The following is a 124516-nucleotide window of genomic DNA, read 5'->3' on the forward strand; positions in this document are numbered from 1 at the left end:
GCAAATTCTGACACTGGTGCTGCTGTGGGAAGATACTGCTTTTTAACTATCTTTCACAATTCATTAAGCTTGTCCTTTGACCATAATCCCCTTTCTTGAAAAAAATATCTACAGTTTATCTGCTGCATCTGCTAAGCAGTGCTTGTCCCAGTGAGTGGCTACTGTTGGGTCAAATTACTGATTCTTTTAAATCTTTTCTCTCTTTTTCAGGGAAGAATTTTTCAGTCCGAAAGATTACTTTTGAACATCTAAAAGTCATACATGCAAAAACCAATACCTTGTAGTATTTGCACAAGTAGAAATACAGTTTTAATCTATGAATCAGCATTGTTACACTTTTGCTAAATTCTTGTTCAACCTTAGGTACAAGGAAACTCACCGGGTCATAGAGCTGGATTGGAGCCATTCTTTGATTTTATCGTGTCCATTAATGGTTCAAGATTGGTAAGTGTGTTGCTGTTTTATGACTCTGAATATAAACAATGTCTTGAGAATCTTATTTTTATAGGTAAACCAATGTATTTGTCTTTTTAAAATGTATATTGAATATTTCTCCTTAGTTTTAAATGGGAAATCCTAACTGCATCAGAAATTCATTTCCTTCACCCTGTAGTTATAATTCTGTCAAAAATGTAGCTGGAGAATAAGGATTCAGACAGGCAGACATGGCATAGACATCTGCCTACTGATCTGCCACTAGCCGCTTGTGTTAGCGTCCCTCTAGTTCTGTCTGTAAAACTGCTTGTGTGAGAACTTGCAAACTCATTTCAGTCCAAACAGGTCGATTGAAAGAGCTGTTGTCAAAGCTGTTAGCTTGGCAGGGATGGTGGGAGAAAGCTTTCAAGCAGAGCTGTAGTGAAATAACAAACCATCACAGCAGTGGAGGGGAACAGCTCTTCTAGTAGCACGGCTGGATGCAAGAAAGCCTCTCAAAAGCTGCAGGGCACATGGGATCACAGGTTTAAGTGAAGTGCTTTCATATTTGGAAAGCGTGACCCGTTCCTGTGAAATCTCAGGTTTTGGCTGGAGTTGTATTCTAGAATTGTGAAGCGACTGGAAGCTGGTCATAAAATTGCTGTAGGCACGTACTCTGAATAACGCACAGTGTTTATGGGGCTTCGAAGTAGCAAAGGAGGGCAACAGAACTGGAAGCTCACTGTCTTGAACACTAAACCAAAGTCTTGTTTGAACTTTCCCAGAACAAAGACAATGACACTCTCAAGGACCTGTTGAAAGCAAATGTTGAAAAACCTGTAAAAATGCTCGTGTACAGTAGCAAAACGCTGGAACTACGGGAAATGTCGGTGACCCCCAGCAACTTGTGGGGTGGGCAGGGCCTGCTGGGTGTGAGCATTCGTTTCTGCAGCTTTGATGGAGCCAATGAAAATGTGTGGCATGTTTTGGTACGTATGGACTCCCAAGTATTTTTCTTACTGTTGCTTACTCTTGAATCAAGTTTTTATCTTTTTACTGAAAAGTAACTTGCAAGGAGGGGTACATAAGCCTTGAAACAAAATTGGTCTGTTCTTCATTGGTTTTTGGGTTTGGAAAGACTTCTGAACCAGAACTGTATGTCTGAGAGTGTATTGTCAAGTCTTACATTTAAATACGTGGGTTTGTGCAATACTCAGAGCTCCTTGTAACAGTATCAAAGGAGCCTTTCATCCAGCTGCTGTTTCACTAGCTCAGTGACTGTTCTACTAATTGTGTTGAAAACTTGACCAGTCTGTCTGTCTGACTCAAAGCGTTTGAAGTGCACATCTCTCTGTTCTGCTGTGCCCTGACTTGTAACTTTCCTTCTTAAAACTAGGAAGTGGAACCAAATTCTCCTGCTGCACTAGCTGGGCTCAGACCTCACAGTGACTATATCATTGGAGCAGACACCGTCATGAATGAGGTAAGTAAATAAAAAGGGGGGGGAGGGGGTTAACTAAAAAAAGAATTGTCCCCTGGCAATTTGAAATATCCCCAGTTGTGTCTCTGTTCAGCACTAGTGGAAGTAAGTTAATGCAGAGAGGCATGATGCCTTTTCTTTGTGCTTAAATGCAATGCTGGAAATGAAAACTCCTCTTAAATATCTTCAGTCAGAAAACCCCCTTTTTTTTTGTACTGTGATATTAATATTTCAAGTAGCACATTTGAATGCTGGATTGTGCCACACATTCAGAGTTGTGCTAGCAAAGCATGTTGTAAAGTGGCCTTGTGATGAAACAGTGACATTACAACAACTGCAACATGTAGTGATTGCCAGGTTCTGTCACAGAAGGTTAGGACTAGGAAAGTGATCATTCTAATGTTGAGTGACAAGAAAGCCCTTATTCATTTTTATCCTTTTGCAGTCTGAAGATCTCTTTTCCCTTATTGAAACGCACGAAGCAAAGCCATTAAAACTTTTTGTGTACAACACAGACACAGATAATTGTCGGGAAGTGGTGATTACTCCAAATTCTGCCTGGGGTGGAGAAGGCAGGTAAGGAGATATTATGTTATGAGGAACAGGATGACTTTCCTAGAGCACTAGCCTAAAAGCTGCTTGCTGAAGTTTTCTACAAAGACAGGAAAAGAGTGTTGTTATATCAAAGGTGCCTCTGCTGTAATAAATAATGTATTTACTTGAAACTTGGATTTAGTTACTAATGGGAGGGGGGTACATTTACACAGTAAATTAGCTATTGCAAAAATGCACCAAGTGCAATGGTTCTTTCTGCATTAGGCTTCAGTTAGTCATTAGGTTGTGGTATGTTCTTCAAGGCTTGCACAGTAGCCAGGATGGAGGACTGCAAGTAACAACTGGGAGCTGAATTCCAAGCTGTGTACTGGACAGAGCTGCTCACTTTAAATAAGAATGAAGTTAATTTAGTGCTAAATATTTATTGCTAAAGCTACAGAACTTTCTTTCAGTTGTCTCATTGATTGTTTCTCCATAGAAAATGAGGCAACATTCGTCAGGGAGGGGAAAGTTGTACAGAACGTACCTCGAAGCTTGTTGACATCTTTAGTCATTCATACACTGCTTGCTGTGGAGTCTGTAGTTGTAAAGTCATTTCACTGACTTTTAAATGTTCCTATTTTAAAAGCCTAGGCTGTGGTATCGGTTATGGATATTTGCATAGGATACCTACACGCCCATTCGAAGAGGGAAAGAAAATTTCTCTCCCGGGACAGTTGCCTAGTGCACCTCTCAGTCCCCTCAAAGATGGCTTCACAGAGGTAAGCTGTAGTCACTGCTTTGGCTTGGTAAAAATGGATTATGATGTTACATTGCTGCTCAGCTTCTGTTGGTTCTTGTGGAAGCAGATACTAATGATGTAACTTTCTTTTTTTGTTTCAATAAGGTTCAGCTGTCATCAGTTAATCCCCCAGCCACATTACCCCCTGGGTCAACGGGCCTTGAACAGAGTCTTTCAGGACTTTCTATCAGCTCCCCCTCAACTACTGTCAGTAATGTTCTCAGTACAGGTTAGTATGGAAGGAAGTGACTTCTGAAATGCCTGTTTTTGCTGACTTCTTTCCATTCACAGATGTTTCTATCAATATAATAGGAGATAGAAGAGAATGAAACTTTCTTTTCCACAAACTTGTCTCAGTGGCAAAGGCTAGAGTACTGTAGCTGTGCCCTGCTTGCTTCCACAATAGTTGCAAGCAACTTCTATCAGAAAGACAGTGTTTACTATTTAGAATACTGTATTTCTTCATCAATGCTTTATAGTTAAGGCAAACAGTAAGCAATTATTTATTTGTACTCCTTCAGAAAGGGGTAGATGCTTAAAATTAATGTTGTTTTCCTTGTGTACTCCACCAGGTGTTCCAACTGTTCCGTTATTACCGCCACAAGTCAGTCAGTCCCTTACCTCTGTGCCACCAGTTAACCCAGCAACAACACTACCAGGTGAGGGGGGTAGAACTTCCTAAAACATTTCTGAAACAAAAATCTTAAGGGAGCAAGGGAAGAGAGCTATCTTTTTTGTGCTTTTTGGGGGTGGGAGGATACAGCTTCATACAACTTAATGCATGTACTGTTAAAGATCTCTATACAGCTTCTACAATGTTAAGAATTTGGAGGTTTTAGAATATGTGCAGGGCATGTCTGTAGCACAGAGGACTGAGTTGACAACAACATTTGCAGTTGTTTACCTTTGATAGGGCCCCCTGCACAATAGATGAGGCATTTGAGATTTCTGGGAACTGTATTAGGTTTGCTGTTTGCAGCATTTCTCCAGTCAATATATTATTACTTTCCCTAGTTCAGGAATTGTGTGTTGCAAAATAGTTTTGAAAATAACCTCTCAGTTTCCAGTTTATCCTTTTCACTGGGGCATCACGACAGAAGAAAGGTCTGAGTTGGAGCATCTTGCCTATTTCTGCGTTCCTTTCACCCATAAAACCTCCATTTTAGGAAACTCCTTTTTAATACTCAACTTGCTCACTCTTCCTAGTCCAAGTAGAGGGCTAACAATACAGAGCTGTATGTTGCAGTTAATGTTTTGAATTATTTAGTAATTTAAACTGGTATAACAAAACTCAACAGAGTGGTGTACTTTATTATCTGACAATAATGAACATTTCAAGCACTAGTATTCTAGAACCAATTCACAGTGGGTAAAACGAAGACTGTAGAGGATTTTGCCATGTAGTTGGTGCACTGCTGCAGGACCCAATTGTGCATTCTAAAACACTGAGTTTTAGGTTTTGGATGCTGTGAGACGAGGTAAAGATGTGTCCAAAAGTTTGAAGGTATACTCTCTAACAGAGAAAAAGGTTATAGTGTAGCTGAGTGCATCCAAACAAGGGCAGAGAACTTCAATGTTGTACTGCTTAGAGAAAACAGAAAGCTACTAAGAAGTTCAGCTCCCGATTGTTCTCTTCTTGCCCAGTCCTTCTCCAAAATCCGCAAATAAGATGTGTCCTTTTACCTTGTATTGTTGCTTTTTTGAAGCTATTAGAATATCTCTTGCAATTTGCATGGCCCTACTAGTGAAGTTGTAAGTGTTAAATACAAGGGAGGTTTAAAACCTGTGTGTATTTTTGTGAAGTTCAACTTTTTCTCAGATTGTAAAAGTAACTCAAACCAAAATTGCTTGTAGCTGAGCTTGAAAGGTCTTTGAGTTAGATTATGTCAGCCTTTGTTGCTGATGGATTGGCAGGTAGGTAAAGATGACTGGTTTCTAATCAATCTCTGTGCAATGGCCTTGCTTTTAAGACTTTTTTCCCTCTGTCCTATTATTGTTGTGTCAACAGTTTATTTCAGAAGTAGGTTTCTCTGAGCTAAACACAAAGTAGGAATAGAGCCCTTGTCTCAGAAATCCAACTCTTTTTTAAGACACAAAATTCAGAAGCAGAAAGATGTTCTATGGTAAACAGTGCTGGAAGTGTTGTGCTCATTGTATGTTTCTCTTCTATTTTGAGTCCTTCCTTTGCCTTTTCTATGTATTTGGTAGTGAACTCTACCTATGAACTAAGTAGAAAAGACCGAAAAACAAAATAATCAGTATTAGAGATCAGAAATACTACATATGTCATCCTGTTATCTTCTTCCATTCAAGTTAGGGCTTCTGATACAGTACTGCAGTGAAATAACTACCTTTGTAAAAAGCTGAACTTGGAATGCAAACCTGCTTCCCTCAGAAAAAATCTGAAAGGCTGGGATTATGTATTTGCTAGTCCAAACTTCCTGCAAATAGGTACCTGTTTTTGCTGTGCCACTTGAAACCTGAAACTCAGGTGAATTTAAATACGTAAAGGTGATAATGAAGCTGTAAAGTAATGTAATGTAACTTTAAATGATTCAGAAACAGAAAAAAACACTTCAAAACTTTCATCTGGAACTTTCCCACTCTTCTCTTAGGTCTGATGCCGTTACCAGCAGGACTTCCCAACCTGGCTGATCTGTCCAAACTGAATTTACCTGCACCACACATTGTTCCAGAAATCATCCAGCCCGGTAAGCGCTGCTGCAGACTGAGAGCAAACGGGGGTGTCCAGATGAAGTAGACAAGGAATATGTCTTTAGATAAACTAATTCTGAACCCATGTCTGTATTTAATTGTTCTCTTACATTACTTGATTTGTGATCTCAAAAGAGATTGTGTCAACAGTGAGAGTCCGTAGTTTCATGGGTAGAAGAAAATCTGAGGTGTTTCTTTGTGCAGCAGATGAAGAGGTGACACCCTGAATGCCAAAAGTATGAATGAATACTGCATTTATTGCTTTGAATAAAGTGAAACTGTTGAAGGTGCACATGGAGCAAGCAAAAAGAAAGGCTCTATGGAATTAGCTTCTCATTAACCTCTGATTTTTGGCAGTTCTACTGCATGCCAGAAAAATCTCAATCATCAGTATTAAGGCATTAAATACCTCGTCCCCTGGGGAGGCAGAGGCAGACCCCGGGTAGTTCTGATTCTTCAGTTCTGAAACGCATCAGGCTTGAAACTTGCCTGTGGAGTCAGTGCTGCACTTATACTCACACTGTATTCAAAAATCTTCTTCCTCTCCAAGAGGAAGATTAGAGAAATAGGAGATTAGAGAAGGTGAAAATTTTAAGCAAAGAGAGAATCTCTCCAGATCCCTGAGTATGCAACAGCTCACTGCCTTTTTTTTCTTCTTTTTTTCCTCTCTCCTCAGGTTTGCCACCCCTTCCCTCCTTGCCACCTCTGAATCTGATGGGAATAACACCTCTGTCAATGCCACCCAAATGTGTTCCTCTGCTTCCTTTGGCCACAGAGGCATCTACAGTGCCTGCAGATTTGCTTCCTGCTGTTTCTCACGCTGGAAGCTCTCTAGTTGACCCTGGCACTGCTGTAAACGTGGAACAGACCTCTGTGCTCCCCTTGGAGAGCGCTGCCCCAGCTTCTAAGGAAACTATTGTTGACAGATCAAGTGAATCCTCTGCAGTGAATGAGAAGGCATCTGGAGCCACAGACACACAAGCTTCCGAATCTTAACTCCAGATCAGTGCTGGATTGGCTTGGTATTTATTTAGCCATGGGATACATATTTGAAGAGCAAACTATCATTAATTTCATACTAGTTTGTACTTAATCTTTAGGAGTCCTGTAAATAATATGGAAGTATAATAAAAATAAAAGGGGGTTTATAAAGTGTGTGTGGTGGGAGGGGAGGAAGAGTACTTGTATGTAACCAAAAATAGTCAAGGTGGTAAATAGAATTCCACTGCCAAACTCGGAGGTATATGGTTTTAATATAGGCTGACAGCCTTAGCCTGCTAGGCCTGTCCTTGCTTATAATTAGCGACTTTTGCTTCTGATAGACCTGAAGCAGCTCTTGTGTGTGACATTTATGTACCACAGTTCTTGTTTTTGCAAGTATCTTGTTACTACAGTGGGGATGAGAATGTTTAGTCCGAGTTGTAAATTTTAACACTGCGAAACTTCCTGAAGATATTTCTATTAAAGTTGCTGAGTGACCCGTTAACTGACATCTCGTTATTCAGCTTGTACACAGATCTTTATTTTTTAAGCTCTTGAGAGATGCTCAAGCCATGTTTTGTTTCTGCTGCTGCCTTGTTCCATACACCCACTGTAAAATGGCATTTGGAAAGGTGTACAGGAAATGTTAAATGTAGCACACAGTTTGGCATTTCATTACTACTGTAAGACATTAATGGATTAAGCATACATACAGCAATAAATTCCTGGAATTTTATCTTTTGTGTGACAAAACAGCACCTTTCTTTATTTAATGCTTAAATTCTCATGTAACTGTTTTTAGCACAGCTCTCTCCAGCATGAGGCGGTGAAAGGGCTCCCCTCCAGAGGAATGGATCCAAGAGGGAATGCCAGACTTTTAGATGGCAGGCAGGATCAGCACTAGCTGTTAGATCCGATGCAGCCATGAGTCATGAAATCTGCCTCCATATGATTCATACTTGGCTTTTTTCATTGGTGTTCAGGATGAAAACAGCAGATGAACTGTAGGTAATACACTCGTATAAACTGCTGCGTGCCCAGGTGATAGCCCTCGCTCCTGGTATGAGGTACCCTTGCTGTTAAAAGCTCTTCTGTCCTGTTCGTGTCCTCCTGTACTACTGGAACTTCATTTACACGTGCTTGCCACAACCTTGTGCAAATTTCAGCCATAGCATAAGCAGGCTGGAGCTAGAGTCTGTCTCACCAGCTCCATCATTCCTTTGGGCCATGTAGTGAGCCTAATCCCTGGAACAGTAATTGTACCTAAATGCTGATTGTAATGTCTCAAAGAATTAGTTCAAGTGGAAGCCTTATCTAATACTCGTTCTTCTGTCTCATCTTTATCACTTAAGTATTTGTCTTTGCCCCACTGCTGCACATTTCTTCATCACCTTTTGTGTCAGACAGACCTCAAATACCCCTTTTTTTTTTTTTTACACTGAGTGGTTTGTTTTCCCATCTGCTTGGCTTGTGAAATCCCCTCGCTGTTTTAACTATTGGGGGGTCACTGTTTCTCAGAATATATTTGATTAACCTTTGTAAATCTAATGTCACATACCTCAGAATTAAACCTTGGCACGAGAAGGATGTTCCCTCTCTTCTTTGCTCTATATGAAGTATGTTAGTATTGATCTTCATAAAGCCTCCCTGGTCTAAGTCTTTCCTGTAATTTCCTTATACACTTCCACAGCTGAAGTCCTCCTCATTGTTTTCCTTTTCTAACCCAAGAATAGTAGAAATAGAAGTTTTGTCACATACTGAATTCAGAGCAATTGCTGGTTGTAACCAGATGGGTTGAACTAGAATCCTTGGGTAGTGGTTTTGTTCTTAACAGTGTGGCAGGGTCCTTTGGTGGAGTAATATCTGAAGTTAGCTGGCCTGTTCCTATGCTTTCCACCAGCAAGCTGCACTTCTGCAGGTGGTGTGCAGTTGTTTCTAGTAGCAGACAAAATCAGATGCTTAGTCTGAAGTCATACGCTTGTGTTAGCTATTTTATAGTCCCTTGTTGCTGACTTTGCAGATCCAGCCTTTTGCTAGATATGAGACCAGTGGAAGTAAAGCAGAGTTTAAGTGTAACCGTCAGCAGTTCTGCTAAAGGTGGCATGACTTAAGCTTTGGAGATGATCCTGTGATACAGATGTTAAGCTGTAATCTCTCACTTAAAAAGTCATAAACAGTGAGAAGTCAGAAACTTTAACCTTAGAAGCAAGGACCTTGAAGTCACACTATTGCACTTCTTAGTTCTCTCAACTAGAGAACTTTATCACTTCTGTCAAGGGAGCTCTTAATGAATTATTTTTCCCCAAAAACGAGTAAGGAAGGATAAGGGTTTAAGGTACACCAAGGATTGGCAGCCAATGTAACCTTTTTTCCACGAGTTCTTGCATTCAGCTGTTGATGAACAGTTAGGAATACGCATATTGGTTTTATTTAAAACATTGTCACAGAGTTCTTCAGTAAGTATTGACAGCAGACAAGAAGACAGAAGTATCCTGAATATCCCCAGCATCGTATAGTTAAGAATGATGTGTAAAATGGATACGGTGTTTTGCTGCCGTGCCGAGGCTGCAGCGCGGGCAGTGGTGGGGGAGCGCAGGGCCGGCTGTGGCTGGGCTCCCATGGGACGGCCTGAGCGGAGGCGCTGCAGCGCAGACAACGCGCTGGTGGGTGAGCTGCTCCTGAGCCCCCTGACAGCCATCTTTTACATCCTGTCCGGCATGAAACCTCCGTGTGGCAACTGGCGCTCCAGCGTCTGTGCCCGGGAAATAGCTGCGCGGGGCCGCGAGAGGGCGAGCGATCGTTTTCATGTGCTCCCGTTGCCAGGCTCAGGCCGAGACGCAGCGGTGAGGGCGGCTGGTTGCTGCCCCCTCCAGCTGCAGTCAAATGGATGCCAGCTGGGTGCTGAACGAGAGTACTTTAAGGGATCTCAGATAACTGTCAACCCAACCGATGTGAAGGCAGAGATGGGCCGGGGATTTTGCTGATAGTTTGCTGACTTAAGCCAAGCTAACCACGGGGCAGGGGGAAAGTTTGTTTTGAAGAATGCAGATCCTTACAGGCAGGGACTCGTTTGAGGTTCCACAATGCTTAAGGAGAGGCCTGGATAATATATCCAGCCTCTCAGTGATGTGAGTGCTGATTACGGAATTAAGTTGAAGGGGGCAGGATAAGGATCAGTGATGTTGGTTCGTGGCACCCTGGCTTGCTCAGTTATACACAGACTTTGTCTGTACTAGTCAAATAAAAGTGTTCAGAGTCAGCCTTTACCATGGAAACCCCATGGGCACTGAGCTCAGGTTCTTTGGTTTATCACTTGGACTGAGACACCTAGAATCTGTCTCGTTGTAGATTTGAATCCTGTAACAGTGGAAAAGAATCAGACTGCAAAAGTGTTTCTTCATTTGTAAGTGTCTGTAGTTCATAACTAACTCATGCTTTGGGGTTCTGCTCTGTACATTCTTCATGGCAGTGAAGCCAATGGCTTATATGTACTTGCATGGCCCAGCACATCGTGTCTTGCACTGTGCTGCACCTTTTAGTAGTAACTTCAGCTCAGAAAGCAAAAATCTTCAAACTGATTTCCCTGTAACATCTCTGTTAGAAACTTCTTTATAGCTATGGTATAATAGCGAGCCAACACCTGCCACAGTAGCTTTAGAGTGAAATACTTAAAGTGCCTGAACCAATCTCAAAAAAAAAACCAAATCCAAAAAACCCACCACCCCAATCAAACAGAAAACTTCATCTGGCTCAGGTGAATCTCCAGTGTTCTACCCTGCAGCTGTGGTGAAAGAGTTGAAGTATAATATCTGCCATTTTCCAGAGTACCTAAGAGACTTGCAGATGGTGGCTAGAGAGCTAGTAATCTGAGCAAGGAACAAATGCATCCTTTTCCAGAAGCCTCAATTCACGTTTCTCCTTAGGCCTTGTGAATACATTATGTTGCCAGGGTGCAGCTAGCAAATCAGAATTTCACTTGGGTGGATGACTGGTGTTTCTTAGGAACAGTCTTTGCAAGTTATTTCAGTTGCAAGTTGATACCAAAGTGCTGGGTTTGTGCTGTGACAAATTTGGCATGTGAAACTGAGTCAAGACTCAGATTTGAGAGGCCACAGATGTGGGCTCCTGGCAGAGCTGCCCTGGCTGAGGAGGGTGAGGTGGGACATGTGGCTTTGTTACCTTAGAGCAGGGAAGCACAGCCCTCATCTGTCCATCAGCCACACACCTGCCTCTGCACTGCCTTTCCTTGCACCTGGAAAGGCAGAGTTTTGCCCTAAGAGCAGATTGTAAACATTATTAATCTGCATGGACAAGCTGACCACGGCCTTGTCAAATAACCACCTTCTCAGCCTTGGAACTTCTATCCTATAGGATCAAAAGGTATGTTTCATCCTCAGTTGTGCAATGTAGTATTTTCACTCTCTCTTAACAGTTTCTTTTGTTAGGTTCACTGGTTAATCCGTCTTAAAAGCTGCATTCCAGCATTGCTCAGCTCACCCACAAGAAAGAGCTTCAGAGACCACAGAGGTCAGACTCACCTTGAGCAACCCCTGGCAACAGTGAAAGCCACTTCTGCCAACAGAACAACCCATTTTAATAATGATCCTCTTGTCTGAGAGCTGTTTGCCAACAAGTGGCTGCATATTACTCACATACTTTGTTCGAGGCCCTTGCAACTTAGGTGAGCTATGAAACCCCAAGAGATGCTTAAAAAAGGAAATGTGAATGATGAACTCAAACCACAAAGCCTCTAGGCTTGGTGGCTACGTATAAAAATCCTGCAGAGGAAGATGATGATAATAGTAATAGTAACAAAACCAACACGGAGCTGTGAGTTTTACATTTGACAAGGGGTGCTGGATGTGATGCAGCTTGCTGAGAATTGGCTTATTGGGACATTCTGATGTGCAGAAAGGACACTATAGCGCTGCCCTGATCCTGCTCCCTGAAGACATTTCTTCCCAGTTCTTGCAAAAGATGAGCCAGTCTCCTCTGCTGGCAGCTTCCATGAACATGGCTCATTTCAGTGTTCTTGCTCCTAAACAAACAATAGTCACAAGTAACAAATTTTCAGCCAACACTACTGTATTCTCACTGGGAGTAAGAGAAATAGCTTCTGGTTCTTTGCACTGAAAAGAGCACACAACCAGTTCAGTAGCTAAGACTTAGCAGTGACCATTTTGCTGTCATCTCACCCTTACCCTTCAAGCTGATTACCCCTGAAATTCTATATTTAGAGTATTCAAAATAGTCTTAAAAAGAAACTGAAGATTTCAAACCTCCATCCCGGTATTTCAAAGTAACCATTGTATGTGCTTGGAGCTGCGCACATACCATCCAATTTAAAGAAAGAATTTGGGAACTGAAGCTAGGTCAGAGAATCAGTGCTACTCAATTAAGAAACATTAGAACTTAGGGGAAAAACTGCAATTTTTACGAAGAGCAGCTCAGTATTAACAGTCATCAGGCATCAGTGACGTTTTCTCAACTATGATGCTGAAAGATGGAACTACAAGCTCTTTCACAACCATGTTTATGCCCTCAGGTGAGTTTGTGTTCACAAGAAACAGGGAACACAATAAACTAGATCCCAGGCAGCTAAGCTACTTTAAGGCACAGAAGTCTGACAATAGGAGATGGTTTTGTACATATAAACAGTACTGGAGTAAAATCCTTTTAGAGAGCAACTACAACTGCTAAGAAAATAGAAACCAACTGGAAGTCTGTGTATTGCCAAATAACATGCTGGGCACTGGAAATGGCTGAAATTGTGAAACAATTACCTTTTGTTTCAAGGTTACTTTTTTATTTGAAACAGATTTCTTACCCATCTTACCAGCAACACCTATTCAGGGAGAAGACCAAAAAAAAAGACAAATCAAAACCCAAGTGAAACAAAACACCCCACACTTGCTCTCTGGACACTAACTGTTTAATAGTGAAAAGGAACTTACTGTTCCTAACCCACTTCTGGACTGTTTTCATTCCTAACTAAAAAAAGAAAAAAAGTAACAAAAATAATGTTCTTCTGCATTGTGCTGTGCTGCTGAATATTTTTAGACTAAAAGTAAAGGAGCAGGAAGACTTTGAGGAATTTGGGTGAAACATCGAGAACTCTGAGGAGCCAAACCAAATATTTTCCAGTTACTCCTTGAAAACTGCTGCACATCACCCATATGGCAGCATGCTCATGCAGCCTTACTGGCACAGTCAGGCTGCTGGAGCTCAGTATTAGCATAGTTTGCTTGAGAGCTTCTCACCAACTTGCAGAAGTACTTGCTTCATTCAGCCTTGAATCCTGTCCTTGCAATGCCTACCTGTCAGCCTACAGATTTATGCGTCTGCCAACTCGATATCACTTCTCAATAAGCACATTACTAGCCCCTTCTCTAAAGGACTTGCTGCCTCAGTGGCTGCTGCCGTATCCTGCGCTACAGAGGTAAGGCCAGAAGGCATCCCCAATTCTTAGCCACTATGCCATCTTCCTCCCCTTTTTCTCTCTTTGCCTTACTCCCTGTGACATTTCTAAATGGGGCCTTGTATTATCATTCAGAAAGGCTAGAAAGGACTGCTAAAAACATGGAGACATTTCTTGTGGTGTACAGGAAGAGAGATGCTGAAAGAGAGTTGTTAAAGGACAGAGGCCAGATGGCTTTCTCCTTACTAATCACTGCATTTGGCACTCCTTGGCTACTCCACAGAGCAGAGGAATGGTACTGTCACCTCTTGCCTAAGACTCCTCATTTGCCATACTCCCACAAGGAGAGCCCATGCTTTTTTAACCACTTCTTGAACCTTCCAAGAGAGGAGCAGAGGTTGCACCCACATCAGGTTACTGGTGTGCTCTGCACACCCTGGTGCCCTTCCCCTTCAGCTGTGGCCTGTGCTCCATCTCAGGGCTCGTGGCCTCCATGGAAGCCATGGGCTGGCCTGAGGGAGGATCATGAGTGGGAGACTTTGCCTGCAGACCCTGCTCTGCACTGGACACCTGAGATACCACATCCTGGCTGTTGAGAAGCAGGTTAATGCTGAGCAGCTTACTGCCACTCACACCTGGGGGCTGCTCTCTTCAAGGAGACCTCCTCAAAGGGATTAAGAATAGTAGAAAGCTGCTATCACACATGGGGCTGAACATGAACAACCTCCCTGACTGTGATAGCTGAGAACAGCACATGAGCACAGTGCAGTTTTAAGTGCAAGGTCTTTGCTTCCAGCTCCATGTGCTGTGCAAGGGGAATATTGGCTGTTTAAATCAGGTGCACTTCACTAGGGGAGGGCTTTGATGAGTTCTGTCCATTTCTCCTTATAAAAACTAGAAATGTGCTTTCTGAGAGACAGACGGCATGTAAATTGATTAGGCGAATAATAAATAATGCCCTCAGCCTCCCGTCTGCAGCAGCCTCGGAGCGCCGGGCATATGGCGCCTTTCCAGACCACATGGCAGCCAATGAGGCAGAGCTGGTGGTTATTATTTCACCCACCTTTGGCAGGAAATAAAACATCTGTCTAATCCTGACAGTGGGACTCCCCAGCAGTTAAGCTAACGTGGTTAAACCCAAATATAATTGAAAATTACGTTTAAGGCGGCAGAAGGCAGTGATAGACTTCTCAAATTTGATAAGGCTTCAGTCACCGATGCTTTGAGAGCTGTGGGATTTTTCATAGCTGCAGCCAGTCAGACCCTCTGTTCCACAGCTCAGAGACAAATCTTACTTTTGAAAAGGGGCATCTTTTCAGATGGGCTCAAGGGTTAAGCGGTTGTGGCTCCGAACTGCTCACAGGTGGAGTAGCTGTACTTGCTGCTGCCCTCAGTTCTGCTGGTTGCCAATAGTATTTCTCATTGCTGCTCAACTGCGAACACTTGGACATGAACACTTCGCATGAACACATCTGAAAAAGTGGCATGAGCTGACATACCACTCTGTGAAATGTATAAGCAGATGAAGATATTTTTGGGGGTGAGGAGCAACTTCTAAAATGACCCATTCCCTTGGGAAGTTGAAACTAGTGTTATTGACTATGAACAAGTAGCCAGCGGGCTGACTGAATAGCTCAGCTAGGCAGTGTTCTGGTTTAGCAAGGAGCAGCTTTTGGCTTAGTAACAGGGGGAGCGGGTTGCAGTGAAGACCCGGTAAAGAGTTTGCGGACCCTCCCCCGGCTCCTGGGTTCACACCCACCTCCGGCCCGGCTGGGCCAATCTGGCGCCTCTGCGATCACTATTTAGGGGACGGGAATTTGAAATGCGAGGCAGGAGGTGTATGGGTGATACAAGATGGAGGCGACCACGCGGACCCTTCAGCCAGAGGAGGAAGGAAGGAGGAGCAGTAGACCGGAGACCCTTCTGCAAGCCGTGGCGAGAATGCAAGCTGTGCCCCTGAAACCTATGGAGATCCGTGGCAGGACTGAGAGCCACCAGCAGCTCCATGTGAGTGAGCCCGGACGGGCGAGGGACTGTGTGGGGAGACGGCCATGGCCCAGGCCGTGCTGGAGAGCCTGTGTGCCGCAGAGCAGCCCCACACGAGAGGCAGAGAGGAGCTGCAGCCTTTGGAATGGGTGCACGTCAGAGCAGCCCGTGCAGGGCTGCCATGTGTGTGAGTTACCCCACGGACTTGCAGGGAGGACTGGTGTGGAGTTCACCCGTCCTGAGGAGGGACAGACGGCAGAAGCTATTGGGAGCAGACTGACTGAGACCTCCACTGCCTGCCCCACCGAACCATTCAGGGGGGGACAAGGTAAAAACCTCGGGATCAGGGCTCTGAGCCCGGGAAGAGGGGAGGTGTGGCGGGAAGGTGTTCTTAAAAAGGCTGGTTGGACTTTCCATTGATGTATTACTCTGGGTTGTTTCGTTTTGGTTATGTTTTGGGTTTTTTTTTGGGGGGTATGTTTTAGTTGATGTTGCATTAAATTATTTTCTGTTTTCTTCCCCAAACCGAGTAGCCTGGTCTGTTTTGTCCTGGACCTTAAGCGGCAATTAAGCCCTCCCTGCCCTCGAGCAATTCTCAGCCTCTTCGGTACTTGAGGCTAATCGTGGTCTTTGTTCCCTGATGGGCCTAAACCACGACAGGCAGTTACGAAGGGGAAGGACAGCTGCAAGTCTCATCTCCTAGAATAGCAGCAGAGCCCTAACTGGTCAAAAGCAGCAGCCTCTAAAAGGAGGAGGGGTATTTACTGGGAGTGGTATGATCAGAGTGGTCCAGTGGAACTGAGCAAAGGGAACTTTAGACCAAATGCTTGTAGTAATGCATTTGTTGCAGAGTAATCTGCAACACAGTTTTAGCAGGGAAGAGTGCAAATCTTCTTCCAGAAAAAGAACAAAACAAAGTCTTGGGTTCAGCAAACCAAGGAATAAGCCTGTACTGAATTACTGGAGCAAGATGAGAAACATTTGCTGCTTTGTGGGATTCATCTCTCTCCTCTCTTTGTATCCAGCAGAGCCTGCTCACAGACGCTGTAGTGCTCCTCTTTGAACTGGTTTGGCTCAGCGGGTGGATGGGCATTTAAGTTAGTGGTGGTCACTTTGCGGGGAGGAGGGTTTGGAGGATCTTTATTCTGCAGGCAGTCACTGAGAACAGATTCCAGCTGGCTGCAAGCACTCCCACGAGAACGTGAAACATAGTGAAGTCTTAACTGAACGATGCTTCTGAGCACCAGAGACAGCCAGTACACACAAACACCCTGGCACACACGGCAGCGCTGAACAGAGTCATAGTCCTTATTGTGATGCTTCTTAGGGAACAGCTGATTCTGCTGCAGTTTGCAGCAACAATGTGAACTAAGACCTCTAAAAATTTGTGTCCATTTCAGGCAGTAGCAGGTAATAAAAGGAGCCTGAGTCCCATCAAAGACACAACAGAGAAGCAAAATGAGACTGTGGTAAACTTCACTTTGCCTATTGCATCCACTTCTCTACTGGCTTTGGCTATATTGAAAAAAAAATGTCCATCCCCTGCTGCTACAGGTAGCTGCTCAGGTCCTGTGCTCAGTAATAAAACCAGCTATTGGAGCAGAGCTGTAAGAGAGGCTGCTGCTCTGGTTATGGGCTCAGAGCTGCTGAGGCTGAGCAAGGTCATGAGCGTCTTCCCCCCTGACCGGCTGCAGTATGCCCAAAAGGAGATGTCACCAAGAGACCCCGTGCAAGCCTGATGTTCCTGGATGAGTCAGAGCATATTCTGAGATGGAATTCAAACCACAGCTGATAGTGATGGTTCACATACCTATGGCTATTAAAACTCTTACTTTGTTTTGTTTCCCTCATTGGAAGTAAAGGGAAAGAGATTTTCTTCCCTGTTGTGGTCCTTGTAATAGTGTGTGAAATGTCATTTTTTTCAAGGGTACATTGCAAAGAGAGTGCCTTGCTTGACAGTTGGGTACACATTCACAGGTGTCTTTGCTGTCAGTTATTGATGCTATCAAGAAAGCTGCATCCCTTAAAAGGCTTCCAGCTGAATCTAAGCTCCAGGCCAGATACTTTCTCTCTGCAGGGTAACTTTTACCATCAAGTCTCACTGGAAAAAGGCTTGAAAACTAGGAAAAAAATGCATGAGGAAATCAGTGATACCAACTATATGCCAAATGAAGATAAGTCCCTCTGTTTCATTAGCACTGTTTAATTATGCTTGGATTTAAAGTCTAAATATAGTTCATAAGAATTCACAAAGGCAAGTGTTTGCTTCCACTGTTGTAATCCTTTCCATATCTAATACCCCTCTCTCCTGTAAGATCAACAGTTTTAAAGACCTGTCTGCTTGAGTCATAAAGAAGATGTTGACATTTCACCTCTTAGAAGTGAAAAATGTTCGTTAAGCAGTGGCTTATGTTTCATATTTGCATTATCATGAGAGTCCAGAGGTCTTGGCTGACTTCTCAGCATCCTGTGCTGAGTCTATGCAAACACATGGAGACAGTGTCTACCACAGGGTCTTACAGTCTTAACAAGGCAGAGGCAGTTATTTTCAGCTTTCATCTGTGTATGTATCTGTGTGTCTGTCTGTCTATCTATCTACCTATCTAAATTTACATGTAAAACAACATTTCCAGGAATTTGAGTCTTTATCTCCTCAGTCTCAGTCAAGGACTTGAGCCAATCCATTCATCTTTGGGATTAACTTCAACCTCTTTTGTCACTACAAATGTGGTAATGAATATTATTTCTAACTACTTGACTCAGTCCAGTTACTAGTAGATTTCATCAGGGTTCTAAAAAGTCCTCCCCTAAATCTGACTCTTTTACCCAGGGGTTCAATTTGAGACCCACTCCCTGGAGGAAATTCCTGCAGAGCCAATTCTCAGCTCACCCAGAGGAAGCCTACCTGTCCAAAAGATCAGTGAGAGAATCTCTCTAGTTTGAGAAAGATAGGGTTTAAACAAACATTTCTGCACCAGCCAATGCTGAATTGAGGGAACGAGACAGCTCATCAGGGAGTAGAGAAGCAAACATCTTTCTTTTTCCCTTCCAAGCCTGGTTAGGAATTCACAGTGCTAAGAAGCCAAAGATTTCAAAAATGTCATCAGTATTTCTAAAAGCACAGGGAGTGCAAACATGCTGCCTAACATGACACCAGGCTTTGCTAATCCTTTATCAGTGGTTTTGTTTGACTTAGAAATACCATTAATTAATCTAACCACGTGCAGAGACTATTGATTGAGAATTTTACTGCCACCAAACTACAAGTTTATTGCACTTACAAAAACATTTCACATTTGCATCCTGGGTTAGGATGTATCTGCCTAGAGCAGATGTCGTTGCTTAGGCAGAGTGCACAAAGGCACCGGTGTAGGCTCAGCGCTGGCTGTCCAAAGGAGAGTGAGCACTATGAGATATGAGCTTCAGATGCTTGAATTGAGGCAGGACCTACAGGAATAATCACTTCCCTGCCCATGGGATACGGGATAATTAGAACATCAGGTTCTTCCTGCATTAGTTTCATCGGGGAATGATTAAAAAAGATGGGGGGGGTTTGTATCTCCTATGCTCTAGAGGTAATTGTGCAGAAATGACACTGAGTGCCTAAGTGCTGGTAGCACACAGATCACTGTGGCGGCTGCTGTGATCGTTGCTGTTTCTTGGAAATTTTGGTTCTTCGTAATCCCTCAGCAGGCAGCTCAGCCCAGCATGGGCTGTGTGCCAGGTCTGTCTCTCATATGCTGAAAAAACCATGGGCTTGGTCGAGTATTTGTGTGATGGCACAGAGGAGACACTAAAGTCACCAGTTACAGGAGGGGCCCATGGGCAGGCGAATGTTTCCTGTGTCTCCTGTGGGTGACTTTGCCTGCTGCTGCGGAACATCTTTGCCATGTGCTGTCTGAGAGAGAATGTCTCCTCACCTCCTTGCCCTCCTCTTAACATGGCTGATTTTGGTCAGTGAATGAAGCTAGTATGCCACCCGCAAGATTAATAGCTGCCATGTGGAAGAATGCTCTTTGTTCCAAGCCCTGGCTGAAAAGTTTCCTCCCTGTCAAACTGTGTGGAGGCCCACAAACACTGAAAGCAGGCTCTAATCTCTGGCAGTCTAGAGGGGTAAGGCAAACATGAAAGAACATAACTGCTGGATACAACTCATTGCTTTAATGAGAACATGCCCTTGGGGTTTATGACAAACAAATTCCAGTTGCTTTATTGCATTGTGTGTGAACTTCCCCCCCCGTTGTTTCAGCTGGATCCAGCAAACTGTTGGATCATGCCTGGAGAAGGAAGTTATTTGTGCAACGGTGGAGGGAAGGAGAAAATCTCTGGCAAAATGTCCACACAATAACAATTTGAGACTACTGGTAGGGTAGCCAGCCATTTTCCTCCATGAAGAGGGGTGTTCCTCCAGGGTGAAAGGCAGCACACCAGAGCCCAGCTGTGAGGGTGAGCCTGTCTCTGGGGAAGCCCCTCTGCCTCCAGGGGCTCCAGATGGAGGGCCGCTGGGTAGTGGGGCGGCCTCACCTGAGAGTGAGGACCTGTCCTGCACCCAGTTAACATGCAGTCATTTCTAAAAGTGTCTCTCCTGCTGCTTCCCGTGCCCACCACTGCTCCCCGTGCCCACCACGGCTCCCCGTGCCCACCACTGCTCGTGGCTGCTTTCTGGTGCTGGTGTCTGCACCCGTGTGGCTCTCCCAGGCCTTGGGGCAGCTCTTGGTCCTGCCTTAGAAGTGATTAATCCAAAAAGTGATCCCCATTTTCACCCAGGCCCGCCAGCTGACAAGGCGCTGGAAGACAGGGAGCTTTGGGTGTGAAAGGTTCAGGGTGAGCCCTGGGTCAGCTGCCATTGATGGCAAAAACCACATCTCCACCTAGGAATGTAAAACTGAGTGCTGTTAAACCTTGGACCAAGACCAAGGAAATCATAACTCTCACACCTTTCATGACTTTAGTCCAGTAGCTATAACAGAACAGTTTTCCCTCCAGACACACAAATGAGTACAAAACAATCTTTTCAATTACTAAGGTAGAAATGTCTAAGGTACAACGACACCTCAGTGGAATCAACTTATATGAGGCACTCAGATAATTTTCACAGTAAATATTTGTCTTAGGTCAAAAACACAACAAAATCTTTAGTGGTAAAAAGATATTTAATTGCCCTAAAACACAACAGCCATATATTACATTGTATTTTAAGTGAAAAACTGTTGCAGATTATATATTGTAGTAGCCATCACTATTTCTCTCACCTTATTAGAAATTAGTTTGGAACTACCTCGTACCATTAATTCACCTTTATCAGCACAATGTCCTGTGACAAACATGTTAGAAATTGTAAGCAGAGACCATCACAAGGAAATGTGTCACTTGGAAATATGATGATACTTTAAAAGCCTTCTGAGTTGTGATTGTGTCATTTCAAATTACAAGAATGGCAGTATTAAGAATAAAGTCCAGAGCAGAGAGAAGACCTGAATTACAACATTTCCAGTGATTTTCAATTTTAGTTATATTCTGTGTCCCTCAGCACCTCCTCTACATGGCTTGTAAGTATCTCCAGCAATGGAGACTCCACCACCTCCCTGGGCAGCCCGTTCCTGTGCTTATAGATATGAATCAATGCATTTTATAGATGCGTCATTATGGTATTTCAGCCTCTAAAAGTCTGAAGTTTCTTAATAATTGGCTAGGGCTTAACACAAAAACTGAAGAGACAAAAATCAGAATTGTTAATTTCTTTTACAGATCCTTTTCCATTGAGTTTTCCATAACTCAATACTGCCATGAACTCCAAAGAGAAGTCAAGCTTCACTCTAGAAGCTTGATTCTTATTTGAAGACTCTTGGTCCAGAAGTCAGGTGGATTATATAAACTTCTAAGTTTTTCTCCACCTTTTCTTACAAGGTATTTCCCCCTGCTTTACATAACCTCTGAGAGAGTTTTAGTTGACTCACTAGCTAGCTAGACACAGCTGAATGTCCGCAAATACCAGTATCTTAAGCCAATTTCTAGGAAAATTAGTGACATTAGTATTTAAATCCTCTGCTTGTAGAAGCTTTGGTGTCCTATCCTAGAGGAAAGAGCAGGCCTGGCTGCTCAGTCATGGAACCCGTTGTTCTGCTTTTGTGGTTCCCTGGCGCTGTGTTAGGGCGCAGTGAGGTGCTGCCAGGGAACATAGATGTTCAGCAGCCTGAGCACAGCACCTTGCTTTGCCATCTAGTGGGTACTGGGAAGCTGTGCTGCTTCCTCCCCTGGGCTGCTGGCGAGCATGTTTGCTGCAGGTCTCCAGTACCAGGCTGTATTTTGATATACCTCCCTGATTGGGTTGAGGCCGACTCCTGACCAGAAAAGTGCTACTTATAAAGTTGTGATGTTTCTGGCACCACTGCTTTTTCCTTTGTCTCCTGGGCTTGGTTTCTGTATATCTGAATAAAAAATGCAATGTAAAACATTGCCATTAGCTATTATAGCAACTCACCTTATATCTACTCAGTTCATGGCTGGATTTGAAAGTGTTCTGGACATGCAGCAAGCTATCCTAGTGAATACAGTTGAAGTGTCATTTTAGACATGCCATCCATCTGGAGCATGCCTCACTGCCTCCTGCTTGCTTCTCCTCATTTTCACGTAGGAAAGGCTCATGTTGGCTTTTCTGCATGATCTCTGTGCCATGTCTGTGTTCCATAAAACCAGTAAAATCCTTTGAAACTTAATTAATCCTTTGCAAAACCTGAAAAGAGAAAAATAGAACCTGATTTGCTGAATAAAAAAAAGAGAAGGCTTCACATTGCTGCCTGGTGTTAACAGAGCACATCAAAGCATGCCTCAAAATAGAAAAGCTATCTCAATGCAATTCAGCCAAATTCCTCTCAGTGATCTCTGAGATAAGGAGAAAAAACCCAATGTTCACAGTTTTCACCATTAAGATCATGTTTTGTTTAATGTGTTACCTATACATACAGGTTTTCATTTTAGCAATATATGAAGGTATTAATATAAGTAGAAAAGGATGAGGTTCATTAGAAACACAGGAATTCTGACAGATGATGAAGGATGAGACAGAGGTAATTCTTCTAGTTCATCTGTACAAGTTTTGTTAATTGAGTGATAGGACAATGATCTTTTTACATGCTAGCTTGTTAGATTGGGATGTGTTTGGGCTCAGTAATAAAACTGTCCTGACATCTGACAGCTCTAAAAAGACAATTTATAAGGCTCAGTGTCTGATGCATCCTTACATAACTATACAAGCAACATGATCACATGAATGTATGGCAATTGTCATTTAACCAGTGGAATAAGATGCTCCAAGCTCACTATGGGCAGTTGATTCCACTCCTGTGTAGTCTGTCAACTAACACATTACTCACCTGCCTTTGCAACAGCAAGACATGTAGGGAAGGTATTCCAGTGCTTGAGTCAGTGTTGAGAGCTCTGCCAGCTGCCAATGAGCCACAGCTGCAAGCCTGAAAAGAGCCATTTATGCACCAGTTAGGGTGATTATTTTTGTCATGAAGAAAGTTTCCCGTTATGCAAATGTTCAAAGCCAAGCAATAACTCTTTGTGTGACTGCTTAGAGGGACAAACCTGGGAGAATGAAAGAAGCTGCACCGTCTCGCTACATCAGCCCTATGTCAGGTATGTGACCGTGTGCCAGGTCCTGTTCCTCTGTTGTGCTCAGCCCAAGGGTGGGTGAGGAAGAAGGTGGAAATCTAGGAGCATGGGAGAATGTGTTCTACTTCTTTGAATCCTTTAAATCCTTGTTAACTACCCATCAGTGGAAGCCACCGTTCTATCAACAAAAGCAACTGAAGATTTATTGGATCTGCTCACACATGTACAAAGCAGTAGGGTTCTTGGTGCTCTGTCCTGCAAAGCTCTCACCAATGCTAGTGGGGAGTCAGTTCCCTTTTCCAACTTTCCTTCCAGGCCTGCTAAAGTCACGAGCATGTCTCAGCAAGTTAAGTCACAAGAAACCATCTCTCCTGTGTTTGACTTGCATTCACACCACTAAGAACTCTTTTCTGGATGCAATAGTGAGATATGAATAGGAAAGTGCTCATGCTGCAAAATACATCCCTGTGTATTCAAATAGTACTTTCCAAAGCCTTGCACACATTGCCCCACCATGACACTGATTCTTACAGGGATCTTTGCTAAGCATCCAACTGCTAACCCTTGCATGTTTCAGGATTGCATCTTCTGCACATCATGGGCTGTGGCTGCATGGTGACTACTAGAGCACTCCTGGACACAGCATCAGCCTGGCTACCCTAGAAGTTGCAAGACCAGTACCTGAGCGCTGGCAGATGCATATTTAAGCTTCACAAGGTCTCCTTCTCTACAAGCTGCAGTTCCATTTATTTCATTGTAGTGAAAGGTGTCCTGACAAGACATAATTTTAGGTTAAAAGGCATTTATGCAATTCGAGACACACATTTCCAGGTCTCATCTAGGAGTACCACAAGCTGAAATATCATCTTTGCATATATTATATAGAACCAATGGACTTGTAGATGTGTGTGGCCCTTTTATCCCTTTTAACTAGAATAACAGAAATACACTGCCTTTCATAAAGCCATGTACAACTGATTTTTAAAGTTGTTGCAGTTCTCTATTGGTGAACAATATTTAGAAGCAACTCGTTTGAGAGCATGTAGAGACTCCTTTCTTTCTGTCCTGAACTAGAAGTATTTCAGAATTTCAACATCAAAAGTAAAGTAGGATATTGACTCAGCAAGGTACTGACAGGCACTTTGAAGCATTGGAGCCCTGGATTGTGTTCATGCCTCTTTGAAGTACAGCTGCTCCCAGATTTTACTGGACTCAATGACTCTGCTAAGGATCCTCCTTCCATTCTCAGTGAAGGGAGCAATTACCTACCTGCCATGTGCATCAGTTCCAAAAACAATAGGAAGCTGTAACCCCAGGCCACCTGCAAAACTGATTTGAACCCTGTGTATGGGTAAACAGGTTTCCCAAGAATAATAAACACGAGGGTGATGTGCAGGGATTGCTTATGTTTTTTTATGCTGAATGCAGAACTGCCAAACTACAGAAATTACCAGTCTTGGGGCTAAGGGCTGAGGCCATGCCATTCTATGCCTGGGAAACAGTTGTTTCACTGGGCTGCAGGGTTGTGTTCTAATGAATACCTGCAGTAAAGCTTCCACACAAGAGCAAGAAAACACCTTACTTTGCTAGCTGACCTGCTGGTCTGAAGACAGTACATCCTCTGAGGATATAAGAAATGTGCTTTCAATCTCCCATCATTCTTTAAGCAGAAAGTCTGTGTGTATTGATGATGCACAGAAGATATCCTCAGATTTGCACAAGGGGATTCTGAAATTCAAAGATCTTGTAATTTCTTAATGATACCCGATTAGCTCTAGAGACATGTTGACATTCCTAGGGAAAACATTTTCCCTTGATTTACATGCAGACTTTTCCTGGTCTGAGAAACCCAGCACAATGAAAAGACCTCAGGGCAATTCAGTTACTTAGAGCAAAACAGAAACAAAAAAAATCCTTCCAACAGCAAGAGTTTCCCTAACATCCTGCTAGGTGCTGAATATCTGAAAGAAATAACACAAGAACTTCACTTGTTCAGAAGATAGTAACTCCAAAGGATACTCAAGAAGGACGTATGAAGTTCAAAACGAAATAAACAGAGGCTACCCAGAAAGTACAGCTCAAGTACTACACATCAGGAAATTTTTCTTCATGCCACAGTGCATAGGACTGGAAATAATAGGCTTAATAAGCATCAAGACAGACTGGATGCCAGGAAAAACTGGAGTAGATTGCTTGGGTAGGTAATGCAGCCTCAACTGATGGGCTTCTTAAAAAATAAGGTAGACAAATTTGTCAGAATATAAGACAAACTTGGATACTGGAAGAGACTAGAGACTTTTTTCAGGGACCTTTGCCTAGTAAGCATTGAGGAACAAGTAAAAACAGTTTTGTTTTTGGAAAAGGCGCCTGGAAACACATAGGTCTCAGGTGGCAGGGATGTAATGTCCCCTGGTTGGTGACTCTGTTGATTTTATTAGGCTCCTTCAACCTATATGTGGTTACAGAGACATGAAACTGATGGATTGTTCATTCTCTCTGAAAACTTTTGCAATCTTACCTTTCCTACAAACACAAGTCCTCAACTCTAGAATCCACAGCTGTCTGGAGCTGGGTACACTCCAGGTCTCACGTGAGGTATTTACACTGCAAAACCCACAGCAGAATCTCACTGGGACCATGTAAACGACAGTGTTCTGGTCCTGGTGATGCAGCAGCATACAGACATGGTGGGCAGGTGGGCACATAGAGCGTGAGGCCATGACGGTGAAACACTGTTGGTCCATGCTGCCAGGCATCCCTCACCTGCAAGACCAGCTGATATGTAGAAAAAGTCTTTTAAAAAAAATACAACAGCAATTGTGAGACTGAAGTATTTTGGCTGCTGAAGTCAGGAGACTCTCTCTCTTACCACTTTGCCTCCAAATTTTGAGGCTCTTCCTGCCCAGGCCATCCACTGGCCAGGGCTCACTGGTCTCCCTTTCCAACGCAATGTCTCATTTCTGGAGAAGACCAGCAAGTCCTAGGACTCTTTCAAGAGAAATAAGTGTCTCGGAGCCACCTCTCACCCTTCGTGGTGGCCCCCTTCCACCCATTAGCATCCCTGGCTGTTCCAGTCCTCTGTAGGGAGGGAAACATGGCAGCAGGTGTGGAGCGTGTTGCAGAGGAGACAGCTGCCACCATCTGCCTAGCCAGGGCCCCTCAGCTGCCACAGCTCCTCTGTGCCGTGACAGGTGCAGCTTCAGCCCCAGCAGAGCTAAAACCTGGAGCAAGACTGGCCCATCAGTGCTGACGGGGACCTCAGTCTCCTCCCCAAACTTGATCTGCCATTTCCTGCCTTTCCAAGAGCTGCAGGCTGGTGAGGACAGGCCAAGCCAGGCTGGTGGCCCTGCCTCATACCTGGGGATTCCTCATGTTTGGGAAGATGTCAAAGCTGGAGCAGGAGCACCTGAGGTGCTTTAATTCCCAGGGCATGCTTCCTTTCCAGGGCTTGCTTGTTTTGAAAAAACCCTTAGGCAGTGACCTGCTTAGGCCTCCATGGGCAGTCCCCAGCCCCAGCCTGGGGTCCCAGTAGCGCAGTGCCCCTCAGCAGTGGCCCAGCACCTCACACCCCTGTGACTCGCATACCAAGAGGGCTCCTGGCTTTGTCAGCTTTTGAAAGCCTACCTAATTATGCAGCCATTTGCTCAGCCATAGCATGTGTGGTCAATAGCACTTGGGCAGCCAGCCAGCAAGGCAATGCCCTCCCAGTCTTCTTGGGAGTGTTAAAAGCACTTTTTTACGAAATTAAAATACCAACTGGCTGCCATAAAACCTGTATATATCAACTAGCACAGACCAAGTTAAGGGTGAGTGACGTTCCACACTGAAATCCAAACAACTTCAGTGCAAACATAAATAAAACAGTGCCAAAACTTGGTTGTTTTCCAGAAACAAGCCAACCATTGTTAACTGGCTGCAATGACCTGTAGCACTACAATCCTAGTTACAAATGCAGAACTTCTCTTGCAGTCACCTCTGTTTCATACACAGGGTTTTTAAAAATGGTATACCAATGTAGTATTGTAGCATCTTCCAGTAAATGCAGACATTTTAAAGTATTTATTAATTTAAAGTAAGCCTGTTATTACCAAGGTTCATTAAAAACAGTCTGATCAAGTTTAACTTAATTCCTTTTGTCTACTTGCTGCTAAATCAGAACAGAACTTAGGAAAACTAATGAAGGATGACACGTGATGAAATTAGTAACACATTCATGAAATACAAACTGAACAACTGGTGTATGCATTACCTAGGAGTGGATCAGCATTCCTCCATGAGCAGCAGTAATTCAGGCTTCTGGATGGGAACCTCATGGGTACCTCTATTGCAACCAAAATTGCTGAATACCAGACATCAAACACCGTAACTCAGATGTCTTCTTGTGGCTGCAGAATGACTCCACACAGGGATACAAAGCTTTTATTAACAGTGCTGTAAGTTGTTAACCCAAACAACTGACTCAAAAGAGGAGATAGTGATTCTCCCTTCATGTATTTATACATGAAACTTTGTTGAAAGTGTTTCAGAAACGTTTATTTGTAAAGCTGGAGTAAGTGCCAGGTATTAGCCACAACAGCCTTGTCCCAGATGCTAATAATGGGAAAAATGAGTCCGTATGTAATTAGTTGAATGCATAAACCCTCTTATTTTTAGGTAGCTGTAAAACTTCCAGTTACTTAAAGAGTTCTTTACTATATTGTCAAACTTTCCTGTACTAGGACTAACCATAACACAGTAAAAAAACCCAGTTAACACAATTCTACACCTTTTTCTCAGGCAAGACATTCTTTAACTTCCAACATTGACATATGAAGAATAAGAAGGAATGAAATCTAATGTGAGCCTACAGGTATGGCACATTCTCCTTGAACCCTGCACTCAAGTCTCGAGCTGTAGAGGGCAAAAAAGCTGCAGTCCCAGTACTCTGGCACAATACAAGGCAGAAAAAATCACTATTTGAGTCTAATTTTATACTACGAGCTAATTTTACTCCACGGTTGAAGAACTGTAGAAGAACTTGCTGAAATACTGGAAGCTGTTTCTGTGAGGTCTACTCAGTGAAACGATGTTTCAGTTACTTCATTACCACAGATGTTTCAAGCTTCATGGAAACCTCCCCTTGCACCTACAACGTTCCTTACAGTAATTATTGCATTATTGGACTTTTGTTTGGAATTAAAGAGTTTGCTTTAAATAGCTAAGTGTATCTCAGTGATAAGATTTGCTGATTTGCCCTTTGTTGAAATGCAAACACAACAAAAACCTTGAAATTTCAACTGTCATTGTTTATTACTGTTTTGGCTACATTCTCTACAATTTCAGCAGCATCTTAAAGAGACAGTTAATGTTTCTTATATACAATGAAAACAAAATGGCTTGCAACATCAGAAACAAGAGCAACAGTTTAACTGTACAATACTAAATGAAAACCTGTAGTAATACAGCCTCCTTTTTTCTGCAACATGGACAAAATTACATATAGGTATTCAGCATCAAGAAAGGGATAGTAAAAAGAAGAGTGAATGGAAAGAGATACACTGCTCTGAAAATTAAGTTTCTACCATACAAGGCAGTTAGAAAATGTTTCACATTTTAAAATATCTGTACAAGCCACAAGAAACATTTCCTTGTTGATAGGAACTTCTGGAAATAGAGAATAACCATGAGAAACTTCTACATCGAGTATCAATGCGCTCTGCAGGTTGAGAACGCAATAAGCTGACTTAAAAGAACTGTACTGTATATTGCCAACACAGACCTGTTTTACATGCCTTGATCCTTAACGGGTTACCTACTCTGAATCTCTCTCTAACATACAGTTGACTTGCACCTTAAGGAGGTCATTTGATTCTTTCGCAAAAGGAAAAGCAACGTCAGTTAGCAGCAATTAAAAGCGCCTGGAGGGAGACTTAAAAAAAATACAATATCCAATTAGAAAAAGCCATACTTTAAACATTTGTACAGGAATAAGTTGCTGAAATTTAACTGAAAATGTGACATCTGTACAACAATTTACAATAGAGCTAGAAGGGAATTTATCATTATTCCTGCATAGAACGTTATACGTCACCTGTCTGCATTTGGTTTTATACTGTTGCTTGCTTTTATGAGAAGCCTGGAAAGTTTCACAAGTTTCAACAGCACAGCAAGTATAGGACTTTTAGAAAATCGAGCGGATTTCAAAATTAGCAATCTATTTCAGAAATAAGTACCAGGAATTCCATATCACCCTTCCAATCTAAATTCATTGAAACACCACCACATTTTTTAAGGTACAAGCCTGAGTTGCCAAATAAAATACTGTAACTTTGTCTGAGGAATCCGACACAGAACGTTATCTTTGACCACCTCACGCTCCTTACTTTGGTTTCAGAAGATCAATGTCTTGGAAAGATGGCAGTTTTAGTTTATGATCAGGCATAGAATTTTTCCTGTGTTTTCAAATTTGCTCACTACTCTTTTTTTAATTTAAATAATGAAAAACTACCCTTCATGTTAGATCTTTCCAGTATCAATCAAATGTACTTTAAGTATTAAAAAGATTATTTACAATGTTCCCCAGAAAAAACTAAAAACCTTTTCTTCAGTCTTAAACACAGTATACCTGTTAGTGTGTAACAGGCAGTGTCATCCTTCAATGTTTAAAGGTATTTCTCGGAAGGGTACATTTATTCACAGTCCATGATTCTTTCCAATCTTACAAATGACACTATGTAGGAGGACCTCAGTCTGAAAACACAGTTATCAAACTCGTCCTGTGTAAAAACACTCAAATGCTTTCAAGCTCAAGTCTGCATCTGGAAACTACACAAAGGTATCATGCCATTCCTCGGCTGGAGAAATTTCAGTACGAAATAATGCTTGAAGTAGGTGGAGTAGGGGATGCTGCTAGCCCAGTCATATGCAGGTTTCCTGAAGAATTGGATCTCCTCATATGAGGCAGAAGATAAGGATCATTAGCCAGCTGGTGGACATCAAACCTATCCTCTTTTCGGTATGCTAAACAGCGTCGGATAAAGGCCTAGAAAAGAAATGCAGAAACTTACAGCAACATTCCAAATAATCACATTTGCTTACGAGCAAATCTGTGTGTCCTCCCGGATATTTTTTTACCACTTTTTACCAACAGAAAAATGTCATGTCCCAGCTTCTACAACCATTCAAGTTGTGTGGCAGACAAAGAGTAGCTGGAAGACACAGGCACAGAGCTTCAATGCCAAGGATGACCTTTGGAGGTGGACACTACTGTGTGTGCCATGGCGGGACACGGCAAAGTGGGAAACTGGGCGATGACAGCTGCCACACTCAACAGGCATTACAGAGCTAATGGATTATTTAAAAAAACACTACCTAGCTGGAACTCTTTTTCCAAGAAAAACTCGATCCCATCCACTTAAAAATATCTAATCAATTGAAAAACTCTGTAGCTGGTTTCGGGACTGTTCTTGAGACTCTGTCACCCTGCGTTTAGGTCCATGTGATGCCTGCCAATCATTTTGTGCTGAAAGCTTCTGTCAGGTCCTACATCTGGCATAAACAGAACATTTGGTCTCCTGAGAGCTTGGGCTTCAACATTTAATGATAGAAAATCCTTATTATTGCTACAGAACTGATTAGGACATCATTACTTAATTTAGAACTTAATTTAAAAGAATTACATATCTTTTCTTTGATAAATCTGTTCAGCTGTTTGTTCTTTGCTCCAATTAAAAACTGGAGATTAAAGGAAAAAAAATCTATAATAAAAGCCCCAAAGAATCCTGCTAGAATTTACTTTTATCATTTATACAACAGAAGTACAAAATAAAAGTCGTGCACATCTGTTAATATACATTCACAAGATCTTGGACATTATGGACTTTAATCAAATTCCCCACAATAAATCTTTTGTCGGAAAAAGTGTTAAGAGTTGTTTTCAAGATCCTCAGAGTAACAGTTTGTGTCCAAAATGTCTGCAAAACACTTCAAGATTCTGTGGCACTGAAGACCCACTACTGAAATACAGAAAATACGAAAAACTGAAGAGGATCAAAGGACAGTTCCAATCTGACAACCAAGTAATGATGCCATTTCGGGTTCTGTATTCATTTCATCTCCACATTTTCCAAATCAGAATTTTGGTTTACAACCTATTCTTTCCAACTTCCATATAAATTTGAAAGACAATTTGGATTTGACACAGTCATCATAAATGGCCTGAATTTACAAGTTAGTCTGAAATTGTTTTATAACAGTTTCACTAGAGAAAGATTTCTCCCTCCCTCTTACAGCTATCATGACAATGAGAGAGGAGAGTTTAATCTTTCAAACAAACTAACAGAACATGGAATACACAGAGAATGTAAACTAAGTTGCCAATTTTCCATGCTGAACTATCTACTCTCCCCTGACATCCTCTCTATAAAAACTACTAATGACAAAGAAACACAAAGTGAAAAGATGGGGATATAAATTACTGACACGTGATGTTACCAGTTATATGATGTACATTTGTCAAATGGATGCAAGGGATATGGTTTTTCCAAATGGAGGTGAAAAAAACAAAAACAGCAAACAAACAAATCAACCAACAAAAAAAACCAAGACAAACTACAACTCTTCTATCGAATTTTCATTACCCTTAACTGAAACCCATTCACTAAGACTGCTGTTAGAAAATGAACAACAGAAACATACCACAAATTGTAACAGAAGTTTTATGTACCCAACAGACTTACTTTCTTGGGAATTTACAGACTCTAGAAATACGTTTCCTTTCTTTTTAATCTTCAGAAGTTAAATCTTAAGATTCCTAATTTTTTTGCAGCTTATGTCCCAAATCTAAGTATTTTTAATCAGTTGCTGAAACTCGAACAGGCATTGTACTATCTTGGCTTTTTTTTTCAACAAGCACTTCACTGCTGCATCTGGCCATGAATATATCTTTCAAAAGCTGGGACAGTTTTGCAAGCAAGTGACACATATATCATAGTTTCTTCCATATTCACAGAACAGATTCGTGTTATGGATGTTCACAGAAGCAATCATTTGGGAAACCACATTAATCTGCTTCTGAGTATCTGCAGAGATGAGTTTGATATTACAGATGTTTCAAAACAAGGTTTTTAAATGCAGGAAACATCGCCATCCACCCCTTTGTGTCATATCAACTATTTTGTCAGTCTTATTTCTTGAATCAGTATCAATAAATCTAATTGATTCTTATTCTTCAGAATTTATGTTTCTAAACTTAGCTTTGAGTTAATATACACATGATTTTTCAGGGGGAACGCACAGCGTTAGCAGGCATATCCTTCAGGTATTTGGTAGTCAAATAGTTCTTCAATAGGACTGCAGAGAATAGCTCACTATTTTCAGAAAAAGCTTGTTACTGTTAGCAGAAGTATTTCACAAGAACTTCTAGCAAGACAACCTGAGACACAAAAAGCCCTCTGGCAAAAGGCAAAGCAGACAATTTATGAGGCAGCTTACTTTAAAATAGCTTGCAAATTTTGGTAAAGCACATAAAGTCTCGCTTTGAAGTACACGAGTTTGAGAAGTCCTAGAATAAGTTGGCTTAAATGAAAACATTAAAATACTAGTTTTCCGTTATACTTTCCTACATATTTAGTTACTACATTGTACCACATTCTTAAGTTAGCAGCAATTTTACATCTGAATCCTTTATGATGAATGTTTTAACTGCTTAACTCAGAGATTACACAGAAAGTTACCTTGGCTTCATTGCTTACAACAGGTTTGACAGGGAACTGAACTTCTGTGGCTTTTAATATTGTATTTTCTTGTAAGATATCCTGCTGTGATTGATTGTGGCCAAATGGCTGGAAAATAAGCACATGATTTTCTTCATGAGAGTTATCCAACTACTTTGACTTCATAAATATTTATGCTACAGTAAGTTGTTGCAGTGTTACTACAAACTGTTAACCATTTTGTAAATAAAGACCTTTCAGTCAAGATTTTCTACATTTCTTGCAATATCAGTGCACACTGCCAAAAAGCAATTTTTCCATGCAGATCTAAGTCTTTATGACTGTAATTCGCAGTCTACGTAAAACTGGCATTTACACTAAAACTCTAAGATTTTCAAACAATATTTTCCTTACCTTTCTACCATAAAGGCATTGGAAAAAGATTACTCCAACTGACCATACATCAACCTTATTAGAAATCTTTGGTGGCTCTTTGCCAACTACAAAACATTCTGGAGGCAAATACCTGGAAAACAAAACAAGCGTTTCAGTGTCTGCAGATAGATGTATGGCATCACTAGAACTTGTGCAAATATCAAATTATACAAGCACTTCATGTACACATCTCTCATCTTTTGACATCTGCACAGTTGCTTTACTATCTGTATTCCAATACCTTGCGTGCCTGTCAAAACTGACATTACAGTTTTTTGCACAGTCAGTCCAATAAAGGCTCTATTTCATACAAGCACAAATACTAACATTCTTTACTTAAATCACTGATTACCACTTTAAAAGAAAAATTAAGATCCTAAGTTAAATATAAACCTTCACCTATCAGAGCAAGAAAAGGTGAGAGCCATATGGGGCACTTTACAGTAAGGCTTGGTTAGGAATTAAAGACAACGTGGAAAAGGCTTAAAGATCCTTTAGCCAAGTTTTTACTAAGAATGATGACATTAATCAGAGGGACACATGGTAGACAAAGGTGATTGTTATTGTCATTCCTATAATCTGCAGGAAGCCATACTTGAATAGTTGAAAGTTGAGGAAGTTCCTGTGCCATCTCTGAACTACAAAAACGGCTGCTGAAATGGAACTTCCTTTAAGATGACAAGTAAAACCTCCCAAACATAACATTATGGAAGCAGTTAAGTATTATTAACTGTAATATGTGAAATTGAAAAGGGCATAAAAACCATTACAGCCAACTACAGACCAGACATTCATTCATCAACAAGATGAATAAGAAATTTTTAAAAAGCATTTGTGGAAATGGAAACAAGCAGAAAAATGAGATAAGAATGCAACACAAATTTGAATTTTACACAGTATCACAAAGTCTCTTCTGGAATACTCATGTATAATTTTGATTACAACAATCAAGAAAAATGAGCTTAAAGTGATGCAAAGTGCAAAGAAAGCTACTGAAACAATCTGAAGAACAGAGAGCCTACAATTCAGGGAAAAAACCAATTGAAGTCCATAAAAACACCAAAGAGCAAGTACTAGGAAGGGAAACAAACTTACTTCAGGGAGGACAGTGTTGGCACAGGAAGAAACAAGTATAAACTGGCTACAAATAAACACAGTCTATAAATCAGAGGATTAGGTTTCTAATGATCTGAGAACTGAGGTTACGGAACACACTTCAAATCAGATTACTGGGGACAAAACACTAACTAAATTTAATACAAACGTCTGTACGTTTACAAAAGAGATTATATGACCTAACTGCCTGGAAAGGCAGGTAACCAGACCTAGTGACTGAGGAAATCCCTTCCACGATAATGCTGCTGACAGTTTGTGCAATCTGCTCTGAACAGACTCTTCCCTCATCTCAAACTCACTCAAAATACTTCCCTACTTAATGAAGATTTTGGGCTCTGGGAAAGTGTGAATCAAACTCAAGAGATTCATCATGAAACCATAATGCTCACAGACCTATTTTGATTGCTTAGTTTACAGCAATCACTAGTACCTGGGGCTTTTCAGATGAAATCCAAAGACCAACATTTTTTGACATACATTCCTAAAATAAAATACTTAGGTTGGTGTTTAAATAGGTAAAGCATTAAAAAAAGAGAAGGAAAAGCCTAATGCTTTTAAAAGGCTTCAACTTGAATAATCACCTTTTCACAGCATATGCTAACTGTTATTTGTGCAAGAGTATGTGTGTTTTCCAAAAAATCCGAAGGAAAAGCCAATGTAGGCTTTCTAGTCCATCCACTCTGACACAGCCACCATGCACCCAGGCTCAAATTGCTACTGTGCCATAAAGAAGCTACATCTTTAGAGAGCAAATTGTATAAACAGCTTTTCTGTAAGCAATGAGATGCTTATTGTCATTCCTGTTCTGTAGGCAGCTCTAAAACTTGACGTTTTTGGGCAAGCATGCAAGTGCACACAGAAAACAAATCACAGCGGCTGAGCTGTCACTAATCTTTAGGATGGAAGAGTAAATACTCTTTTGTCCTAAGGACATTACCTGATGGTAATCCCTGCTCTAAGATTTCCAAGGACTAAGCACCCACACTTAATCATCATAGCTCTGTCAAACTTCTTCAACCATCTGCAGCCAAAGATGAAATACCTGCTTCTTCAGGGAAATGATGTTTCTAAATCATAGTGATCATCTCCACATTTAAAAAATATATATACACATAAAAATAAACAGCACACACTCACATTCTCTTATTTGCTTGATATGTTACCACTGTAACATTTGGGAATATCAACATACACAGTACTGCACAAAAATCTTTGTCATCTGTATTCATATATTCAATCCTAGCTCTCTCTCCAAACTGGCTTTATAAGAGAGCATTTATGAAACATGAACAATGACCTAGAATCTAAACAGCAAAATCAAACCAGGCATTACCAGTAAGTTCCCGCCCCCTGTGAAGTTAAATCCATTCCATCCACACCGTAGCTATCATCATCCATTATTTTGGACAGGCCAAAATCAGTAATTTTTATTTCTCCACATGCTGTTCCATCCACAAGAAGGATATTACCTGTCCAGGAAAAAAAAAACAAACCAACAAATCACAAAAAAAGAAAGTTACCTCAAAAAAGCTAACAGAAGGCTTTATTTTAAAAATCTGAATACATTTTTTTGGAACATCTAACTTCATGAGGGGCAAGTAACAACTTTACATAATCTTTATATCCTCAAGTCTAGAGTAACTTGACTACGACTTATTTCAGCACACACTCAGGAACTCTTTAAGTTATCTTTACCATCTGAAACGGCTGGATGGATGGTGAGGAAACACCAAGCAAAATGTAGCAGTATATCAATTACAGTAAAGTAACAGAACAAATGCTACAACTACAAGTTTTGGGGCTTGCATATGCCACAAAATTCTGCCAAAAAACCTGCTGCAATACTACAAATCTTACTCCATGCAGTACCATAATTTGACATAAAAAGTTATTTAATGGAAGTTCCTCTGTTAACAAAAACTAAAGAAACTAAGAACACCTTCTGTAGAATTCCACAATATGAAAGAAATCTATGTGAACTGTTTATTACAACACAGCACCAAGCAAACAGGCTGGCATTAAGAGGTACGTTACAAATCCCATGCTTGGAAGTGGAGTAGACTAAAGTACATACAGGATACAAGCATCATTCGTGCAAGGTGGTGAGCAAGGCCATTAAATAAAGACAGAATACATCCTTTATGACAATGCTTATTATTCACTGTAAAGACTTCTGAAAGTCCTATTTTGAAGTGCATATGCTGGGATGGTGGAAGTGATTGATTACCTGTTTCAATTTTGTATCAATTAAGAAACGTATAAAGGAAAAATTATTTGTAAAAAAGTTATGACAAACATTCTTTCTAAGAAAAGACAGATGATTTTGGCAATAAAACCAGAAATAAAAGTATATACTTTTTCAATTACTTATGATAAGCCTGGCATAGAGATAATTTTGGTATTTTTAGGCTAGAATTACAAATAAAATTAAGTATTAAAAACACAAAAAATACATTTTTAGTCATAACATTCCTCATTTACCTGGTTTAAGATCATAGTGTATAATAGGGGGCTTGATCTCATTGAGATACCGTAGTGCATTTACTATTTGCATTACAATGGACCTAGCTTCCTTCTCTGACATTAATTTATGTTGCTTGAGATAGAAATCCAAGTCATTGCCTTCACAGTATTCTAACACCGTGCAAAACCTACAGTAGAAATCAGAGACAAAGTTAACGTATTCAACCCTGGCAAGTTTAAGAACAGCTAGCTGCTTGAATACTAAACTCTGTGAATGAAATTGTTAACAGAATACATGTAAACTCGTAGTTTATGAAAACTGAGATCAATCAAAACAGAGAAAATGCATCCATATTGACAAAAGTTAAAAGTTTAAACTCCTCCTTATTTACGTAGGCACATTTCTCAACAGAAAAATGCATTCACTGTCCCTTAAGATGTGACACAATCATATGTAAAGAGGTGCAGTCAAGTGACCATGGGCTACACTTATGCTAATAATGCTTCTGATGTCATTTAGTCTTCAAAATTTATCTGAGCTACAGTAGCCTTTCGCAGCTGCCCCGCAGCAGCCCTTGTCTGCTCAAAACCATGACAGCACTGCATGTCCACTTCACTTTCAGGATATCCTGTAGGGAGGACTTGATAGTCAAGTGTTGCAAAACAGTTTTCATCACTTTGTAAAAGGCCTGCAATATTTAGCTGAGACAAAATTCTGCGAGTAGTGTGGGAGTCTTTTTACGTTCCTTTAAGGAAACCCTAAACGCTTTTTCTTCAAATACTCTTCATTTCTGTTTCTCTAAAATATGGCACTAAAATTCTTGCCAAGTTCTAGAAAATGTATAATTTAATGTACTTACGTATCTGTATCCAGGGAGAAGTAGTCATATAGTTTAACTATTCGGGGGTGATCCAGTTCTTTGTGTATTCTGTACTCTCTGCAGGCATGTCTAAAAGAAGATGGATACATTAACCTTCCACAATCAATAAAATGCTGTTCAATTTAACATATGAAGCGTAAGTCATTAATATTTACTTGTGGTAGTTTTCTTTCTTTTCATCCCTCCAGCTTTTGTTAAGCTGGTGAATCTTCACAGCAGCATATCTTTGTTCATAAAGATCAAAAGCCTAAAAAAGAAACCCACAAATATGGGAAAGTTATAACCAAAGATGACAAAAATAACACCCAATGAAGGGTGAAAAAAAAATTAAGACTATCACATGTAATTCACAAGTCTATAGGAGTGCTACCTCCCTCCACGGGTTAACTGAAGTTTGCTCAACCAGTGTTTAAAGAGTATACCACATTACAATCCTCCTGTTTAATCAGATTCCTTCCTTCCCTCTGAAAATTAAATGTAGAAATGTGCATGGCTCAAACATTAGATTTATCAGACCCAACATACTCTACCTTGTACACTTCACTGAAGCCACCTCGGCCAAGTAAATGGAGTAACAAATACCGTTCATTCAACGTGGGGTGATCTTTAAATCTTAAGAGAAAAAAAAAGAATTAAATTCTATGTGAGATATACAAATAAGAGACTGAACTGTAAACCTCTTGGTATTACTTCTCAAATGAAGCTCTTTTTACTATCAGTAGATAATATGCTGAACAATATTATACTATGGCACCTTATGGTTACATGTCACATGTAACCTTACGGTACAACTCTACAACATGGCCAGACTAGTATACAAACGCTATCACACCATCATTGTCAAACCAGTTAATCCTGACAAACTTTTTGTTACTTTTCTCTATTTTCGTGAGGATAAGACAAGTAGTCTGAAATTTAAACAGGCAATACAAGGGTGCTCTCTTTGTTGTGCTGAATTTTAGAGAAGTCTCAAACTTCATCTTTATAGAACAGAGGAGAAGGATATTCTTCCCATTTCACAAGAAACATAACCAGACCTGTTGTACATACCTGCCTCTTTTGTTATCTAAGAAGTTAACATATAGCAAACAGTAACATGAAAGGAGTGAATATCTGCTTGTACTCTAATCAAAAGCAAGAAGAAAGCAAACACTCCTTCCAAACAAAAATGATGCTGTAGGACAGAGAAAAGGACCATACTTTCTCCTGAAATGTGCAGAAGACAAAATACATCCTTCCATCTAACCAGAGGGAAGGGAGGTGAATACCCATCACATTTCTAGTGCAATGATGAAACAAATACACTCATGGATCTAGCTCCAGCTGCCAATTATACTCCATAGAAAACTAGAGGGTTTAGGGCTAGTCTGCCAATAGGTCATCCCATCCTTCTGTGTTCCCTACAGTTTTGGAACTACAGCCACAGATAGTCAAGTATTTGAGGGAAGACTTATATTCTTGCTTACTATGCCCTTTTAAAAAATATTTTTTTCCCTTTTTCTCACTATGAAAACAGACATAAAAAAAAAAAAGATTCACAGTAAGTAATGCACTCAGTGTGGAAGGAATTTAGAAGTAGCATCATTTGGTGATTCATGTCACATGACAATTATTTAAAACCACACTGAACAAACTCAGTTTTGTACTTCCTTTGTCTTTCCATTACATGTATGCCTCTAGCAAGGCCAATCTTGTGAATCTTACCACGTTCCCTCACCACTGATGCTTTTGCTACTGTGTGGCTCTCAGACCTGCACCTTGCAGGCAGCCCCAGTATCACATGGGCTCTAAACCTAGAGAGAGAAGCCCTAACCCACATTCTCAACTTGTCCCGTTATCCCAGTACACAGCTGTGAAGAACACATGCAGACATACCAGTTTACACATCTCTAAACTGGGCAGTATTTCTTACTCTTCATTCTCAAGGTTGGAATCCCAAACAGGATTTATAATTGAGATGCTCAGGGAGGGCATTCAGGGCTAGAGGGACATGGAGGGGAATATTGCTAAAACAAGGATGAGTGCTCAGCTCTGCACCACAGCTGTATGCTGAAAATCCAACAGGATTTGAGTTAGGACTCAACGGCTGCTTCAGAACTCTCTCCCTTATCAAATGGCCAAGTTCCCAAGATATGTTTCAGGGTAGGCAGCAGGGGCTACAGACCTAAATTACTTCTCCATTGCTTCTGTCTTCTATATTATGGGTGCAAGCTGCTGCTTGGCCGCTTGGTAAATACTCAAGTCCAAACTGCCACAAAAACATGAGCACACAGTATAAAGCTTTTTGTTCTGTACCATAAAATATGTCAACACTGACCACTGAAAATGAGAAGTGAAGTTGCAGTATTCTGCTTGTCTCTGTCCTGGAACTCTGTTTTCAACTGGGACTGTTATTTGGACTTTCTTTGCCCCACATACAAAATATTTACACGGCCATAGCCTGTAATTTTTCTGTGGCATTTATTCCTTCTTGCTAAACAATCCCTTTTTTAAACAATGCAAACACCAAAGATTGAGAAAGGTTATCATTTAACCCATGAAGAATTGCTTCTTTGTTTTCTGTTTGGTGTTTATTTTACAACTGCTTGCAGTGAGACTTTTTTTTTTTTAAAGAAAATATCCTGCCATCAAATTGTAAGCATCAACACTCATTATCTTTCATATCCAAAGCACAACACCGATTTAGCTATCTGTTAGCATTATAGCCACATGGTAACAAAAACTTCTGTATTCCTGCAGGGTAGGTATGGAGGCTATTAAAACAGTTAAGTACAATTTCAAATTCCGTTGCTTCAATATTCTTAAGTGTCTATAATATAGTTCTATTATGTCTAAAAAAGAAAATAAAATCCTGAAGCTGTAAGGCTATGTCGTGTTTTAACTCCAGCTAGCAACTGAGTTCTATGCAGCCACTTGCTCACATCCCTCCCAGCCCTCAGTGGGATGAGGAATCGTAAAATAAAAACAGTAAAATTCATAAGTTGACATAAGAACAGTATAAGAATTAAAATGAAATAAAATATATCATAATCTATCATCATTATTATTAAAAAAGGAATGTAACAAAAAAGAGAGAAATAAATCCCAAGAAAAGACAAGTGATGCATAATGCAGTTGTTCACAACTGATGCCCAGGTCATCCCTGAGCAGCGATTCAACCCTCCTCTCCAACTCCTCCAGTTTATACAATGGGCTTGACATTCTATAGTATGTAATATCCCTTGGGTCAGTTTGGGCCAGCTGTCTTAGCTATGCTCCCTCCCAGCTTCTTGTGCATCTCCTTACTGGCAGAGCATGGGAAACTGAAAAGTCCTTCACTTCAGATAAGCATTACTTAGCAATAAGTAAAACATTAGTGTGTTATCAACATTGTTCTCACACTAAGTTCAAAACACAGCACTGCACCAGCTACTAAGAACATTAAGCCCATCCCATACAAATCCAGGAGGGGTGACTATTTCATAAACATTTACTAGTGCAGAATGAAAGAAGCTCAGTCCCATCATCTCTTTCCCTCAGCTGCTTCTTCCACCCTTGCACTGTCCTCTCATAGCCACACAGGCATTTTTGGAACCGGAGCAAAGAATCAGACCAGGAAATAGATGCAAGATTAAAGTTAATACAGAAAAAGAAACCACAGGAGCTGGTTTAACTTGGATCAATTTTCAGCATCTGTTCAGTAAAGAAATGCCATCACAGGCACATGAAAGGAAACAGAAGAAGGGCATGAAGTAGTCAGGCAGAACCAGTTCCTTTCAAGCAACAGTGTCAGCTAAAAGTGTCAGTGAAACTGTAGTGTTAGTGTTGATCATCATGGAACAAACTTTTTTTTTTTTTTTAATTTATATAATTATTGCTTTCAAATCTACATAGTAATAGCTAATACTAAATAACAATTTAACATTAGAATATATTGCCACGCAAGTTGGGAAGTACAGAGTAACATTTAACATAACACAGAAGACTTTGCATTTGTTGTTCCTACTAGAAATGAAATTACAGTGTAATAAAACTAAAACTAATTTTAATTGCATCACAAAACTCCTGCTATTGCATCAAACCTCCCCACCATTTTCTTGCATTATTGTCAGCTAAGTGAATTGCATTAAGTTCCCTTACAAGTATTCTTATTAGCCTAGTATTATCATCTAGCAAGTTTCAGCTCTCCCACACAATAAGTTGTGCATGTAAGTTACTTCTCGCATATTCAATAAAATCATGAATAAGTTTACCATATTCTAAGTAATACTGTTTTCCCTAAAGTTTAAATAAGTTGGTGTTTAAAAGAAAGAGAATTAAAGAAAAATTTACAAGTGAGCCTCTCCTCTGTGATTTTAGAGCATTATTTTTAAAATAGGCAAGCAAAATTAAGACACTAAATCTCTTACTGTGAATTATCTTCATTATTTATTCTTTTCAGTTCTCTTATGTGAAGATTCCTAACTCTTTCCAAACGTTCAAGTTCTGCTTGTATTTCAGCTTCCTCCTGCAAATGAAAAGAATGAAATATAAAAGCTCATTTACTCCTTATTTGAAAAGGATATTTTTACCCCTGCATCAACACTAGTGGTGATGGAGGAACATTACATTACAAAACCCTGCTGAACTAGAGGAAAGCGCTGCTTTTCTCTTAAAGCCAGATGAATTCTGAAAGATAAGGCAAAAGCCAGTTTCAAGGAATCTTTCTGTCCATGAACCCACAGGTAATGGGATGTTCATAGCTTTGTTCTGCACTGTAGGGATGCTATTTGAAATGAGAGGCAGCTGAGTTCCTCAGCCAAGGAGAGAAATTATCTGGGAAGCTGTCTAAAACTGATGTACAAAGAAGAGAAAACTGAGATATGTGCAGTTACAGATTTTGTACAAACTAACAAATTAAGAAAAGAAATTTAAAATACTTTCAGGCCTGAAGTGAAAATAAAAAAATGAATAAATGAACAAGTCATTACAGTAGAAACATTCTTAAGGTGTTGATACAAGACACCAAAAACAAGCTAATTTAAAAAGATTCTTCCATTTGTATCTTATTAAAATTACAAATGCAGAATGTGTATTGCCCAAGACTTTGAATGCAATTTCAAAAGAAGCATGTCAGCTATGAACACAGTCCCTAATTTCAGCACTTAAAAGTTATCTCACCTTTATGCTACATATTAGAGCTAACACTGAAATAGTTGTTTATTTAGATTCTCTAAAAAAGCAACTCATGATGCCTAATTTCTGGAAACCTATGTACCTATACTTGAAGTGAGAAACATACACTGATTGAAAGACATTGTACAAAGGGTTCTACTAATTTCAGAGTTAGTACTTCTAGAATTCAAAAGTTTGAATAAAGGGGAGATAAAATTAGTCCATAACAGAAAGCTCGTAATTGTGGAATTATTCTAACTGAAAGGTGAAAAAAAAGCCTGGCATCTGGTATGTATTTTTTCAGTAGCAGTGCTAGGGGAAGCAGTGCCCCACATCATCTCTCGTTATTTTGGCATAGCCTCCTGTACAGCCACATGGTGAACCAAACTGGAAAACTAATAATTAAAAAAAAACCCCAAAAAACCAAAAACTTGCAAGCCTTACAAAAAGATACATATTTGAGTTTTCTGTGGGTTTTGAAAAAAAGCTAGATCCAAGCTCCGATCCAATTGATACTGTGACTTCACAGTCTAATGGTGCTGGAAACAGCAACAACGCAGCAAGTCATGGCAAAAGAGTATGGAGGCAGAAGTCAAAAGAGAGGAGAGAAAATGCTGTAAAGCTGGTATTTCCAAACACTGTATAGCATAAAACCATATTCTGAAACAACTGTATTTATATAATCTAAAACACACATTAAATGACCACATTTCCAATGACTTGAGGAGTCCAGACCAGGTTACTTCAGTGAGTATCTTTAATCTCTCCCCATAAGCTAAGGAAAAAAACTCTCATCCCAAAACAAGATACTGAATGAATCTCCATTACGAAAACAAACAAACAAAAAAATCCCTACCAAACCAAATTCCTACTAACTTAAAAGTTGCACAAAGTAACATTAATCTGTGAGGAGATCTGGGTGGATCATTTGTTTTTCCTAACATATAATGGCAAGGCCTGGGGTTTTTTCCAGTTTATGCAATGTTAAACTCTTTAATATTTAGATTCATTCTTGCAGTTCTCTGTTAAGCACCCTGAAATGATACGCAGCTCCTCATAATCCAATAGTCCTTTATAAAGAATTCTAGCTCCTCTTCCCCTGCAAAAGGCCACACACACATACACAATTGCCTATGTTCTTTGCAAAGGCTGACCAAAAAAAGAGAAAAAAAATCCATCAGCTATGCCTCTTTTGGGCTTTTTTGTTCATATATTATGCAATTCAGTGGTTCTCAAAATGTGGTTCATAGGCCAGTGTTAGTCCAAAGAGAACTGGCTGGTTGCATTGTTTCCAGCTGTTATTTAGGACACTCAGGCTGTGAATACCTTTAAGCAAGAATGAACCAGCTTAGCTGCCTAAGGTCACTGCTACATAAAAGGAAGTAAGAAAACAAGAGTCTCTCTCCAGGACCAAAGCTGCTAGCTGGAAAAGAATTTCCTGGGGAGCAGACGGAAAAGAGAACTGGTGGTGGCAGTATGTACAGGGCACCAAAAATAAGAGCACCAGGAAAGCATCTGGAGTGAAAAGGAAGAGGAGCAGACCACAATACAGCATATGCAGAACGAAAGAAGAAAAAAGAGTAACCATCAAAGAAGCCCAAGGGAAGAAACATAGCCACGTAAAAAGAAGGTAACAAAAGTGGTTTTCTTAGTTAACGACAAAATCTGTAATGCACATAAGAATCAAAACACAAATCTGTATTTTCATTATTATTTTCAGATATATTCAAACATGACTTGCTTAGAAAGAACATTTGTTTCCCTTGTGGCATTTAATCAAGGAATTTCCTTCTTACAGAGAGTTCCAACACTGATGCTCAAGGTGAGAACAAAATTTGGGCATTAAACTACTTTGGAACCTCCTCCTTTGTAAGGCCCTTGAAATTTCTGTTAGACTTTAAAAAAAATTAAAGCATGGAGAAAACCCTACAGAATTTCATGTGAAGCTGGTGCTAACTTCTAAAGCATTAACAATGAAGAACTATGTGGGTAGTCTACTTCACTAGTGTGAACAAGTTTACAAGCAGATTCCCTACCAAATTCAAGCACTTTCTCATATCGAATGGCAGGGGTTGAAAGCGACCTGTAAAGACAATTTAGTCCAACCCCCTTGCTGAAGAAGGTCCACCTCTATCAGGTCCTACAGGGCCAGGTGGGTTCTGAAAACTTCCAGAGAAAGAGACTCCACATCATCCTTGAGCAGCCTGTGCCAGGGCTCTGTTACCCTTAGATACACTAAGATAGTTTTCCTTATGTTTAAGTGGAACTGTTTGTTTCAGCTTTTGTCCATTACCCCTTGTCCTGTCACTTGAGACAATAGAAAAAAGTGCTGCCCCATCCTCTTGATGAACATCCTTTAAATACTTCTAAGTATTACTGAGGTCTCCTCTCAGTATCCTCCAGGCTGACTAGTCCTAGCTCCCACAGCCCTTCCTCATCAGTAAGAGGAAGTCAAGTCCCCTGATCATCTTCGTGTCCCTGCGCTGGACTCTTTCTAGAAGTTCTCTGTCCCTCTTGAGCTGGGGAACCCAGAACTGGACACAGGACTCCAGATGAAGCCTCACCAGGGCAGAGGGGTCCAGTTCAATTTATTATAGTAGGATTTATAACATATGACTTGTGTATTTGAAGAGAACAGGCATGAAACATACTCTTGTGGCATTTCAAGTTGAAAAACAACTATGCTCAGTTTTGACTTAACATCTCAAGAACTACTGCTCTGCAAGTACTTTCCTTTCTCACTTGTTGATATATTTCTGTCTGCTTCATCTGTACTTTCTTTTCACAAGTTATTCCTTAAAAACTTTGCTTGAATAAGCAATAGTTTGTTAATATAATTATCTCATTACATAGACTTATTAGAATGATGGGCTTGAAGAAAAAGTAATGTCTTTTTTTTCAAAAGTCAAAAACTGGAGTCAAATATCTGACTGCAAAAATAATTTAAGATACAAAGATTTTCCACAGAAGTAGGAAAATTATATTCTCTCTTGCAATAGGCAGTCTGCTGATAACATCTAAACCAGACATTGTAAATATTATATTAATTCAGCAATGCAATGCTTTGTAAATGGGACTTTTTTAAAGGTCAAACACTAACATAATGGGCCCATATACCAAACTTGGCTGACTCAACTTCCTCAGCTCTAAACAAGCATTGGTGGCCTTATCACTGTTACCACTGTTAGATGGATTCAAGTACAATGTTACACTGGATGGAATCACTACTACTGCCCTGTACTTGCAGTGTTTATAGTAAGTTGCACAAAAAATGTCACTATCAGGCATAAAATTGCACAGCACTTTCAGGATTGTGTTTGCCCTCTCCTTATTTTGATAGTAGCAGTTTTCATGGTTTTGGGCATAGTAAAAAACATAAGTTAGATAAACAGATCATCTGTACCTTTTTGAGATGTCCTAACCGCAGTTTGAAAATTTCTTCCTGTTCATGGTACTCTGCTAGAGTCAAACTGAAAAAAATAAAGCAAACCAAACATGTAAGTATAATTTTTACATGAAGGTAAACAAAACAACAGCATTCTTACTTAAATACTACAGTAAATACAGTCTCTTATGTTAATCTATTACCACAATACCAGGACTACATTTTTTAATCACTTGAACATCTTGGTTTGTAATTTCAGGATCAAAACATACTTACAGAATGCCTCTATGTCTGGTATTCTGGAATATTATCTGCCTCTCGAACTGGACAGCTTCTGTTCTCTCAGATAGCCTGTCAGATTATCTGGGTGAATCCTGAATCATATCACCGTCCCAGTATTTTAGCTGATGCTACTCCACTGCTTGTTTCTCAACTCTAACAATGAACTGAAGGATAGAGATCCAAAAAACAACTAGACAAGACTGGTAATGCTGGATTTTTGAGCTGTGATTTAAAGAACGTAGTGCAAAGCCATACATTCCAAGTTCATTAACACTACACTTTGTATGAGACCACAAATTCAGTCTTGAATTGGCAGCTGACTCTTTCACTAGTGCTCTTTTCATCTTCATTTGAGAAAAGATTTCTGCCTACAATTAATTCAGTGGTCTCTCACTGGTAGTAGACTTGCTAGGACACAAAGTCAGTTATCATCCAGAGGCTCTAGACTGCTCACACGGATTAGTAGCTAAGAAACCTACAAATTGACTGTGTGCAGTATCCACCTGACAAAAAAAAAAGAAAAAGACAGAAAAGACCAACCACCAAAGAGAAGAAACTGAAGAGATTTCTAGTTCCAGGTAAGAAACCCTACGGGTATGATGAAGGAGAAAGAAGTATGGTCTTCTTGAAAGGATTCACACAAATCCCTACAGACTAAACTAAACATTTAATTGTTTTGCCTAGATCTATTATTTCTTGCACGATGCAAAGCTAGAACTAATAGTATAATATGTTTTCACAAGTCTACATTTCAATGGATTCAATTATCAACTGTTCTTGGAACATAAGTTACACAAACTTCACAAGGCCTTATACAGGCTGCTCACACTGCAAGTCTAAAAAAATTGAGAGTCGCCAGTAGTTTCCCCAGAAGCGAGGGACATCAATTCAGATCTCCCTTACAGCAAATGTCAACTTTGATAAAATCTGAAGAAATCTAATAAAACTATCAGACTTCTTCCTTTTTGAAGTTCACCATAGACTTCAGAATTCTAAACCATGTGTTTACCGCATCTCAAAAGCTCTAAAGGAGTGCACCTTTTCAGGAAAAAAAACCAGTGGTTCTGAAGCTTTCAGAGCCCTTTTTCTTATTCCTGATTATGTAAATACTGCATTTTGCTCCTCCTTTTCTCACTTGTCCAGAACACAAGATTTGAGTTCACTGGACATTTTACATGAATATTAGTGAAATTGCTGGATTCTTTTTTGAGCACAGCACCTGAATTTCCAAAACCCTGAAAACAGTTTCACAAGACAGCAAGTGCTTCGGCAACTTTCTGGTCAATAATGCTGTCCTGGTTGCAGCTGGGATAGAGTTAATCTTCTTTCTGGTAGCTGGCACAGGGCTCTATTTTGGATTTGTGACCAAAACAACATTGATAATAACAGGAATGTTTTGGTTATGGCTGAGTAGGGTTTGCACAACATCAAGGTCCTTTCTGCTTCTCCCTCTGCCCTGCCAGTGAAGTGGATTGAGGGGACACAAGAGGCTGGGAGTGAGCATGGCCAGGAGAGCAGACCCAAACTAGTCAAAGGACTATTCCATGCCATAGAGTGTCATGCCCAATGTAGAAACTGGGGGAGCTGGCACAGAGAGGAGGATCACTGCTTGAGCACCAGTCAGTGAGTGGGGAGCAATTGCACTGGGCATCACTTGGGGTTTTGCTTTTCCCTTCTCTCTCTTTTTCACTACGTTTCTTTTTATCACTATTATTGTTAAAAAATATTATTATTATTAAAAATATTATAACATTTAATTTCCTTTTAGTTATTAAACTGTTCTCTCTCAAACCATCTGGTTTAGTTTTTCATTCTCTGATTCTCCTTCCCCACCCCACTGCAGGGAGATGGTGAGTGAGGTGGTAGCTGCGTGGAGCTTAGTTGCTGTTGTTAAATCATGAGAAACACATCGAAAACATGTCAGGTGACAGAAACATCCATGACCATGTCATATCAGAATTTGAGAAGGATGTGAATGTAATCCTTTTTTTTAAGAAGCATCATACAAAGTTACCCTGCACCTTATTTTTTTTCCCATTGGAATGAAAAGCAGCCTTGTATTGCAGTGCACAGACATCCCTAAACACTCTGAAGGCAATGGAGTGAGGAAATTTGCCTCTCCAGGAAAAGGAAAAGGTCCCTTATTACCAGATTTTGAGACTGAACATTTATATTATTTTGCTGGCAGAATCTCCACTGAGTTTGGATAGTTTACACTACATCTTAAAAGAAGCAACATTAAAGCAAATGTGAAATAAAGTGTCTCTACAGCTAGGAAAGCTGGCAATACATTCTCTGTACAGTCCAGATAGTAAGAAACCTAAGAAAACAATACTCCAGTTCCTCCTCTAATACATCTGCTACATCTATCAGAGAGGGCATCAAGGCCACACTAGACAATTCATAGCATCATCCCTGACATTTTTTCAATACTTCTACTCAAACAGCGTAACATGGATTAAGTTCTGAATTTAAAAAGGATCAATGCCAATGTGTGCGAGGTTGAATATTACTCTTCCCAGATTGTCTGCAGTATAAATTACAGGTTTGCGCATTTCCAGAAATGCAGAGAACAAAATTTGTCCTTCTGAGGAAGAAGAGTATGTAGGTGGCTTAGAAAAGCTAAGCCACAAGTAGACCACACCAAAAACACCATGACCTTCCAGAATCTTCATGGAACCCTGAGAGCCCTAAAACCATTGATCACCTGAAGAACGAATACAATATAGCAAATAATGTATTTTTTATAAAACCTCAGCCATCTACGCAGAGTTTTGACCAAGTGCCTAGATAGTTCTAGCAAGTATTGTCATCCAGAAAGCTCTTAAATAGCCTGCTAGAACACAGAGCACAAGTTAGAGGTCATATTGAAAACATTAAGATTTGAAGTCACTCCTTCCCTGTATCCCAACAAATGACTGTTTTCCGTTTTTCTATTTCCTTACAAATCTAACTCTATTAGAGGCACAGCATGATTCACAGCAATTTAAAACTGTTGTCACTGATCACCACATTTTGGAGGAATGCACATTAAAATGCTGAACCCTACACTGAGATAGTTAGTTTGAGTTTTGTTTGTTTACTTATGGAAAACAAAACTTTATTCCCCCATATTCAGAAACATTTACTTTGTTATTTAGAAGCAGTAGTTTATTGCTCAATCTATAAATATTCTGTACTTTATATTCTTATTAAAAAAGCAGATAACCAAAACAATGTAAAATGTAAAACAGTAACATGCTGATTTCTGGCTATAGCCTACCACCCCTCTGCACAGGCAGGAAACATCCAACCTAGAGACTTCTTCCCATCAGCCCATCACTTCCTACCCACATCCACCTGCCGCCTCCTAGGGGGCAGCTGCATGCTCGAGGCACCTCCTGAAGACATAAGTCACCTAAGAGATGCCATCATTTCCTGCAGAATGGGTTAGTCCTCCATCACCTGAGACACATAGATCTCATCTGATGTGGAAGAAGCAATGTTGAGGAGCATAGAGGAGGAACGTTGGCCAGAAACAGGCTGCTGTCATCCACTAAATGAACATCAGCTGGATAGTCAGGCTTGAGGCTAACCTGAGGAGCAGTGCACAAGGGCAGCCAGGACCAGGTTGCATGAGTTCATCTGGTAGCAATCTGGTTCTGACGATGATCTTTTCTGCTCAAAATTACAGTTCAATAAATGCTGTATTTTAACTGTCTTCAGCCACATGAACTGAAATTCCCCAAAAAGCACTGGACACATTTCATGCATGCAGTGACTTTTCCCGTGATGTGTAGGGCCATCATGCGCCACCTTTGCTTGTTGCTGGAACAAAGCGTGACAGCTTACATGACCTGAAAAGCCTGATTGTCACCAATTTCAACTTTTCTGATTGGCAAAAATATGCCTTCCAGCCCTCCAACAATGTTTCCATGACCAAATTTCAAAGGCTTTGACACAGTGTGCATGGGTAAACATAACCAATCTTATCTACATTTTTGCCTCACAAGTTCAGACAAAACCTTCTTTGATCCAGACCCTCTTACTAGTGAGTACAGGTAAGACAAAAAAAACCAAAATGGCCCTGTGCTTCTTGGTTTTCATAATGATATAGTGTTGCAACCATTTCTCCCTCACACCTTCTCTCAGTATCCCATCCTGGATACACAGGCACAGCAGAATGTGGCCGCGCCCCCAAAGAGTCATACATACACCCAATACAAGTTTTTGGTTACAATTTCTGAAGTGCTCCAGTTCCTACAAGGACAGGCAGATGTTGACCAAGTCAAAGCTTTTCATAAGGTCTTGTTACCATTGTTTCCATGTACTGTTTCCACATTTGCCTTACAAAGAGACTGTCTCAGGAAAGGGGCTGTCTTTACCTGTCCTGTAAAGCCCAGACACGTTGGCACTTCAGCTTGAAAAACCTTCCAAAAATACTTCTTTTGTTCCACATTCCCTCTATATGCTGCATTTGTTCAGCTACAACAAACTGTGCCAGCTCTCCTTGTTCTCCCATTTCAAATTGTATGCATGGAAAGGGATGCATGCAGATGCCCACAGAGGAACTGGGAAGCAGAGGAAGAGGTGACTGGGAAGTAAATACAACTGACATGGCTGAAGCTGCACAGGAAGGGCTATATGACAACTAAATAAAATGTTGCTCCTAGAAAAAACTGTCTAATGTCAGAAGAGCTGCTTCCAAGACATGGGGATTAACATTATAATCTCTTGTCTCAAAATAAATTTGGAACAGAGCTTTTGAACATATTTTTCCAGGGCTAAGAAGGCAACCACTACTTCAAATAAATATTTCTTCTTTAAATAAATTTCAACGTGTTTCATTTAAGACTAAAAAAATGACTCCGCTCAATAGCAAAAACTGAAACTCTCAAAACTGTAATTACCTTTTAGCTTTGGTTTAGGCCACAAAAAGGGAAAGCATGATGGAAAAACAGGACATAATCTCATCTTTAGACTCATCTCTTGGATGTTATTTAAACACCAAACCCACCATTCACTCACAGGACACTGGCAGATGGCCACTTTTATACTAATAACTCCAGTGGGTAAAATTTTGCTTTTAAATAAGTATCAGAGACCATAGCATATTCAGCTAAACAAAAACAATGCCTTTATTAAGAAGGCTTCAGGCAACACCTTCAACACATTTCAAATCAGTTAACACCTGTTTTCAGAAAGGGCTTCAATAACACTGCTTGTTACAAAGCTATAGATCATTTTGTCTTGTCAATACCTGCAGCTGGAGACATTTTCTAAAGCTAACAACACAGTGGTAAGACACTTGTTGCTAACATCTGCTAGCGAGTTGTTTGTTTAAAAAATATCTGCTCAATCACTTGCATATATGTTATACTGATTTACTACTGGTTTAGTTCATTAATCTCTTGCAGCTCTGCATTTCCTCATGCCTCATATAAACAGAGCCTCTTCCATTTGGCTATACTAATTAAGATCATTACTTTTGAAATAATGCAGGAAAAATGAGAAGCACAATGTAATAGGAGGGAATCACATACAGTAGATGACAAATGAATGGAAGTGCGCAATTAATAACTGTCTTACCAAGATACACAAAACATATTTAATTCTGTACTGAGAAGCAGAGAGGAGTCAATGGATAACACTGCTATACAAAATTAAAGTATTCTAAATACAAACACTCAAAAAATCCCTTTCAAGTAAAGGCCTAAGAGCATGATGCAGCTTAATGATTCTGTGACCTCAGAACACATTACAGACTTTCTCAAAGGTCTGAAACAAAATGTATAAGCTTATCGTAGAGGCAAGTAATCTCATATCTAGATTACATAATGACCAAATTAGGATACTTAAAGGCAAAACACTTCTGATTCACTAATGCCTAAAATTGATGCTAGCATTAAATATGAAAGGTCAGTTCTGACTGTTCTCACAAGCAGTGAGGATTTTCATGTGCCCTTTAACATGTAACTGGCTGAGCCTAACAAAATCAAAATTTTAAAGTTTTTTAGTCACTTGGAAATTATTTAAAACTGCATAACACCAGAAACCATTGCAAAGTCTGTTATCAGGAATTCATCTTGCCCTACTTAATAATTAGAACACGTCTTCTGTATTTTTTTTTCCCAAATGCATATTTTAGCACCTCTTAAAGCAGCAATAAGAGTATGGAAATTTAACATCAATGAAGACATGGCCAAATGCTGTCAAATAAAGTTTTGTAAATTTTTAGGTATTTTCCATTACTTAGATGGTACTTTAAATAACAAAAGGTATATTTTTAGCAGAACGGTAATATTTACTATACTATTCAGAAGTACTAATTATAAGAAGAAATGTTGGCACCAAGCATTACTCAACAATCTGAGCAACAATTCTTCAGCTCTTTAACAAAATACAGGAGGTAACACTAATCAAGACTTGCTTACCTTGCCAGCCTTATTACTGTATTTTCCAATATTTCTGACATAGCCAAACAATTTCACAATGTGAATTTTAAGTGATGCATTATGCAAACATATGCAGCCCTCTTCAAACCAATGGTCCAAACACATGTATATGGTGGATCTAACCAGAGCAATTTATTTGTCCTCCCACCCCTATAGATATAAATTACTACTTTAAGTAGTAATTTATATCTATATAAATACATAGATAAATTTGTATCTATTATATCTGCAAGTGAGAGGTGACAGGTGACCCTGTTTAATACACACAACTTCTGCAATATAACACAGATGAATTTGTTATAGATACACTATCAGGTTTAGTATCAAGGGCAGTAACTAGTATCTCCAAGCAGTAACTTCTTAAAATACTCAAAGTCAATGTCAGGAACACATCTGTATGTGCTTTGAATTGTGCCATTCTGTCTGCAGGAGAACGCATCACTTGAAAAATGGAGAATTCTTTGATTGCTCTCCATTTTTATGTTTAAACGACAAAAAATTTCAACATTGTCAATATGTGAAGTGGGATCAGTAACTTCTGACAGTTGCTCTCAGGATCTAGCATTCAGAAGGGGATTTTTTTTTGCATTTGCTTTTAGACACATCTTCAAATACTAAAGACTGTAAAAAAGCTGTCCTGTCAGCTAACAACTCTTATATGAAAAATTAAATGATCTCTAACTAAAGGAGAGGCTTCAAAACCAATGTGGATCAAGAAAAGTTCAATAGATATCAGTGACATTACAAGAGTAGAAAATCAGAATAAGGATTCCTCTAGATCAGAGAAACTGAAGGAACACTACACAGACACAGAATGGGCCCTTCTCTGGTGACTTCACCAAAAATAAATCGGGTAATTGTACGACATCTTCATAGGCAGTGGTGCAAATTTCCCTAACATCAGCAAGTCCTCAGTGAGAATATAGCTGCTGAATATACTGAGTGTCTTTTTATGCTGTTATTTGAATAGAACTCACACAGACAATATCTGAGAATTTATGTAAAAGACTGATTGAAATGTTAAACTTACAGCTGTGGTAAATTGGGTCTAACAAAGGGATCGTTTTCTGCCCCATTCACAGCTTTATTTTTCCTCTGCTTGGGTTCAGAATTGGCAGATGGTGCCTGAGAATTATTTGTAGTTGGAGGCTTTCGCTTGGCCAGGAGCTTTCTTTGCCTTTCAATGTCTTCCCTTTGTTGATTCACCCATTCTTGCTGCCTGGAAACCCCAAAAAAAGCTTTATTAAAGTTTCATCATTTTGCATTTTTCAAAGAACTGTCGTTTTAACTGATAAAGCATTAAGAAATGTTTAGAAAACTTACTACACACGTCAAAAAGTTTCCTAGAATAAAAACACCACAAATGTTCCTCCTGAGGTAGAAAAATTTTGCTAAAGTTTTGGCATAGTTTAGTTTTGAAATATGTGTTGGGTCTTTATTTGTTTTGGGGTTCTGTCTTTGAAAGTATTAGATATGATTTCTGCACTAGAAAAAGAAAAAAAAGTATCTGAGCTGGTAGATACTTTGTTTTATACCATCAAAAGAAACTTAGTAGAGTCAATAGAGAGTACTTGATTTTTGTAGGCCAACTACTGAATTTGATCTGACTGCTTGCACGTAAGTCATCAGTTTGTTTGTTTTCAAACAATCTCAGCTTTTATGGAAAACAACATACAGAGTTTTTAATATTGTCTTGAAAAAACCAATGCCCTAAGCAACCACATAATGCTGAGGCTACTTATTGCCCATCAAAAAATAAAATTGTGATGAATTATTTTTTTCCCTCTGTCTTTCTCCAAAGACTGAATCAGACTCATTACCCAAAGAATACCTTTTGAGGTACTGCATAACTGCTTTACCACCGTCTCTCATGGTCTCCCAGAACACTTTCCTTGGCCCTATCTCTGCTGAAATACCTGTTGCAGCAGCTCTTCTCAAAGTGGCTGCTTTTCCCTCTCCACTTGTGCTAGATCCTATCTGAGGCTGCCATATTAGTCACTCCTCCTTCATAGCACGGAGGAGCTTGATGCCTGAAAAAGCTGCTATACAGATGGATGCACAGGCAGCACCTATGTGACCAACAAAAACTTGACAGACTTCATCTGCCCCAACTATCACCAGTGATACACGGTTAGCTGCTTGAAAAGTCACCGATTTAGCTTTATGGCTCCTTTTACCAACTGAGATGAACAATTACGTGCTGCTCGCTTACTACTTCATGCTTTTCTAAGGATAGTTAAAATCAAGTGAAACCAAACTGTCTTTCACAGACACTCAGCCTTAGTGTTCTCTCATTTAAGGGAGTTACGTGCTATATTCTTAGTCTGTGAAACGCAATGTATGAAATGTCACTCCAATTCTAGAACCTTAGTAATAAAAAAAATCCACTAGAGGGAACTAACAATTAGTGACAACGTTAAGAACATAGCATTGACTAACTTCACAAGATTTTGAAATGCAAAGCCATCTGTCCACTGCTCAGTAAATGAAGCACCATGACGAACTGTTGTAAAATGCCCCAGGCGTAATCTGTCTTGCATGCTCTTCTCTCTGCTTGCCAGCTTTTCCTGTGTGCTCTAACAAAACAAAACAACAACAAAAAAAATCATATTTAGCAGTATTAAAAAGTATTCCAAAAGTCAATAAAACACTCAGCTTTTTCCCTCCAACAATTTTCTAAAGGAAGGATAAACGGAGAGTAGATGAAAATCTCTTTTACTACTATGTTTTTTCTAATTTCTGCAGAACTCAAAGATCTGTGGTTATCAGAATTGGCACTAATCACGATCTGTGCACAAAAAAAATCTGAGTTTCACTCTGTTTTTCTATGAAGTTTGCTGTTCCTCAGAACTAAAAAACCATTTTATTTGTAAATACAGTAAAACTGATGGAATATCAGCTTCATACAAGCATATAATTAAGATTATGTCTGTACATGCCTATTATACTACACAAGCCTGCACCTTAGAGTGCATATTTAGCCTAGAAACAACCTTGACAGAGCATTTATATTACTACTTGAACCAAAATGACTGAACTTTGGAATCTCTATGTGGGAATGCACTGCAGATAGGCTTAACTGCAATCAGATATTCACTTGCAGTAACGGAAGCAGAAGCCCTTCTCAGAACCAGTCACTACTACCAACAGCATGCTTGGGATGCAGTAAATGATTGAGTCTGCCTAGTCTGCTTCAGTACAGAAGAGTGAGCACTGTGACCACCACTGATGGACATAAACTTCTGTAATTGTTCCAAATGCTTGCTTCTTAAGAAATGCCTATGGCCCAAAATCACAGGCATACACAAAAAAAGCCAAAACCAAACAAACAAAAAAAAGTGAGCAGTTGACAGAATTTAAGGATCTTTGTGCAAACAGACTTCTGAACTGAAGAGGTCTGCATGGCCTTTCATGAAAAATGGCCTATGTGGTAGTCTCAGTTTGAAAATGCCCATCTAGCACCATGCTGACCAGATTTGATGCCTCTTTCCCTCCCACTCCCTTCATGCTTCAACTTAAAAAGGACTGCAATAATTTATTTACAGCCTGCTAGCAAGGAAACTCTCCCTGATCCTGTAACAGATCAGTCTGTGCCCTTGTATCTGACTAGCATCTAGCAGCTCACATTAGAGAAGAGACCTGGCTGTTTGACACTTTTGAATCTTAGTTTGTAATAAGCTGATTTTCTATTCACATTTTGTTAATTTTTTGTTGTTGTTGTAAATAAGGCTACTTTAAAGAAGAGACGGAGAAATAAGGTATACTTATCTTTTAAGAAATTGTTGCTTGTTCAAATATGATGCACATTAAATTGGAATTAAATAATTCTTTCATAGTAACATGAGGTGGTAACTTTAATTTCCCTTTTCCATTCATTCCAAGCTAACACAGTATTTTACATTAAAAATTCTCAGATGCTTAAGTGTCTCAAAAAGATATTTTATTCATCTTCTTTTCATATCAGATTATGTTTAGAAATTCATTCATGCACTGTAATCTTATTCTTAAAGTTCGAAGTCCAGAAAATTTGACATACAGTAAATTCTTTTATGCTTCACTATATCTGAATTACTCATGACAGGAAACACTCCCTTAACTTAAAAAGAGAATATTTTCCATGATCTGAAAAAGGAATACCATTTTATTTTATCTATTCAGGCTTATAAAAACATTTATTGCCATATAAGAGACCACACATATGAAATTTCTATCTCAGAGACTAATGTGAGAAAGTTGGTGAAAATTAAGATATCATAACAGAGTTCTACAGCACCCTCACAATTCTTCAATACCAAAATTTTAAGAGTATTACACTTACCTTTTCAATTAGAAGCTTCTTGCTCATTGAAATACATTTGTTTAACCTTTCTTTATATTTTTCAAGTAGCTTTTGTTGTTCATCTATTTGTCTTCTAAGATCACAGTTAGCCTAATAAATACATACAAAACATGGAAGGATGTATTGAAACAGCATTTTTTAATGAGTTGTCACAGAAAATTAAGTAACTACCTTCACATGACTAAAGTAAAGAACGTGCATATACATACATACATATATACATAGGCAAAAATGTCACTTCATAAATCTATACCAATCTGTAAAAGGATGCCTTGCTTCCTTTTTTATTTCCTTTACAATGAGCTGCATTCTAAAAGCACTGTACTGACCACTTTTCCACTCCTCTATTAAATTGGAATGTTTATATGGAATGGTTATATCTGATTGTTGAAGTCATGTGAAATCCTAATGTTTTTAACTTATAAAATGAAACAAAAAATTCACAATGATACAAGTGTCAATTATCTGAGCAGGAAGTTCTGAAGTTCTCCCTATGTTCCAATATATTTAATTATTACCTTAAATAAAACACAGCAATATTATTTTGTTTAAATATTTATTTATTTTTAAAGGAAGGTTAGGTTTGTCTATCTCATCCTGCTTAACATGGGCTAAAATAGTCTACACGTACAATTGTATAATGTATGATTCCACAGGCTAATATGTACTTGTCCACATATAAACACTAAACAGACTATTATTTGTGAATACAGTTAGGTTTTTTTCCTATTTCTTTGTATCACTTCTCCAGCACGGCTTTTAACAGAACATGCATTAAGATTTTTTTCCTTAAAAAAGGTCTCCAAACACAGTGTAGTGTAAGTTTCTTATTAAAGTAATTATTTAATGCTCAGAATAATTTGTCACAATGACTTCCATTCCAAAATTGCTAAAAGGTGTCCCACTGATAACATCTATTCTCAATTAGAACAACAAAAACCCACCTGTTATATTAAATTATATTACAAACTTAAGGAATTATCAACTGCCTGCAAAACAGCATCAGCCTTCTTTGTACCTTCAGAAAGTCTATAAACATATTTAATCACTAACAAGCTGTAGTAGAGAAGCAGGAAAAAACTCCACTTATGCATGTCATGTTATAGACTTCTCAAAAAAGAAACACAAAAATTAAGAACTTATTTAATCTTTTAATTTAGGTTAACTCCAAAAAAAAAGCATGATTCAAATATTTTAAATATTTGCATCAGACTCACCATCTGTTCTTCTGAATAAATATCTTTACCTCATGTCTAACACTTACCCTGAGTAAGTCATCTATACGACCTTCTTTCTTTTCCAAGTCTTGATTTTTATTACTCTCTAGTGCAGCTAATTTCAGCATTGTGAGATCAGTCTAAAAAAGAAACCAGACATTGAAATATTTATCCTTCCTTTTCTCAACTATAGCATTGTTTTTCTTATGTTTGTTATGTAGAGAAATAAATTGCTTTAACACATTCAACAGGACTAGCACATTTTATTTTCATGTGTTCTAAAAGTGACACGGAAGGTTCTTACTCAGAACTGCTTTCCTTTATGTGAGAAAGGCTGTGAACAGTTGGGAAAAAACACTAACAATCTGAAAAGATTTCATCACTAATTGAAAAGTTATTTGCATAAAAAGCATGTCAAACAGGTCAAGAATGCAAAATGTCTTTTAATTAACTCTTTGTATTTGGTCAACAGGTGAAGTAACCTTATTCTAACTTGCAAAAGACAGCACACACATCATGTCGGTAACAGCAGAGAGTATAAAACAGTTGCTTTCAGGTTCCAAAAGTCATGACAGAACTATATCTTGATCATTTTGATTACCATCTCATTTTTCTTCTTCAATGTCATATTTTAAATGCAACATGACAACAGCAGCTGTCACTTCAAATGCTGCCTGAAAGAACAGCCTCTGCTTCTAAGATCACACAACAGCAAAAATCTTGAGTAAAAGCCTACCAATGATATGGTCATCTAACTACCCATGAAGTTTAACGTTGGAAGTACAGCAAGTGCAAACCAGAAAACTAATCAGAGAGACTGAAAGTATGAGCTACTGAACAGAAAAATGGTCTGTCAGATCGTAAAAAGTACAGCTTTTGAAAGCCTTTAAGAGTTTAGAAATTGAAAGACAAAGAAATAAATTTATCAATCAGTTTTTCTACAGTCTGAAGTGATATAGGATAGCTCTACTCAAAAATAGTTACCTGAGTAATTTTAAAAGATAACTGCTTTGGTTGTGTGATAGGGTGGTCCCCGAAAGCTAATGAAGTAGGAGAAGGACTATTCTGTCGAACCTGGAAGGCAAAAACCAAAAGATTTTACATACAACTGTTAACAGTCAATTTTGAACATAGCCTTGTTTACAACTCTTGGCAGAAAAATCATATATAATAGAGAATCGAGGTATCTTTATTACAGAGATACTACTTGGAGCACTGCATTGAGAGCTATCACTGTGCTGTTATATATCACTTGCAGTTTAGAAAGGTTGCAATATATTCTCTGAGAAAACTAACATTGTCACTTTTGGGAAACAGACTGAAAGATTTAAGACAATACAAGACCGACATAAGGTAACATTCGTCATATACAGACTTATTTTTCTGATTCTAAGCTTTCACAGCTAAAAAATAATGCTAGTTAATTTTGGAGTGGTTATTTCCCATGGGAGATCCAGAAAAGGGAAGCTAGTGCTGATCAGAACACAAATCCTATTAATGAAAATTCCCAAAAACCAATGGTTAGTATGAATGAGACTGTTTTCAAAGCAAATTGCACAATCTGCATTACACTCCATACTGTTAGCAAGAATAAGAAGATGCCTGAAGCTGAAAGCACATGAAATAAAAGCTGAGGTCTACCAACAGAGACGACAAATTCTGCAACTGGTAGAATCTGTTTGGCTATTTAGAATCACATGTGAGTATGCTTCATATTGAAACTGCACATATGAGGAGTAAAAAAACTAATCAGAATGACCAACAAGAGAATTTTAAAAATATACTGGCAAATTTCGTGTCAATTACTTAAAAGTTTATGATTTGTCAAAATTAAGCTTTTAAAATCCGACATTAGAAGCTCAGTTTCCTCATAAGAAACAAAAATCCTCCCATTTTTTGTGTGAAGCTTAAGCAGAGATGACATTAGAACATTTCAACATTTATTCAACATTATATATAATTGCTTTGTATTCCAAAATTATGGTTTAGGAAGAAAGTCCCACAATTAACAGAAAATTTTAGCTTCAATACTTGACTTGGTTTTTTAATCTGTTGAAAGAATGAATTCCTTCCCAGGACTTCTTCCTTTTAAAACACTTCCCTTGAACACAGATCCATTTCAATTATGTTACTTTTAGACCATCAATAGTATCTCCAGCAGTTACGAAGCTCACAAACTTACAGAAGAAGGAGCGGAATGTGAATTCTGAGGAGATCGGATTGCAGGAGGTACACCTCGCACTGGACTAGAGCCGTTTCCACCTTGGTACTGGAGAGAAGATATAGCCCTCCAGTTAGTCCATGTTCTTATCAAAATACATTATACATCTACTGAATGATACAGCTCTATCTGTATACAGAATTTGTACACCAGACTAGGTGACTTTTATCAGCGTAGCCTTTGGGTATTTAAATAAAAGTGTAAAAGAAAGTTACTTTACTATTTTTGCTCAGCCTGCACAAAGAGATGACTGCATCTCTACCTTAAAGTTTAACAATCATAAACTTACATAAAGTGGAAAAAAAAAAGTATCCTTTGAAGAGGCCTGTCCATTACAAGCAAAAATTTTGTAACACCAAGAAAAGTTACAAGTAAATTTTAAAGCTGAAGTAAATCTTATAAACACACAAAAACCTTACCTCAAAATAGTCACTAATCTTGTGACCACGTCCCCCAATATTCTTTCCTGAAACAAATACATTAATATATTGGACTTGATTAAACAAATTACTTATAGATGTCTTATGTTTTTACCTACACAGTAATTATAGCAAAGCCTACCACTTATTAATTGGTTTTCTTTGATGTGCTAATATGTGATCTCCCTATCTAGATAATGAAGGGACCAGCCACAATAAAGAGATTTGCATATTCCATTCATTGAGAAATCAGCAATCAAGTCACACTTCAATTCTTAAACCAGATTAGTTCAGATTTAGCAGTAAGTCTAGACATCTTCTAGATAACGGGAAACTCAACTTCCACCCTTTAGGTTAACCTTTAGCTCTAGGTCACTCCCCTTTCAAAGCACTACCTCAAAGTTCTTTCAAAATATCAAATTAATCAAATCTATTAACATAATATGCTCCAAGTGAGTTATTATGCCCAAATGTTCAGCCCAAGAACTTAGCCCTAAGTACCAATAACAGCGTGGGCATGGAGGATGACAAGTCTTTCCATTTACCCCCACCTGACTATGAATCAACTGACTCACAGGATTAAATAGGAATAAAAACAGAGAAGAATGAGAGTGCAAAATTTCTTTTACTGTAATGAGATAATGTTAATAAAAGTGTAATTTTTGGACTTTTTAGCAAAGGTTTTCAAGCTTTTATATTGCTTCAGCCCTGAAGAATTCTTTCTAGTTCAATATGCCTCTATATTGGCACTGCTACATAACTTTGTATCAGTAAGAAACACTGAAGAAATAGAAACATTTGGCAGCTCTTTTAACAAAAGACTTTTAACAGAAATACTTAGATAAAATAATCCAAAGAGGTAGAACAGCACACAGTTAACTCCTCCAGTAGTTACCCAGTTACTGTACATATCACTGCTGCTGCCCTCTAGGCAGTTCTTTACCTCCCTTGTAATTCTGCTAGGGGTTTCCGTTTTCAAGATTAATTCTTATGTGTCACTTTGTCTCATCTGAGTGAAAGCAATTTTTATTTTGATAGACTGCATTCCTTTCAGTACAGAAAAATCTATGCTGTGTCACATTACAGAACTCTGCTCTGAACAAATGCATCCAATTATTTTGGCACAGCCAATTACGAATAGATTTACACTGATTTTATCCCACTTTCCAATTACCTCCATGTTCTAAGCAATACCTTTCCTCTACATTTACATGGATATATGCAGATTATTTCATGTATTACAACATCAAAATGCCAGATATGCCAATAAACAAGAAATGGATCTCTCCTTCCTTTTCTCCATGGTAGTTTTTGCTGTGTTCCAACTGCACTGTACCACTCCAATATGCTGCAGTTTCCTAGGCCAGTGAATATTGCAGAATATTGCAGTGCAGACTGTTCAGTTTCACTGCAGCTGACAGTTAGCAAAAGTGTTTCTTCTCTCCTTTTGATAAATTTTTGTCTTGACGTTAGATTTCTGCCATTCCTTCCCCAAAAGTCACGTTGAAAAGAGGAATGACAAAAACTATGATTTGTAAATATTACATTCAGAATTGGTCTCATCCCGATTTCCCCATCCCTCTAGACAACTACACTGTACAATAATCCACAGAAAAGGAAGAAAAACAATCAAGTTTTTAAAAAATACCTGAAAACTAAGCAATCAGATATTATAATTTGAAACTCCTTTTCCACCTTACCTACTGAAAAAAAATACAAGCCACAAAGGAATTTTGGAGGACAAGAGCTGCTATGATTCTTAGAAAGTATACGGAGTTGTATCATAGCTGCTCTTCATACAGGCCGCACATGATCCTATGGGCAATTACTAGCCCAGTTCAGGTTTTACTTGCCAGTTACAAATGAGGTGAGGAGAAGATACGTAATTTATCATTCAAACCCCAACATCTGTCTTACGCAAGCTAAATTACATAATTTTGCAGGCTAACAGTCAAACCTTTGTGCATTATAATTTCATTATATACAAGCAATAACTATCTAATTGATTTTAGTTTACCTTGACTGCTTTCACTCTGAGTGTCTGCTTTTCTTTTTCTTCCTCTGGAAGGTTCTGACTGTTTCTTTTCTGGAGTCTACAAACATGAAGAAGAATATGCTCTATTTATTTATATTATTTTCAAATAAATTTAGCTCATTCATAAACCATGATTTCACAATTGAGCAGGGATGTAATTTCAGATCTTAGTTAAAGTAGATCCTTGATCAATCAGATAAACACAACCTAGAAAAGATATGTTAAAAAGTGAGAAAAAAATTATTAAATATTTCCCCAAAAGGCAATTCTATGTATTATGATACCTTACCTTTCTAGGGTTTATCTTTTACTAAGATCTTTTATCAAGATCTTCACGTCATAGTTGCAGGTGTTTTCAAGCTTAAAGCTCAATGAAATAAGCTAATTCCTGATGGTGGTTTCTGCACTCACACACAGCATAAAGTCCTCGTGATTAAATAGGAAGCCAATAATATTTTGCATTTTTGAAAGCACTGAAGTCATGTCCAAACTAATATAAACTTCAGATTTCAAGAATCTTCTTAGGATTTAAATGAAAACCAAATAAAAACACAAATTGCTCAAAATTTGAATACCCATCCACTCAGAAAGTGTTATCAATCCCCCTCTATTGTATTTCTATCTCAAGAAATTAAAAGAAAAATATCAATGATAAATGAAAAAATACATATCTGCCAAAAATTTATTCCAGATATATTATATATAGTTGCCTAGAAACTACAATCAGCATATACAACACAGATAAGAGCTGTGATCAGAAGCATCTCTAAACTATATTTTCTCTCCTTTGATCTGAGGATTCAAACCAGTTAGTCCCCCCAGTGTGGGTTAAATTCTGCAAGCTGCTTTGGTTCAAGGAGATGATACTGCAGCTATGAATATAATATTCAATCTCTAAGTAGCCTCATACCAGTAACTGCAAAAAGCATATAAGCCATTACATAAACTCCATTTTACAATCAAGAAATCAATGGCCCCTAGTATTTGTACTAAATTTGAGATCAGTAATAAGATGGTTCCTTTTTTAACAATACTACCATTATATCACTTCATTGTGTTTGTCACACTGTGCTCCAAATATTCTTTCCCAACACAGAAATTTATATAAAACTTAAAATTTCAACCCATAACTAGAACTATTTCAAGTATGTTTCAGTTCCAAAATCTTCATGTGGTTATCTTTAAATACAAATTTTCTATAAATATCCTAATATAGTTATTTTGGCAAAGAAGCATTTTTAAGTTACCTGTGATCTGTAGAAAACTAACAGTCTATTAAACAGTCAGAAGAAGAAAGGTCTTCCTTATCTATACCATGTATTCTTTAGAAGTTTTAACTCTGTGGATATCTTCATAAAAACATCTTTGGAGGTCTTAAAATTGTAACTGTCGTATTATTACACTACAAATTAAGTTCCAATTACAAACATTTTATTTAAATGAAGTCTTTCAACCAAAATCTGCATCTTGTACAGTGCTATCATACAGTAGCAAACTGTACAACAGAGATTCCTGGAACTGAAGTTATCCTAAAATGACTGTATGATTCTGAAAGCAGAAAGCACATCTTGGAAATATGACTTCTGTAATTTGCAATTTCTACCAGGTATATAGATAACAATAAGCTATCTTTCCACAAAACTAAGTTGAAACTATTTAGCCAAGCACTTTCATGTAATTCTTATTTTCCAGCTTTCAATTTTGAAGTTACCATTGTAATGTAGTCAGGTTTACCTACCATAACAAGTAAAATAATCCCAACCCAAAGTCACTTAAAAGCTAATTAATGATTAAACATTTAAGATTTCCCCCACCAAAACTAGTTTCCAATTGCAGTGACTGATGTATTTAAAAAATAGACATTTAAAAAGGTTTATCGCTTTAAAGCTGAAACTCAATTAATAAATGTCTATTTGCTTAAGCTCTTCTGATTTTTTCAGTGTTTAATTTAACTTCCAACTAAAAAGTATTAGCACACTAACGAGGTTATTAATGAGGTTATCCAACAAGGTCATGTTCACCTTGTCTAAGTATAAAATTCTCATGGTAATGTACAGCATACATCTATCATTAGAAAATGTTCTCCAAAATCCTTTCTAATGAATGGAATCATATGAGTTACCAGAAACTGATGACTAAAGGGGCTGAGGAGTACCCTCCAGATAAAAGTCAATACTCGCAGTCACATCAGAACGATTTACATTAGAATCATAGAATGGTAGGGGTTGGAAGGGACTTTTAGAGATCATCTAGTCCAACCACTCTGCAGAAGCAGGGTCATCTAGATCAGGTCACATAGGAACATGCCCAGGTGCGTCTTGAAGACCTCCAAGGAAGGAGACTCCACAACCCCACTGGGCAGCCTGTGCCACTGCTCCCTCACCCTCACAGTAAAATAGTTTTTTCTTATATTTAAGTGGAACTTTTTGTGCTCCAACTTCATCCCATTACCCCTTGTCCTGTTGCTAGCTACTACAGAAAAAAGGGATGTCTCAACCTCCTGACATTCACCATTTAGATCTTTGTAAATGTTAATAAGATCTTCCCTCAGTCTCCTCTTTTCTAGACTAAACAGCCCCAGTTCCTGCAGCCTTTCCTCCTACAAAAGATGTTCCAATCCCCTGATCATCTTGGTGGCCCTGCACTGGACTCTCTCCAGAAGTTTTCTGTCCCTCTTGAGCTGAGGAGTCAAGAACTGGACACAGGACTCCAGATGAGGCCTCACCAGGGCAGAGTAGAGGAAGTAGGGTAAGAAAGGATTTAGTTTAAAATCCCACTATTTCATACGCAAGACAAAATAGTTTTGAAGTTATACAAAGTTAGATTCAAAAGCTATGTTTAAGTTACCCAGAGCTTGGCATATTAGCAGAGCTACATATATCAGTCTTTCTCTTCACATCCACAGTTTTAATTTTGGTTTTTCACATGTTTATAAAACAAACATTTCTACATATCAATTCTCAACTACTTAATCTCCTCAAAAAGAAACCTCACATAAGCATTTATATCTATTTTAGGTATAGTTAAATATTTTCTACTATTATTGTCGAACTGTTAGAGTAACTCCAAAGTTCTTTTTGTAGAGGAAAAATAATTAAAATTAAAAGGGGTTTTTTTCCCTGTCAACATTTAAATCTCCAGTATGTTCAATTATAAATTCCAACTAGATAAAACCTTTAGTTACTTCTGAAATTACATTTGTTATGAGTGTTCTGTATTATTGGGAACTACAGCAACTAAATAGCTAAAAGCAAGCAGAGCAAAACATTTAAATAACAAATCAAGTTGGACAAATCAAGCTACAGACAAAGCTATCCTCCTTTAAATAATTCATTATATACAGACAATAGAAAATACTAGTTATAAATAAAAAACTGTATTTGTAACAAAAACAAGGAAGAATAATCTGCTTTAATGAGGAACGGTGGAGAAGGACAAAATTCGGGAAGACTACCAGAAGCACTTGTCCACAACCTGAGGCAGATAATTTAAGATTTATCTTAACTGCAAGTAGCTAATACACACTCACAATTAAGACCTATGTACCACAACAAAAAAAGTGTTTAATAAAATAAATGTATGTTTAAAAAGAAACTAGAATACAGCTCTCATATTAAGAACAAACATGTAGATGTTTATTGTTCACAATGCTGAACTGAATTTAGAATAAAGCCTGGTTTCAAGATATTTTGCAGATCAAAGTTTACATCTGTGAACTATCTCATTTAAAACTATTGCTCAGATAAATTGTCTCTCTTTGTATCTCCATAACAGAAAAAAACCAAAAAAACCCCAGACTACAGTTCTAGTAGTTTTACCTTCTGCAATCCGGTATGCAAAAAGCAAAACACAAAACTCAAAAAATTCATACCAGAAAAACAAAAAGGCATGTGTGTGGGAAGTCTGCCTTCTTTTGAAAACTGCATGAAAGACTTACTTTCTTCTAATGGACAACTTAGTGATGAAAGCACAGAATGATGTAATGAACGTACAATCACAATTTGCTCAGAAACTGACAGTCTTGCTGGAAATTTTTTTCAACGACTGAGATTTGCACTTCTCCTCCCAAAAATCTATTGGAATACAACAGTTCTCTCAACATCAAGTGATAGCACTGCTTCCTGTATGATTCTTTGTATTTTTACGCTACTGTCCACAAGAGGAATTTCCTATTATTATGAAACCTTCATTGTCACACCATTAGAAAAAACATCAAACCACACACACAAGTCACACAGCTCATTTACAGGAAGAGCTAAAGTGTACTTTTTATACAATTGTTGCACATAAGCAACCCAATATTTTAAGAACAAAACTCTAAAAACCTTATTAATAAATTTTGTATTACAATTTTAATTCAACTGAATACAACTGACAACTTCTGAAAATGGGTCAAGAAATCATATTTCATTATTCAATGTCATTAAGACTCGTCTTTCAGAAAAGACAGAAGAAACCTGGAGGACTGTGCCCTGGAGATCTGTGTAGAGATTTTTAAGAAAAAAGTATATTTTAAAATTGAAGTTTTAGAATTCAAAAAAATTAACATCTCTCTACCCAAAGCATGGCCTGAGGTTAAAACATTGTGCAGAGCCTGAAGACATGGGTTGAATTTTCAAACTTACGTGCCTCGGAAAGACCTTGCTTCCGTATCAATAAGTATACAACTATTAAAAAAACCATTTTTCTACTCCAAAAAGTTATTACATGTACAGTCAGTATTCAGAGATCACTCAACTACTCACAGACACATTTTTCTGTCAAGGAACTGCAATAATGCATTGCAACCTTCAGGCTACTGCAGCACATACTCATTCCCACACCTACACCAGAAGTGCATCTCTGCAACACTGACCAAAGTATTTCTAAGAAAAATCACTAGGAAAAAAAAAAAAACCAAGACAGGCAGACTCTTCTAGTTAAGAAAATAGTCTATATAGAATCGAAATGAAAATTCAGCTGGGAAAGGCACAGGGAAAAAACCATAGCAGTGCCTTTTTCAAAGAGAAAAACATGAAATGACACATACAGAACATCTGGTTATAAGGTATTGGTCTTGGGAATTAACTAAATTCACTCGCTGGTCAGCCCAACATAGAAGCAAACATCAGTGTCTCACAGTGACTGAATGAACAATCAGGCACCAAACTAAAGTTTCAACGTGAGAGAATAATGTTGAAAGCACATTCAAAGCAATTCTCTCTCCAACATGACACACATTCAAACACAGGTCTAGCTGGGGCTAGAAATATGCTCTTGTTTACAGTGGGTATAATCTTATCGATGCAATCTGTGATGCACACAGGCAAACTGTCAGAGGGACTCACCCACCCCAAAACAGGTATAAGCTGTATGTATCCTCACAGCATGACTACACAGATAATAAAGAAGGAAGAGCAGTATTTTTCATGACTAAAAATCCAAAGAAACTTATGAAGTCACGACTCCTCCTCCAAGAGATGGCATCTTTTAAGTAATGTATGCTTTTCTCTATTTAGCCACATCTTTTGCATTTTACTTTAAAAGCCTGTATAGAAAACAAGGCATCAAAGTGGAATACAAAATTATGTCTTGTTAGCATTAAAATGTTGAGGTAATAATCAATTTGACCCATATACTTACCTCTGATTCTTTATCACTTAAAGATCCCAAGCTTCCAAAACTGTGATTTGAACTTTCGTTATTTGTTGAGGCCTAACAAGACAAAGAAAATAATAAATACTAAATACAGATTTATAAAACAGCTAATCCAATATTATCACTCACAGTTACGACAACTAATAGTAATAAATTTTCATGCTTGCAAAGAAAACTCAAGATTGGCTTTAGAACACTTGTGACTTGCAAGAGGGACAAGAAAGTGTGTGTTTGACAGGGCACAGTAAATTCTGTATTTTGATTGCTTTTGAGCCAAATAAAACCCCAAAACATTCAAAACCATTTTGGTCCTGTTGGGAACACCAAAAAATATCCAATGAAAACCCCTACCAAACAATTTCACAGAATGAGCTTAAAAAGCCAATATTCCTGAAAGTGATGGAGACCCTAAAAATTTTTGGTTTTCCCTGAATAAAGAGGGTTTAATTTTCTCTAAGACAGGTACTAGGCTACTACAGAGACTTATTTATTTTTTTTAATCCATTCAATGGCAGAAAATGACAACCAATTGGCAATATTATTCTGCACTCTTAGAAAAAATAATTTCCCTCAAAGTAACAAACGTAGATTAGTGAGGGCAAAAAAAATTACTAAAACAGTGAAATAGTCTCATTACAATATTTATTTATATTTTTTAAGCTTGATTTATTTATAGATCTTTTCAACACAGAATGGCAACCAGGACATTTTATTGAAAGAGTCTGTTTCACGTTCATGTAACAAAAAATGCCAACACCAGTTGAGCTGCTTTTTATTAAAAGAAAAAAAAAATATACTGCTGGATGATTCTCTTCCATATAGAAAGGTAGAACAAATACTTCCCAGTGAAACAAGAACCAGTTCCAAAGCAAACACTCAACCTGCTCCAAAGCACTGAATTCCAGCACTGCATCACTTTGCAGGACAATACTGATCTGGATCTGTGACATCTTTCAAATAACCAGATTATCTCCAAATCAAAATTTCTGAAGAAATGTTAACTAAATCACAAAATTTCCATGTGTGTTCCCCCTACAGACAGTTTCTAGCATAGAAATGCCTATACATAGCTCTTCCTTGTTATGTCTCTGTAGCTGGTCAGTCAGCTAAGACAATTTCAGTAACCTATGTTCACATTTCCACACTGAAAAAGCTTGACGATGATGGGCTTCTTTTCACCCAACAATTTCAAAACTCTTCAACAAAACATTAGATAAGGGCAGGCTTTGAAAAGAGTAGTTTCGATAAATAAGAGTCCATCTCAGTTTAATTACTAGAAGAATAATGATCTTGAATATTTCCAAAAATAATCAGCAAGCTCAGCTGCAACCTCTGTATTGTCTAGGTTACGCAAATGAGAATTTGGTAGATGTGCATGTGGGTATGTATGCAAAGAGGGTTCTCTCATTTTCGCTTTCAAAGTGAAAGTAGACCAATGCAGATCATATTTATACATCAAATTTTCACAGTTACCTCTGCACATGAGATCAAAAAGGTTTTATCTGTTTTTTTAAAAATAAAATCAGATAAATCTCTCTCAACACTGCCTCTCAGTTATTACACTTATCAGCTACTACACTTAATGTTACTTGCCTGGATACACTGATGGACAGAAATAAAAAGACGTGCAAGCAAAACTGATATAATTGCCATTTTAGTCATGCTGGGATAAATCACAAGAATAGATATTGGTATTCCTCTCTACCTCCCAAAACCAAACAACAAGTTGTCAGGAAAAAGAAGAGATATCACACTGTATACTGAAGATCATCAGTAGAATATTTCTGGTCAAAGGTAAGAAAAACAGTGTCTTAAGTGAGGACCTACATCAACTAGAAGACAGTAGCATCTTTTGTAAATAATTATTAAAGCATTATAAAACCCCCACTTTAATAATCATCCCTTTGGAAATCAACTGGATGACATACAATTATCTGTTCAAACATCTTGGAACATGTCAGGCTCAAGAAATTTTACATTTTGTGTAGTAGAGTGAAAAAGGAAATTAGGTGGTTTGGGTTTGTTTAGGTTTTTTTCTGGCTAATGTGGATGAATAAATCGAGGACCTGAAGGTACAATGTAATTTGGCTAAAAGTGAAATCAGCTGAACAACAGACAACAGGAAAGACTTGCACTGATTTATGGAAAGGGTAAGCAACAACCTACAGGAGATCAAAGTTTAAAGAAAAGGAATCCCAAGAAAGCTGACAGTTACTTTTAAAGAAAATGTATTAAACACATCACAGCAGCCAGATTCTAAGGAGGAAAGACTGGTAATAAGGCATGGAACCAACATAGCTATATTAAAAACTAATAGAAGGGTTCATAAATACACTAAAAGTTAAAAGAAGGTACAGCTGCACTCATGAAGAACAAGAAATAGTCACTGGAATTATAAGCAATTACCTGAGCTATTATAATGAGTTAATAAATTAGAGGAGTAAGTAGTACGAGAGAACTCCAGGAAGAAACAAGAAAAATAGGCCAGAATTACTGGGTTTGTCTCTAATTTTAATCATAAGATATGGTAAGTATAAATTTTACAGAAATAATTAGAAGACAATTAAATAAAAACAGAAGACAATAGTGCATCAACCACACTGGGTCAATCCAATCTGATACCTTCCCCATACTATTTAATTCACTTCTGTTACTACCATCTTAACCAAGAAGTGACGTCACCTTTTTCTGCAGCTTTGCGACAGTTACTTTCATGTAACTCCCAAACAATTTAAGAAGATATGATTCAAGATCACAATGCATTCATTTAAATTCTTTACAGTTAATGGTCATCAATATATTACATGTCTAGAAATTTCATAAATGCCTGCTACCAGGTAATATTTTCCTCTGTAATCTAGATTGGTAATTAAAATGTGGAATAATAAGTGAAAAATACTGTCAAAGTTTCTATAAGCTATTTAAAATGTGAGGACATTACAAACATTTTGGAAACAGAATTCAAAAATACTTTGGTCATGAGAGAAATGTGCCTTGGTGAAGAACATTTGAATGCACAGACGCAAAATGGAGAATCTCTGGCTAGGCAATAGTATTGCAGAAATTGGTCTTGGAAGCTGAAGCTAGTAACATGAACAAAACTTGCAATAAAGGCAAACTTATTTTGCAGATGTATCAGCTGAACAGTAGTATGTGACATATGGAAGGTAATTAAGCCTCACTACTCAGTGTTCCTAAGGTTTTTCCCCAAGTGTTGCATCTTGGTTTAGATACTAATGGACAGACTGCAGGAAGTCAAAAGTAGGTAAAATTGATATAAATGTCTGGAAAATTTTAAAGAATTTGGCTTTGTTAATCTAGATATATTAGTCTTCAAACAAGCTTAATCTTAAAAACAGAGGTCACACCAGACTCCTTGTGTCTATTTCAAGCTGAACTGTAAGTACTTGACCATCTGCAGAGGGGACAATTCCACTTAAATACTGGGACATAATTCCATCTATGAGCACATATGCACTACAGCAAAGACACAAAAAAGCCTGTGTAAGACCATTTTTTGTGTTTTTAAGAACAATTCAATGTCCACATCACGGACAGATTCAGGATAAACAATTCTATCTCAAAAGCGAAGTAACAGACTAACAAGGATGGTCCTGAGAGCCTCTTTCAACCCAGTATTCTTGCAAATAAATTACATGGGCAATATACAAGTGAGATAGTGTAAGATAAAGTAGTATTTCAAAGATAGTAGATCTGGATGACCACTCTCAGAACTTACCTTCGCTCCAACACTGCAACTTCCAGTACTCCCAGTGCTGCCGCTTACTACTCCCGTAAATCTTGCCTCTAACAATTCTTGTCTTCTTGGGTCCAGGCTATGAAGCTCATCCATTGCTCCTAAAAAAGATACACAAATTCATTATATTCCCTAATATTTGCAGTGGAATATTTTACAAACAAGACAAATATGCCACTAGTCTACACAATGAAAGGATTTAGACACTCAAAACTTGACAATGATTCATCATCTGTTACCTAATAATGAATGCACTCAATGAATTTCAGCAATCTGGGGGAATGTTCTGTGTATCAGAATAGCTTTGTCAATTTTGGTGTAGCCTGCAATACACCAAGCAGGCAAATATTGATAAACTAAAAACTAGCTGACAGGAGTAAAATACTTTCCAGCATACTCTTTCCCAAATTTGCAATCCCCCTGCTTTCTATATTATTTCAATTGTTTAGGCTAACAATGTATATATGTCCAAAACAAACAGGTAAGAATCACAGGAAAGAAAGGAAAATCGGAAAGCAGACCACAGTTTCCAACACATGCAAGGGAATGCAGGGTTAGAAGGAGGTTTGAATGGCAGAGAAGCCAGGAGTAGGACCAGCAATATGAAAGGAGTAACAAAGACCCTGGTACAAGGGATGCCTCAAATAGAGCTCTGCTAAATGGAGAGTGCTGCTGGCATTGGCAGGGAAAGCAAGGTGGAAGGAAATGGAGGAACAAAAGGAGTTTCTGATGAGCTCAGCCTACATGAGAAGGCTGCAACATGATGTGCAGCTTTCTAATTTGTATTTAAATCAGTTATAGCTGTTTAATGAGTCTGAAAGATGATCTAGACAGTTTTCCCTATTTACACAAACTGCATTGTTTGTTTTCATCTTTTCAACTACTTGAATATTCACTTTATCTTCAATTGAAAACATTTCAGTCGCTTTATGCGCTATTTTAATAGCATATCCCTCAAGTATCATATAAAGTGACATAGCCTTACTTTTTTCAAGTAAGACACAACCTTAGTTTGTGCTTTTCAATCCCACAGGACAAGACACCAGTTGAGAAAGGACTACAAATTATGTATATTTAAATGTCACCATGAAATAAAGCTTTTAGAATTCTCTTTTCAGGAAAACTACAGTATGCAAAGTTTAAATGCTCCTATAAACTTCTACTCATTAGCTAAGTATCCTGACAACCAAGGCATCAGTGCTGCTCTCCTAGCCATTAGTAAGACGTGACAGACTTTCTTACATGACAGTTGGGTATCTTGCAAATCTCTAACATTCAAGAACTAGACAGACATTTTTCTACTACACGTTTTGGCCACTACTGGCCATTCAGCTAACCCTCCTGGATAGGGAAAGCACTGGCTCTGCTATTTGGATAATTCAAGCCGCTCTTCTTCCCACAGGAAGGCAGATGACAGCAGATGTCGTGTCAGAGCTCTTTTACCAGAAAGCCCAGAACCCAGATCTCCTCTGGTGGAAGACCAGGAGAAAAATTGTTGGGCAGGAGACATTTGGGAAATGTGTTGCTGGTAGAGCTTTCTTTGGAAAAAAACAAACCGCAAGTGGTAGGTTCAAATACCACATTTAGTTTCTGGAGTGGGGGAATTTAGCCAAACATAACCACATATGGAGCCGGAGGTCTCTCTTTTCCAGCAATGCAGAGGAATTACCCAGTTTTAAACCGCAGCTGGTGTTCTAATGCCGCTTCTGAACTTGCCTAGTAAAAATGTATCTCATTTCTACATGTTTTAGATTGCAAGCTCTCTGGAGTAAAGGCTGTTACTATATGTATGCGCAGTGCAGAACAACCAGGAATCTTTAAAAACCTGCTTCCTAAAATGTGCTTGTGTACTGCTTCCATGAGTTTCAGAACCACATTTTGCATTTCTTACATGCCCTCTAAAAAAATTACTTATGCTTACACACTGCAATAAGGTTTTGTTGTTGTTTGCTTTGGTTGTTTTTTTTTTTTTTTTACCCAAAAAGCAGATGTGTACAGAATACCTTTCCTACCACCACATGTGCAATCTACACCTTAATGGGAAAGTATTGCTTTGAAAAAGCATAAGACACCAATTGCTCCAGATTTGTCAGATGAATTTGAATAATTACTGTTATGAAGCAAAACAATAAAAGTGTTTAAGTGTATTCCATTCTGAAATAACCAATTTTAGTTTACCAAAGTAATCCATTTAATAAAGCAGGACCAGCAATCGTTTTATTTACTAGCCCTCTTGACAGTCACTGCCCACAGAAATTCAGGGCCTACTTAAAATTACTGACATAATTCTAGCAATTACAATTCATGCATATATTACAGAATCAGATACTACAGATACTACCTGTATGGTTTATTTTATGAAATATGGGAAAACAATAATCACTGTGGATAGCTAAGGCTCATTTGAAGTGCTGCAGGGTAAAATTGCTACTGCAGGTCTCGTGTACTCCATCTAGATACTAATGCTCTAAATAGATGAATACCCCTGGGTTACCTTAACATTCAGAATAGTCATTTAGCAGGTAGAGGGGTAGTTCACAGCATAGATGAAATACAATCCTTTTCTATGAGCATATTTTACAGCCTCCACACACTGCATTGTATTCTCTTCATTATTTCTGCTGGAGCATTTTTTTGTTGTTACATTTAGGGTTTTCATTTTGGTTTGTTGTTGTTATTGTTAAATACCTGGAACCAAAAAGCAACACACATTCCACCGTACTTTGGCTCTGAAGGACAAGACAGGAAAACTAGATTCAAATCTTCAACACAGAGCAAATCCTAGGAAGATCTATTAGATTGTCTTCCTTGTTCATGCTGTAATTTTAAATACATCATTCACTCCCAGATACACAGTTGTTTTTCCAAGAACACTTCGTTCTGTACAGTCCTTCAGATTTCAGTACAAGTTACCTACATTTAAAGGTTTCATAAGCTTTAAGACACTTCATGTTAAGGGACAAAAAAATTATTTTTTTTTTTTTTAATGCCAGACTTTATAAATTCTGCTCATAGAACACCTTGCACCTCACAATCACAGAATCATAGAATGGAAGGGTTGGAAGGAACCTCTAGAGATCATCTAGCCCAATCCCCCTGCAGAAGCAGGTCCACCTAGATCAGGTCACATAGGAACATATCCAGGCGGGTTTTGAAGACCTCCAAGGAAGCAGACTCCACAAGCCCTCTGGGCAGCCTGTGCCAGGGCTCCCTCATCTGAACAGTAAAATAGTTTTTTTCTTATATGTGAATGGAACTTTGTGTTCCAGCTTCGTCCTATTACCCCTTATCCTGTTGCTACCTACTGTAGAAAAAAGTGATGCTCCAGCCTCCTAACATCCACCACTTAGATATTTGTAAATATAATAAGACTCCCCTCAGTCTCCTCTTTTCTAGACTAAACAGCCCCAGTTCCTGCAGCCTTTCCTCATATGAAACATGCTCCAGTCCCCTGATCATCTTGGTGGCCCTGCACTGATCTCTCTCCAGAAGTTCTCTGTTCCTCTCGAGCTGAGGAGCCCAGAACTGGACACAGGACTCCACATGAGGCCTCACCAGGGCAGAGTAAAGGGGGAGAAGAACCTCCGTTGACCTGCTGGCCACACTCTTCTTGATGCACATTATTTAAGGTTTTGTAAACATATCCAGACTTCTTACTTGAACTTTATTCCTACTCCAGAAAGCCAACTCATTGCCTCAAAGGACACATTATACAAGTACTTACAGCATAGTTACAATGATGCTAAATGAAAGACTGGCAGTGCCACCACACACTGCCATTCAAACTTATTATCTTCCAAAGAGTACACCTGGAAGATTATCTGAAACTCACAGAAGAGCCTTAAAAAACTACTTTCATTCTCCTAGTGTTTTGTTTTTTTTTTAAGCTACCAACACTATCTAGCTGTTGTATTTTTTTAGGACATGGTGGTACCTTCCATATTGGAAGCCATATACAGCCTCTCCTCTAAAAAGTAACATAAAATATGCAGGTTTGTTGCCCTGAAAAGGACAATTTTTTTGCAAGAACTCTTTTGAAAAGTACTCCAAACTCCTCTGAGAGTTTGCTAAGCAATGGGTTATGTCAGAAGTTATAAATTCAGAGAAGCAATTTACAAGCGTTTTCAAGGCATTCCTTATAACCAATTACACTGTATTTTTCATCAGCAACACAGAGATGGAAGGAATCAGGATTCTCCATGGTAGCTTGAATTTTTCAGAATTGGTGAACAGAAAAGAATGAAGTGCATCTACACCTACCTACCCCAAGGCCCCACACCTGCAAATATACAAATCCAATTATTTAACCAAATACTTGCTAATATCTCATTAAAACTGACATTTTGGGAGAAAACATTTAGCAGACAGTTGCAACTGCAAGTCCTCACCTCTATAAAATGCATCTTTTGGGACAGACATTGTAGTCTGTTGTGTATCTCAAACACTGCTAGACTACAGAGCAGCATTGCAGATCCAAACACAAAGGCTTGATAGATCAGACATGTTTTTCTTTTCCACTAAATATGGAATTGAGCTCCAAAACTCAATCTTTATCTTTGACTCTCTTATTACTCTGAATAGATCCTTGTTATCTTTCCATCTATTACAGCTTCAAGATGAAGAATGACCAACAGCTTCACACAGTGTCGGCTTTCTACAATGAAGATAAAGTTCATTATGCTGAACCCAGATTCTTCTTAGAACAATCCTCCATATTAGTCTGTGGCTCCCTTCTCCTGAATTCAAGGCCAGCACAAACCACCTTTCGCTAAAGTATTGGTTTGGTCTGGTTCTGTTAACAGATCTATATGCACACAACTTTTAATGCCAAAGCAGAAACACTTCAAAACATACACCTATCTATCAATGAGAAAAAGACAGTTCAACAATAGTCTAAAATGGAAACAGAATTTCCTGATGTGCTCCTAGTAGGCACTCAGATTTTATGGTAAGACATGTAGAATAACAATTATGTCCAATATATCTCCAGGAGCACTTCACATTAACAGTGCTAATAATATCACTATGTAGTATCTTATAGTATCCTGTAGATGAGTAAATCTAATACCCATCTAAAAGGGCAAGAAAATAGGGAAAAAAAGGAAAATGAAATTGGAAAATAGTACATATTTCCAATGGCAAGCAAAGCAGCTTGGGAAGCAGCTGTTGGTCCTTTAAAGGTACCAAACAATCTCTGAAGTTATCAACACCAGACTTCAACCATGGTAATATTCCATATATAGAAACCACTGCTTAAAAGCACTGCAATGTAATCCCTAAAGTCCTTAACTAACTGGAAATATCCTAAATATGCATTTATGTTGATGCTCTAACAACTGAATATCACAGCTCTTGTCATTTCAGGATACACGTGTACAAGTAGATAAAAGGAAAGCTTTGAAGTATCAAATGCAAAACAGACTACAGAAATTTACTAAAAATACAGATTTAAAAAAATCATTTAAGCAGTCTCTCAGAAAAGCCCATACAACCACATTTTTCCCCTTCTTTAACCAACATGGAGATGTATTTTGTCTCTGCAACCACACCTATTTCAAGTGAGCTACTCTCTCATTTGGGAAAAAAAACCCCAAACAAAAGCAAACCAAACAAACCATGCACTCTACTTCATTCTTCTATCTTTATAAAACTCTGGACTTATTGCAAAACCAAGCAAAAAGTACTTCTTCATTCTCCAGGAAAATAAGGTAATGAAGTTAACATTTCCGCCTCCAAGAAAACAAACTATATGGTAGCAAATTATTTTGCAGCTGGGTAAACACCAGCAGGTCATAGGATCATAGAATGGTAGGGTTGGAAGGAACCTTTAGAGATCATCTAGTACAACCCCCCTGTAGAAGCAGGTTCACCTAGATCAGGTCGCACAGAAACATGTCCAGACAGGTCTTGAAGACATCCAAGGAAGGAGCCTCGATAACCCCTCTGGGCAGCCTGTGCCGCTGCTCCGTCATCCTCACAGTAAGAAGTCCCTGTCATATTGATCAAGTTCTCTTCCTACTAATAGTAAAACTTTCTATTTACTACAGCTGATGCTTTATACACGCTTCAGTACCTTACAAAGTGAATGGAAAATACAGCAACCCAGAACAAGTTGTCAGGGAAGGAACATAAAGAGCTCTAAAGTACTAATCTAATGGAGTGAATAAGCACAGTAAACCAAACTACAGGAAATTTATTGATTTTGAAATTGGAAAAACGACACGTTCTCTTTAAAATAGAACATTTGGACTGACCGAGAAATAATCAAAAATACCCACAAGGTGGACCTGTTTTGCTAAGCCATGCTTTGAATAGTCTGCCTTCCAAAGCATGTTTTGGGGAATCACAGAAAAGAGAATTGGAAACAGCCTTGAAAACTGCTTAAAAAGTTGAGATGCTAGTATGATAGCATAAAGTCAAGCAGCAGTAATTTGAGAAGAGTTCAATTCCAAGATAACAACAAAAACACAGCCTGGCCTTAGGAGAAGGCTTTGAAGCACATCACCAACATGAATCATAGTCCTGAGGTTCTGGTCATTCACTACTGCAGCCTCAGAAGTCAAGGAGGTCCCACTCAACCTAAATTAGCAGCCAACAGGGCAGGCAAGATACAATCACTGAGATTTAAAGTGAAACAAACAAACAAAAAAAACCCCCAAACTATATTTATCGCCTAACAATAGCTCCAAAACCAAAGCCTAGAGGACAGAGTTTACCAAGGCCTCACATTTCAGCTCTTCCAAAATACTTAACAGAGTAAGAACAAACGGCTACAGATTACCCATGAATAACTTTAACCTGGAAATTTAGAAATGCTTAAAATAACTGGCATTCCTATGAAGAGGACTAACTTCTTTTACAGAGGACTACATTGTTACTATAACCTTGAAACAATGGGTAGCATTAAAAAGTTTGGGGTACTACATTCCGGTTGAAAACTTTCACTGTAGCTAAAGTTTAACAGTGGTAGTAGATTCAACAGAAAAGGGGAGAAATATATCCCGATGTTCAAGTGAAACTATCTGTTTGAAAAGATCTTAAGCCTAGTGTCAGGGAAGAACAGAATCTATCAAACAAATCAAGAGTTGCTTTTAATGCACAGTGAAAATGCAACATTTCTCAGCATCTGAATCAGTAATCCTGATGCATACAACACAAGAAAGGAAGTATAAAATCAGTATTTCTCACTAAAGTTACCTTCTCTATTCAGGCACTGCTGTTTCCGAGTAAACACACCACCATATCACTGCTAAGGTGTCTAGCTGAACTTAAAATGCTTTTCTTAATCATCTAAGGAGAGTTTTTATTCCATGAACCAGTCTTCTTAAAAGAAGAAAGACTATGTCCAAAGAATGGGCCAAGGGATACAGGCAAATGAAAGGTGACTACTGCTTATGGAAGCCCAGGTGGTAAAGGAAAGGATGAGAAAAGCTGGATAATTAGCAGAGAGGCAGATCAGGCTTTAGTCTACATAAAACCTGTGAGATGCAAATAATGTAACTGGAAAATTTTCTCCTAAAAAGTACAAAATCTGGTAAATCCAGCAAATTACAAAAAAAAAAAAATCTTCCCTATAAGTATCAGAAGACAAAGATAATATCATAGTACTCTTGACAAATATAGTAAACTTCGTGTCTGGGGATCACAGTTGTATGATCGTTGGATCCAAACTTGTTAAAAATGCGAAGTAGGGAAAATATTTTTTTCTGATGGGGAGTAAAAAAGCCTCTCAAACACAACTTCTGATCAATTGATAATGAAATAAATTGTTGATGAGGAAGTGTACTTTGTATAGGTTATTGGGTTATCTGGTCCAGTATTCAACATTAATTCTTCTGGTGCAGAAAGAACAGGGAAATATTCCCTACATCCCTTCTCTCCCCAAAATGCAGTGTATTTCTTTCTGGAAGTATTTTTCTTTTTTTTTTTTTTAACGACTATAGCTCACTTCTTAAAAATGTTGCTTGAATGGAATTTACTTCACTTTTCCTAACAGTTCAACAGTCCAAAAATTTGATCTAAAACAAAGAAAACTTTGGCTGTTGGGTAGATAAGTCATTTTCTGCAGATCAGTCTACAACAGAAACTAATTCTTTAACACTAAAAGAATGATCTTTAGACTTCATCTCTGTGCTGCCAGTTTTTTTATTTCAGTTGTCTGGCCAACAATCTGGAAAGAAAAAGTGAATTATAGAGAAATACGTTCCTGAGGGAACCTCTGCTAATGCCTTAAAGAAAGACTTATGAATAAAGCACTTGGGCCAACTCCAGATCAGCTAGGAGAGGTTTGTGGGTAACAGTTTAAGAATGTTTAACACTCTCCGCTTTTCAGCTAGATGCCATATTCTAAGGATCTCTTGGCTATTATGTGTCTCTTCAGATGGCTGTAGGCAGCAGAGATGAATTTACAAGTTGCCTACCGATGCCTTTATTTGGCCACAAACCAACATACAGTCATACATGCGGGTATGTGCCACAAGGATGAAACTCTGTGAGTGGTTCATTCAGAGCTCAGGGAGTGATTCATGCAAGAGAGGACAATAGCTCCCCAAGGGTCTATTCTATTGGAATTGGGGCTGAACCAGGCATGCAACTGTGTCCAAGGGAAGCCAGTGATGTCTCATTTCTGATGAGTCCTTCTACCAATCCCACCCCTTGGAAGAACAAATGAATTGCCTGAAAGCTACACACAGCTCAAGAGCAATGCACAGACCTCCTGAAGCAACCAAGAGTTCTTATTTCCAAGTGTCAGCATTTTCCCTACATATTGCCTACAAGTATTTGCACTTTCCTTCAACAGCACAGACAAGAAACCTATTCCATCAGTGTAAACACGACCTGTTTGAGATGTAGCACAGTACCTGGGACAGATAAGCACTAACATAAGCACTAGAAAAGCAAGAAAAAAATCAACTGACTGAGCACTTTTTAATTACACCCCTAACCTGAAAAATGGCAATGTGTATGTCTATGACAGTTTTCAAGACTGAAATCTGTCTAACAATTAATGGCGCTGATGAGTCTGAAAGCTACTGAAGCTTTTTATTCCTGCAAAATTCACAGAAACAACATCATGCTGTGTTTCATTCCATTCCTGTTTATTGTTCAGAGAACAAGTCAACATTTAGTTTTATTTGGCATATGAATTCTTACAACATGTTGCTTTTTGGCCAGACTTGTCCTTGTGCTAGCTTTTCCTTAAGGAATTCTTCACTTATCAACTTTTTCCCATCTTATCCCAGAAATTATTATGCAATTCTTTCTGGAGTGGGTTTTTTTTTTTCCCATATCAATGATGGGAGTTGGCAATTCTAGAATAATTAACACAGAGAAGATAAGATAGAGCACAGAACATGCAACATAGCATCTACCTATCCATTTCCCAAACTTCTGAGTCCATATGCATCATGTATAGGAAGCATTAACAGAGCAAATATTGCTATGAGCAACAGAAGCATGACAAGTTCCTTCCTGAGTCAGTTAAATAATGTTTAGCACGATACATGAAGGGGAAAATTACAACTGAAAGAATATGCAATATATTACTAGTATCTTGAAAGCTGTTTACCTTGGAACTCAACAGCAATAAGGAGGCTACATTTTGAAGACTGGCATCACTGCATTTTTTTCCTATCCTCTGCACACCTTAACTAGATAAACTGAATTCAGCAGATTAGTTCATGGGCACAGTAACAGAAACTACCTGCTTTGCCCAACAGCAGAACAGTCCACTTGGAAGACTAAAATCCATACCTCTAAAATCCCTTACTTGTCCAGTAATCCCTTCAAGGCTCTTAGAAACAATATTGAGTTAAGTAAGATCAAGGTATACTTCCTACGTCAAAATTCCAAACTGCAAGATCTTTCCCCATCATGAGAGCTTTTCTTTATCTATGAAACACAAAAGTCACTACAAAAATACTTCACAGAAAAGCAGCATCAGTGAATAACATCCCTCCTGGAAATGCCCTACTTAAAAAGTATCTGAACTCAAACAAGTAAGAGATTAAATAATAAAAAAATTGCCAAAAACAGATTTCCCAAGTTGTTAGCTCTAATATCACATACAGAATGAGCCTGACAAAGAACTCAACACTCTGAACACGCACAAACTAGATGGATGATACCCTGAATATATATATTACAAGGAATGATATCCATTCCTTTGAAACTTGTTGCTATGTAGCCCCAAGTGTCATATTTTCCTGCTTTTTTTAAACATTTGGATTACTCGCTTGCAATTGCTCTCCAGATTATTCTGAGTTGCCAAAGGGCAAACAAAGTGCAGGTTCTGATTTGGCAGAAGGATTTTGGTGGCATTTCAATACCCCGAACTTGTACCATTGAATAGCCAGCTGGAAAAGCCAGTGTTTCAAACAAATAAGTAAGTTTGTTAACATAGTCTTCACTGATCGTTTTGCACTCTTCACAGCTGAAGACAGTGATACGTGAAAGCGGGTTTATTGACTAGTTGATTCTCACCATCTAAAGTACTGCTCTAAGCGTTTAGTCCATTTGGAACAAATAGATACTGAAAAACAAATGTATCTTCTGTAAAACTTTTTAATAACTGCATCTGATCTGAACATCTGCTACAGTGACAGAATAATCAGAGATACAAAGTACTCATTTACGGAGGTTTTAATAAAGTTTTGTTCAAAATAACTGTCAGTTTTGGCAGCAACTGGGTAGCCAACTAATACATCCTCCTGATGTTTATTGTCATCTCTGACCACTATAGTCTATGTCTGCATAAATGTGATACTAACTGCTCTAATGTCTCCCATAAAGTTTTAAGCAATAGATAGATTCCATGCAGCTTTCCCCTGGAAAGAGATTGTATGATTGTATGCTACAAAGTTAAAAGAAAAATTAGAAGAAAATATGATGGCACCCATTTGGGATTCTTTAGTCTACTGGTATATCAAAAGTCAGAAAGTCTTTATTAGTGTCCCATAGGACAGTATCAGTGTTGTTGTACTGCACTGCACTACACAATCAATAAACAAATACACAACACAGACAGAAAGTTTATGCTTATAAATCCCCTATAACGTAAGATAAATCTATTTATATTTTAACAAAAGTGCCTAACCAAAGTTACACATGACATCTGTGGCAGGAACACTAAAATACTGTCTTCCTAAGTAGCAAACATCTGCCTTGAACACAACATTATGTCAAAAGAGATAAAAACTGATACAGCCTGGGCTGCACACAGGCAGGTGACGCGCTGCCTGCCTATCTCTACCTGCTCCCTTTTCATCTCTATATAGAAGAATCTGCAGCAATTACAGACAGCTCTGTAAAAGGCATCCAATCAGAAAGAAGCAGACTTTGCCCATTTCAGCTTAATTTGTTGCAAAGCCAGGTGCTCCCAGTGGTTTGGGGAAGAGGTAGTGAGCAGGTAGAAACACCCTGCAAGTTCAGGGGTCACTTGTTGGCAATGCAGACTAACAGGTTACAAAGTAACACCAACTTTCTGATATTCCCAAAAAGCATGCCACACTGAATAAAAGCTCACTACTTTTCACCCCTCCATCTATTTCTGTGCTGAAAAGGACTAAAAGCATGGAGCAGTTCCAAAGAAGAAACATCTACCTAGAGAAATACCTGAAAGTACAGCAAATTTCATTTGCTGCATTTAGTTATAGAGAAACAAATCTGGAGCTCGAAACATTCGAGCCCACGAAATGGCTGTTCTGCAAGAATTTAAAATGGCACAGGCCTTTTGCACACATCAAAAAATAAACAGTAGTTTCTGCTATCTAAGGAAAGAGCTTAAAGGAAGTTAAAAGCAGAGGTCACCTACCAAGCAGGAAGACAACAAGCAAGGCCTCTTCCCATAGGGTTTTTGGTTCTCATCCTCACTCCTCAGAAAAAGTAAACCATGAAGGAACAAACACAAATTGTTCAACTTTTTCCCTCTGGAAGTTACCCATAGGGTAGGGAAAGACAGTCCAAACTACCCAACAATTTCACAGAACAAATTTATCTTATTTTTCTGAGTTATAATACCAGTTATTTGGTATTCAAAAGCTCTATTTGTATCAATAGGAGTGTTATTTCAGTTGTTAATTCCCCGAACTTTCTAATCTCCTTACTTCTGTAGCTCCTACTGCCATTTCTGCCCTCACGATCTTCAAAACCTCCCCAGCACAGACAGCCCACAGACCCTCATGGCCGAGGTGAGTGCTCTGCTCCTTGGAGCACACAAGACATAATGAACTGCTGATCACAGTGTATAAGCCTTAACCAATATTGTTTTCACCATTACACCACAAGGAACAGGCTACCAATAAGAAATTAAACAAAAAATCCGAAATCCTTCCAAATATATTAACCTATTTCACCCATAAGACTGTCATCGACTAGAACTTCAGCCCCCATATACTTATGAGGCCACACTTTAACATCAAAGACACATAAAAGCTTATTATACTTCTAAGATTAAACTCAGACAGTAAATTCACCTCTAACTGTAATCACAACTCTTTTTGCCTTTTGAGCTACATCATTTTAAGAAAAAAGGTATTAACCTCAAACAACACCGGCAACTGCCCCCTTTCAAAATACCTGTAGCACATACAGCACTGAAAATGCTAAAAATCAAAACAAAACCCCCTACAGTAAGAGATTTAGACTGCAAAACCACAAGTTTAATGAGAAACTACCAGACCACCTGGCAGCTCATGCAACGATGACCCTGCTCCCTGTGCTGAGTAGGGATACACAACCTGCAAGGTGGCTCACTATTTTTCTCTTTTAGCCATCCCTTCTAGTCATTACTAGTGGTCAAAGAATGAGGCAACTAGACACTGCTCCTTAGGTTTTTAATATGCAACTCAATCAGAGGCCTCTAAACTGAGAAGACAATCTTTGCTGAATATGAGAAGAAACTCATTTCCTCAAAGTCCCTTGTAGGGAGGAGCCTCAGAATACGTCTCTAAATAGATAAATTACACACAGAAAGCTACACATGAATGACTACACCTACATTTTTCCTAGGACCTTGCGGCATTGCTTTCATTTACAGATACCGGAAAGAAAAAAAGAGTTGTGTGAGGTCCCACATGTGGGATCAAGTTTATCAATCAATTTTCAAGTCAATCAAGTTTATAAAAAATCAAGTTTATCAAATCAAGTTTAAGGCTAAGTGGAAAAAGTATTTTGAACTTTGTAGTCATCCTTCTTACAGTAACAGCTACAAAACTTGTTGATACACCAACAGTATACATTAAATTCAGTTACAACTTTGCGTACTGAACATTTTTAAAAATTCAGCACCCAACCAGTTCACAAAGAAACATCCTACGTAATCATCTGTCAAAAATTCAGTTTTCGTGTTGCTCAGCATTATCATTAAATAAAACTGCATTCCAGCCATTTCTCCTATCCAGCACTCATCACCTAATTTTAAACCAGCTTGCTTTTCTGCCATACTATCACTTTCATTCAAGTTTTAGAAGAAAGAAAGAAGGGATTCTCATTCCTTTCAACACAGCCTCTTCCTGACAACTGCCCAACTTGCAGGCTGAGCAAAGAACAGACTTCATGAAACAAGGTCTGTGATCACATGAACAAAATTTCATAACAACTGTAGTTAAAGGGTTGGGTGCATCCAGAAATTAGGAAAGGGCAGAGTTATAAGCCTTTGATATTGCAAATAGCAAAGAATATTTGCACCTGAACGCTCAGCTGCATGGTATTCACCCTAATAAAACTAACTTTGTCTCTTCCTAATTAAAAGACACTGCACTGGCTTCCGTCGACTGCTGTGGCCATAACTGAAAAAAAACCAAGAGTGATCCAAGTTCTCTTCCTCAACTGATAAAGAGGCAAAGCAGGATTTCTCCTTTAAAATACCTCACAACAAAGACAAGGGAGTACCACAAAATCCCTTAGAGGTTTCTTAAAGCCTATTTCCTACAACTGATTTGACAGTGACAGAACAGCCAGTGCTACCAGCAGATAGCAGCACGCCTCACCAGCATTTTACAAACCAGGATGTGTTTCACCTGGCATATATTTAACATGACTGCCTCCACACTCCTGAATTTGAGGGTAACTTAACACCAAGCTAAGTAAACAGGAGGGGTTTTTAAACTGAATAATATCATGGGTTTCAGTTGTGTCAGGTGAGGTTTAGTTTGGACATTAGCAAAAACTTTTTCATCAAGAGAGTTATTAAGCACTGGAACAGGCTGCCCAGGGAGCTGGGGGAGTCACCATCCCTAGAGATATTAAAAAATTGCATAGATGAGGTGCTGAGGCATATGGTTTAGCTTAGTGATGGGCCTGGCAGTGTATGAGGAGTAGTTGGACTTGAAGATCTTAAAAGTGTTTTCCACGCCTAACAATTCTATGAGTCTGTCAACAAATATGAGATGGACTCAAAGAAAGATACTGAACTTCACCAGGCTTACCTCCATCAGTTAGAAAAGGCAGGCAGTCCAAATGAAATCAATGCCTGTACAGTCAAGACAAGGCCAAAGCCCTGATGAGTCTCCAGATGCATCGGGTTACTGCTACATGTACCACACTCCCTCACCCAGCCCACTGGTTTAGCAGGCTATCTCAGTGACAAAAAGACAACTGAAGCGTAAGAACTAGTAAAAGCAATGAATAAAAACATGTCAGGAAAGATAAAGTTTCACCAACAGCAGTTCCCAGGAAGAAAAAAAAAAAAAAAAAGTTAAGTTGTAAGCTGCCCTCCTTGCCCAGCCCGTGCCCAGGAGGAGCCACTGCTGCCAGCAGGGCCGAGGCGCACAACACGTCCTCAGAGCCAGCACCTGCTGGAGATAACACACTGCCATAGTTAATATGCACATGTAATAAAGTCTACACATAGACAAACAACTAAATATAAGGTGGCAAATGCCAACACAAATTATTGAGTACATCATGCCGATTTTGGTATAACTCTTAGAAAAAAATGAGTTTAGTCTCTAATGAAACGCTTTTACATCCCTAACAGGTAGACAACACTACCTATTTTGGTAGTTACCTGCAACACTAATTCACTATTTTTATTTCCTGCTTTCACAGAATAAACTACTACTCTGCAAGTAATACATGCTAACAAAATTATTATCCAAATGAGAGAACTCATACTAAAAATGTCTTGTTTTGACAGAAATAAACTCTTCCGCTCAGTATCTTGGATCATTTCTATAACAAACCCAATACACTCAATGACTCAATGGATATAACAAAAAGCAATTCTAATGACCTGTCTTAAATTTTAAAAACGTGAGGAATTTCCATTATTAAACCTTTAAAAAACACCAACATTTGTTATTTCCTAGAAGTCTTTCACTCCAACCTTTATCCACAACAAACTTAAAACTGGACTTCACCTTTTCTCAAGTAGTAACTCATGGTCAGGTAGAATTTTTGACATCTCCAAGATTCCTCTCCAGTCTTTCTAAACAAGGGCACCTGCATCTGCAAATTCCTAACTGCGTGAGGCACTCATCATTAGTGCTGGCACTATAGCAAGAGAGCTCCAGTTTGGTGACACATCATAGGACACCAGAAGACAGAGTCCTAGCTACATCCTTGCAAAACCATGTCACTGAGCACATCTCCAGTTGAGCATGGGTGCTCAATGCTTGAACATCTGAGAAGGTTCCTGCTTTTACCACACGAAAAGGCTAACCTTCCTCCACCAAAATCAGCAGCATACACAAATGAAAGCTGAGCAGCGAGACAATTTGAGGAGAAAAATGTTAGTTTAGAGAAGCACAGGGGAAGCAGGATGAGACCAGAGGTCACCCTTGTGGCCCACCAAAGGGAGACTGGCAGCGGGAAGAGGCAGGCTAAAGGACTTGATCTAGGAGACAGCACACACACCACCATCAGAGCCATAGGGATAGTGGCACACTACCAAATTCTGCAGCCACTGGTACTGCTGCTTCATCCCTCATTTCCCTGAGAAATGTGGGATTTCAAAGCTGTAAGAATAAGTAAAAAAAAAAGTAAAAGTAGCAGGTTTTCCTCTCTTCTGGTTTTTGGTGGGTTTTTTTTTTTTTGTGTACAAACAAACTTGAAGAAAAAGGAAGATTTAAGGAAAACAGCAGGAAGGTAGTGTCAGATGCTGGCAGAGACTGGTGCTTGTTGTTTGCACTTCTCTAGAAAAGAAAAACAAGTGAAAGGCTCAGAGAGAACAGCACATTGCGATTTAGCCAGAACAACAAATCAGGTCAACTTTCAATCACCCAACATGGAATGGGGGGAAAAAAATATGTATAAAATCACTATTAAGGTCATTTACTGGAAATTATTTTGCTGCCATAGTTTCAATATTTCATCTCCAAATCATGCTGTATGTTGCAAGTTAAAAAAAAAAGAGAGAAAAATAGAAGAAATACAGTACTAATATATAACCTAATACACAATCAGACCTTATTTTGCAGGCTCTACATGTTTCTACTCCTGTTTAAAAGAGAACAGCAATATAAAAAGCTAAAACTGAAGATATGGCAAAACTATCACAATTAATCTAGCAGCCAAATTTTGCATCATCTGCAGTACTCTTCAGCAGGTTTAACAAAATTCCATACTTGAAAAAATAAAACGAGTTTGTAAGACCTATGTTTCAAATTCCTGTTGTCTCTTGCTGCAATTTTACTAAAAAGCATCTGAAGTTTTTGTGTAAGCTTAGCTTGTTTGTAAGATTGCTGTGGGGGGTGGTGGATCCTAACAACATTACCTTTCCCAATGACTGAACAGACAGCTCATCAAGACTTCACATTCATATTTTACGTATTTATCAAAGTGTGTACACTCATGATACGTTAAATTGCCTCTTCCTTAATACTAACCACATGGACGTTCTGGATGTGACAGTACGTATCAAGTAAGGGACTTAAAAAAAAAAATCTAAGGATGTAAAATACAAATGCCATCTAACAAGGAAGTAAAGACCATGATATTTGCCTTTCATAGTTTGAATACTGGTGTTCCCCCTCGTAGGCACTATTAGTATCACAATCATTTAATAATACAATTTAATTAGAAAGAGGTAACAGACAACCTGATTATATAAGTAAATGAAATAGGTCATGAACTTCACACATACTGAGGCAATAACATGCACGGCAAAAAGTGGGGTTTATATCATTTACAGATTTTAAACCTGGATCTTCAGGAATTACTTTCATTTGTATCCTACAGTAACTTTAAAATATGAAGGTCCCACTTCCTCATAATGGCCCTTCATAATACTAAATACAAAGAGACCGTAATAAGAGTTACTCCAGTTCATTCAAAGCTACAGCTTGTAGCAAACTTGCAAGACAGCCTTTTACCATAGTTTAGTACTGTGAATAAAACTTTTGAAACTAAAATGCAACATTAATAATAAAAAAGTTTCTAAAACATGTATCAAAACACAACAGCCACTCACAAAAAACAGCCATCAAGGAGTAACTGACTCACAAGAGAAACAAAAACCAAACAAAAAATACTAGTGACTGATACTGATAAACCTACTCTGAAAATCTATTATTGCTATTATCACAACTAAAACAAAAAAAATTACTTTATGAAGACAGTCACACGACTGAGGCCATCACTATTCTTATCACACTGTAAGTTCTCACTTGACTAGTGAAGGAAACACATCCAGGGGAAAAAAGGTGTGACAGGGAAGCAGGACACTTTCCTGGATACACTTTGGTAATCTTTTAATAAATCTTCTAACAGAACTGTTAAAAGCAGGTCATCAACCATCAGAACTAAAAGAATTTGCCAAAAAATGAAGACTTTCACCATAATGCCCGCAAAATCTTTTCCCACATAAACTGTTAACAAAGTACTCATAAGAGACAAAAAGATTTCAAAGTTACTCTGTCTTTCATTGTACAACCAGTCATTTACAGAACTGGTTTCATTACAATGCTGTATCTACAAATGAGATTGATCTTTAAAATTATATCACTTAGAAAAATACAAGGCTTGCTCTAAGTCACTAGTGTCCACCAAAGAAAAAATTTGTCCTATCTGAAGAAATAAACATTTAAAAAATTGTAATTACCTATACATAAATTTTAAAATACGTATTTCTATTAATAATATTATCTTTAACATCAGTAACATGCGTATTTTACTTCCACAGAATCACAGAATGTTAAGGATTGGAAGGCACCTTCAAAGACCATCTAAATCCAATCCCACTGCCAGAGCAGGACCACCTAGAGTAGGTCACGCAGGAAGTCATCCAGGTGGGTTTGGAATGTCTCCACAGGAGGAGACTCAACAACTCACCTGGGAAGCCTGTTCCAGTGCTCTGTCACCCTCACAGTGAAGAAGTTTTTCCTGATGTTTCTTTGGAACCTCTTATGTTCCAGCTTGTACCTGTTACCACTTGTCCTACCATTGGACATCATTGAGAAGAGCCTGGCTCCATCATCCTGACATCTGCCCTTTACATATTTGTAAATATTAATGAGGTCACCCTTCAGTCTCCTCCAAGCTAAAGAGCCCCAGCAGCTCCCTCAGCCTTTCATCGTAAGGAAGATGCTCCACTCCATCATCTTTGTGACCCTGCACAGCTCCCTGTCCTTGAACTGGACACAATATTCCAGATGTTGTCACATGAGGGCAGAGTAGAGGAGGAGGAGAACCTCTCTTGACCTACCAACCACAGCCCTGCTAATACACTCCAGGATGCCACTGGCTCTCTTGGCCATGAAGGCACATTGCTGGGTCATTGGTTATCCTGCTGTCCACAAGTACTTTCGATTGTTTTATAACGAAAATAGCAACTTATTAAAGGATATTACTTCTCTCATCACTTTTACTAGGAATAAGCTAAGAAACAGCAAAGACTGTAACTTCTTTGAGGATCAAAATAGCTAGAAAGAGAGTATTAGAAAAAAAAAAAAAAACACAAAAAAACATTGGTTGGAGTACAGTTACAAAACTTAGAACAAAACTGTGGAATCTATGAGAATGAAGTATGAACTAGAAAATACAATACTTAAACCAGCTATACATTGGCCTAAGTCACAGAAATGAAAGACTTAAGTATTAGAAATTCTATGTGTAACATCATAGAATCAAAAGGTCCAATTTAATTATTTGGAGAATAATAAAGTGGTGGAGAAGAGAAATGGGAAATACCTCTGCTGTTAAAGTTACATGATCCCAAGGGCATCAGAGATCTGCTGAGTGAAGACCAAGATCTAAATTATATTCTTTCAGACTTACAGGAGTTATGAAAGGCACCTTAAATATTTGTATACTTAACATTACTTTCCATCTTTGCACCCTGCATATAGTCCAGAGGTTCTATCAGTTACAAAACAAAGTATTTTCAATCCATCAGAAGCAACAGCTGCAGGACACAATGTCTGAAGTATCTACAAGCTTTGAGCTCAAGGTATGGTTATAAAATTAAATATCTAAACGGTTAGGTGTATGTGACATCATAAAAGTAATTTTTCTCAAAGAATTAAGATTTTCTGTTATTCCTCATAAATAACTTTTTCTTCAAAAAATTTTCCTAAAAAATGTCATTTTCTTTTATCTTATAAATATAGCTGTATTAGGAGTCCAAAGAAAGGGAATCAGTACTTGCCTATCTCCAAGTAATCATGATTAGGCTTCATTTTCTGTAAAGGGCACTCTGGAGTTTCTTACCACCATTCTCATGTCTTAAAATCTGAAGTGCAGAGTGCTTTGTTCTTAAGGATGTTACAAAGAAAGCATCATAGCCTTTTAAGTTTCCACTCACTTAAAACTGTGCAGATATAAGACAAGGTACACTGCTTAAATGCTCCTGCTGCCACCTCTCAGCAAGTAGAGGCAGACATCCTCCATGACACTGTTTCACCTAAAAGCTCCAGTAAATTAGGTTTCACGTTCCAAAGGAATCAAATTCTCATCACAGTTGTGTAATAATCCAACAAGCCCTAGCTGTCCCTCTAAATCCTTGAAGGACACTTACTAGTCTCAAAGCCTCTCCAGCTAAAGCTAGTTTTTTCTTATTTGCATATTTAAAAAACACACTCCAACGTTAAATGTTTAAGCTAAACTCGAAGCAACACGAATCTATGGTGATGTTTAAAGTTTATGGTCTAATAAATTCATACAAGGGAAACAACACATTTAAACAATGTAAACTTTGATGCTCTGCTGGCAGTCCAACTGTCATATTGCTGGAAGACACCATCAAGCTGCTCAAATTGGAGGTCTGAAGCAGTTGACCAGCTCTTGCCAGCAACCACTTCTGCCATTTTCCTTCATTCAACCACTTCAACAGTTAGTTCACTCAGAACCGCTGAAGAGCAATTGACAATTTAGAAAGCAGGGGAGTCTCACTTTCTTTTCCAAATGATCAACAAGAAGGAACAGTGACTGGATTTGATCTATTAACTCTGAATCTCGCAGTGTGTAGTGACTAGAAATAACTCACTCTTTCCACAAACTACAGACAGTTCTATTTAATCTGGTTTAAGTGCAAACCACATTCAGATATATTTGTTTCTTCTTATCTATCTAGCACAATTAAGATGCATCTTATTTAGCTAATAAAGCTTGCTAAAAGCTGTCTAAAGCAGAGAGAATTATGTTTTTTAAACATTAAGAATCTAAGTTTCATAACTACTCAAATGCATATAGTTGCATACCCTCCTGACTAGCAAGAGGTATGATCAAATTAGACCAATTAGAATCAACTTTTCTTTAGGAAAAATAATTAACTACAAATGCAAAATAAAATTTAAAACAATTATTTAATCAGGATTTCCTGCTTGCTGATTTAAGTCATGATTAAAATTGGTAATATAATCACTCTGATTTCAGTTAATCCCTCCAGCACATATCCACCCCTGAAGGCTTGTACAGCCCCAGCCTTCCCCCATAAGTTGTCAGTTGGTCCTTCTGCTCTCCTCTTCTGGGACTAAGTTTGACTGAAGTGAATTAAAGCTTACAAGCATTCAAGTTCTTGACACCTACCACAACACCCTCCCCAGGGGAAGGCTGGCTACCGGGATTTTTCTGTTGGCATATCCCAGCATTCTGCTCAGGCATGAAAGAAAGGGGGAAAATTTCCAGAAAGAAAGTGCCTTGGAAGGAAGCAAACCCTTATTTTCCATCCCTAACAGAGCATCTCATAAGAATGGAGTCAAAATGAAGAGAAAAAGAAGATCCAAAACACCTTCAGATGTTCACTAACTCTTCTCTACTGCTACCAAACTTGATTTTTAAGTACTCATTTTTTAAGTACTTGATTTTTAAGTACAAAATGCAGTACTCATCCCTCGTTATCTTCAGCAACCATTAGAAATCTTCCACTTGCAAGCCCACCTGAGAAACTGGGTTATATTATGGTGCCCAGCTCCTGCTAAAAACTCTCCAGTGTTCAAAACTAACTGAAGCACTGGCATTCTCAACAGAAACTCTGACCATTCTCCTTTATCCACCCACCTTCGCCTTTAATCTGAGCAATTTGGCAAACCCAACTTCCCTTCTCCTCTTCGTACAGCTCAAACACACCAAGTCACAGAGCAAGAAGTTCACAAAGTTTTTCACCCACCCACCCTCCCCTTGTGTTTTTTACGTTTTAGGGGATCTGCAGTTCGGGAAATACTGTATTCACCAACTTCAATATTTTCTTGTGCAAAAAAAAATTCAGCCCAGGGGCAAGAAACTTAGTATGGGAGTAATCTGGATTTGGAGGAAATACTACTTCAAAACACAACCTTATACTCTCCATGTTTTTGAGGTAAAGGATTATTTAAGCCTGTCAGATTTCCATAATCTCTGTTCTCGGGTAGCAAAATTCCGGAGACTTAACTTTGACCATGATGCACATACATAGGGTGGCCTTTCCCTGGAGTCTCAACAGTATTTTGCAATCGTTTAAGATTAAAAAAATCCAAAAAGTCCAAAGAAATGTCAAGACTAATCACAGGCCGCAGTTATTACTAATAAGAAAGCTTACTTCAGCTTGATGAAGAAAAGGAAAAATACTTGATGAAAGAAAAAGCAAATAAAGTATAGGTGAGGAAAAAAAAAGAATTAAAGAAATAATAAGCATTTGATTGGAATGGAGATAATAACAAATAAACAAACACAGCCTGTTCTTAAAGATATTAATTCCCTTTCCATTTAAAATGGAATAGATTAATGGGAAATCCCATTCTAAGAAAGAAGTTAAAGCAAAATTAAAACAAAACTACCACTCAAGTCCTAATTTGCTCTATTCTCTGTAGCACTTGCCTTTTAGAAAACCAGATTCAAACAAGGATCCATGTTAAAAAAAAAGGTCATCTTTTCCCATTTATCATTTGGGCATGTTATAAGACCTCGTAAGAGTCTGGCATAAACATCAGCTCACTATGAGAAACACATCTGCAACAAACCAGGAATAATATTGCAAGCTTGAATCTATGAATATCAGTAGAACAACATCAAGTCTTACACAACACCTGCTCATGCTACAGCCAGCCTAAAGAATTATCTATGATTGCTGTGCTCATCCTAAGTAGAAATACGCCAGCATCTTTAAACGTGAAGTGTTCCCGCAGAAATTGGTCAAATCCATTAAAATTCCCAATCTACAGCTGAATGATAAAAGACAACGAACTTAATGAGAACTTACTGGTTAAGCAAATAAAGCAGATGCATTTTTATACAACCAAACAACAGAAAACAGCAACTCTGGAAGTTTTATTAAGATGAGGTAATTTTCACAGTCACGGGCTAATGCACTGTATGTAGCATGTGTGACACAACCTGGCATCTAAAAACATTTTCTAGAATAGAAGCTTAAGGAGGAAATAAGCTGTACTTTCATGCTCAGACACACACATTTTAGGTAACAATAAATGCAAATAGTATATATTTATCGATTTTTTTAAAAAGTCACTAACAAAATTTGCTACAGCTACATTAGTTCCTCAGTGTCAAATACATGGCATGAGTTTATTCACCATTTTGTCATCATACGTTAACTTCGAGTTCAAATTTGAAAACTGATATTCACATTCCTGTCATGGTAATTCAAAGTTGTATTTGGCATTTTGTTTTGCTCTCAGCAAGTGTTCAAAGCCAACAGCACACACACAAAATAACTTGCAAAACATCACGCTTGACTACCAAACACTGTGGTACTGCCTCCAACCTCAAAGGAGAAGCTATTCCACGACACTCACATGTACCTCCCAAAATCTCTTCTGTCTCTCTCCCTTGTTAGCAATGGCCTGAACATCCACCATTTACAAAACAGCACTTAACAGCTATGCACTTTGTTTTGTTTGTTATTCTCACCAAGTAGTTAAAAGTCAAGAAACTTCAAACAATTGCAATTTAGCTACACAGTCACACACTGTATGTAAAATAATAGTGTATAGCAGTCCTCCTAAATTCCTGATACCGCAGAGCTTTTGAATAAGGGACCACATATCCCACATGTAACTTACTGGCATATAAAACAATTGTCACAACTATGGACACTAGCAAGCTACACTGAAACACAAACAAGAGACAGTTCTGGTGCAACAAAAGCGTACAGATGCAACTGTATTCAAGTCCACCCTAGTCCTTTCACACTTCAAAACCTTAAAAAAATTCTAATCTATACAGCTAAGCCACAATGCCCCTGTAAGTCGAGATTTGGAAGACAACCTCCAATGAAAAATGTCACTGTGAAGTTATACTGCATTTCAAAAAATACTTTGTCTAATTTCAGAGGTATTCCCCAAGCAGTCCTTTTTTGATACCAACAAGGCATTGCATTCTCTTCAAAAAAATAACTTTGTGTGATCCTTATATATGCCAGAGCTACTTTCTTTGACTTCTCCACATTAAATCTTCAGAGAATATTTTAAGGACTTCCTAAATCAGGGTGCTGAAGGGTTCTCTTCTTAATATAGCAGAACTTTTAAAAGCCCATATGAGAGATGTGGGCTTATACCAAACTTTCACAGTGAATCACAGGTAACGTCAGATAAACCACAGCACAAGTGGTGCACTCAGTGAAGGCCTGCGCATCCCAAGGCAACATGGGCATAACTCTCACAGAAGCCAACCAAAGTGATCTGAATCCAGAAAAAAGGCAGCCAGTCTGGGCCACAGACTCAGTCGAAGCACCAAATGCACTGTATCTGGAAATATTTCTCACTTAAAACCCACACAGGCATCAGCAACAAGGCAGCTCTGATCCAACGTGGGCCAGCAGCCTCGTGAACTGCTCCAAAGCTCATAACCTCTGTTAACATCACAAGGTTTCACAAGTTCAGAACCAATGAGAGCACAAACTCCTATAAATACACTGCACTGCAAACACTGCACGCTTATTAGGTTGATCTGACGTCATTCTTTCACATATATTAGCCAATATCTGTGAACATGGTGACATGTTTATACTTCAAGGCCTATTGCTTTAAGACAAGATACTTGACTGTAAAACGTACATACTTAAAGGTGAGCTTGATACCATTCCCCAAGCATGGATGCAATGTATAAACCCAAGCATGGCTGGCAGCTTACGTTGACTTTCACATAGAACTACCTAGTGAGGACACACAATTATCACCACCCAGGAACACCGTGCAAATAGAGTACTTTATAGTACCAAGCAAGCACCAGGGTTTTGATTACTCTGTAACCCTTGAATCTGTATTAGAGGATACGTATCACACGACACAGGAAAATCCAACAGCATGAGTCGAAAGAAGGAAAGAAGTAAAAAGCATCAGCATCATCCTGTCAAAAATTATCACAAAAACATTTTTTCCTTGTCTAAACAGAGGCACCCAAGGAATACCATTTTCCTTTCAAACAGAGATATAAGTCATGCTGCAATGATCATTTCAGGCTTGTATATCGAGTATCTGAAATATATCCAAACCCACCTCACGTATGCAATCTACACGAGCATTATATGCAAGCATATTCATAACAAGTGTTGCAACACTAAAGAAACCTACTTTCGATAAACTTAAACGGGAAATATTTGGCTGGTGGTGGTTGTTTTTCTGAGCGCTTCAGTTTCCCAGAGAAGACAAGCACAAAATGCCTGCCACTTTACTCAGCATCTTTAACGTATACCATAATTCCTTTCCAGGTATTTTCTAGAGCATTTCATGTCAATCTACCTGCAGGAGCGTGTGCAAAAGTGACACAGAGTGATACAAGTCTGACAACTACCGGCACGGAAAATGGAGAAACACAGAGTGCATTATACATTTTCAGGATGTCGGATCCCTGTCACCAAGTCCTTACATTGCTTATCAACAACAAGAAAAAAAAAACAAGCAAATAGCTACAGGAAGACCTGAAAAACAAAGACTCCCCATTTTCACTATTGTTTCTATTTTAAGTTAGCAAGTTTCCTGCTTGGGCAATGACGTTTTGAAGACGCTAAGAGAAACGCTACGTGGTAGTCATTAAACTGGAGTAAATAAGTAAAATTAAGAAACTGCTCAGTATATAAATATATCTGTGCATAAAAGTTCTCTTCCGCCACTAACTGGCATTCAGCAAGTAGTTATTTTAGCTAAAAGCACCGAACAATTCACTAGCTGTATAACTACTACATCTTGTGGCAATGCATTTCAGCGCAAGGAAGAAAACCAGACAATACCCGAAAGGGAACGGCAAAGGGACTTGTTTGCTCATAACCTTCATACAGATATTCCTGCAAACACCCACAACACCCTGCTGTCGCTGTCGGTGTAACACAAGAGGGGAGGAGCAGGAGAGGGAGGAGAAAAATATTATCATCTAAGGCGTGATGGAGGACAGGAGAAAGTTGCAGTCATTCCGTGGTGGCCATAAGGCGCCCTGTCACTTCTGGCCGTAAAAGCGGCTGCCCCCGAGGGCGCCTTCCCCGCGAGGACGAGCCCTCTGGTGTCGGCCCCTCTCTCCTCCCCACCTCCATGATGCCAAAAGTGCCCGACTCCCTCCATCCAGCAACAACGGCCGCATCCTCCGGCGCAGCACTTTTACTTTGCCGCCGGCGGCGGGGAAACGATTCCGGGGAGGACGCGGCGAGCGGCCGCCCGAGGAGAGCCGCCACAGGAGTAGAGGAGAGCGGCAGGCGGACGGCCAGGGAGCGCGGGGAGCACGGCAGATCTCCTCCGCGGCCCGGCGCGGGGGGGAAAACAACGAGGCGCCGCCGCGCTGACGAGGGGCGGCGGAAGGTGCAGGCGGGGGCGGCGGGGCCCCGCTCGCCAGCGCCCGAGGCGCCCCTCGCCACCGCCGGGCCCAGCGCTGACCCCGCGACGCCACCACCGGGGGCACCGGCCTCTCCTGCCGCCGCTCCCCGCCAGCCCGGGACCGGCCTCCGGCGGCGGCTTGCCGGGCCCCTCCCCGAGGGCCGGGTACCCCGCGCAGCCCCGCGGCGCGCTGATTACCTTCCTTGGGCGGCTTGCCGGGCGGCGTGCCGTGGAGCTGGGAGGCCGCCGCCGCCGCCGCGGAGCAGCCCTGCAGGCTCGGTGGGGACGTGGAGAGCCGGGACCAAGATGGCGGCCCCTCCAAACTTCCACTGCTACTTTGGACACTCATCAAGCTACTTTCCTGGAGCCCGGCAGCCGCCGGGGGCGGCGGGGGAGGTGGCGCGGCGGGGGGACACCCAGCGCCGCGCTCATGGCCGGGGGGCCGGCCCGACACCGGCGCGGGAAGGCCGCCGGCGGGGAGCGGGCTCCGGAGGCAGGCGGGGCGCGGGAGAGACGGGGCGCGGGGCCGGCGCAACCTGCCCGCACCTCTGCACTGCGTCGCCGCGGCCGCCGCCGCCGAGCAGCCGCCTGTGTCTGAGGCTAACCTTCCCCGCCGCCGCCGCTGCCGCCGGGGAGGGGAGGGGAGGGCGCAGGCGGGGAGGGGTCATGCGCAAACACGATCGCGAGCCGAGCGAGCGCCGCGCTCCGCCGGCGCCCAGCCGAGCCGCAGCCGCCCAGGGGCGGCGGGCGGGGAGCGGCGCCCTCGCACACGCACCTGCCCCGCGACCCCGCCGCCGCCTGAGCGCGCCGGCCGACTCGTGCCTCCATGGCTGCTCCCGGCCCCTGCCCGGGGCCGCCCCGCAGCCATCCGCCGGCTAACCGCCTCCACGCCCCCCTCATCCCCGCGCACGGCAGGCCCGCGGCGGGGACCTCTCCGCCCCGCCCCGGAGCGCGCATTCCGCGCCGCGGGCAGCGCTCCGCCGGCCGCCGCGGCGGGAGCAGAGATTGCTCCACCGAGGCCGTGGCGCTTCCCTCCACCCGCGCCGCCCGAGCGGCCCGACCCGACCCGCCGCGCCTTCCCCCGCGCGCCGCCGCCACGGCCATGGTGGCGAGGGGCGGGAGCGGAGCCCGTACGCGCCGCTGCCGGGGCTGGGGCCGTGCCGCCCGGCACCACCCCGGCGTGGGACCGCGCGGGGCGAGCCCAGCCCGCTGCTGCGGTAAGTAAGGGGCAGGAGCAGCGGGGCTCCCAGGCAGGTTCTAGACGAACGTTGTTTTTGCAGCTTTTTCTCCCTGGGTCGAGGCCTCCGCCGGATTTCAAGTGTTTGTCTTTTTCCGAACAGGACCGTGTGGCTTCTCGAGGACCTAAGAGAAGCCGTTGCTGAGAGAGAAGGTGGTTCTCGCTCACCAGCCGATTACCTACGTCCCTGCAAAGCAGCAGCTCCCACGAGATGAAACTCGGTCGGGAGCCATGTGCCAGGCCCTGCTTCCTCTCACCTGTCTTGCCCAACAGGCTGGGAGTCCCAGCTGGGAACTGACCCTGACCTGTGCCTCTTTCAAAACGTACCTTTCCACTTTGAGTTAGACTGAAGTACAGACATAGTGGAATTTAAACTCTTTTTTTTTCCCTCCCTTCTTTAAAACTAACAGAGTCTTCATTGAGAATGTGAGATAATGGTAAAATCAGTTTTGGAGCAAAGCCTTTTTATTTATGACTGTAACTTACATAGGACAATGACTTTGGCTTTAAAAAATATGGTGTGCAGAGATGTTTCTGCACACTTTCATATATATAAAGAAGTATATTCATCAGCCAGGCATGGCGCTCAGTTTGTGGTTGCTGTGTGGAGACATCCTGGCCATCTACTAACCTACTTTCCCCTCTATTTGAGAATAGCTGGAATAGATTACTAATGTTGGGTTGCAGAGCTGTGCACCCGATATTACCAATGCTGTCTCTTCCTTTTAAAGTGACATCTGTCAGATTATCTAAGATCTTCACCTCCCACAAATATATAGCATAGCTGCAGGTTTCTTAGCAATTTGATATTGAAGTAAAAATTTGTATGTTTACTTACTAAATAAGCCTGTGCCAGGACATATATTTAGTAACAGCTGTACATTTGGGGTTTTTTGGCAGAGATAAGTGATTTGATACTTCAACCAAGACATGGTTTTAAGGACTGGATTCTAGAGAAGAATTCTCAGGCTTTACCCAAGCGAGTTACATGAAGAAATTGCTAGTACTTAGGCATGAAGTAAAACAGTGCTAGTTCACTCTGACTGCAATATTAATACTTGGCAGCTGGCATAGAAACTTCTTGCTAGGTTAAAAGCAAAACACATTCATAGTCTCACAATCCATATGATAGCATAAGTGAATGTGCACCTCATTTCTTGATGGGTATATATCCTGCTGCAGCATGCTGCTTTTAAAATCTGCCAAGTAAGAGTAAGTTCGAGAAATTCAGTCTCTTTGTTTACACTCATTTGCATCTACTTAATACAACCCCCTGCTACCCTTACAAAAGCATACATAAACAAGCATTCTTTCTGCCACTTTTGCTTACAAACTGTTGCCTACAAGTCATTCCACTGATATGGCTCAGACTCGTTTAAATAAAGCATCAGTTGCTTTGACTAGGGGAACAGGATATGAAGAGAAAGATCTCATTCATTACTTGTATCAGACATGCAGTTTAAATCTTACACCAAGGTGTCTGTTAAAGTGTCGTAAATGAACACTGAAAAATAATCAGATCTTTGCAATATCTCGTCATGTCTTGGAAGGCACCTCAGTGAGGGACCAGGTGTGAGTAGGCAAGTACTGCAGGACTCTCCAACAAAATACTCATTAAACATAGCCGGCAAGCTGCAGATACCACAATACCCGGGAGCAGGGACTGATCAGATGAGGTAACTGATACATGAGTAACATGTTTACATCTCGGTTCTAAGTAAGACTATTTTAAAATTACGTCAACAATTCGAAAGAAGGCCTCAAATTCATGAGACGATTGGAAGAAACAGAGATAGAAGAGGGACTTGATTTAGCAAGCCTGTACTTCTAGGAATGAGTCAAGAGTTTCCAGAATGATGATAAGTGACACCGTCCTTGGAAAAGTTAAGCTATAAACTTCCAAACTCAAATCAATCTCTATTAGCTAGAGATCAGAAAAATGTCAGGAATCAGAGACTGTTCGTGCCTTTACTTCAGATGCTTTTAGTGTCTGTTTTCTTCACCTGTTTCTTTTGAATAGAGTTCTAAAATATGCCCAACAAGAGTATTTAATCTTTACCTTTTCATATATTTAACCAGAAATATTTAACATATAGCCTTTTCCCATCTTCTTGGACTTGGAGCAAGTAATGTTCTTTGATAGACAGTAGAGCAGCCCAGCCTTGTTTCTATCCTTTTATCAAACAAGCAATTCTCTTCTGTAAGCAATATTGATTATTTGCAATGCCAGTGAAACTGAGGTTGGGTTTGTTGAGAACCTTTCAAATTCTTTGTTAGTTCTGTGTCATCCTAGCACAGATAACACCTGTAGTGGTATTTTCTTAAAGCATAAGCTATAACAACATGCCACACTATATATTTGCCAATATATATTAATTTTATACATAGATAAATGTATACACACATGTACACACATACTCACCTATGCCATATATAGAAGGACATACACACCCCCTATAGCTGCCAACACCAACAGCCAATCTGATTCATCGATCAGAGCAGAAAAATCTTGTTACTAAATAGACATTCCAGTACAGCAGCTTGAGTAGAAAACGCCTAAATTATTTCACCATCAAAATGATGTATTTGTGACATTTCTAGGTTAGATGGAATGTAGTATGCTGGGAAAACATAACTTGGGAGAAGAAAACACTGGGCTTTGGTGAATGCTAGAAGTTTGTAGCTCAAACAATCTGTATTTTCTTCTGCTGGCACAGCTGAGTACATGTATGGACTTTCCCTGTATCAGACCATAGTGCTGCTGGCCAGTCTGGGCTGGAATAATGACTAGAATCTTCCAGTCTGTGTCCTGTAGTTCAGAAGATTGAAAATGCAGTTTTGGCACAAGTACAAGGTAAAATGCCAAGTGACTGTGACAGCAAGTACTTTGCTCAGATTGTAATGGCTTCTGCACCTGATTCTCACGTAGCATTTATATTTAGAAGCAAATAGGAATGTTGCAGTTGCACTAACATTAATTTTCAAGTTAAAGTTTTCTAAGACTGTTTTAGAGCAATAATATTTTTATAGGAAAAAGTTATTCAGATCTTGATTACATTAATTTTGAGGCTCACTGAATGAGAGCTGTCTCTCTGAGCCATATACCGCACTACATGCTTTATAATGTTTTTAATATAGTACTTGCTAGCAACTCCGAGTTGCAAGGTAACAAAAACATACATAAATAATATACTAGCAAAAATATCTTCCCTAAATATACCAGCATATCAAGATGCAGAGAAGCAAAAAATGAAAAAAATGGTATCACATTAAGCCTACATTTGAGAAATAGACACAAACACCATATAAGCACAGATCTATTTGTATCATCCATGTAATTGTCATAAACTGCATTTACCAGACCCTTGATATCATCATCAGTCAAGATCCAGTGATCTACCTCTGATTATTTGTACTCCAAATCTCTAAGAAGCCTGCAAACAATTTCCCTTCAACCCAAACACAAATATTAAATGGTGTTGTGTTTTTTTAATCATAGAAACGTTCCTCTTGACTCCTGTCTCATTGCTGTAGCTACCAAGATTATTAGCTACATTCCAGTCAGAATCAAGGACAGCTTTACAATTTTTATGTCATTTCAATAATAATAATTTTAAAAAATTGGTTTAAATGTTCTCTGGTGAAGAAATGAAAATCCCCATTCTGATGGATGCTACATTCACTTTCTTTTTCCCCACCTGTCTGTTTTCGTTTTATTCTGTTGCTTTTCTTCCCATGTCCCTTGCAATCTGTTTGTCTGCAATTCCCTGCAATTTTTTTTTTCCTACACTCAGACTATTCCTTTTATAATGCTGCACTCAGGTAAACAGGCCCCTCTTATCTCTCAGGCTTCTTCTCCATCTTTTTTTTAAGCTCATGCTTTTCCACACATCTTTCATACTTCTGTCTCACTCTTTACACCTTGTATCTTCTTTCCTCAAGTATCTGTCTTGCCTGGAGCTTGTTTTGTTGCCTTTGATTTTAAGCCATTAGAGACAGGCAGTGTTTGCAGAGAGCCATGTCTGTATGTGGTTTCTAATAGCAGTGGGGCATGTCTCAATGCTGTTTTTCAGGCAACAATCATACCAGTTTAGGATTATTGGATTTTTTTTGTAATTGTTGAACAAGGCCTTGAAATTTTTGACCTAGTAACATAAAAAATAAGCCTGCCAGATGCTGAAATATTGGCTATTAAAATGACAGTATTATAATTTACAGATTCTCTGTGTCTGTTCCCTTGCAGCTGCAGGTGAGCTTGTCTGCTACCTCACACAAGATCCTGGAAAATTGCTGTAACAGAGATGAGCTGCCCAGCACATTCTCGAAGGGTACTGAGAACAACTATTTGTGATTTCAGACAGTTCAGCTAAGAGAAGAAAGAATGTTTTGCATATTATGTAGCTTATCAGTTCATACTTCCTGATTAAGACAAAGGTGAAAGGTATACATATAAAACTGAGCACAAAACAATAAAATTAATGATGCCAAAGAATGCATGGAGTGGCAAAAAGAGAATTGGGCTTCCAAAAGCAGATTTTAATTGGCTTAGGAAATGAGTGGGTGGGTAGATCTTCTGAGAGAAATTCAGAAGGAAATAGGAGAGCAGACAGTTACCCAAAGAAGTGTATTAAAGGCAAAACAACAAAGAAAGCACTGAAGGAAGCAGCAAGGTTTCTCTGGGAGCTGTCTGATTAACTAAAAAACAAGAACACAAAAAAAGTAGAAACAAGATTCTCTTTTTTGTTCAATGTGTTGTACAAAAATCTGAAGATCAGATGCACAAAGCAATTAATTTTAATAAAGGTCTAAGAATCACAGACTGAAAAAGGGAGGGAATGGGTTAAGTGACAGTAAGACATGCCAGTTCTGATCCTGCTGTCTTAAAAGTGTAGTTCAGAGAGCAGTGGATAAAGCCTGCCTCCTTGTAGCCTCGTGCCTCCTGTTTGGATTAGTCTGGAGCAAAAGCTCTGACTGAAATTTATGGCTGGAATATTCATAATGTTCCTTTGCGTTTTCCAGTATCATGGTTTAATTTACACTGAATTTGTTATTGGCATGGGAGACTCTCTATTTACCTGCTCATTTTCACAAAAATTTTAGAAACGTGGTACCTTTGAGACCAAGACTACTCAGTCCCATTCAGTTGGAACGTGAGCAACAAGTTCAAAAGGCACAGTGTGGTCTGACTGGTCATACAGTGTGATCATATGGACTGTGTTTCCATAGGAAAATGTGCTAAAAATTACTCTGGAGCACTTAAAAAGATAAAATAATATATTTGTGATGATTCTGGGCTTTGTGTGTGTGTGTTTTGAGGATTTTTTTGATAATTCATAGAGTACAAGAGAAGTCTTAGGATTCTAGAAATGATGAAAATTCTGCCTGTCTTAGGAACTAGAGCTCAATTGACCTAACTTTCCTAAGTACTTATCCAACTCTAAGGGATACTATCTATCATAGAGTTTTAGGCAGTTAGTGTATTGGCACAAAGATAATAATATGATAGAAAACAAGCAATAAGATGTTAAAATGGAATCTTAGGATCATTATTGTGTCAAACTTCTTCAATTGCCTGCTTAGAAAAGGCAACAAGCCCATTGAACAAAAAGGAAGCAGTAAATGTGATATCCGTGCTTCAGCAAAGCTTTATGTTGGGTCTCCCTCTAATTTTGCCTGCAATACACAAAATGCTGTAGATTAAGTCAAATAACAGTTGACACACAAGTAGTTAAATATTTCTCCCAAACAGTATTTATCAACAGTTTCCTCACAAAGCAGGATGACACTGCAGTGGCATCCTTCAGGGATTTCTCATCCGTCATATTTTTCATTGAACAGCTTGGATAATAGAACTGGGGCTAAACTTGTAAAATTTGCAAAAAATCTGGAAGGGGATTGCAAACACATAGGAAAGCAGATCAGAATTCAAAATATCCAGATAACATGAGAAACAGTGTAACTGCAACAAGCTGCTATTAGAGAGTGAGAAACTAAGTACTCTCCGTGACAAAAATAATCCAGAGTATATCAACATAAGACAATGACGCTTTAACATGGCAAAAGGATTGCAGAAAAGGATAGGAAGGTTTGAGTGGATTTCAAACTAAACATGAGCCAACAGCATGATGATGTTGCAGAAAGGCATTTTGCATTCCGGGATGTATTAGGAAGTGTGCAGTATGTGAGGCACACCACCTCATTATTTTGCAGTTCTCAGTGCCACTGATGCCTCAGCTGAAGCATTCTGTGCAGTTTTGGGCAATGCACTCCAAGGACAATTTCAGCAATTTGGATGGAATTGAAATGAAATTAACAAGAATGATAAGTTATTTTGAAAATATGACTTACAAGGAAAGGTTGAAGGAATGGATGGGGCTTGGCTTCCTCAGAAAAAAAGATGACTGGGAGAAAAGGCATGTTTTAAAAGGCAAATACAGAAAGCCGTAATAAACATTTCTTTGTTTCCACCTGAACTATAACAAGTAATTGCTTAATTTGCAGCAGAGTAGACTGAAAAAAAAACCTCAACAAAAAAACAAACCAAAACCAACAACAAAAAAAATCTTTTCCACTTAAGAGTCTAGATTAGATGGAGTAGGTTTATGGAGGTTGTGGAATCCCCTTCATTTGTGGTTTTTAAGAGCAGCCTACACAAACATCTGTCAGAGATGACCTAGTTACCCACTTCCTGCCTTAGAACAGGGATGGATGGCGTGACATTTTAAGGTCTTTTTTTGCCCCTCTCCCTTTTCTTTTCCCCTTGTAATAATTTCAATACTAGAGAATCTGTTTCCTTTCACTTGGCTGCTATAGGGTAGGCAGCCAAGGCCTTAGTAAAACAAAAATAAACCTCCATGAAAAATAAGAATTTTAAAAATGAAAAAATTAAGAGCATCAACTTTAGCAATTTTAAAACATAAATGTGCCCAAAAAAACCTCAACAAAAAAATGAACTCCAGATCTTTATAATGGTAAATGTTATTAACATTTTTTAGCCACCTTTGCAAAAGCTGCATTCAGTACTTATATTCTGTAAATAATGGTGATGGAGTTGACTGTCATATTGAGTGATAGGATCAACCACATGGCAAAAACAATAGTGCTATGTTAAATTTACGTTAACAAAAATTATTTTTAATGATGTTATTTTGTAAAATACAGTTTTATTGCCCAAAACATCCACTTTATAATAAGATATCAATTTGAGATTTTGAATTCTTTTAAAATAACCAGATAAAAGGTATTTTGATTTTAGTTCTTAAGCTGGATTTAAAGAGGTGAAAATCTATTTTTTTCAACAAGAAATAAAAGTGTTATATGAAATACAGAAAAACAGTTCACAGAAAAGCTGTGAATGAAGCTCTGTCAGCACCTCAGTGTTATGATGGTATCATAAACCACAAGAGAGCTTTTCTCCTGTGCTTAAGATGCTGTCATCAGAAACCTTCTGTGTTTATCCACGGAAGCCTTAGGTATCACTGTTACCAGTACTTAGATAATATCAAGCTAGGCACATGCACAGAGGCATGAAGTGTCGAGCTATAGTTACAGCTGATCTGATGACACTTTCATCCTGAGAGCTAATGCACTTTCTTTTAAAGAAACAAAAACATCATCCATGTTTAAGCCTTCATGACTACCATTAAACTTTTAGATTATTTCTAAGAGTTAATTTTTAAGAATACATACTTATTTTTCCATTTTTCATAACTACCAGGAAGGCCTCTTCCAGTTGCCTAAGCATAAAAAAAAATGTTCCAGAATAACATTTAAAAATATTTATTTAAAAATACTTTTCTAGAACTCTAAAATGGTTCCAAGTTTTTCAGACCAAGCGTGTAGTTTGCTAAACATAAATAGCATAAGAGGGTTTTCATATGTTCCAACCAACCAATCAAGAACAGAATCCAGTTCCTACTACTGGCCTGCGGTGGGATAAAAGAAAACAAGTTGGTAAACCACAGATACCTGGTTCAAAATACGGTATGTGTGGCCAAAGTCAAAACATGTTCTATATTACCAAGATCCATATAAAAAAATCTTATCAACCTTTCCAAAACAGTGTGAATTATCAGAACTACACTAAACGGTACTTTATCTAAGATCAATGTAATTCTTATGTTTGGCTCTCCCGTTTCTGTACACAGGCGTATTTAATTCTCTGTGTGTTTCCCAGACTCTGCTAGGTGAAAAGGACTGAGAAGGAATTTACTGAAGCAGCAGGACAAGAAAGCAAAATGCCCATTGCTTCAGTTAGTGTATGACATTCATAAGGAAACTGGTGATCTGCTTTAATTTCCAGACTTAACAGACAATTGCATGCTGGATTTCTACAATGCAGAAATGTGAGCGGGAGGATATTGCAGGAACACTGACATATACCAATGACTCTGTTTTCATTTTCTCCATTGGATTTTTTATTGTCCTGCATACCAAAATATAGGCCTTTCTTCCCCTTCTCAACCTTGTTTAAAGTCCACTGAAGAGATATGAACTATATAATGAAAGAATTAGTGTAACTGTTTGGGAAATATTGAGAAGAAAGTGCAATGGTTGTGCCTGTAGAAGTAAGTTCTTATGTATGCAAAAACCCAAATGTATACAACCAGCTGTGCAGTTGCTACCTACAAAGTGAAAGTTTTTGCCTATAAATACATGGTTTTGTGGGTGCAATGTATGTAGAATTGCTTCCTTTTAAACGAGCTCAAATTGAAATTGAATTTTAGGCCTTCCCATCTTTCCACCCCTCTGGTATAATACTGCATATAGAATGAATGGCATCATAAGGGAATTTGTTTGTATCTCATCTCCTTTTTTCACCAAATCGTATTCCCAGACTGTTCCCAGCAGCTGTTCATCTAATTCATCAGCAACAACCATAGAATATATTCAACAAGATTATACTGCTTTCATTCGGCCCCTTTGGAGAGGCAGAGGAAAAGCAGAGAAATAGCAGAGTAAAAAGGCAATATGTGAGCATATAGGAAAATGCAAAATTCCCATAGTCCTGCAACTCAGATCTCAGTTATAGGCAAAACCCCCAAAACTGCCCTTTGGTGTGTTAACTGGAATCTAGTTTTCCATATGGTCCCATTTTCTTCTCAACATGAGGGATGCTAGCTGCTCTTGAGAAAGAAAAAGTTAAATGCCTGTCACATAGTTTTTCCTTGCTTACTTCAAGAACAAAGGGTTAAGACAGGCATTGAAAAAGCATCCAAGAGATTGGATAAACAAATAAAAATGCATATGTATGTGTATATATGCATATGATGATAAGACAATTCCTAGACATCTTTACCTCTCTCCTTGCTGCAACATAGAAAAAAGATGGTGTCAGGCCTGCTAGGCCTCCTCCCTTTCTCTTTTGCTGCAGCTTTCAGTAGACACAATGCTTATTAGTACCACAACAAACAAGGATTTTGTAGTTTAAGGGAATCACATCATCTGGGGTGTAATCAATGGCTAAATAAAAAAAAAAGGTCATAAGTTAAGGACTCAAACTGAAAGCAACCCAGAAAGTAACAGCGGATACTACAACGTGCCACAGTATGCAGAGATGACATTGACTCTTACCTGCACCTAATCAAAGGAGCTCAAAGATCAAACCAGACACATTCATTTCTTGCTTGTAATTTGCTCTGTGGCAGTCCAGCAGGGTTTCACAGAAGTATTAACACAAAAACTACAGCTGGAAAAGAATTCTGCATGTCCTTCAGTCAATACAGGATTTTTATTTTGTATTTTTCATTCCTTGGTTCAGTATCAAGCACTGACGGTTTTTAGTGGTGTCTGCAGCCCAGTAGCTCTCAGTACACTGAAGTATTCTTCATTATGGTATGGTAATGTTAGATTTGCTAATTTTTCTAGAAGAAGCTGGGTTTTTTTATGCAGTCTCTCATTAGATTCCTAATTCTCCAATAAATATTAAGTGGGTTGGATTCATCATTCTTGCCAATTTTAGTAGGAAGCAGTTACTGTCCACTAATAATAAATATTTATATTTGCAGAGTTGTTTTCTCTGTCACATCATATCTTGACCCATAGCTGTTCTTTCCACAAACAATTCATATTTGTTGCATATTTGTAAAAGTCAGTATGCAGATACTGTAGCGTATTTTGAGGACATCCTGTTGATGTCTGGATAGATGTGTAATTTAAGTCTTCCATTATGACCTTATTTTGAGATGCCCTCCATTTCCCATCCATGTTGTATTTGTTAGATTGTGTCCAGTTTTTATGGCCCTGTTCTGGTAATTAAGTGTCTCTTAACTGAATGCTTTCAGTCTGGTTTGACATACGTATGCCAGGATGAATCTAGTATCATAACAGATATAATTAGAGGAAAAGATCAAAGTGACATCCTCCACAACACTGACCAAGGGGCAGCTTGAATACATAAGGCATTTTAGGGCATACTGCTAAATATATTACCTGTAAGAATAGGAAAAATGAATCTATTGCATATAGTATAAAAAAACCCCACACAAATAATGGAGATACTTGGCACACAGCTGGAAATGCAGCAGCATGAAATGAGGCAATGAAGTGGTCTCACCGTGCCAAGCTGAATATCTCAGGATAGTGACATCTAATACCACAATTCAGAACTGCTCAGTCTTGAGTGAAACTTTGACTACTTTCAGACTCTAAAGGGATTGTCACCTCACAGTGGTGTTCTGCTTACTTCTGGTTTGATTTACATAATTTATTTTCGCTTAATTTTTGGAAATTATTAAGTAATACCCTTTTCCTCCCTTCTTGAGGGAAGAGCACACGTGCATGCACTCCTTCAAGGGCTTTCCTATTGCAATCAAGAAAGCTCAGGTTTCTCACAGAGAATCATTGCAAGGAAATTCTGGAGCCAGCTTTAGTATAAGTCTTGGTTTACCATTTACAGAGACAGAATTCCCTACCATAGACAACAGCCACTACTGTGCTTAAAGCTACAGGGCACAACTTGATCTGAGAGTCAGCTGATACTAAGTGCATAATCAAATACAGGTGGGGAAAAAAATGACCAATGTGTAAGAGCCTCCTTATTTTGGAAGAGGATATTACACAGTGCACTGAAGCACCCACTATGTCTGCTATTGGTGCTTATATGTATAAGCTCAGCAGAAGGTGATCTCCATGGCTCTGGCAGGAGGCACCCAGACACTATTCAGAGAAAAAACAAGTGCTTCCATGTCGTTAACTGAGCTGAGAGAAGCAACCAGAAGTACAAAGCAGAGATCCAGTTTAATGGTGAGAGGCTGAACTAAATTTCGGCCTACTCTAAGAAGTATCTGGGGAGCTGCAGGAAACTATTATGCAACATATTTTTATCTACAGGATTCATTCCCATGCAAACGTATCAAGGAGTTATTTCTTAGCTGACATCTAAGCAACCCTATCAAAAAGAGTCTATCAAAAAGTCTTACCTAGAAGGTATGGAGTAACAGTCTTCCATCCATGGCTTGCAGGAAACATACTGGCCAAGGACCCTCTGTAATGTTGCTGATGTCCACAGTACATTACCTACTGAGCAATGGGTCAGTGAAGACTGGGTTCCCAATCAAGAGTCTTTTTCCTTCTTTCATAAGGTGCAAGATACCTCCCAGAAATGCATGCATGACAATATCTGCTTTACAAAAGGCAAGACTTAAGGACAGGAAGCTAATACAGAACTAGACAGAACCAAAAGAGAGAGATGAAAAATTAAACAGTGCCTTGAAGGGCTTTAAAAACTTAGTTATAAATGGTGTGCTTTATTAATAAAAATCAAAGGAGCCTTACCACATCTGACCTTCTTTGATGAGTTTCAAAAAAATTACAAAAAACAAATGCTAACCACAGTTTGACAAAAAACCCTAATTCATCCTGAGTCTACCTCATTCAGGTACAAAGAAAATAATCTTATACAAACCTGGAAAGCTGGTGACTAACATTAATACACCGCTCGACAGGACGCTCGCAGCAGCTATTATTGGCTATGGATGTCATTCAGTGTTATCCTCTTTCTACACTATTGCATTGATGATGAGCTGGCAGAGGCTGTATTTTATACATTAGCTTTCCTAGGAAAGCACAACTGCACCTTAGGGGTAAAACTGTGATCCTACTGAAGTCAGTGGCTAAGCTCTCATTGTTATAAATAGGGCTAGAATTTCACATTAGGAGTTATTGTATGGAGACATGTACTAATCCTTTATTCCTCATCTGTCTCTCCAGGGAAAACTTATCCTCACTTTTGCAAAATCTTATATAAGACTCAATGCCAACACATAAAAGAGCATATCTATCAGACCTGACCACTAAAAGACAATGCAACTCATTTTCTGCCTTCCAAAGATAGAATCGCTATTCATATTCAACTGTCATAGAAACAAGAGTGAAAGCAATGCCTGTCTCAGATGATGGGATTCAGTCAAGGTTTAAGGATCCTAGGGAAGCAAAGGGAACGTAGTTTGCTCTCAGATATCAAGTGTATTTGTTGCTCATCTACTTAGTAAAGCTCCCAGATCTCAGGACCAGACAAAATATTTCATTGCCAAAATTTAACCTTAAAGCACTAAAATCCATGTCCTGGTTTTGGCTGGGACATTTTCTTCTTAGTAGCTGGTACAGTGCTGTGTTTTGGATCTACTGTGAGAACAGTGTTGATAACACACTAATGTTTTGGTTGCTGTTAATTAGCACTTATCTTGAGTTAAGAATTTTTCAGTTTCCCAGATTTTGTCAGCCAGCAGGTGCAGGACAGGCCAAGAGGGAGCATGGCCAGGACAGCTGACCTGAACTAACCAAGGGGATATTCCATACCACAGAATGTCATGCCCAGTACAGAAACGGGGAGTTAGTGGGAGAGGCCACATGCTGCTCAGGCATCATTCAGCAGGTGGTGAGCAATTGCATTAGGCATGACTTGGGGTTTTTTGGGTTTTTTCCTCCTCTTGGATTTTATTTATCTCCTTGTAATATTGCTTTTCATTACAACTATTATTATCTATTTTATTATAATTATGATTAAATTATATTTTGTTTCATTTGATATACTAAGCTGTTCTTATCCTAACCCAAGAGTTTTACTTTTTTTCCCCAGTGCTCCTGCCCATCCCACAGGGAGGGGGAGAAGTGAGCGAGTGGTTGCATAGTGCTCAGTTGCTGTCTGGGGTTAAACCACAACAATCATTCATACAGACAACAACTTTGTATACAATTTGTGTTTTTTTGACAGAAAGTCCTACCTGATTTTCCTATCAGATAATTCCACTTCAGGTAGCAAGGGTAAGAGCCTAATAATGCATGGGGCTCTTTTCTCTGCTTGCATGCTAACAACTAATATAATTGTGCCTAGCTTTTTATTTTTAATGGAGACTACCTGCTTCCCATAATAATAGTCCTTCATTAGAGGAAATATTCCATCATGACTTGTATGATACCTACCCAAGTGCCCAATGGGAGTTGTACTTTGGATAATAAATGTAAGTTCTTTGTTCCATACAGATTTGGGGCCAGTTCTATCTCCTTTCACTTATTCTAGTCACTATTTTGATCTTCTTTTTGATGATAGTACCACATTACACTCATAAATTCATATGCCACGTAAAAAAAGAATCAAAAGAAGTTATAAAATATCCTGTAAAACTTGTTCCAAATAAAGTTTTTAGATCCTCAAGGGTAAAAGATAATCTATGGTTAACTACACAGGCTCATTTATTTATAACATTATTTAGAAGCAAACAAAATAGTAGCCAAGAGATTTCTGCCCATTAATTTCTTTTTTTTCCCCCCCATTTTTATGTATTTCAGTATTGTTTCCCAACCATGTCTCAGGCATGCATAAAGAAGCACAAATGCTACCTATGCAGTTGTGAGATTCTGTCTGTGTAGAGCTGGGAAAGAGCAAGTCAGCTTGCTTTGTTTGGGAATTTTTATTCTGTTTTAAACACATATGCACACAAATATGGGTACTTACATTGCAGCACACAACATTAAATAAATGTTCTTTTTCTGCAGTTTCTGAGAGAGAGATGAACCATTTCCAAAGAAAACTCCATTCTCACACAGCCGAGCTTTGCTATCACTGCAGAGAGATCTGTTGTTCTAGGTGACCCATGTTTTATATCTGAGCTTTAGTAGATCCCTTAAATACCCCAAAGCTCATTCTTGGGATGCCTAGAGAAAATAAAGCAGGATACTGATGCCGATTTATTATTATTTGAACAGCCAGAGAAAGGATCAGAAGACAAATGGGCAATATCCTCCATCTCTGAGAATATGCAGCATTGTTCTACAATAGCTGCGAGTCTTAAGTACCAAAGTGACTGCTATGCATGTCACCATATTGCCCTCACTCTAACTCAACCATGAGCTAACTGGCTCTGGTGAGATTATTATTCATCAGTATGGGACAATGTCTTAGAGAGCTTCACAACAACAGTTAACCAGTTGTACTGAACTCTAGGAGTGCAGATAGACCGTTTTTACTATTTGACATGTACAAAATATTCAGATTGTTTGAGAGTCCTTTGTTTAAAAATGGCTTTAGTGACACTTTCTGATGGTGGTTATCCATGGCTCTTGTTATTTGATCCTGATGCCCAGCAATGGCAAAAAGTTTACTGGATAGCTTCTTGGGGTGTGATTCAAGAATCTGAAAGCAAAGCCTACATAGGGGATTTTATAGGAAAAAAAAGTGACAATTTATCTTTTCTAGAAGCTTTCAGTTTTCAGTACCGTCATTCCAAACTCTAGCCCTTCTGCCTTCACATGGTAAAGGTTAAGGAGTAACCCTTTTGGCAAGGAATGCTGGAGGACAGTGGAAGAAAAAGTCCAGCTGGGGACCGGGACACCAGTAACTGAGGGCAACACACATTCAGAATAACTCAGGAGATCCCAGATTCTGGCTCAAAAGAGCAATTGCACCGTTGTTGCAAAGTCCCCAGAAAGAGAGTGTGAGTACAGAGTTCTCAAAGACATTAGCTTTTCCCTGCTTTTCAGGATCATAACTAACCTGTCACCTTGACTTAATACAAGCAAGCAGTTACTGCTATGAATAAACTCAGAAATGCTACTTACAATCTTATGTGTCTAATGCTGGATATATTAAGCAGAATATGAAATCTCTAATCCCTGTTAGTGATTATGGGTATTTTTCCACACAGCTTTTCCTGAATGTAATTCATAAGCTAGACTTATGTTTGATTTCAATACGATCTTGCTTTTGCATCAAAATAAATCACAAACAAATCCCAAAACACTGGAGGTCTCAATAATCTTGTTAAATACTATTTTTCCCATGAAGACCTTGTACAAGATACCTGAAAGATCTACACAAAAACGCTAAAGTGGAAAGGGACTGAAATAAGTATATTACATAGAGGTCCCACATACACAGGTCTCTTACACTTCTGATTAAGTTTTCTGTCTGAACTCCAGGCAAAACTTCTCATGGCCCTATCTGCAGGAAGAATTTACTGTCAATATATACTGCAAGCTAGAGGGAAAAAAATGAGCTCATACCACGTTCACATCAACCCCACAGCTCCTTAAGACACTCATTTTAAAATATTTTTGTTCATGAGCTTCATTTCAAGTTTCTTTATGGCAGGTCAGTAGCATCAAAATGAAGGCAAGCTTGCTAACCACTGAAAGCATTTGCCTTCTTTTTAATTTCTCCTGGGAATGAAAAGTATATTCAGCTTCTCCTCCTTCGGCACCACACTGCCCTCACGGAAGATTACTGAAACATGAATTTGTGAATGCTGTTTCAAGCATAAGCATGTTCCTATGCATAGGAATGATGTTAATTCCCGTCACTCTGAACATCCAAGCGAGATTGTTGTTAAAGCTGCTTCTAAAGGACCAAGGGAATTTGTGCCATTCAGTTCAATGACTTTCATCACCTCTATTAGACTAAACGTAAATGTAATATAGCCAACCCAGATTCCAAAGGTTAGTCTTTCATTTAGGCAAACTACTGGAGATGCAAAAGCTGTGCAGCATTTACAGGAATCTAACACAGATTCAATAAACCAATTGAACAATGAAAGGAACATCCTTTCTAAATGCAAATTATTCAGGTGCGATTTGAGTTCCTTAAAGGTTACTCTTCAGTTCACTCTGTCTACTAAACGAGAACATAGAACAGCTTAGTTTCCTTTTCCACAATTCTTTCTATTAAGCAATCCTGCTGCGTCTGTTACAGGCCTTTTCTGTAAGGAGCAGATACAGACTCTGGACTGCTTCTGTCCTGTGATTACCAAAGACCAACATTAATATTTTACTAAAGCACTTCTGAGAAGAACTGGAAAACTAATTTTCAAACGTGAATCTGACAGTGCAGCAATACACAGACACACTCAGGCTGCAGGATTTTCTCTTTTCATTTTGCCAAAAGATTTCCATATTTTCTTCTCTGGAAGAGTAAAACCACAAATATCAAGAAGCTCCTAGAAAAAGGCAGTCCAACAATACCTGACATTAAACTAATCAAAGTAACAACAGATCCACCTGAACAGGTAGGCACAATAGCTGCATATCTGACTATTAAATTTCTTTGTGATGAGATCTTGTCTTGAGTGAAGGAGGTGGCAAAACTTTTACTTGGTTCCTGTGGGTCAGAACAGTATTTGCTATATCAATTTTGAACCGGAGTCTTAGGAATTGTGGGGAAAGAAATCTATTATATTTAAAATGTCATATTAGAGATGCTCTCCACAAGGACTACAATTGTGCATAAATGAAACACTACATAGTAGTAGTCACTGACTAGGAAGCTGTTGTGGGTGCTTTGTGGCATTGGCACATTCATTAGAGAAATCCAGAACGATATTTTATACACAAAATTTGCATTGTGTGTGGAAATCTACTTTCACCCCATCTCATATGGCAGCATCTTCAGAATTAAGAGGGATAACAAACTTCAGGGCCTTCAGATGAAGAAAAAGACTGAATGAAAATGGCATTGCATTCCACAAGAAAAAAACCCCCTAATGATACGAATGGGAATTAGTGCTACCTAACTGGGGACATCTCACTGTTAAAGACACAGGTGGTCACTTACACTGCAAAAAAAAAAAGCACTAGCACTTTTGTGGCTACAAGAAGCACTTCTCTTTTTTCATGTTTCTTTTAATACAAGATTCTAATGAAATGTGGCAATTGGTCACACAATTTTAGATTTTAAGCTGAATCACAATCACTAAGATTCAGATTTCAAGATACTCTCAAAGTCAGATTTCATATCCTTGTCTCATCTCAGCTGCATTCTGCATTTTTTAATTGTAGTAAGGACTCATCCATTATATATTAATGGCTGCAGATATGAAATAGCTCGTGTTTTGAATGTTGCAGGTATAAAATAGACAAATAACAGTAAGAATTTCAATTAACAAAACCAGACAGATTCCAGGTTTGATCCTGTGCAAAGACGGCACCCAAAATAAAGAGAATTATACTAAAGACTGCTAATAAAGTCACAAATCAATACTTTCAGCATGCCGTGCATAATTGAAGGCAGGATTCAGTCCTCTCCAAAGACCATGTTACAAAGTCCCACACAAAGGGCTGGATTATACAACATTTACTAATTTCCTTCCTAGTGGAACAAACCAGGATTTTCTTGCTTTCTTTGTATCTATTACAAGCAGCAGAAACATACTTGTAGGTCACATACTAGGCATTTATCTTCTGGAGCTCAGAGATCTTGACTGTATCTACGGGCTGCTGAGAAACTGCAAGAATTTAGCAGGTGTTGCAGAGTAACAGACAAGAAGTCTACAGCTAGAGGCAGGCTAGTAAGGGTACCTTGTAAGGCAAGTGTCAGTGCCGTTCTCCACCCTAGTTTAATCAGCAACAGATTCTTCTCATCATCTTGCTGTAATATTGTCAAGAAATCCCCTTTTGTTATAAAATTGTCATAGTCTTACACCAGTTGGAAGGGAACTGATAAAACTAGTTTTGAGCTAGAAGCAAATTAAAAAAAATACTCATTTCAAATTTTAATATAAGTTGCTAACTTCTTGTGGTTTTGAAACTCACACATGGCTGACTAACTTTTAAAACCTCAAACTTTGCATGTTTTAAGTTCTCATGGAGAATGAGGGCAGTGTCTCATTTTGAAGCTCGTATGTTGTAGTAAGGTAATGACATTTTTTTTTTGACTAACCAATCAGCTGCACATGAACTGCCACAATACAGAAGCAAGGCATGTTGAATGCCATGGTAGTACTCTGTTGCTTAACATAGCTAACAGTTTTTTTGCATCGTGCTAAGTACTGTTCCCAGCTAATTTACCTACAAAACATAGCTCTTGAAACAGACCGTAGGTACTCAGGATGAAACTTTGATACAAAGGTATTTTCCTTCAGAGCAGTCTTTCCTCTGCAGCTCTCCACTTGCTAGACATCCTTCCCTTATTAAAAAAAACAAACAATCACCAATAGTTTTGCCTACCTGGATTGTAATCAATCTAAATAATGAATCATTTGCTTCACTTCTAGCAAAGCCACCACTGGCACGCCCCTGGGCTGTACCTGGCCTGCCAGAACAAGGTCTGATAAGTACATTAGACCTCACAGCTCGTTCAAGGATGCGCTTTCCTGGAAGCCCTCAGTAGCTGGGTGGGGAGATGTCACCTCTGCCATCCTGCTCTGCAGTGGCAGCTCTGCACAGAGGGATCCAGGAGCGAGCCACAGCACCATGGTGGCACCCAGCAGGCACACAGGCCGAGGCCTGCCCTGGCAGAGTTGCATTGCCACTGCTCATTAACATATATGTGTGGCCAAACTATCCTAACTGTTGACCAGACAGAATTGCTTCCACCTCACATTTTCAGGGGGGGAAGCACCCAGCAAGCATTTATTCGGCTAGGATCTAAGCAGAAAACACAGAATGCTGTCAAAGTAAAACAATGAGTCACCAATGTAAAGCCTTGCTTTTTTAAGAAGGAGCTCCTACTGTATAATACTGGATTATACAAATTTATCTGCAGTGAAATAGAAAATGCCTTGTAATTCTGGTTCTCTGTCACAGCATTTTGAATGTCAAAGGTCCTGTTTTAGCAAAGTTCCCAAACAAACAAATCAAAGTACACCGTTGTTCATCAGAAATAAAAGCCCACCAACCCGTGTACTAAATGTTGGTACAATATACCAACTGCAAAGATAAAGTTAGTACAAATCTTCTCTGACAATTATTTATTCAGAGAACTGACAAATTCCAGGCAGATTTGCAAAAACTCAACACTCCTTACCTCTGAACACAATAGCTATAACCACACTGACGAGTCAAAATTCGACCCTTCTGAGGCTTAACCTAAGCTTCCTTCCTTAAGTTAGGTTGCTCTTCTTTTTCCTCTGCCACTTGTTCTACCTCCTTTGCATAAAGCAAGAGCACACAAGCTATCTTTAGGGAATTTTCATGTTTAGCAGAGAGTGAAACTTGCCACTATGCTGTGTTTCTCTTAATTGTTTTTAATTGTTTTTAGTTTGGCACAGGAGCTATGATTTTCTGGAGTACATGTAATAAGGGCACAGCTTTGGTTCTGATACGAGTGTTGTTATGAATGAAATTATTCAGGTCACCAAAGCTGCATATGAGTGTCCAGCGTTCCCAGATTAGGGCTTAAATGTTCACCTCTATATTTAGAAACCTAAAACCAAATGGCCAGCTTTCCTGATGACTCAGCACCCATACTGACTGCAGAAGAATGTGAATCCCCAGTAGGCCCCTTAAATAAAAGCGCTTAGAAAGTCCAAACCTGAAAGTTACGGCTTCTACACTTGTCCAGACCAAAAACTGAAATTCCAGTAATAATTTCTCTTCTACATCTCATCCCAGAATACCACTGGTTTTAGGTAGAACTTATAAATATACAACCTTTCTCTTTTACCTTATGTTAAATGCCTCTTTAAAGATCTTTTTTTTTTCCCTCTCATGCCTGGACTTTTCTTGAATTGGATGCCAGCCAATTTCCATTTTTCTACCTCCCAGCCTGCTGATGTTCTCTATGCTCTCATTTTATTTTTGTACACACACACACACACTTGCACATAGATGTATGTACATAATCTATGCCCCTTAGGCTTCTCTTTGGCTATAACTGTTTTGTTGTGTTTTTAGTAAGAAAAAATCAGGGGGCACTGAAATACTTGGCAGCACTCTTGAAGAGATAAAAAGGTCGCTCTAGGCTCCCCTGGGGAAAGTTTGCACGTTCTTTCCTGATCTCGCCTAGAAAACGGGATGAAAACCAGAGGCCTCAAGCTGCCTTCATGTAGTCACATGTGGAGATTTATGTTAAACTTCTTATTTATTCACTTTATGAATATAAATAGTAATAATTAGATAATGTAAGCAATACTTATATCACATAGAAATAACAATTTATACGGGATCTAAAAAGACAAGGAAACACAAATGTATTTTTTCACTCCTTGACAATGCATAAAAAAGGATTTTTTCCCCCCCTTATTGATTTTTCAATCTTAACTTCACAAATTTTGTCATTTTGGACTTAACAGTACTTTCAGGTTTATTAGGCATACTTTCTCACCTGTACCTTCTTAGGGATCTGAGAAACATTGCAAAAATGAACATGTCTTCAGCAATTTATTGTAAATCACTTAATTATCTGGTTGATTGCCAAGTTTCATACTACTACTCATTAGAGAATGTTGTAGGATAAAAAAATTCTGAATATCCTACAGTAAAATACACACACAGATATGTGAGCAACTTAAATCCAAACGAAATTTCAGCTCTTATGGTAGTGAACAAAGCTACTGTCTCCAACCACCTGATTTTTAATTCATTTTTTTCAATCAGTAATGTAGATGTTCTTACTGGCAGAATTTTTGTAATTCTATGTTTGCATTTTTATTTTTATAGGGAGTGTTAGGCACCAGTTAATTTAGAATGCAATTGCAAGCAACAAGTCTGTATCTTGAAGGGACTCCATAGACTTTAAGAGCCTTCTGGAATTACACTGACATGAATGACACTGTGAATCTAGTCAAAGATTCCAAGTTGTTGCCTTTCAGATTTAATCCCGAGGCCTTATTAATTGTTTCAAAGTAAAATAAATATTTTCTGTTTCCAATACTCTGCCTCAAGCCAATTGATGCAAGAGGTAAAGAATGTGGTTTAGTGGTCTGTTAAATATCTAAAGTGATATGATAATATTACATGCTCTGCAGATGGTGTGCCATGCAGTTTCCTTTTTCATCTGCTTTCGTTTAATAAGTACATGCAAAATAAAAAGAAACTACAACCAAGGTTCTTGTTGATCACATAAATTTCTTGTAAAATTCAGTAAAATAAAATGTAGACTTATTGTCAGCATGACTTTGCTTGCTGTATAAGCTAGGTCTGACTATTTCCAGTTTAAAAAAATAGACCTTATTTCAGAGTTTAGTAACTGATCCCAAATATTTATTCAACTCATTAATATTCACTCTTGTTATTCAGGATGTGATGTTTCTCTAAAATAAGACTATGAGTTTGTTTATCATAATTTTTACCTCAAAGGAAGTCATGCTCAGTGACAATCACAGCTTCGCGACACCATCTTTTATAAACACAAACATCTTTGGTTGTTAGATCTCAACAATTTAAAAGGGATTAAATGATTGATTTTGAACAGCTTTGTGTATCGTCTTCGAGTTTTGCTCAGCCTCTGTGTAAACAGGCTTAGCGTTGTCATTGAGAATTACACCCATTTATGCCAGGGATTAACATGCCAGTCTCTCCCTGTGAAATCACAGCTCCATTCTAAAGATGCAGCTTCTTGCTACCGTTATTTTCTCTTCATTTTAAGTAAATGCACATTTAACTAGAGGCTGCACTGGTAATTTGCAGGGGATGGAGATTAAACCTGAAGTGAGTGCAGAAGATTCAACTCTGCTCCACTTTAGAGTAAAAACTGTTTCTCTGAGGGATTGTCACCCACATGCAAGTGCTAGAGTGCAAACCTCCTCCTTGAAATGCCTCATACTGCCTTTTCGCTTCTCCACCCACCACTCTCTCATCCTCTCACTGCTGAGTGTAATCAATGTCATTGGAAATTAAGCTGCCCGATTCCTCAGAACAACATCTGACTACTGTGCTTAATAGGGTATACAGCAAACGGAGCTATTAAAAAGGCAAAGCTTTTCCAAGCATAGAATAAAGGACAAGTGGTAGGTTCATATTCTCTAAGCCCATCTGCTAAATCCTACACTACACAACTTTTATTCAAGTTCAAAGATGCAGCCCCTCCATTTAAAGAACACTTGTTATTTGGGAGGAAATGGAAGCTCGAGTGTGCCTGACACTATAGAAAGAAAAAAAGAATGTTGGCTCTGCAATGAAACTCTCCAGTACAGACAGTCTGACCCAAGTATAGTTATTCAATTGCATGTTCTTTTAGCAAACCAATCACTTTTATTCTTTGGCTTTTGGCTTGTCCAAATGTCAGTTTACAGTGATACTGTTGTGACAGGAAAGTGCAATAAGATTGATGTCCTTACCTCTCTCTCAGGCACTGTACTGAGTTTGTTAGTCTACATAAAACACTAACTGCTGTATATGGCTACAGGACTACATGTTGTCATGTCAATTAGTGTGTTGTCTTCTTCTTTACTTTTTTCTCGCTCTGTCTTTTCATAATTTAGTAAAGTGTGCCCACTAGACCCATTTTGTAGTTTGATTTTTTCTCCAGCTTTGCTGTTGAACAATGTTAGGATTTCACAAAAGGTAATAAGAAAAGTTGTAGTAATTTGCCTTTAAAAAATAAATTGGAAGCATTTTAGAAGCTTAAACACTAAATAGGCAGAATTTCCCTTTTGTGCATATAAACATGGAAAGTTCTAATATAGCCCATTTTGGGTGACTCTTTTAGCCTTGTGAAAGTTGTTATTCCTTGTACTTTTATAGGATATATTGTATATATTTATCAATGTAGATTTGACTAATTTACCTTGCCATTTATATTGTGTAAAGAGATAAACTAGACCTTCTAAATTCTAAGACATAACATCATACACCATCCACACATTTTACATCATTCATTTCCCTAACCTGCCTTCATATGAAGTTTCTACGTCTCTAGGAATTTTAACCATCTATTTCTACTGTTTCTTTTTTCTAGATGAACAGAACCTTTTACAGAGAAGACTATACAATGGATTTATGCAGTAGCTATAGAGCATTCTATTTTTACATCACATATATAACTATATCGGACTCTATTTTTACATAATATTCAAGAATGTTAACATTTTCCTTGTTTTTATAACTAGTAGCACACACCAGGTGTGTTTTTAATGAACTGTAAAGGTAATTTAGTATCAATATACAGGAATTATATTATATTATACCTTGAGCATTTATTAAATTGTGTATGTCATCAGTGGGTTTTAGCCATCATTAAAGTAATACACTTGTTTTCTTAATCTTTCACGTTCCCTTCAAAGTTGTAGTAACCTGATCAATAAAACATCCTCTGAAAATGGGGCTATCTTGATGCTAACTCCTTTTTCACAGCAGCAGTTAACAAGATAGTTTTGGCCAACATGAAATATACAAAGCTTTGTGACATGAATATTAGGTTTAATATTCTTGATTATGCAGATTATACCTCAAGTAACTTAAATTTTCAACCTCTGGGATGAGTGCTCTTCTGCAACCATGAGGGTTTTAAAATAATAAACATATTCCTTCTGTAAACCATTGCAATCCCAGATAAAGCCTGAAGACTATTCTGCTATTTTCCTTTTAAGTTGTATTTCTAGTTTACACAAATTCATTTAAGTTCTGTTGAACAGGTGCAAGTGTAACAGAAGCCGAGATTGGGAGGCACTTCAAGGTGATAATCTACAGATAGGGTCTTGACTTAAATGGGACACCAGAACATATGGAGTAAATTTAATTGTCTTACCTTGATTGAACACAATCAGGATGCAAACATTTCTGTTATTCTTCTGTATTTGCTTTCTAGGAGGTTAGAATTGTAGCTTCTGTCACTATACAGTTCTACTTGAAAGAATGTAAAAAAATTGTTCCCCGAGGATAAAGCAAAAGCAGGGTATCATAAACCTGCCTGCACTGCTGCAGACACATGCATAGCACATATAAACTACAACAAATGAAATAGTCCATCTTCGTAATAAATTGAAATACGTTGTGCACATATGGATGAAAAACAAAGCCTACAATATTCCACTAAGATGTGAAAATACAGAAGTACTTGGGAGAAAGACTTGAAGAGAGGTCTTTCCACCCCCAAACCTTACCCCAATTTCTTTGTTTACCCAGGTTTCACCCTATTTCTGAGACAGAGAAGTCTTATTTTTCCTCTTGCCTCTTCCACTTTGTTTCAGTCTTTTCTAGGCCCAGTTTTCTCTCTGCTACGTCATGTCCTGTTACCCAGTTTCTATATGATGCTCATGGTGTCCTATTCCTCAGTTCCCTGTTCAGTTCCGTATCCAGTTCCGTATCTCCTTCTCCTTGCTTTGTTGGTCCATCCAAGCTTTCTTCCTACCCCACTTCCCAGTAGAAACACTCATTCCTCATGCCTGCTTTTAAGCTGAACCTCCATCTTCTTCTCCTCCTGTCTGTATGGCTCTTGCTTTCAAATCAGTCAAGTTCTTCTTTCAGTCGCTTATTACTAACAAAGAGTGCAGGATGGTCCCTGGACAGAGAAGTTCCCTTCTCAGCTCAAAACCCAGTCCAGGAATAACCTATTTACCTAGACTAG

The 124516-nt window shown here is 38.9% G+C and overlaps 2 protein-coding genes across 4 annotated transcripts in view; one reads left to right on the forward strand and one right to left on the reverse strand.

The window, feature by feature from the left end:
- Positions 1-7662, forward strand: part of GORASP2 (golgi reassembly stacking protein 2) — a 15519-nt gene extending 7857 nt beyond the window's left edge. For both annotated transcript variants that reach the window (XM_062004916.1, XM_062004917.1), the window contains exons 2-10: positions 364-444; positions 1200-1403; positions 1811-1897; positions 2340-2470; positions 3078-3210; positions 3336-3459; positions 3803-3889; positions 5846-5941; positions 6622-7662. In XM_062004916.1, the coding sequence (XP_061860900.1) occupies positions 364-444; positions 1200-1403; positions 1811-1897; positions 2340-2470; positions 3078-3210; positions 3336-3459; positions 3803-3889; positions 5846-5941; positions 6622-6941 (1263 nt within the window). In that variant the 3' untranslated portion in view covers positions 6942-7662. The remainder of the gene's footprint in view (positions 1-363; positions 445-1199; positions 1404-1810; positions 1898-2339; positions 2471-3077; positions 3211-3335; positions 3460-3802; positions 3890-5845; positions 5942-6621) is intronic.
- A 20549-nt stretch (positions 7663-28211) lies between these two features.
- On the reverse strand, positions 28212-99406 carry TLK1 (tousled like kinase 1). 2 transcript variants are annotated; one of them, XM_062005017.1, is made up of 21 exons: positions 99340-99406; positions 72376-72494; positions 68622-68693; positions 62982-63057; positions 60965-61011; positions 60507-60593; positions 59309-59398; positions 58372-58464; positions 57087-57197; positions 55208-55344; positions 53799-53987; positions 46071-46137; positions 41923-42020; positions 38065-38146; positions 37690-37781; positions 37514-37603; positions 36672-36841; positions 35524-35659; positions 33054-33165; positions 32661-32768; positions 28212-29968 (listed from the first exon to the last, which is right to left on the reverse strand). In XM_062005017.1, exons 2-21 carry the CDS (start codon positions 72487-72489, stop codon positions 29792-29794), a joined length of 2148 nt encoding a protein of 715 aa, XP_061861001.1. In that variant the 5' UTR covers positions 72490-72494; positions 99340-99406; the 3' UTR covers positions 28212-29791. The 2 variants fall into 2 exon arrangements, with proteins under 2 accessions (XP_061861001.1, XP_061861000.1); XM_062005016.1 differs by lacking the exon at positions 99340-99406 and adding an exon at positions 98763-99203.
- Between the last annotated feature and the right edge of the window lie 25110 nt (positions 99407-124516).

The sequence above is a fragment of the Colius striatus genome, chromosome 11, assembly GCF_028858725.1.
Source record: "Colius striatus isolate bColStr4 chromosome 11, bColStr4.1.hap1, whole genome shotgun sequence".
Classification (NCBI taxonomy): Eukaryota; Metazoa; Chordata; class Aves; order Coliiformes; family Coliidae; genus Colius; species Colius striatus.

Coding starts and splice junctions, on each gene's coding strand:
- TLK1 (XM_062005016.1), bottom strand. CDS start 98,913: ATGAGTGTCCAAAGTAGCAGTGGAAGTTTGGAGGGGCCGCCATCTTGG. Junction 60,594..60,964: donor AGATTAGTGACTATTTTGAG/GTAAGGTTTTTG, acceptor TCTTCTCTCCAG/TACCAAGGTGGAAACGGCTC. Junction 57,198..58,371: donor GTATAGATGACTTACTCAGG/GTAAGTGTTAGA, acceptor TGTATTTATTAG/GCTAACTGTGATCTTAGAAG.